The sequence below is a fragment of the Sebastes umbrosus genome, chromosome 3, assembly GCF_015220745.1.
Source record: "Sebastes umbrosus isolate fSebUmb1 chromosome 3, fSebUmb1.pri, whole genome shotgun sequence".
NCBI classification, from domain to species: domain Eukaryota; kingdom Metazoa; phylum Chordata; class Actinopteri; order Perciformes; family Sebastidae; genus Sebastes; species Sebastes umbrosus.
In genome coordinates, this window is record NC_051271.1 from 19,987,485 (window position 1) to 20,104,752 (window position 117,268).

Consider the following 117,268-nt stretch of genomic DNA (forward strand, 5'->3'; position numbering starts at 1 on the left):
TCATACAAATGCATGTATATATTTATTATTGGAAATCAATTAACAACACAAAATAATGACAAATATTGTCCAGAAACCCTCACAGGTACTGCATTTAGCATAACAAATATGCAAAATCATAACATGGCAAACTGCAGCCCAACAGGCAACAACAGCTGTCAGTGTGTCAGTGTGCTGACTTGACTGTGACTTGCTCCAAACTGCATGTGATAATCATAAAATGGGCATGCCTGTAAAGGGGAGACTTGTGGGTACCCATAGAACACATTTCATTCACATAAAAAAAAAAATTATAAAACTCAAAGGGACATTTTTTTTGCAGCATGAGAAAAGAGGTTCTGCAAAAAGTAAATGCACTTTAAATATTTACAGCACTTGTACACATAACATATCCTAAACATATCGTCTGTAATTTAATTCTCCTGTCAGTGCACTTTTGGTAAACGAAGAGTTTTTCTTTTCATCTCAGCAAAAATAAAAAGTAGGAAAAGAAAGAGCACAGGGGTTTGATTCCAAACCATCTGTTTAAACCATACAAATTAGATCACTGGCTGCACAGATGTGTTAAGTGTTGATTCCGTTCCATCATCAACTTGGGCCTCTCAGTTTTCATGCAAACAGGTGTCCCAAAAGTCAGGCTGCTCAGTTGTGTTCATCACATAACCCCCTCACCCTTCACAACCGCTAATGCTTGGTGCTGCTCTTCTCTGGTTGCACCAAAGCAACATATCGGTTGATAAAGTCCATCTGCCACAGTAAAATCACTGATATCTGTCTGTATTCAAAGTCCATAAATATGAATCCTGGTGCATTTATTTTCACTCTAATACACAGAACATAAACTAGAACTGCTGACACCAGGTATACTGGCTTCAAACTGAAGCTTAAACACTTATCTTTTCGCTTATTGTGAACATCAATGCTGGTAGAAAAGCTGGCAATCAGTCCATGTAGTCAAAATCCTCTGGGATCCCAAAAGCTTTATTAATGCGGCTGTCATCAAAGGAGAATTTCTTCTTTGTCCATGACTTGATGGAAAAAACATTGTCTAAAAAAAGAAATGAATATCTTAGTTTAACGAGCCAAAATACAGTGATGCACTTGCCCCATAGTATTATATAGCACAGTCAGTCTGGGGTTATGAGAATATTCTTGGACTAGAGAATGATGGTTGAGTCCAAGAACAAACCATCCGTCTCGTTGCACTTATTTGGGCTGAAGATTTGATTATTACTTCCTGAACGCGGAACATTTCCCACAAGTGACCGAGAGTGAGGGCACTCTATGACAAAGCTTCAATTTGTGATGCAGACTGCATTTGTGCACCAGTATTTTGCATAAAGATCTTGCTAAGTGCAGATTTGATACCATATATCTGTCAGGTAAAGCTGCGCATGAGAAGAAGCAATTTCAGTGTGGAGAAATGTCCCTGATTGAAACGTAAAATTTAATTTTTTGACACCTTCCCTCAACCATCAAGAGGAAGTGGAGTATTTACAGTATGCTATTTAGTACGCTAAAACAGTATGTGAGATTTTTTAGTATGTCCGAAACCTTAGTATGAAACCAATAGTACGCGAATCAAGCGGGGCAGCGCGTGCATGAAACCTGCCTTGGCGGAGGTCTGCGCTCTCCGAGTGCACTTCTAGTTTTAGATTACTTCAGACTTAGATTCTCACAAACCGTCACTTTGGTCACATGAGGTTGGCATGGGTTACCATGGTTACACGTCTCCAATGATGATGAGTCTACAAATTGAAGTAAAGTGTCTTTTAGAAGTGATTCACGAGTCAAGCTGAAAGCTGTGGATGTGTCACCCATTTGAAGAGTAAATCAAATAGCTTGCTGTAGATTAACAACACAAGTCTTATCAAGATCTTAAGTTAATAAACTCTGAGCCATGCTATTAGTAATGCCTTTCACTTGAGTCCTGCAGGATCACTCCACTCCAGTTTTGATATGACGACATGCAGTTGAAGCGCGAGTGATTAACTGTGTCAGGGCTTGTACAGCATGTGATTCTTTAAGTGCGGGTGTGTCTCAGTGTGAAGTGGATACAGGTTAAAGCCACACCACCTAGTTTTTGAGAAGTACTGCTGTCACAGAACAAGCTGCAGCCACAGGCAATTCAATACATTAAGTGGGGTTGTTACATAAGCCTGCGGGAGTCTGTTGTGAGAAGCTAAAATAACACCAGCTACATAGCAAGAAGATTTGGCTTTGCTGGGTTGATTTTAGGGAGTAACAAATTTGTTAAAAATGCAGCTGATTGACAGAACTGACGAAATAGTGCTTGTAGGACAGCTGAGAACGTTACAGCTGGAGGTAAAAAAAGAAAACATTGTACTTGTTCTAAGACAGCTGTCGTACACAGTACTGTGAGGAGGCTCTTTATGTATTTGTTTCGTAGTGGTAGTTCACCTCAGACAGATGAGGGTAGTGCATGTCACGGAAGAGGCAGATATGACTCATATAATTCTATGGAAGTAAAGCAAAAATGTGCCAAAGAAAACTGACGGAGTGACTTTGTTGACCAGTTTCAGGCAATGTTGACCCTAAAGAGTCAAAACACCACAGGCCCGACTGGTTACCATGATCCCCGCAGGGTCAGCTGTCTCCAAGGTTACCGCTTAGGTCAATGAATGCACACAGAGCGTCTAAATGTTGACTGCAGGGAGGTGACATGCTGAACACAAAGTGCCCTTACAGCTGGAGTTATTTAAAGAGTAATACATGGAGTGAGATCTGCAACAGGGAAATTTAAGATATTTCTGTACTGCAACTAATGGTTACAGCTGCAAGGATCAGCAATCAATTAGTTGACTGACAGACAATTACTTGTTTGAGTTATTTAGCATGGAAAAATGTTCTCTGGTTCTCTGATTTAATGGTTTTCTTTGTCATATATAATATTAAACTGAATATCTTTGAGTTTCGAACTGTTGGTTGAATAAAATAAGCAACCTGAAAATATCCCGTTGGGCTGTTACTGACATTTTATAGACCATAGTTTATTAATTAAAGGGACAGTGTGTAGGATTTGATGACATCTAGTGGTGTGGTTGCAACCAACTCAGCACCCCTCCACTCAATCCTCCCTTTCCAAGACTGCGGTAACATGAGACGCCGAGTGCAAAAGCGTGGTAACGCTTTCACCTCGCTCAGAGGTCATCCTTACCGTAATAACATTATTTTAGGAGCAACGGAAGTCAGACAGCGGCAGGCAGTACCACGGTTTTGCACTCTGCGGCTCACGTTACCGCAGATTCACAAGCAAGAACTACGGGGGCCTTCAGGTAACGTAAAAACGCGAAAGGCTCTCTCTAGAGCCAGTGTTTGGTTTGTTTGTTCTGGGCTACTGTAGAAACATGGTGGAGCAACATTGAGGACTCCGTCAAGAGGACCCGCTTCCTATGTAGATATGAAGGGCTCATTCTAAGCTATCGGAAACACAATCAAAATAGTTGCCGATTCTTTTTCTGTTGATCAACTAATTGATTAAATCAACTAATTGTTGCAGCTTGATTCCAGACTATGAAATGTGCATGTATTAAAAAGATAAAATGACTCACCTGTCCACCTGGAAACAGCTTCTTTTGCTACGACATTTGACTTTCCTGCAAAACACAAATGCATTATCATTATGTGCATTATACAATATGTCTGCAATGTGTGTTCAGAGTGAATTATTATTTACATCAATGGAAGGAAAAGACTATGTGCAATCAATTAAAATGTTAATGTTTGTTCAATTTTATCAGTCAAATGTAACATTATTCTCTCAAGTCAGTTTTGCGTTTACTGCCCAAAACAAGACATCAGCTCAGATCTGTGATTAAAACTTAAACTTAAACTACTGGACAACAAAGCCATTTCAAAAAATCAACAGTAAAATGAGTCACACTTAATTACGCTGTGTATAACACATTTTGTGACTCATGTTTATGAGCAAGACTTGCATACTATGCGAATGTATAATAGGCCAAACAAATAAATACTTAATGTGCAAACCCAGCTGACAAGAGAAAATGTTTTCTGCAACAAATGTACTGCAAGTCGAGTAAATTAAATTAAATAAAACCGTCACAAATCACTGAACACAAGACAGAAAACATACTAGGAAAGTAGACATAAATGAAGGTCTGCAGTAAACAATATCCTTTATGGAGGAAAGTGTGGTCAGTGATGTGATGGTTGGGTAGCTGCAGCCATACTGTATGAACAAGTGGTGATTTAGTATTAAATTCAAGTGGACGGTTTAGCCTACACCTCCCCTGCAGCTGTAGCTGGAAAGAGCCCATTGAGAAACCTGAACAACGTGCTCTAACTGGATAGCTCTCAAGTTTTAAAGCTGAAGTAGACAGGTTGGAGCAAATGTGATTAAAAAATCATGTGCCTCTGTGTCCTCCGCTGCTCCTAATAGCATCTGCAAGATTTCACAGACCGGAGGAAAACAACCAATCAGAGCCAAGCTGGAGCCTTGCCGTCTCTAGGCAGCTGTCAATCACTCGCGAACTCCGATCAAACGGTCAAACTAGGCAGCGCTGATCAAATATGAATCAATATTCTGTTACTGTAATGTCTTCTCGCCTCAAATGTTTTCAGAATCATCTTGTAGTGTACTGTTTAGCTGTAAAATGATAAAGTTTGTGACCCGACAGCCATGTTGAGATCAGTTGAGGAAATACCAAGCACCGCCCACCAGCTGGAGCAAACTTTCTCTGTTGAATGAACAGCCAATAGGAACACTCTCTCTCTGAAATGACCTGATTGGCCAAAGTCTCCCGTCGTGGGCTAGATTGAGAGGTGCAGAAGTCTAGTTTTCTCTCAGAACACTTGAATTAAAATATGTTGAAAGGTTATTATGGAATTTTTGCCCAATGATGCCAAAAACGTTCTGCCTACTGCAGGTTTAAGTGATATATTTGGTGACCCATAAAACTGGATCCTAAAACAACAGCAAGTAACATCATTAAGTTGCTAAGCACCCGGAATAATCGCTTCATATAATAACCTTTAGTTGAATCCATATGAACTATCAACAGACACCTGGGCCGCCCGCGGCATCCTTAAATCCAGCCAATATGAGCTTTTTAAGGCCAGGCTCAATTTACAGCATGTTTGGCAGATTTCTCCCTGATTTGTGCTTCAAGAAAATCAGAAGAATTAATCAGTAGCAATGTCATTGACTGTCAGCATTTCATTTCAGCACTTATGGAGAATGAAAACAATGAAAACAAAACATTGATGTCAACAAAAATAAATAGCAGCTGCAAGTGGGAGGGACTGAGTTGAATAACTTCTGACTCATAGACCTGTAGATGTGTTAGCCTAGATGACTAATAGCTGGCCAGATGTTAAAAGGGCATCCTTTATATAATCATATAAATTATTAATATATACAGCAAAATAAATATAATGCACAAAATAGTACACATCCACTAATAAATGATGCCACAGTGTAACACATAGTAGTTCGCTACAACCTGGACATAACAAAGGAAGGATAAGAAAGGAAGGAAAGGAAAGATGATCACAATTTGCTAAACAAGTTATTTAAGAATTCTAAATAATTAAAAAAAAACACACCAATAAACCTGTGTACTGTTGTGGTTTCCCTATAATATGGTTTTAAATAAGATGAGAAGATGAGAAGGTGTGTATTTGTGTCCAATTTTTTAACTTCCTCATATATGTCATACCTGCTGTGCACATGCCAGTGGCTGCGAAGCTTTTCAGGTGTATTTGCCCTTCCCATGTTTGGCGTTTTTCAACCGCACCTTTCACCACTCCAGCTTACTGGCATCTAAGGGTGTGGTAACAATTGTCGAACATTCTGACCTGACAAATCCAACTCAAATCAAAATGTTAAGCGTCTACTCGTTGGCACTGATGTTTTCAGTGGTAATTACAGTGAGCATATGTGACACTTACACGCTACAAACCACAAATGTAGTTAATGTGTAATTACAGTATGTGGGTGTGGCAACCACTATCAAACATACTCAGGGCAGAGGACATCCGATGCACAATAATTAGTACATAAAAAAAGTAGTGTGGCCGGTCTGGCAAAAAAGTTAAGGAAGTAAGCCATACTAAAGCTACCCTACTTTTGATTGTAGGATAATTAGGTCATCTCTATTGTCCCACTAGGGGAAATTAGTTTTGCAGTCAGGGTTGACATAAAAACAGAATACAAAAAGACAACATCAACACAATTAAACAAAGGCAGAGAAGGGAAATGAAAATTCGTACCAAATACACATATACAATAGTGCAGATGCGCAAATTGTGCAAGGGATGTAACCAGAGTAGGGCTGCAAAATGAATTGAAAATGTAAAGATGACCATTCCCTCTTATATCACATATCACATCGCAAAATCGATCATCGACCTTCAGCCTAGGATGCTCTGGTACCATGTACACTTATGAGCATCCTTATGTTCGAACATGGTGTTCGTTATGGACAGTCCATGACTAGCACAGAAGTCCAATAAAAAACGGCTACTCGGGTTTAGATCAGGGAGGCCATTCCTCCCAAAACGTGTCTCCAGGTGCCTCCATTGATGCCCACTTGCTCGTTGAAGTCTCCCAGCAGAACTATGGAGTCCTCTACTGGAGCCCCATGCAGGACTCCATCCAGGGTCTCCAAGAAGTCCGAATACTCCGAACTGCTGCTTTGTGCATATGCACAGACAACAGTCAGAGTTTTCCCCCCCTGACCCCTCGCCAGACTAATATATATATAAAAAAAAATGTAAATGTAAAAAAACAAAGTGTTTGATGACTGATTAGGAGGTTGATTACCATGGCAACGGTCAAAGCTTCGAAGCATTTTGGTCAGCCCTACATTCAAAGCACAGTTTGTCATTTCTTGAATGACCCTTTAGTTAGAGTTCTTGACTGACACAACTTTTAGAAAGTAAAGCATATATTTACCTTTTAAAAGTGCGTTTCTAGCCACTATTAAGTAATTTGTATTATTCTTATTATGAAATTATTATTATTTATCGTTCAAAAGCCCTTTCCTAAAAGTCCTCAAATGAAAAAGTCATCGATGGTCAACCAGTGGTGGAATAAGTAGCCTACTCAGATCCTTTAATCAAAAGTAGTAATGCCACACTTTACAATTAAAAGTCCTGCATTGAAAATGTCACCTAAGTAAAAATACACAAGTATTATTGGCAAAATGTACCTGCAGCACCTTCACCACTGGCCTCAACAGACATTTGCTTTAAAGATGATCTCTGAACTAATGAATATCCCATCTGCATCAACAAGTCTGAGCCCATTCTGCACATTCAGTCCAGCCCCCTCAGCAGTAGACATAACATAATGTAATACTGTCTGTGCATAGCGGCACACAGCTCTCAGACCACAATTCAAGTTTCACTGGGGGGAGATGGTTATCTCTATCAAAGCTGTGTGTGTGTGTGTTTTTAAAAAAAAAAGAAGAAAGTAACACCTGTTGGCAGGGAGACTGAGAGACTGAAAGTAAGATTTCTCTGTCAGTCTAACTAATGGGTTTATCTGTTGAATCTGGGTGCATTCGTGATCTGTAGTCCATTATATACAGTAACTTTCACTATCATACACATGCAAGTCAAAGCAGAACATATACAGAGATATATGAAATTTTGTCATAGCCTCAACTTACAGTGGAGACAGATGTCAGTTAATAAATAGGAAGGCCCTGGATTCCACATATACCCCTGAAATAAAGATAAACATCTAATATTTCTGCCCGATTTACAAGATCGTACGACCAGTATGGCTTAACATTTCATACTTAAATATCCTATTTACATATGTCAATATTTCAAGAGGATTTTTTTTCTGTTTGGATAGCTGTTGGACAGCTGTTGCAGTTATTAAGCTTGGCAATAACTTTATCACAGACACCAGAGGCTGAGATTCTGCAGACGGTCCAACAATTTGATCATGAAGTTATTTTTCTGGTGTATTGGCACCAAGCTAGAAAATACTAACTTTTGGGTATTTTTACAAATCTACCATACAGTGTAGAGAAAATTTAGCTGCAGCTGTAGTAAAACAAAATATTATACAGGGTTGGAAATTAACTTTTTTGTCCACCTACCTTAATTATAAGTTTGCTCTTACATTTATCTTAACTTTACCTACCTGAGCCACAAAATTGAGCTTAATTTCAATTTATTTCAAAAAACCCAAATGTCTGATTTGGGTTACAGTTAGTCAGGAATTATTTGCCTGCATGTTGCTGTGATTGTCAGTAGATCGACGAGACGTGTCATGCTGGAGTGGAAAAAAACAGTGTGTGCAGACTAAATGCTTGCTTGGTGTAACACTGGGAGGTGCAGGTAAACAAACCAGATATTTTTATGACACCACACATGTCACATGTGTACATAAGGTAACACATCTTCTTTACCACAGGTCTGCAGTAACATGAACTCAAGGCAGTATAGGATTTTTGTAATACCACTAATAGCTGTGTGCATTGTGTGGACATACTATAGAAGAGGTGCGTCATGGCCAGTGGCCTTGCCTTTGTCTCTTTAGAAGCTTTTAACCTTTGAGCTGAGAGGTCAGAGGTTACACGGTTCATTTAGACCGCAATTAAAGCTTAGATGCAACTCTGAAGACCAGAAAAGAAATACGTCTGTGGTTCAGCCAGCAGGAAGGTTCACACCGTTCACACGTCTTGTTTTAACATGCAACCAGTCTGTGGTTCAAGCTGAAAGATTAAAACTGACATAACAGCGTGTCTCAAATGTATCTCAACTGACCACTAGCGACCATTTTTCATTTCCTCTTTCCCATTTGTTTTTAACCGTGAGAAACTGTGACCCTGCTGCTAAACAGACTAAATGCATGTTTGTTCTCAGAGGTATGATTAGAGACGAGGACTCCTGTGACCAGTTACTGCACCACAAAAATCATGTCCCAAGTTGTGTGACAGACAATTTAACTGTGTTCCACTGTGTTTTGGAGAATTGTTGGTCTATACCAGGGATAGCAACCATGGTTGCCCGCAGGGAGCCAATGAGTCACCTGCAGGGCACGTTCTAAAAATAGCATGAGTCACCGGTACATTTTGGTTTCGAGCTGCACATTTGCCATTTTTTTCTGGTTGGCAAAAGTTGAACAATGTTCAGTTTGGGGCAAAACGCTGCGTTTGTCACTATCAGTTTTCACCCAGCCGTCCAATCACAGTGGAGGAGGGGCGGGAGATATACCACAAAGACCAACGGTCACATCCTACATGGAGCCCATGAGTGCTGAACAACAACAACAACAACACGATGTTTCTTCACGGTCTCTCCTCTCTTTTTGCAAAAAATTCTAATAGTGATTATTTTGACTGATATTACAATTGCGATATCATTTGCGATATTAGACGGAACGATAATATTAAATTTTTTGCATTATTCTCATTTTCATTGTAAAACATGAAAATGATTATGGTGTGATTTTTGCGGAGATCTGTACTAAACAAATGTTGATGTTTTCTTATAGAATATGACTATATATCTAACTACTATCTATCTATCTATCTATCTATCTATCTATCTATCTATGATGTGTGGACCATGCAGGAAATCTCTGCAGCACCACAATATTTCATTTAAAATGGTATTTTGACAAACATTTCACTTTAACAAATATTGCGCCTCCATATTACGATTTCGATAAAATCTCGATTCATTGTGCAGCCCTAGCTCCAGCCTTCCCTTCATACACAGCTAGTACTCTACCCTGTGCTGACATTTTTATTTCCACGGATATTCCGTATCATAGCAACCAGACACAACCAAAGCTCTCAGCTGAAAAAAGCTGTGCCTCCAAAAGCGCTCTCTCAGCTGGGCGCTTTCAGAAGAGCACCTGGTGTTTTCAGCTGGGAAAAATGTGACAAATTTGATATTGTATGACTTTCGAATGTTTCTGTTCAAAACAGATTCATTGTTGAGATTAACAGAAAAATCATTACATTTGCATATATATATAATATGAAAATTAAATGATTAGGGCTGACCTGAATTCCTCGTAGCTTCGACCATTGGCATGGTAATCAACCTCCAAATCAGTATTTGAATGCTTCGTTGTATTTTTTTTAATACAAGTATTTCATAATATAGTACAAATCCCCAAAATAGCCCATTAAATAAGGAATAATCCCACAACATTATTCATTATTCATATTCAACATTCATTATTATTAGTTATTCTCAGACTGATATCGCTGTTTGTTGTGGGTAGAGGTGCGTTTGTGTACAGTAGTACGGCAGCGGCACTGTCCTGGGCATGAAACGGGGGAGATGGAGACCGACAGACAGAAGAGCATGTCAGCCTGCTGCGCCGCAAAGCTTCGAAACCCAAAAAATGGTTTTCGGTACAGCTCTAGTGAGGAATCATTAACAGTAATCAGTGAACATAGACAGACAGTCTCCTAATAGCCCTATCCTATAAATATTCATTATTTAAAGGTAAACCAAGCAAATTAAAATTATTCGGGAAGATTATATCAAACAAGTAGCCCTCCATTCATGTGGTGATACTACATAATATGAATGTGGTCACATGAACTTAGCTAAACCTTTAATGCATCTTATTTAGAGCTGCCTGAACATCCGAGATAACGTTCAGTGAAATGTGTGAGGAGGGAATTTGAGGGTGTATGTAAGTATGTTTTTTCCACATCCTGCTTGTTTATTTTTAGCACTGTGAGTAGGTGATTTTGACAGCTGGCCAAGTCTATTGCAGCACTGGTTATTGGAGGTTTTTCCTCACATCAGTTTCATTAATATACCTACAGTACACGAATGTCTGTGTTGGATGAATGATTCGCTGAATTCTTAGTAAAAAAGAAAGAAAAATGTTAATGCCTGCCAACTGTACCAGGGTCTTATTTTTATCACTCCTATATTTGACAGTTTGTGGGAGGCTGCACAGAAATAGTCAAGCTCCTACTGCACAATTCTGTGTTCATTAGTGGGTGTGAAACCACTTATTCATGGTCGTTTGAGTCAAACAGAAGCTCCTCAAGTTGTTTGTTTCTTGGATGTTGCCCAACAGTTTCCTTCGTCTCTCTTCTTAATAAGAGATACTCACTGGATGGAAAAATGCACCATCTGCCTCAATGAGCCACCTGATGTTGGAATCCAGTCTCCATCTTTTTCTTTTAGAGCCAAAAACACTCAAAGCTTCCAGCTACAGTCGCTAACTACAAGCTTACTGCCAGATGATTCTATCAACTGTCAAAACCTCACACAAAATACACATTACATAATACATGCAAGATTTTAAATCCAGTGGCAACAATTGATTCAACCATGTTAGATATGCACAAGACAAATCAGCACATCAACAAATCAATTTTTTTGTACTTTGCCCAAATTGGCTTTGTACTCAAGGTGCTGCTTAGCTACATCGCCAATGTCATGGCTCACTCAGTTACCAGTAAAATGGAAGCTTTTGTGCAATGTAATGCAATCCAACTTTGTGAATATTGTAACAAAATGTTGAATATAATTTAATCTTATACACAAAGACTGTATATAAGAGGTGGACGTAGTCACAATGACGTCACCTATTGGCTTGTGGACTGATAATTTGAAGCCTCTAAATCGGCATTTTGGCCGTCGCCAAGTTTTTTTTGCAACCAGAAGTGACACGAGAGGGTGAAGCTAAGTACAGCCGAACGCTGAATAAGACATTTTTAGGCGCTCAAAAATGTTACAATTAACATTCATGAACTGAAGACACACTGTGAAAGGGTTAAGGTTCTAAGGCAAAAACATGGACAACTCCCAGACCGGACAACGCTGTGGTAGGGACCTGTCAATCGCAAGGTAGCCACGCCCTAAAGCATCCCCTGCTTTATGGTCTATTTGACTCTAAATGGGTCCATAATTTACTAAATGAACATCATGCTGTATTGAAGAAGACTTGAAACTAGTGATTGAGACCATAAACTCATATTTACAATGTTTACTGAGGTAATAAATCAAGTGAGAAGTAGGGTTATTTTCTCATAGACTTCTATACAATCAGACTTCTTTTTGCAACCAGAGGAGTCGCCCCCTGCTGGCTATTAGAAAGAATGCAAGTTTAAGGTAATTCCTTATTGGCTTCACTTCTCAGACCCAGTGGTTGCCCACTGCTTATATAATTTTATACCACACCAACAGCTCATAAATGATCATAGAGTTTAATCACTACCACTCTGACACATTTAAAGAGGGAGTTTATGATACTGGAGGGGGGCTAGATTTCTCTGGTCAGTGATCGCAGGTCACTTGATTGATGCTAAAGCTTAAAATGGACATTTTGAAAAAACAGTCATGTTGCATCTGTACTCACTCATCTCCTCTACGACCTCTGGGTCACATTCTCTGTACTTCTCCAGCTCGGCCTGCAGCTGAGTTCGCTCCTCTCTCAGAGCCTGCAGCTCCTTCAGTAGAGAGCTCCTCTCCTTCTACACACAGACAGAGATGTATTTTATAAGTGTTATTAACATAAACATGTATTTTTTATCACTTTATGTTAAAAAATGTGATGTATTTTATGAGTGTTATTTACATGGATTTTTATCACTTCATTTTATAAAAATATATATATTTTTCCATACAAGGTGTGGAAGCATATGAAAATATTCTTACTGTATCTTGACGTCCAACTTTTTCTTTTTCAACCGCTTTCTGTACAGACACTTGCCGCTGCTTTGTTTCAGAAATCTATAGAGTAAAAGAGTGTTACATTAGTCACAACACCAAACTGCTACCAAGGAAAAATAAGTGGACAATAGAGAATATCCTGTATTCTGCCATAAAATGAATGCTATGTTTGAACATAAAAGTGGTGAAACAGTTACTGAGAACAACCAATAATCTCCTGAACTCTTGAGCACATCTTCTACCAGAGAGCAGAGGCTAAGCTGCCCTTTGTAGCTTTTAACTGCGATATATACATGATTAAAATCTGAATTGCTCATGACTGCTCAGGGTTAAACATTAATGTTTTTTTCACTTGCCCAGCCAGGCATTGTTTTATTTATTAGCGGTTATCAAATAAACACAAAGACCAAAGCTGCGCTCATAAACTTTGTCTTTACCCGCCGCCATTTTTTCACGAGTGCCCGATCCGTACTGCTTGTGTGCAACTCTCAACAGAGATGAGAAGCTGCTTCCACCATCAGCTCCGGAAAAAAAGATGCATTTAATTGCTTTAGTTGCTAGATTTATTAGCCCGATGTGGCATTTTACTTGACCCGCCAAGAGGGCAATCCTTATGGTTGAGCCCTGACTGCTCACCAGTGCATTAGAGGCTAATGGTTTATTGACAGTAATAGCTAATTATAGTACTGTAAATTGCACTGTTAAAGTACTTTGTACTATTAGTAATTATACTATAATTATTTTGGCAGAAAGAAAGGATGCTGTGTTGTAATTTGTTGTAAATTACACTTTAACTTTTTCATGTGTACTTTATAGAGCCAACAGACCGGCAGTCATAATATCAAGCACACAAATTTACATTTCTGTGATAACAGATAATATAATTTTAACCGTCACATACCACATTACGAGTGTACAGTTAATCTAAATGATCATCTGCTGTGGCATGTCATCCATGCCTGTACATTGTAATGCTTATGGTATAATCACATGTCATTGTTTGGTGACAGATTGTTGCTCTACATCATTTAACTTCTGTCCTAGAAATCTGGTGGCCATCATTCTCTGAGGAGTCAACACCCTCTCACCATCTGTCTGCCATGCAACAGGAGAGGGAAGTGGGACGCATCACACACCGAGAAGACGAGCAGTGTCACTTTCTGTGACAACAAATCTCTCACAACATGGGAGATTCTCAGTTTTTTAAATTATATAAATAGGACACATTATTTTGTTTTTGTATTTAGGAATTTCTCTGCTTATTTTGAATATAAAAACTGTGAAAATAAAATGAAACTAAAAAAACACACTAATTGAAAAAATCCATCTATAATTAAACCACTACCACTTCCCCTTTTTCACTTTCAATTACCAGAAGCACTTTCTGGGCTGTGCTTGTCATATGCTGACCTCATTTACTGTAAACTACAGTGAAGTGTCTTCTTAAAACAGAACAAACAACCTTTGGTGTTCAAATCCATCTACTACTTTCATAAAATATAGGTGTTTTAATTGAAAAAAATCCATTATCAGCTCTGGAGAGATGATGTATAGAACAAGATGCTCTGTGTTCATTGTGTTTTAGTAACATCTGCAGCTTTTTGAGATATGAGGTCGTTGTTTTTAAGTGTGTCCTCACCTGGCTTTGCAGCTCCTCTAGTTTGCGCTTGCGAGCGTGCAGGGCCTTGCTGGGAAAGGCCCAGTAGTAGTTGGATGTACCCACTCTTTCACAGTCCACCATGTTGTCGTCCACCAGGCTCTGCAGTACGTCCTTCACTGACATGGGAGCTGAAAGCAGCAGAGAGAGGAGAGCACACCGCAGTCATTCATTTTCTATCATTACACTGCCTTCCCCCTTCCCAGCACTTGATGCTATTTGTGGATTATTGATTTGATTTGTGGACGACTGATTTACAGTAGAGGCATGACTGTTATAGCTCGGAAGGCGATACACAGGTAAATGTATCTGATGTTGGGTATAATATAATAATAGCATTCTACTGAGGATGTAAAAAATACAGGTCTCCTTTATACTGTTGGTGAGGCGTACCACTCAAATGTTCACACATCTTAACCCACACATCTGCAGCCTATCCGGCCGTTTTATGCTTATCTGAGAGAACATTGCATGAGAGGATGTAGCAGAGCAGGAGCTCCATCTTGAACAGTGTCAGCAGTGAAATATGATACTCCCACACATTTGCTCAGTCGGTCCACTGTGAAACTGAAAGAGCCTATCTGCTATGTTAAGAGCTGAGCTGTGCAGAGTCCTGAGAGGATGTTGAACAGAAGCAAAAATAAAAACGAGGATCGAAAATGAAAAAAACACTCTGGATGGATCGACAAAACTCTGTATGTGCACGACTACAGAGCTTGTCTTGTTGCTGTTCATGTGATTCAAATAGCTTTTTGCCCCTTTTCACCTCCTGTATTTTAATGGTTACCAGTATGTTATTACCACTCTGTTTTTCAATTTAGCTGAGATCACTCCCTTGGCCCCTTTTCTCACATGTTCTCCCCTTCTACAGGAAAATGTGCCCATTGCGCAGATCTCTTGTTGCCCCCTCCCCCCATCATTCAGCAACTACATCATGCCCAAGTAAGGGGGACAAAAACATGTGCTTTTAATCACAGCAACGCGATCCAGTTTCTCCAGATTAATGTTATGTCCACTTTAAAACAAAAATCCCTCCTCAGTTCACCCAAACATACACAACATAGCTTTGTTCCTCTGCAGCACTTCAAAATCCAAGTTTTATAAATGTTCCCTCGATGCACATAATGTCAGGCTCTGTGTTGACATTGAGGGAATGTGCTTAATTTAAACCCAAAAGCTTTCAACAGTTCTCTGCACTATGTGATTGCTGCCATTGATAGGTCTGGTTCTGCTTATACAGACTAAATACAGTTAAGATGGCAACAGCTAGTCCTGGTTGCCATGGTCGTCATGTTGCAAGCATGTCACCACAATGTTTTCAAGAATGCAGTGCCCGTTGACACTGACTGTATGCTCTTTGGAAATAAAGCTGGAATTTTACTTAAAAGACCAAGGCTGCATCCGAAATCGCATAAAGTGCACTACATACCCAATAGGTGTACTATGGTTCAACGTACTTTTGTGTGAATAAACAGCAGTATGTATCTTTTCTGACGCACTGAACAATAATTTACGTCGTCACTTCATGAGATCCTCCTTGCCGGTTGGAGACGTGTCACCATGGTAACCCGTGCAACCTCATGTGACCAAAACTTCAAAAACAGAAAGTCTGAACTAATTTAAAATATATATTACGCCTAGCAAAGTGAAATCTTATTCTTACACTTAAATTGAAGAGTTGCTGATGTTACAGAGGTGTCCGTCAACGTCTGTTATGAACGTTGTCGTCACTACCGCATTGCACTGTGGGATATTTATGCCACCGTAGTCTCCAGCGTTTGCGTACTGTAATATTACACCAGAAAGAGTATGCAATTCAAGTAGTGTTGGTTTCATTCTAAGGTTTTGGACATACTGTTTTAGCGTATTAAATACCATGTGAGTATCGAATTTTGGATGCAACCCATTGCTGGAATTCATACATGTTTAATTCCTTTCATTACTCTTTAACCACACTACAGTTCTATTCATATATATATATTTTTATATCAAACCGTACTTTTTATATCTTTGAATGCTCACCTGTTGAGGTATGTGATATATGTATTTTCTTTCATGACTACATATTTTGCCAGAGTCATACATTCTGAGTTGTCTTAAGTTGTGGTTGGCAGTTCAGAGTGTAAAAGTGCAGACTTCTCAGATGAAAGTGCATGTTCAACTAAAATGTAATGCAAATAGCTCTATTCACTGCTGATTACCACTCACATATCTGCAGATTGACTGGAAATATGAGGTCAGTATGGTCAAACAGTATGGTCTATGAAAATATGAGAATAATCAGTTCATAATAATTAAATGTTAGTGCATTATGCTTTCCTGTTCAGACTCAGACTCCCACATTCACCATATTTTGTTAAACAGGCAGTCAACCAGCTGGACACAAGTGAACAGACCATTTAAAATTCAGTGTTAATGACGTTTCTCTTGTAAAACTGTTGATCAACATTACTCACTTATGCCTTTTGACTTGGGGGCGATCTTCTCAATGTCTTTCAGCTGAAACACATCTTTCTACAAAGAGAATGAAAACATTTTCAAGGAAAAACATTTGTTTTTATCATAGTATCATACACAAGGGACCTATAGTATTTAACACATATCAAAGTTGGTGTTGGTATCTAAGCTTCTGGCTGCACTTTAGTTGGGCTTTCTGGAAATTAATAAAGCTGATATATTTATGGATTTATATCTTTCATTGTTTTAAAAGATACAGTATGATGATGACTTTGCCTTTCCAGGTATTTTTATTCATGGTTTATTTTAGGCAGCCTAAAAATAATTAATTTACTCTACTTTTATTTGCCTGATGTTATCTAATTGTATGTTTAAAATGCTCTCTTGTAAAGCACTTTTAAACAATGTTTTATGACTAGTGTATATATACACATATATATTATTAACTAATCACAATTACTTCATTTGCAAGAACTTAAACTGTATTTTTGTATTTAATATCATCTAATCTGACTTTGTTGGGCCAGTTTAGTTATGAAAAGTATTTATGTGGCTGTTGTGTGTGCAGATGATGTGTATGTGTATAAAAGAGAGACAAAACCACATGACCCAGTGATGCATTTATTCTAAGAACAAACTGTGTGTATCTGTTGCAGGTTTTTTAAATTAGAACACAAAACTTCCTCAGTGTCACTAGAGTATCAAGTCATGACAGGTCCATTTATGTTTTAGTAGTAGTTTGCATGTAGCATGTTGGCTTTTGTCTCCTTCACAAAAAGTGGGCAGCCTAAATCAATATTAGTGACATTAAAACAATACTCAAATTGTGTGAAAGAAAATAAAACACATCATACTACTGACTAGTATAGTGATTAGCTTTTAAATCCATGCAGTCACAGTGTAATCGAGACAGCACAATATGTATGGAGGCCTCGTATTATATTGACATGGTTCTTACTCTAAACCTGCAGTGGGAAAACTCACCGATTCAAAGAAAATCTCCATCATGCGAGTTCTCTTTTCCTCCAAACTTAATCCTTTCTTCTTTGACTGAAACAGACAGTTATAATATAACATAAGGCCTGGATCATTTCAGTAACAGACAGCAACTAATACGCCACTATATAACACTGCAATAGAATAATATGCAAGTTGCAAACACTGGTTGATTGCTTGAATGATTGCATTTCCGTGTGAAGATTTCCTAGTATTAATCATGCAATAAGGAACAAAACATGAACATGTAACAATACACATCTAGCATTTGCAGAACTTTAAAATATGGATATTTGAATATTTACACTTGCGCTTCTGTCCGGCTCCCTTGTAGGTCTGACCAAGTACCACCCCCGACCCCCATTTCTGCCCACCCACACACACATACAGTTATAATTATATATGACCTTCGAATTAACTTAAAACATTTTTTCTTTATTATTGTTATTATTTACTTATTTATTTATTTATCTCACTTACTATTGTAAGTGTTGGTATTATTATTGGTATTGATATTATTATCACAACCTCATCATCATCTTTATTATTATTCACATTATTAATATATATGTGTATGTGTATATACTATATTATATATATATTTTACTCGTTTATTTTCTTATTGTTTTGTCTTTGTTCCTCCTATGCTCTACACAGAAAAGGAATGATATCTGTATGTGTGTGTGTAGATATGTGTGCATGTGTACAGTATATGTGTTTAAGAGTAGATATATGTCATATATGACCATCTAGCCTCATTCAATGCCAAACACACACCCATTATCCACATCACAAAAACACACACACACACACCAGCCTGCTTTTATCCCCTTGTGCTGTTTTTGTTTTTGTACTTTGTTATTTGTCTTTCTCTGTATAATATATTTTAGTCTTTTTTTATATATGTCCCTGCACATGTCTTCACCTGTATTGTAATCACTTTATAACACAATAATAATAAAAAATGCATATCTAATAGAGGTTATCACTGCTGACTGTAGGGCTCTTTATTGCATTATCTACTGTATCCCTCTGCATCTGCATCAGTGTTGTTGTAATACAACTTCTGACCACCAGAGGCATCACTGAGCAACACTTCACTAAAAGACGAAGAAGAAATTATAAACGACTTGCTAATCTTTTACATAGGTTGCTGCAGACTAATGGAAACTACTCAAACTTGATTATGTCATGTTTTTATTATTTACACCTGCCTGATACTATCCATTGGTGACGTCACTGCCGGTTGCTAGGTAAAGCTGATGCTACCGTTAGCTAGGAGCTAGCTTGGTGATGCTACTGAGAGCACTATCACATCATATGCAGGTAAAGGTGAGCGTCTACTCACCATATTATGACGTTGGCTGTACCTGCAACGTCCACTGACATTAATGTTGTGCGTTATAAGGTTTTATATAGCGATGTTGTTGTTGTTTTTAATCCAAATAAGACAGATATAAACCGTTCAGCCAGTACTGAATTTCCCGCGGAAGGCTGTCACGTGACGTCACGGGGCTTCTGCTGCCTTCTCGAGTCCTCGTAAATTCCAAATGCCCAGATCGCTGATTATTATAGGGATTTAAGTTTAATAACAAACTGTTGATGGTGATTGTGCTACGTTTATTCATTTTAAAAAGCTCCTAGGCATGTAGATTATTTATGCTGCAACGTCACATATCTGCCGCAGAAAAACGGTTACGTTTTACCACCGTTTTAGTGTGTTTTTCGCTTCCGTTGTGATTATTTCCGACTGTAATTGAAAGCAGCATTACTTCATTGTGGTTTGACTTCATGACCTCATGATTACCTGACGCCCTCTGCTGTCTAATAACATGCATTGCTCAGATAGGGACAGGACTGCATAATAAAAGGTCCTTATTGTCATTACATTTCTGTAGGTCTGCTGTTTTACTGGGAGACAACGACATGATTTACAATGTGCTGTGCAGACTAATTATATGATGCTGTGCAATAATTATCTAATTATCTGATGGACACTTTGTGCAATAATCTGGCAAAACTGTCATCTCATCAATATACATATTGTATTTTTATATTTTATATTGTATTATCTCTTTTATATTTATATTGCACTCTCTTTTTTATTGTATTATCTTTTATATTTTTTATATTTATATTGCACTCTCTTTTGTTATTGTATTATCTTTTCATTAGCACCTATGGGATTGTCACAATGTTATTTCGTTGTACTACACAATGACAATAAAAGGGCTTTAATCTTGAATCTTGACTTGCAGTTTTTTTTGTTATCTCCAATCATATTGAAAACACATATTGAAAACTCTGCAAGAAGAAGCATGAACATGCAAAATACACTTCTGACATGATTAGTGTCAGTCCTCAAAGGGATAGATGCTATCTTAATAATTAAAAAAAAAAAAAAAACCTGTATATCATAATGACACAGGTTTTTCAACAGCTATGCAAGCTAATAATGAATGCACCTTATTACAACATACAGTATAGTAAGTACTCCACAAAATAATTTACAAACACAATATTCTTTCCTATGGGCACTTTAATTCCATTTGGCATTACAAATATAAACAAGACAATGGAAAACAAATAATTTAACAGGATTGTGTAGAAAATGGATGAACAAATCCAGGATAACAAGTACTGAAAACTGTGTGCTTGAGGGCAAACACATTTTGACTTTCTAATAGTAGCACAGTGCTTTTTATTTTATTTATTATTTATTTTTTTTACAACACAAACCTCAGCTGTTGAACTACATATTGCATCTTTTTCTTTGAGAATGGACGAATTGTTTTTACTAAAAATACAACCTGTTAGTAGTTCTACAGATTTGTTGAAAGACATAAGAGCACATGGAAAGGAGTGAAGGCTGATTAAACCTGCATTGCAACATGAACAAACCTTTTCACCGACTGATTTCATTTTCACCATTTTTGCTGTTTACTTAAATTCGAGATGTTTGCACATGATTGCATTTGTAAGTCAAGTGGCTTTTGTTTGGTACCTTAATTGATCACAACACAAACACACCACTGTATGTGTTTTTTTAAAAACAACAACAATTAAGCATAAGTTATCAGCATACTTTAATAACCACGTGTGTTGATTTAAAGTGATGACTACTCATTTTCACATCGAGATAGAAGTATTGTAATTGAAACAGTGCTTCCATTCAAAGTTTCTTTTGGTGATTTTGTTAAGTATCAGCTTGAAACATATTTATATATTGTGCACAGTAGCTTTTCTGGTGTTTATTAGTAAAAACAGCATGCAAAGAGATGCCTAGTCATGCTCTAATATACCCTGCTACCTACCGGAGGTGGAATAGTTTTCTTTCATAGTGAACAGGCAAAATGTGAGGACTCTTAAGAGCATTTATCAGGAAGCTGCAGTCACTGGAACTATAAACATAATTAATTTTCAGGTGACTAAGACTACGTCTTTACTTTAATTTCAATCTCACGTAACACAGTGTCCAACCAGTATTTTTAGGAAAAAGTGCAATCGCTTTATTATTTTCAGTTGTTCTGCCATATCACAGCAAATGTAAAAGGTCTAACATATGAACAATACTAAAGTTTTATTTTTCAAATCAGTGTGATTAAGATGGTGAACAAGGTTATGAATGACGCCTCAAAGCACCAATCAGTCTGTGAATATCATCGATCCTCTCACTTCATTCAAACCACAAATAATTCTCTCTGTCGTTTCGTCAGCGTTGGAGGTCAAACAGGATGTCACGGTCAAACAGACGGCACAACGACAGCATGATTCAAGGATGAATGGGTGAGTGCAAATCTGCCGGTCGCTCCATAACAATGAGTGTGTGTGTGTATATACACTGTACAGGTTGTGCGCTGAGATAGAGAAGGGCTACTGCAAGTAGCGGTAGACTTTGAAGCAGTGGTTGCCAGAATCTGCAACCACAACGTGTCCGTCAGAGGTGAGAGCGAGTCCCTGCGGGCCGTACAGCGGGTCTGCTGACGTGTTGATGTAGGACAGGAACGAACCGCTGCCATCAAACACCTGACAGAGAGAGAGAGAGAAATATAAAGTCAGTGTTCCTTTATATCTGCATTTGGAATAACACCAGAAAATTGTCTCACGCATTTTGTAAATAATATTTATTGTTATTATATATCTTGTTCTAATTGTTTGTCATCACTATTAACTAACTTGGCATGTACAATTAAATCATTAAATCATTATTATAGTTGCGAATGCAATGCAATGTTAACACCAACTACACACTTTTTGTTAAACTGAATACAATTTACTAAAAGTTGCATTTGTTAATTTGTCATTATCTGTTGATGAAAAGGTATGTTTTCTTTAGATCATTTTGGTATATTGCCACTTCAAATAGTTACACTGCTTTGGAAGGAAGTTATGGAAGGAATATGTTCGCTTGTTGTGCTGACCTGTATCCTGCTGTTGCCCCAGTCTGCTACTATGATGTTTCCATTGACATCCACTGCCACTCCTGTGGGGGCGTTGAACTGACCGTTGCCCTCACCGTTGGAACCAAACTTCAGCAGGAATTCTCCTTCTGTGTTGAACACCTACATTTGGGTTTTTAGCATGGAGACAATAATCTAAAATTACTTAGAAAAAACAAAAACAGTGATGCCAACACATTAAACTAAATAGTTATACAGCAACTAAAGAAAAGCATTAATACATATCTTCATCAGATACTTGGCAGGGAAAAACAATACATTTACAATAGAAGAAAAAAAATAAAAATGGAAAAACGTCTGAAAAGTTTCTTATACAAGGCACCATTTCTAGTGCTAAAATATGAACTACTATATCATCATTTATTTTATAGCACTAGACTTTGTATACTTGTTGTACACTTCCACTGCTCTGATATTGCACCTACCTTGACTGAGTGGTTGTGGAAATCTGTCACAATGATTTCATTGTTGTTGTTGACAGCAGCAAAGTGAGGCCCTTAAAAAAAACAGACAGCAAAGTGTCAGAAATGTTTGTCAAAATCAAACAGCGGTAGTTCAGTTTAGAAAACAACCTCATGACGGATGTTTTTTAGAGGACATGCTAATTAATAAGTAGCCAATTGAATTTAATGACAAAAGAAGATTGTTCAAACTTATTTATACCATGATCAGTGGTGCTACATGCTGTTTTCAGCACAGTTGAGTTATTAGTATATAAATGACCATTTAAGACTATCATGTATTTTTAACTGATATCAGTCTTGTCTATTTATTAAAAAAAAAAAAACCTCAGAAGTGAAAGTATAATGGGATCTTTATGGTTCCTGGTTCGGCATTCGTCTTCATTCCACATGCAGCTGGCTGGAGAAAGACTGTAGGAGGGGGGGTAGTGCACGTATTACCATTGAGTGTACCTGCAAACTGCCTGTCGCCGTTTCCACGGTTACCGAACTTGGTGACCAGCTTGCCGTTGAGCTGGAAGATGAAGACGCAGCAGGCCTTGTTGTCGACCACGATGATGTGGCCGTTCCTGTCCACCGACACGCCTTTAGGGCCCATCAGCTTCCCCGAGCCGATCTTGTTCTGGAGAAGTCGACAGATTTACAAGTTTCTTAATCACAGAGTTCATGATTGAGAACTTCAGGGAATAAATGTATTTTAACCCCAGATTATTTCACATGTAGTTTAATCTCTTTAAAAAACAAACTTTTTTAGAATCATTTTCACTTACTGGTTTTTCTTTTGCTTTTACTCTATTGTTGTTACTGTTTTAGTAATTCATACCTTGCTTGTCATTTTTACTGTATCAACTCTATTTTTATTTATTACTATCTGTTGATTTCTCTGACTTTTAATGTCTTTGTAAAGCACTTTGTAACTTGCTTTTGGAAAGTGCTATATAAATAAAATTATTATTATTATTTAGTGTGAGTATTAGACTTACATTATTTTCTAAAAACCAAAAACATACAGAGTTAAATGAAAACATCCCACGAATACACACACACACACACACACACACACACTACAGATAAACAGTGGTTGAGAGAAGGGCTGCATTCAGTGAAGAAACCACAGATTGGTGTTTTACATTTTGCTATTACAGCCCTGCTGCAGGAAAATCTATCAAGCGATTCAAAGCGATTCTTTAGTAGTTCAGTGTGAACATTTCATAAATACACGAGAAGAGGGAAGTGAAAATCTGCATGTGTCCCTCCAGAAATTGGCGAAGGAGGTGTGAAAATTGCAAATGACTCACAGATGTTAATCAGGGTGCGGCATGTACAGTAATGCACCTGTTGTATGCCATAAAAAAGTGTCAAAAAATGTCGTTGTATAGGCAGTTTCATTGGATACCATGCTATGACTTTTTTATTACTTACTGTGGAAACTGCTTATAGTGGTGACGGTGATCAACCCCTTATATGGATCCAAAAGCTTGGGACAAAATCATTCATATACAAATGCTGTTCAAATAATTTGCGTATATTAATCAAGTAGTTTACTGCTTACAGTGTTCATTTGGGGTCTTTATATACAGGACAAAATGTGGAAAGAAATTATATATTTAGTATCTTATTTTTATATTGGGTATTGATACCCTACAGTTTATTTTCAGACCTGTTAAAAATGTAGAAATGAACTGAAACCACCTCCAGCTGTGGCTTAGTAGCCTATTTACACAACTGTAAACGGCACAATTCTGTTTTAGGTTGTTGCGTAATTATAATCTGAACTAAAGTAAGCTATATTTTATATACAGTGCTGTACTGTATTATAGTGTATTTTAATTATACACAGTAAAGTATTTTTTAAAGTTGTACAGTAACTTTAAAAACATTTGAAACAGCTGTACTGTATTTTTAAACGATCAATAAAATTCTGTAAATAGTGACACTGTCCGTTTCATTACTACATATTCATATAATAAATATAAAAATGTCAATTAGATGGTAATTTGAATGACAAATTTAAAAAAAAAAAGGTTATAATAATCATCCGCTTTTAATAATCGATTTGACCCGGACAGACAAGATCAGAGGTTTCCACTGTATTATTATTCTTATGACATACTATACTATGACATTTAAATGTCATATTCAAAGTCCATCATTGTAAAAGGTAGAGGGGGTGTTGAAGGGACAATATAACATTTAATACCAGTATTTATGGCAGCAACCTCTGTGGTAACATCCCGGCTATTGTACCTTTGGTAAAACACCAACATGGTGGTGAGGGATGCACAGTGACTTTGCTCGTATGTCAGAGTATCAAATAAAGATGAGACATTAAATCCTGACTTACCTTAAACTTGCCTTCACTTGAAAAGATGCTGACCCACTTGTTGTCGTAGTCTGCAATGATGATGTCACCGTTCGGGTGGATGGCCACTCCAGTCGGTCGCTGCAGTTGACCCGGAGTCCTTCCCCGAATGCCAAAACGGCTTCTGAACTGGCCGTCATTGGAAAATATCTGCATCACACAAAACATGTTAAAGATGTTAAAATAAAAAACATGATTTTGAAATGCATCTATTTGGTGTTCAGTGTTTGTAACTAACAAGGTAACTGAACAATGATACGTTATAGTGCTCCACCAATGATTTCTCCATGCTGCTCTGTCTGCAGACTGAGAGCAACAGGAAGTAGTAATCTTTACCTGGACACACTGGTTGTTGCTGTCTGCTATCAGCACCTTTCCCAGAGTAGACGCAGCCACTCCCTGCAGGTTAGTGAACTCCCCTTTGTTTCTTCCTTTAGTGCCTAAAAACACATGAAATAAATATTAGTTAACTTACAGTAAATAAGAGCCTCAGCTTTTATATGGATTACAGACTATAATATATTCATGAACTGATGGACCGAGCTTTTTTCTGCTGCTGCTCTCAGGCTCTGAAATAGCATCCCATCTCACATTAAGTCCTGTTCCACCATTTACAATTTATATCAAATTCACAGGCCCACATTTTTTCACTTGCTTTAGTTCAGTCTGAGGCTTTTGTCAAGTCCCGTCTTAACTTATTTCTAACGTCCTCTTACTGCTTCTTAATCTGTTGTTGGTTTTTATTCTATTTCTCCTAACTTCAACATTAATTTATTTTATTGTTTTATTGTATTACATCATGTATTATTGCCTTTTATGTGTTGTGTTTTTACTGGAAAGCACTTTGGGTCAACTCCTGTTGTTTCTAAATGTGCTACATAAAATAGAAATTCTTAGTCGAGTAACATTCATGCGATTTTGTGGACTAATCGATTAGTTGATTTAATCGACAGATCAGTAAAACTGAGTTTCTCCACAAAGAATCACACAAAAGCACCACTTTAAATTTAGTTTTTACCAGAGATGTGCTCAGAAATATCTAGGATATACGTCATTCAGCATAAAATAAGCACAAAAAACAACTAAAGAAATCTTAGTCAACTAAAACTAAAACAACCGATTAGACGACTAATCGCCTAAGAGGAGGCAGCCCTAATGCACACACAGTATATGAGTGCATATTTGAGATTAACCACATGTAATGGGACATAAATAACATATACGTCTTACCGATTCTGAAGATGAGGTCGTCCTCGATGGGGTTCTCTTTCCTCCTCCCGGTGCTGTACATACTGGCCGGCCTCTTGATGGCCTTCTGCTTGACGTGACTGCTGCACGGAGACTTGAGCCTCTTCTTGATGCTGTCTGACGTCGGCGACACATCTATGGATTTGGTAGCCTTAATCCTAAAGGGGCTTCCTTTGATATGCTGCTCATATAAACGCAGTGATAAGTTAAAAGTCCCCTCTTTAGGAGCTGTGAACAAGAACTCATAAGTGCCATTCTTGTTGTCCAGTATGTCCCCTTCACCTCTGCTGCCATCAGGCGAGGACATTTCAGCAGTGATGACTGCGTTGCCCATCTTACACAGCTCTCCATCTTTGTCCTTAGTGGTGATGGTGATGGAAGTGGGGATGCCCACCACGCAGTGCCGTAACCCTTCACCTGTCGCCACAGTCTCAGAGGCCACGGCGTTGGTTGTTACAATAGTGCCCAGGTTGTGGATGGACTTCTTCAGTCCCTCCGTCTCCACGATGAAGTCCAGCTGGTCGTTCTCTCCGGGCTGCAGAGGAAGGTCCTGGCTGGCCAGCTCCATGAGACGCTCGCTCATCTGCTTCTTCACCAGCAGCACCTCGGCCTCGGTGCCGTGGCTCAGGGCCTGCTCTGTGAAGTTACAGCTGCTGTTGATGCCCTCCTGGCCCTGCAGCAGGGTGTCCAGCTGGGCTTGGAGCACCTAATGCACACATACATACACCACCAGGGGGCAGCAACAGGGTTAGCTTGAGGTTAGAGAGACTTTCCTTCCATATGGACAAAATAAGTGCAGTAAAAGATCCAGTAGAGAACAACAGAGTTCCACTAAGAGATCAACAACTGTATAGAAATAAAGCATACTGCATGATTAAAGAGCTCATTTGGTCAGTGGTGGAAGAAGTACTCAGATCTTTTATTTAAGTAAAAGTAAAAATACCACAGTCTCAAAATACTCCATTTACAAGTAAAAGTCCTGAATTCAGAATGCTACTAAAAGTATGCAGTATTATCAGCAAAATGTACTGAAAGCATCAAAAGTAAAAGAACTGATTATGCAGAACGGCTCCTTTCAAAGTGTTATATTATTATTAGGGCTGTCAAAGTTAACACGATAACGTGTTAATGCAAATTAGTTCATAAAAAGTACAATATTTCCCTCTTAGATGTAGTGGAGTAGAAACATTAAGTAGCAGAAAATGGAATTAGTCAAGTAAAGGACCTCAAAATTGTACCTAAAAGTACAGTACTGGAGAAAATGTACTTAGTTACATTCCACCACTGCATTTGGTACATGTTGACATAAACATACCTTCTCGTCATTCTGCATATCGAAACTAACAACTATTACCACAGTACACAATGACTAACCATGAAAACAGATGACTATCTGTCAGATATGGTTACGTCATCCTGTGTTGACTTGCAGAGATTTGGCTGTGACATTACTGTTACAGTTACTGACTGGTAGTAAGTAATAGTAGGTAACAGTTTGCATTTAAATCAATGTAACTTATTCATTGATGATCCATTAAGTGTTATGAATAGGAATTCATGAAACATACTGCAGTAATTCATGCATTAAATCGTCAAGAGTCATGCATTACTTGAAAGGGTTACCATTTCAGCTAATAATAAGCTAACAAGTCATGTTTAGGTCAAGAAATCTCCCTCTGCTATACTTTGAGTGTTATAAAAAGAAGTTCTTTGTTGCTAATGCACTTTAATGCACTGTTCCTCCTTCTTACTGGGGCGTTCACCACGCCTTCATTACAGCACCAAAACAAGACTCACCCGCATCTGAGCATACCACTCCTCTTCTTCTTCAACAAGAGAGGCCATTTATCCCTGGAGTCAAATGCTTCACTCTACTATCTCTTCTTTCTCCTTACACTAAGTCACGCTCTGCAGCTCTGAAAACTAACGTACTGTCTGTACATACTGTAAGAATAGAGATCAAGCTTCAGAGGAAGAGGATAAAGTGTTTACAGAGCCGTGCGGTGTTCCCTCGCTGCACATGATGACACACCCATGGGCTGTGTGCATACGGTACACTTGCTCCATCTAGCTACAACGCAGCTGAAAGTCACATAATCTGACTTTCCCCTGGGCTCCAGTGTTTTGACTGCACACCACCAGGCAACCCATGTGATTGAGCTCCCTGGGGGGTCGGAAGCAGGCTCCTAACCAGACCGGGTGATTGGTTGTTTGGATCGGGGTGGTGCATGCACCAGCTCCCCCAGCCCCACCCCTCTCTCTGCCTATTAATCACCTATCAGACCGGCTGAGCCGCTGACACAGATCAGCAAAAACAGTAGCCTGTGATAAGTAAATACTTTCCAAAAAGAGATTATAATTAAGTCAATATTCATTTTAATTGTTTCTTTCTGTATTAATTCCTTTTGTCATATAATCCCCAAACTATTTATAAGAACAAATTTGAGCCTCTGGTTAAAACAGCACCTTTAAAAGGAACAGTGTGTTGGATTTTGGGGGATCTATGAGCAGAAATGGAATATAATATTGACAACTATGTTTTCATTTGCGTATAATCACCTAAAATTAAGAATCTTGTTTCCGTTAGCTTAGAATGAGCCCTTCATATCTACATAGGGAGCTCCACCATGTTTCTACAGTAGCCCAGAACGGACAAACCAAACACTGGCTCTAGAGAGAGACTTTCACGTTTTCACATTATCATTGAAGGCCACCGTAGTTCTCCGACATGCTTGTGAAACTACGGTAACGTGAGCTGCAGAGTGCGAAATCGTGGTACCTCCAGCCGCCGTCTGACTTCCGTTGCTCCGAAAGTAGTGTTATTATGGTAAGGATGGCCTCTGAACGAGGCGAACGGCGTTACTATGGTTTTGCACTCGGCGGCTCACGTTACCGCAGTCTCGAAAGTGAGGAGTGAGCGAAGGGGTACTCAGTTGGTTGCAATCTGCAACCACACCACTAGATGCCACTAAATCCTACACACTGTACCTTTAAGAGGTAGATAATGAACACAAAGTGCTTTACGCTGATTAAAAAACTCAAACAACACTTATCATTGTGACCAAGGTCTAAATCAAACATTCACTCTGCAGGTGTCAGCTGAATTACTTTTGTTACTTCACCTTCTGCTTGAGGCCGTAGTTGACCTCCAGCTCCATCAGTAAAACGCTCTTGCGGACATTCAGAGTCTTCTGCAACTCGTCAAAGGTGGTATGGATGCCGTCCTCAATGGAGCTCTTCTGATTGGTCAGCTGCTGAAGGATCTCTGACAGCGTCAGCAGGGCTGAGTCGATCTCTGGCAACCTAATATACCAATATAATGAGTCAAAAGTCACATAAAAAGAGCGTGCACATAAAAGTGGACAGTGTTTGTTTCATTCGTGCCATCACGGCTGTTACGTGGGAGTGATATATGCATAAAGTCTGTAGTGCAGTAGGAAGTCGACATAAAGCTGCTGCTGTACCTCTTCTTGACAGCATCTAGCTGGTCCTGTAGCGAGGCCTTGTGTTGTTCCACTACATCTTTAAGAGGCACAGTTGGGTGTTCTCCATGTTCGCCACTCGTACACTCATGACACATGGCTGTCTCACAAGGTGGACAGTAAAACTCCATGACCTAAGCAACAGGAGAAAGTAGAGATTAGACTTAAATATGGGGTTGAGGCTGAGTACATTTTGAGCCACATTTGCAGCGCGGCTGATGGCAACATTGGTCGGGCCACCACTTTGGTCCAGACTGAAATATTTGAGCAACTATTGGATGGATTATCATGAAATTTTGTACAGACATTCATGTTCCCCAAAGGATGAAGCCCACTGACTGTGATGATCCCCTGACTTTTTTCTCTGGTGCGACCAGCAGGTTGACATTTTTGATTCAGTGAGTGAAATGGCTCAGCACCAACAGGATGGATTTGCCATAAAATTTGGTGCATACATTTATGTCCCCTGAAGATGAATTCTAATAACTTTGGTGATCCCCTAACATTTTCTTGTAGGGCCATCTTCAGGCCCAATTTTTAATGTGTCCAATATTTGGTTTATGACCTGTCAATCATAAGGTAGCCACGCCCTAAAGCATCCCCTGCTTTATCGTCTATTTGACTCTGAATGGGACCATAATTTACTAAATGAACGTCATGCTGTATTGAAGAAGACTTGAAACTAATTCATGTTAAGGTCAAACTAACTAACTTGTGTGAGTGAGTGAGAGAGAAAGGAGGTAAAAGGAAAAGACTCGTACGTTGCCTCCATGGTTGGGGCAGGAGAGCAGTTGGCCCGTTGCCACAGTGGTGATGTTGTTGAGAGTGGCGGCCTCCTGGCTGCAGCTGTCCGGCGCCCGCTGCAGCACGTCCATCAGGTTGGTGATGAAGAAGTTATTCTGCAATGCCGCCACACCCTTCTCCGGCAGGATCGAGGTCTGGCGGCACACGGGGCACGACAGTGTGAGGCTGTGGGCTGGGATGTAATTCTGCAGGCACCTGGAGGACGAGACCGGGGGAGGGATGTTAAAGAGTGGGAGCATCCTGGAGACAGTTATGTAATAGAGACGGTCTGGAGAAAAGGTGTGGGTGGTGTACGGTAGTGTGTGTGTGTGTGTGTGTGTGTGTTGCACTGAGAAGACATATAGAGAGTGGTGAATACAGTAAAAGTTATTACTCACTACAGCAGCTTTTGTTCCTCATTCAATTTTTTATTTGAATGTGGAAGTGTCTTTTTTCAAGAGAGACCTGTCAGAATTGCAGCTCTGCTAATTTTGTAAGTCATTCGTTTACACGACAATGAAGAAATTAGGGCTGTCCAAGTTAACGCGATAATAACCCGTTAACGCAAATTTGTTTTAACACCACAAATTTCTTTAACACATTAATGCAACTTGCAAATTTTAGGTTGTAGCGGGAATCCTACCTAAAGAATCCATTGGTATCAACCATGTCATACTAGCTTGTCGCGAAGGAGGCTAAATAACGCTCTAAACTTGCGCTAAATTTTGGTGAGGAAAAACAGGCATGGCCATTTTCAAACGAGTCACTTGACCTCTGACCTCAAGATATGTGAATGTAAATGGGTTCTATGGGTACCCACGAGTCTCCCCTTTACAGACATGCCCACTTTATGATAATCACATGCAGTTTGGGTCAAGTCATAGTCAAGTCAGCACACTGACACACTGACAGCTGTTGTTGTCTGTTGGGCTGCAGTTTGCCATGTTATGATCTGAGCATATTTTTTATGCTAAATGCAGTACCTGTGAGGGTTTCTGGACAATATTTGTCATTGTTTTGTGTTGTTAATTGATTTCCAATAATAAATATATATACATATTTGCATAAAGCAGCATATTTGCCCACTCCCATGTTGATAAGAGCATTAAATAATTGACAAATCTCCCTTTAAGGTACATTTTGAACACATAAAAACTGTGTGATTAATTTGCGATTAATCGTGATTAAATATTTTAATCGATTGACAGCCCTAGAAGAAACATTTAACACTAATCTACCAGTTTATTACCAGTTATTTGACCTGTAAAGTGGATGACAACAGGCGAAAATGTTTTGTTTGATACCATCTAGCTGTTGAAGTAATTACATAACCAAAGTGATTTACAGTAGATGACTACAAACTCTTCAAACTACTTAGCAGTTTATCATCTACACCTGTACAGTCTGGTACAAAAAAAATACATAACCCCTGCCATAAACCCGGCTTATGATGTTCAGTGTGTGACATGTTGACACATATTGTCAGAGAAGATGTTGTGTTGGACAGGATTATATTGAGATGCTTCCTATATTCTTCATTTATGTAAATGGGGGTGGAAAAACATTAGGAACGCCTCTGAATATAACGCAACTCCACCACCATTTTAAGCTTCACAGATCTATTGCAGTGCTGTTGTATTGGACTGCATTCGATTATGCACGTGTACTCAATCTCAATGTAGAGCAACATTACATTAGTGACCAGTGTGGATGTGGTCAGAAATACATTACAGTAGAGGAAGCTTCAGGTCAGCGCAATAATGCCTTTCTGCCATTAAGGACTTAACATTATATTACACTTTATACATTCATTTAGGTGCTTTGGGAGCTCTTTTACAATAATTATAAATTATGTTTAAATATAGTTGTAGATAGCTGCTATATTGAGAACAGAAAATAAAAAAATTAACTAATAGATATCACCATGAAACTTCCCCAGTTGATTACTTACATTAAAACAGTTATTTTTTGTATTACAAGTTTTCTGAAAATGTATGTTTAAATATACAAATAATGCTTGATATTATCAAATATGTGCTAATTTGCATACATTTCCAGAACAGAAATCTGAACATTGGATAAAGCCAGGTTCAAAATCATAGTATAATTTTGTTGACATATTAGAGTCAAAAGTTTTTAGAGAGGGAATTTTGGATCTCTCTTTTTATCACTCCATAAATCAGAAAATACTGTCAACAGACATGAGAAGAATTTTGTTTTCTATATTTTCAGGAATAAAATGTTGTATAAATCAGGCTATGAATGATGTATGAACAAACCCCTTTGTAAAAACATTCAGAATATAGATAGGAAAGAAACTGGAAAGTTTGGTATATGTAAGTGCTACTGAAGTGGAGATTTCTGGCTCAGAGTTTGAGAAAACTAATTTTGAGAAAACAGCATTTAAAAGATATGTATTGTAAAATTCCATACATTTTGAAGACACTACAGTTGAATAGAGTAAAACATTTAACTAATAGATATCACCATGAAACTTCCCCAGTTAATTACTTACATTATGACAATTCTTTTTTGTATTACAAGTTTTCTGAAAATGTATGTTTAAATATGCAAATGAGGCATTATCTAAAGCTGACTTTTGATGAATTTAGGAGAAATCTACAGATGCAAATAGACAAAGTAGTAAAATAAACACCTAAATGTGTATTTTGGATGTTTTTTTCCAATAGCCTGAAAGAAGACGTGCACTGGTCAAAAATCTCAGAATTGACCAGTGCATGAAAAACTATTTTTTTGCCTGTAGTGTCTCCCTTCACAATGAAATGTGAAATCCCGAGAAGATAAATGTTAGGTATTCAACCATTTTCCTCCTACCACTTCAGAAAAGTTCACTTTCACCATGGACATGTATGTGTGTACTAGATATACGAGAAGAGAAACGACTATATTGTTCAATCTGACAGCTTAATGACTCTCCAGAAGCAGCCAGAGTAAAAAGAGACGGACAGGCACAGTCACCAGTTTCTCTTTTGTGTCAGAAACAAAGGCTGGTTGTCAGAGAGGATGGCACCAACACACCCAAGTTAACAGCAGAGATGCATCTCTACTACTTACTGTCATGCAGCATCACTTTCTAGCAGAAAACATGAGACCTGATCAAGTTGCGTTTGCCCATTTTTTCCCCACTCTTTAAACGTCACGCATACACATGGATAATTCACAGGTTTAAAACATGAAATCTCTACTTCAAAACATCATGGTAACTCCACTCACCTCTCACAGAAGGTGTGCAGGCAGGGCAGTACTTTGGGGTTTTCGTAGCGGTCCAGACATATGCTGCAGATCAGGAACTGCTTGTCAATCTGGCGGACCACGGGGCTGGGAATAGTGGAGCCTTCACTGGCCATCCTAAAGCTCTGACATGGGAGTCCCTCTTCCTCTTACCCAGCACCCTGCTGAGAGAAACAGAGGGAGGATGAGACAAAGCACAAAGACACCACGTATGATCAAACACACAGTGATGATGACCCACGGAGGAGGTGAGTGGAATCCTGTGGGTTATAAAGATCAAAGTTTAAAGCAAAATGCCTTCTTCCTGCTGTCCGCTCACTTAGAGAGGAAATAACAAATGCACAAACAGAAACACCGATCAATCAACGCCTGTGGCTACAAAACTCATAAACACAGAAGTACTAAAATTAGAGCCAGTGACCGTTCAATCAGAAGGTCACCAATACAAAACCAACTGCTAGATGAGTCAAACTGAAGTCATGGATTCAACATCAAATGTTTGCAAAAGTGTATCTTAGTCGATTGGTCATTTTTTTATGCTTTTTTTCACGCTGAATGACTTATTTCCAAAAATACTATCAGCATATCTCTGGTAAACACAAGATTTAAAGAGATGCTTTTGTGTGATTCTTTGTGGAGAAACTGGGATTAAATTAACCAATTGATTAGTCAAAAAAATGACGAGTGTTAGTCGGACTAAAAATGGACTAAAAGTGTATTGAGATTGAAAGATCATTCTTGATGTTTTGGAATAAGCAGTTGACAAAATAATCTCACCACATGGTTTTTACTTTTACTGGCTGTCACATAATCTTCCTCAGAAGACGAAGTTTAAACCTAATTGTTATTGAAATGTAAATGTTAAAATTTTCATTCATCTGAGAACTTTAAGGACTTCTGGTCCATCATCGCTTGAACATTCAGACTGAAACTATGGCTATGTGTTCAGTGTGTCCAGAGATGGAGCTCTTTTGATGGCGAATGCAAAAGAACAGTTGTTCCCAACCTTTATGGCTTGTGACTTGTGATTTCTACATCCACGTGACAATTCAAAGAGCTGGATACAATGCCATCACTCACTGCCAACAAAAAAATTACCTGCAATTACCTCTATCAACCCCTGGTGTATTGTAAAGAGGACATTCTGGGCTTTCCAGTGATATTTTTTTTTTTTTAAAGGGACTGTTTGTAACTTTTTAAGCGTATAAATGTAGCTGGTCGCCACACATGCGCGTTCGCATATGCGCGCTCGCGTGTGGCCGGAGCCTCGTCTCCGCTGCCTGCTTACCTTCACTCAGACAGCGCGCGCGTTCTCGCGTACTCGCTCCACCTCTACTAGACGTGAAGGCGCGCTCACTCCACACTGCAGAAGAGTTAGTTTAGCTCTGAGAATATCTAGTGAATGTACAGGGGACTGTTGTGCAGAAATAAATGCTGCAGCTCCTCCAGACCAACAGAGGTTTTCCGTGTCTTGTGAAGTGACGGGGCTCCTCCACGTGTTACGTTGTCGTCTCGTTACCGACCGGGTGCCGGTGTCTCCCTGCGGCTGCCGGCTGCGGTCGGGAGGCGATAACGTAACTCGTTGAGTAGCCCCGCTGCCTGAGCCTGCGCTGAGGCAGGAAAAGCCGACACTAGGATCAGCAGTGATTCATGGAGAGACCTTCGTCTGGTCAGCTAACATTACTGCCAAGCAGCTGAAATATAGAGTGATATTGTGCTTTTAGCTGACGTGTGTTGCCTCACTGTTTTGAGCGATGCTCGTCCATGTCTATTTAGAGCGAGCAAGCGCGAGCTCGACGCTGACTTTCGTTGATTTCAAGGCCACAGGTGTCGCTGTTAACAAGCATTTCTGAAAGTTACAAATAGTCCCTTTAATGAAGTTGTATTCTTGGTTTAATATCACTCTATAGCCATAATCTGTTATTTTTTTGTATCTTCTAAATTCGGCTGTCTTTTCACACTGAAATAGTCCTGTGGTCCATTACAGTGGACATGCTGTAAAATTTAAAATAAAATGTAAAAAGTCTAAATTGTAAGATTGTCTTTTAACCCTAAATAGGAAGGAAATCACACAAAAAAAGAAATTTTCACAGCTGTCACACACATTCATTTAGTCATAACTGGCTGCTGGGATCATGGGGTAAAGATTTTAGATTCAGGAGAAACAAGAGCACTGGTATTGGTTCAGTACTCGATATCAGCAGATACTCGAGACACTAGAATTGGTATTGGGTGAGAAAAAGTCTTGTAAAGTAATTTATCATTGCATTCTTAGATGTTAGAGGCTTAAGAGGTAAAACTATCCAACATGATTAGAGGAAATCTAAGGAAATAAACATAGCATAGTAGTAGCAGACAGTAAGAGCTGCAGCTGTGGCTGGATGTTCGTCATAAAAGGCACTTTGAGTGATTAATATTTGATTATAAAGTGAAAGCAAGGCACTCTGTGTTCAGCACTCATCAGAGAGAGACAGAACACTGAACCTACAAAAATAAATACCGCTATACAGCATATTTATATTGATTCTTCTTAAATTGTGGAGAACCTGCTCTCCAGTTTTATCTGAAACATCCGTTTACTGCTTCCTGTATTTTTAATGCCTGGCTTTTCTGTAACGTTATCTGGCAGCTAACTTGGACACGGAAAGTGTGTCAGTGCTTTTATTGTCTCTTCACATTCAAGACAGGCACAGAAACAGGCCACCTCCGCTGCTGAGAGGAAACCCTCGGGGACTGCGATTCTTTCTACGGTGCATGATCTCCTTCTCCTCTTCTATTCTCTCTTCATCTGTCTCTCTTATACAAGCCGCCTCCTCTCTTTCCCCTCCCTGAAAGCACATATGACAGCCTGTAACTACAATGTGGTGAGCCTGAAAATGGAGCAGCAGACAAAATTACTATCATAATGAAGCTGTCATGCTGTCAGTGGGTTATTACCAACATCTCCAATATGTTACATGGCTGCTATGTAATGTGTTAGCTGTCAGCTGCCAGATAATGTGTTGAGCAGCTCAGCGTCTTGCAATTGAAACAGAACATTACTGTAGGAGCAGAATAACAATTTAAAGGGGACATATCATGCTCATTTCCAGGTTCGTTCTTGTACTTTGGGTTTCTACTAGAACATGTTTGCATGCTTCAATATTAAAAAAACACATTATTTTTCTCATACGGCCTGTCTGAATATACCTGTATTCACCCTCTGTCTGAAACGCTCCGTTTTAGCGCCTGTCTCTTTAAAAAGCCCAGTCTGCTCTGATTGGCTTGAGAGAAAAATATGGTGCATCTTTGCAAAGGTAGTTCCATAGACTGTATATAAGAAGTAGACGTAGTCACCGTGACGTCACCCATTGGTTTGTGGACTGCCGATTTGGAAGCCTTGAGTTCTGAATTTTGGCCGTTTCCATCTTGGTTTTTGGCCATCAGCATGTTGTTGTTTTTTAGCCAGAAGTGACACAAGAGGGTGCAACCGAATGCAGAAAGACATTTTTAGGCAAACAAAAAGGTTAGAATTAACTTTCATGAACTGAAAACACCCTGTGAAAGGGTTAAAGTTGTAAGACGAAAACACGTACAACTCCCAGACCGGACAACACCGTGGTAGCGACCTGTCAATCACAAGGTAACCCCGCCCTAAAGCATACCCTGCTTTATGGTCTATTTCACTCTAAATGGGACCTTAATTTACTAAATGAACATCATGTTGTATTGAAGAAGACTTGAAACTAGCGATTGAGACCATAAACTCATGTTTACAATGTTTACTGAGGTAATAAATCAAGAGAGAAGTAGGCTTATTTTCTCATCGACTTCAATACAATCAGACTGCTTTTTGCAACCAGAGGAGTCGCCCCCTGCTGGCTATTAGAAAGAATACAAGTTTAAGTCACTTCTGCATTGACTTCACTTTACAGACCCAGAGGTAGCCCACTGGGTATACAGTAGCTCTCAAGCTGTGGGTGGTATATTCTAATGAGCTTGGCTGGCATGTTTTCTTATCTCGGCAGCCCACCAACAACTGACTGGGTTGTCTTATTTCACAGTGTGTGGGTTGGTAGGCACTCCAGATATCCAAATGTATGTGCACAAGCACTGAAAAAGTGAGTTTTTCCTTTAAACAAAACCTCTCATACACATTTGACCAGCACAGAAGCTACAACCACATGGAAAAGAAAGATTTGAATGACAATATAAAAGCTGCGTGCCAGCTCAGACACAAACAAAAGCTCAGGCTGCGTGTTAATAATTTACAAACTCCATGGGCCAGCTTAAGCAGATTAACAGAGCATCAAATATGGCACTGATTATAAAAGTCAAATTCCTAAATCCTGCAGACAGCCACAACAGAAGCAGCGCTGTGCTGACGGTGCACAAGGTCGCAGCAGCCTCACAGCACTCCTCCACTCTTACATAATCAGATCCGCACCAGCGAAACGGAATAATTCCTGCTGGATTGAGCTGTCATCTACTACGCAGCGGATGGTACACATGAAAAAGGCAAATATTACTGGAGGAATTCATACTTAATGATTGGAATTTCACCTTTTCCCCAATGTAGTGACTCCAAGAGAAAATAGTTAGAATGTGAGCTTGAAACAACACCAATTATTCCAAATATTTGTCTCATCACATTATTGATAGGAAGACTTACAGTGCTGCATCTATAGACCGATCAACAGGCGTCATCCACTCCAGCACACAGACCGAAACACTGGCTCCATGTGACTGAAACAGTCACTAAAATCCCTCTGAACCTGCCGTCATGTCAGCTCTGACATGAGACGATGCTCCCCTCCAGGTAGCACCACCGAGCCAAACAGGAGACGAAGGGATGCGTGTGAGCATCACAGCTCCTCCGTGTGTTTATGGGTGTGTGCTCACACACACGTGAGCCAAGTTGAGGAAGAGGAGGAGGCGATTTAGTCCGATTGTAGTTCAGTTTTTACATCATCTCCTCCCCCTCCCCTCGCCACTTCCTCTCCTCCCATCACTTGCGTTCTTGGCTCAGTCTCTCTCATCCATTCATCTCCCTCCTTCCTCTCTCTCTACTCTCTCTCTCTCTGTCTGAAGTAAATGCTGGCTCACTGCAGTGCAGCGAGCGTGTGCAGCATCAGGAGTATGTGAGTGAGTACTGGCTGACGGATGGTGATCTAACAAATTGAAGAAAAAGGGAACGGAAGTTATGGGTCCCATCCAACCAATAGAGTTAAAGCAGAGGGATCTTTCTGAGTGCATCTGTGAGTGTGTGTGTGTGTGTGTGTGTGGGTGTGTGCATGCTGCTGACTCACTGTACATGCAGAAAAAAAATGTAGGCCAGGAGAGGGAAAGTCAGCGGCAAAATATTAAAGATGAAAGAGAATCATGAAGGGAATGAGAGTGTGAAAGAAAAGGGAAGATGTGAGCCGAGTGCTTCAGATCTACCAAAACCTGAGGCCAAGTCTTCACGATACAGCATGTTGTCATGCTTTCATATTCTCTTGACATAACACTGAGGTGAAACTCATTTCCTGCTGGATGAAAAGATAAAGACGAAGGTCTCAGAGGGGATCTCAATCACTGTTGTCTGTGTGATGAGCTGAACTCTATAAAGCTTTCTACATTTACAAGAACAGATCACCTAAACCATGAAACAAAAGCTTTAACCTTTAGACAGCAGTAAGACACTGACCTTCTGAATGAAGCCAATACTGTATATTTTTGCATCATGCATGCAAACTTTGTACTGTATGCACACAAAAATATAACTAAAATGTCTTTTTATTTCTTGGAAATGTCTTCAACTAATAAAAACAAAACAAAAACAAGTCAGTTCAAGATCAATTTGCTAAATTGGTCTACTTGAGGAAAGGCAATAAAAACATGGTGAGGGGGATTTCTGCTGTTGTTCAGTATTTCCTTCATCAGTAACACGTCTTAATCCTGACATTTTAAAATAATGGCATTAAATTTATCTTATAATCTTTTCTGAGAAAATGCTGTTCTCCATCTACCAGTGAATAAAATAACATAGGGGGAGTTCTCATTCTACCTTCCCATTTAGAAAGTAACCTCAGCCCTCAGCTGATCTTGACAGAACTGTCTGACATACTTCATTATGCCGGGCAGCTCCGAGGCCGTTGCAGTGATCTCATCTCAGCCTCTGCCAACTCAGTGAGTCAGTCAGAGGAATGGGACACAGAACAGAGAGAAACTAATGAAACTCTGGAGGAAAGTTGAAAACACAATAGTCTTTTGTGTGTTTCATTAAACATGCAGATGCACGATCAACTTGGAATCATTACTCTAAAAGGATCAGGCTGAAAGCAGAGAGAGAGATTATCACATTGCTGGTTTTGGTCTTTTCATGAGATTTGCGATTAATCAGAAAAACATAGGAATAAATGCTCTGAAGGTACCCTTATTAAACGAAATAAAAAGCTGACTGGGTGCTCCACATCTCCACCTTTAATAAGTGATTACAGCGGCTGCCTTCAATTTGAATGATGCAAACTTTGTTCTACACTCACATCCTCGCAGCCACCAGCTTCTATGACAAACAACACTTCATCCCTTTGGTTCGGATTTGTTAAAAGCACAGACTGCAATCTGAATGTAAACGAAAGAGTGAACCAATAGAAATTTACAAACCAATCACTGGCTCTAAAGAGAGCCTTTAGCATTTTTACGTTACCTGAAGGCCACCGTAGTTCTCCGACATGCTTGTGAAACTACGGTAACGTGAGCTGCAGAGTGATAAACCGTGGTACCGACGGCCGCTGTCTGACTTCCGTTGCTCATAAAGTAGTGTTATTATGGTAAGGATGGCCTCTGAGTGAGGCGAACGGCATTACTACGGTTTTGCACTCGGCGACTCACGTTGCCGCAGTCTTGGAAAGGGAGGAGTGAGCGGAGGGGTACTCAGTTGGTTGCAATCTGCAACCAAACCACTAGATGTCAACCATGTTCACCATCTTAATTCAGCATGTGAGCATGTTTACGTTTCCTAATTAGCTGATGGGAATGTCAGTGTTGTAGGTAGCCTAGTTGGTCATAAACTAAACTTTGACCTGATGATGGCGCTACCTGAAGTTTCAGCAGATCATCAAAGTCATAACAATTCATCCTGCGGGGATCGAGAACATTTGTACAACATTTCATGGTGATCCATCCAATAATTGTGGGGATATTTCACTCAAAACCACCAAATGTCAATCTCCTGGTGGCGAAGGCCTGTATGGAAGCAACGTAAAGTGGAGACACAGCTCAGGGGCACAAACACACACACACACACACACACACTGAACATGTGACTTAACCTGTTTTTTGCTCCACTGTTCACTATGGTTCACTCCCACATCATCAACCCTGATGCAGTAAGACACTTCAAAGACTGCAGTTTAGCAAAAACAGCATTTCCAACTAGTCGCTGTAAAACAACAACAGCTCTCTCTCTACTCATCTTCCAACAACAAAGAAAACACAAGTTTACCAATGTTAAACTTTAACTATGGTATGTAGAGAATCTAGGGTGAGCTGTAATTTTTAAACCAGCACATTTCCACTCACCAGTATGAAGAGGAAACAGTTTTCAAACCGTTCTTTTGGGTATATTTCAGGTTTTGGTTTACATAGTGGCTTGTGTGTTACTCTGGGTCTCCCTCTGGTGTCCATCCCACAGCTCTTTCCAGAGCTCTGACCTCAGCTGTTTTCATCATCTCTCTGTTTCTAAACGCACATAATGCATAATGTCACCCTGCACAATGACGACGCTATCCAGTCAGAACAGACCGCTTTCATAACATAAACAACCAGGGTGAAGACAAACACCGGTGCTGTTAAACATGTTCATTCAGATAATGAGGTGTTTCTGATGGAGATAAGCTTGTTTGTCTCTCTTCACCTGCACATTAATGAATGTTTTATAATGTTTGACGATGCAAGATTCATCAGTTTGTCGGGTCAGAAGTCCAAGAGTCCAGTCACATGCCGGTTCACTGCTGTGCTGCCAAATTGAGACAGTTATTGCTGCTCTTTTCATCCACAGCCACTTTGTTTTACAACAGCAGGTTAAAGTCAGATTTTATTATCGTGCGTGTTTTTTAATTACTTTGATTGCACTTTTACACATTGTTATGTTCCCAACACCTCACACAGTGGTGTGATGTAATAAAGTAGGCTACATTTACTCAAATACTGAACTTAAGGACAAGTTTGAGGTACTTGTACTTTACATTTTATGCAACTTTATACTTCAGCTACATCTCTGCAGTACTTTTACTCAGTGGAGTATAGTTCCACAGTGTGGTAGTGCTTTTACATAAGTAAAGGATCTGAATACTTCTTCCACCACTGACCTTACCAGAGTAAGTCAGTTTTTGTGCTTCTTTGCACAAGTGTATTAATAAAAATAGACTATCTTTAAACTCTTAGAGAGGAATATTTTCAGCTTGAAGAGAATGTGCAAATTCAAAGTAGCCTAGGCTACAACGTTTGTCATGTTAGCTGCAAGTAAGTAACACAACATATGAGTTACAGACTGATGTGCTTAAACGAAGTGTGACTTTTTAGGAAATACTTATTCAAGTTTGATCAAGAAAATCCATACTGCTCTCATTTCTGTGCATTAAATACGAAGCTACAGCCAGCCTGGTTCTGTCTGAAGTTCAAATGTTCGCTTACCATCACTTTTAAAAGCTCACTATTTAACACATATCTCATTTGTTTAATCCGTAGACAAACGATAATGCAAGATCATTAGTCAAAGCACCGCTGTACATAGATAAACATTTAGTTTAGCATTTGAGCATGCTAAAATTAGAACTACAGCTGAGGCTGATTGTATTTGGTCATAAACCAAAGTATTGGACAATTCATAATTTGGACCTGATGGATGGAGGCGCTAGTGGAAAAGCTAAGGGAGCACCAAAATTATTAGAAAACATCCTGAAGAAAACCTGAATGCGTGTACCAGATGGCAAAGCATCCAATATTTGTGTAGACATTTCACTCAAAACCACAGATATGAACCTCGGGATAGTGCTCGAGGGAAAGTCAGGGGATCACCAAAGTCATTAGGATTCATCCTCTGAGAACTATGAATGTATGTACAAAATTTAATCTCAATCCATCCGGTGGTTGTTGACATATTTCAGTCTGGTGGAATATTCTGCCGTTATGGCTAAAAAACTACAGTTTGTGGTTTCGGTGGGGAAGTTATGTGCCGTTTCCCGCCTGCATCCAGTCTTTATGCTAAGCCAGGCTAACTGCATCCGCCACACTTAATGCAAGCACGAGTGTGTTATCAATCTTCTCATCTAACTGTCTGATCACATTTTACATGCTTCAGAGAAAAAAGCTGTACTCTGAATGAATAAGGAATGCGTCACTTGGCTGCATATCTGCCAACCATCCATTCTGGGAACACAAGATAAGACGAAAATGACTTTCCACAGCCCTCATATGTGTTTTCATTACACCTAAAATAATCAGGAGGACAACATGGATTTAATGCTACACTGACTGTGTTGAGAATATAAAAAACACACTATATCATCATCATAACTGATGTTTATGTGTGAGCTGACAGTTTGTTTGTTTTCAGCATTTATTGTTTTTAAATCCTCTCAGCACCTAAAGCCAGATGGTCCGTCTGTAAGGCTTATGTCCATGGTGACCCTGGTAATCGCACCATTTCATCAACGCTGCAACAGCTTCATAACAAAATACTTACTCCAGATGCTGTAATTATTTAGCAGCAGCTTCAGCTTTATAGTGCAGTGTACAGTATATGTAGTGCTTTTCCAACACTACATGTTGTCCCCTGAATTATAAGAACACTCTCGTGCTAATCTAAAGCATCCACTGGGGACACGATGATGAGAGATTACAGAGCGCGCCTTCAGCCGCAGCATCATTGAAAACCACAGATGAAAGTGTGCAATGGGGTTTTAAACCTCAAAAGCAATTTCATGGACCATGTTTCAGGGGTTTTGTTGGGCAGCTTGTGAATTTTTTCGATTAATAAACTATAAAAAAAAATAATAATAATCTGAGAGTTGTGTGCTATTCCTGTTGAAAAACTGAACTCTCTAACATTCTTTAATGGGTCAAATTTACATGTATCAGAGAAAAAGGCTGTACTCTGAGTGAGTGAATAAGGAAATACTGTCACTGCATCACTGGGCTGTATATCTGTCAACCGTGCATTCTGGTGACACAAGATAAGCCAGCCCTGTCTGGGTGTCTGGATGTGTTAGCGCGTGTATGTTTACTACTGGCCTCTAATTAAGGACTACAGATGTGCTAGCGTAGGGCCATTGGAAACTGTCCATGCTGCACATCTGTCAACCAGAACTCAATGAAGGTAAAACACTGTGACTCAGCATCCAGACAAAAAACACCATGAATTATTTAGTTGATCCTTAATCCTCCTGCATGGCACTTACAGCCATACTAGCAGAGTGCGTACAAACTATAGTTTAATGATAAATTGTTATATATAACATAATCTGCCTACCAGCACCTCTTAAATTCATTAGCTCTATCCATCCATCCATATGCATAGTTTCAAATGTCCTTACTTTTGTGTTTAGCCATGAACTATATAACACTTTGCACATTGCCTGTAGTGTTAGCAGTCATTTAGCCTGGCGGAGCCTTAAAGGGTAACTTTGGTATTTTCACCATGTTTTTGTGTCTAACTGACTAGTAGTGACAACAATATCTGAAATTGGTCCAGTATTGAGGGAGAGCGCTGTAGACGACAGCCGCTCAAAGGCTGCAATGTAATCCCATTGGGGCAAGCTGGCGCCGTCATTTACCTCCACTAAAGGTGCTTGTTTTTGCCATGACAGGCTCTGATTGTTATTATAAGTGTTTGACATTATGGAAAGAGTCTCATTCAAGGAGAAGTCTCGTTCTGAAATCTGGCGAAGTGACATGTTGCTGGAAAACAACGGTGGAATAGTGGAATACATCCATGATGGAAACGGAGAGTTTTAGGTGTTGAAGTACAGAAAGTGTAGCTTAGTGTAAATTAAAAGATTTTTAATGTTATGGCTGAATATTTAGATGATTTCCACAATGTGGATGAGGTCTTTGAATTTGATTGCCGCCCGTATTTATTTGAGCTAGAGTATACAGATATTCAGATTTCACAATGAGACTTCTCTTTGAGCGAATACTTTGACACAATAACAAACAGACCGGATCAAGAGAAAGGTAAAAAAAAAAAAAAAAAAGATTTCTCTGTAGGGTCCTTCCCATAATGTTGTCAGACACTTCTAAGAACAATCTGAGCCTGTCGGTGGCAAAAACAAGCATCTTTTAGTGGACATAACGTTACATTGACGCTGCTCACTTGCCCTCGCTGCTCGTTTCACGGCTGCCGTCTACAGTGTTATCCCTCAATACTGGACCAGTTAAAAAAATTGTTGTCCCCATTAGTCATTTAGACACAATAACATGGTAAAATAGGGTCCAGGTTGAAAAATACCAAAGTCACCCTTTAAGGGAGGAGAGAAATGATGCATTATGTTTTTTGTTTGAGTTCTGTTTTCCAACTTTCGTGGCAGTCATTGAAGTGGACCAAGTTTCAGTGAAAAAGATGTTGCTGTGCTTTTTACTTATCCCCATGTCCTAAAAACAGCTGTAACGTAACTAGTAATCGTAATAAAAAAGTTAGCTAGACATATTTCATCAGCTGATCCACAGTCTGTTTTTATTGCTGTTTATTCTTTCTGGATATCATCCTGCAACTTCCCCACGCTGATGAATAACAACCACTTTGAATGATATATAATGGATGAAAGAAGTGCTTTTGAACCACATCAAGGCTCTCAAATGTTAAAGCACTTGCAGACAACCTTTAGTTTATATAATAAGCTTGACCTGACTTTTCTAGACACATGTACAGTGCACCTTCTTGGTTTCAAGACAGACCGGCCGAGGCCACTGAGCATGACAAACAGGAAAGGAAATGAAAGTAAAGAGCAAATATTTTCTGTGCAAAACAGTGCAGACTGAGACACCTGCACAGAAAAGCCACTTACAGCACATCTGCTGAGAGTCAACAATTTCACATATTTTACTACAGCATGTGAACACCTGAGGTCATGCAAACTAACCTGTATTTCTAGTGTCCTAGTGCTCACAAGACTTGCAGGGTAATAACCTGGAATTACAGATCTTTTCCTTCTACAGAAGCCAAACAGACTAACACACAAACCATTCATCAACACTGTATCCGCATCAGGACTTTCCAAAAACAACATCAGTACAGTTTCCCCCTTCTCCTTTAAATAATAAATCTTTCATTTTCTCTTTCCTCATGCCATTTTTCCATCTATTAGTCACTCTCTCCAGTCCCCCTCTCCATCTCACTTACTTCAACTCCATGGCTGCTCTCCTCTCCTCCTCTCTTCTCTGGGGTGAAAACAGACGCTGCTCTCAGTCACCTAATCCTTCTCATCTCTCATATACTGTAGTGAGTGCAGTCAGTGGGCAGAGAGGCCTGAGCTGTTACAATAATCCAAACAGACTGACAGGGAGCCACTGGGTGAGTGGAGCAGAGGGGGGGGGACCCGATGGCGGTGTAGAGGGAAAGCACGGACCAATCAGAGGGTTTAGTGAGGCTGGAGGAGGCGGGGCTTAAAGCTTGTGCTGCTCTTTAACCCCAGTGAAGGCCAGAGTCCCAGAGGCATGACGAGCATGGAGGAGAAACAGATAAGGAGTGACGGAGGACGGAGGAGAAACTTTCCAACAAAAGCCAAATTATTTCATTGACCCTGGCACAATAGACATAGCATGATCTATGTTTTTGTTTCCATGCATGATGCTGTTTTGTCTTTTTTTATATAAAATAAAGATGGATTAATTTGAACTCTGATGTCATGTGCACAATTTTATCGCCCCAATTACATTTGAGCTTTTCTCTGTAGCAAGCTGCAATGACATCATCTCATAAAGGGCATAATAATTGTCAAAGCTAAAACACATGAACCTAAAGAGTTGAACAGAGTTGCCTCATCCACTGTAGAGAGTATAAAACAAACATCGTTTTGCCATTCCTGAGAGTCGAAGTTGACGTGAGAATTCATGAGTAACTGCAGGCCTCAAGTCACAGTAATTGAAACAAGATGGTCGACAAATGAAAGCCACAATAAACCATAACAATCCTTTGAATAATGACCACAGTGCAGTCATACACAGAACATGATCATAAGAGTGAAACTGCAGCTAAACAACCATGTTACTATCTGTCCTGTTTGCCCCGGGGGACTCTGTGCACTGCAACAACGCTGGTAAACAAGACGGAGGTGATGCAACAGATTCCAAACACTTCAACTCAGTAGAGACGAATAAGATAGACAACTAGTTTACCCATAAATCACTAGGAAAACCAAAACAATACATTTTTTTTACATTTATTCTGAGAAATATAACCACGGATTGCCATGAAATTTTGTACAGACGTTGAGTGTCCACAGAGGATGAAACCTAATGACTTTGGTGATCCCTTTAACCTGGTTGTAAAAAGAAGTCTGATTGTATAGAAGTCTATGAGAAAATGACTCTACTTCTCACTTGATTTATTACATCAGTAAACATTGTAAACATGAGTTTATGGTCTCAATCGCTAGTTTCAAGTCTTCTTCAATACAGCATGATGTTCATTTAGTAAATTATGGTCTCATTTAGAGTCAAATAGACCATAAAGCAGGGGATGCTTTAGGGCGTGGCTACCTTGTGATTGACAGGTCGCTACCACGGCGTTGTCCGGTCTGGGAGTTGTCCGTGTTTTCGTCTTACAACTTTAACCCTTTCATAGTGGGTTTTCAGTTCATGAAAGTTAATTGTAACATTTTGGTCGCCTAAAAATATCTTATTACGCATTAGGTTGTACTTAGCTCCACCCTCTCGTGTCACTTCCGGTTGCAAAAACCAGGATGGCGATGGCCAAAATACCAAATTCGTAAAACTGATATTCCCACCTCAGTTGTACTTTGTGTTTAGTGCCAGTAAGTAAGATACCTTGTGATTAAAGGACGACCCGATCTATCTACCTCCTGAGTCCCAGCCGCCCCAGTCATGCATGGCAGTCGTGCAAGAACTTTGCCTTCATAAAACAGTCTAAAACTGTCAAAATGATGCGCTCCGAAGTGCGTTCTTGACCTTCTGGAAATAGCAGTTGGGCAAACAATTTCACCACAAGGTCCATTTAATAAATTGTTCTCGTGCTTTCTAATCATATCACATGGTGATTTTATCTGGTCACATTAAAAGGGACTTACGTGCTCAGAACAATTCCCTGAGCAAACAGTTTGCTGAGGAAGATCATGTGAAATGATCAAAAGCTCCAAAACATCTTCTCTCAACTGGCAAAATGTTTATAAAAACTCAAAAACCATCAAATCAAAGAAAAAGTAAACAAGGCAACAAATCAGACCTGATATTTCTCTGTGCTACGGACATATTTTGGTCAGTACCAAAAAAGTATTGAAGTTGGGCCTTCTTGCGATATGCACAATAGTATCTTGTTTCTGAACATGATATCAAAAGGAGCATCCTGCTCTAACACCTACTGCCAAGAGGGCAGCCTTCCCATCATTGTTACCACATCTTTCATACTTCCATCTTGGCAGAGAAACATCGGTGGTTCCACAATAACAAAATCACTCATTCTGTCTTTTAAGGCTGTACACACCCAAACGCGCGCGCACACGCACACGCACACGCACAAGCACACGCACACTACATAACAGACATGTTAGCCCCTTGAGAGATTCACCATTTCTTGAAAGCTTTAATGTTATTGGCTGGCCACAAACGATGTTTATAGTAATTATCTAAATGCATCTGTTTTCCCTCTGTACATCCACTCCCACTTAACTGGATTACTTACAGCAGAGGAAAAGGCTCTGTACGGACACAGGAATACTATGATGCAATGCTTTTTCAACTTAGCTGTATATGATGTGACGGTCATTTGTGTAAGCTGAATATATCTCCTAAAAAGGTCCAGAATTCAAATCCACAACCAGCTCCAACAATATATTGTACACGAAATTTACAATAACAACCACACTAATAATACCACTTTGATCCTGGAGAGTAAATTGGTGATACAGGTGATCAGAAAACTAAAAGAAAAATAACAGAAAAGTTAACAGAAATGTTTCTACAGTGCCTAAATGTGACATGGCTCGTGACGTTTTATGCTAAAACCACAACAAACCAGCTGCTCGTTGTGTATCAGTACCAGTTTGAATGTCACCGGATAACTAAAGGGAGTCCAATGATTAACTGTGTGTGTAATAAGTGACACATTGGACCAAGAAAGATAAAAACAAGAATACCAAACTATTGAGGATATTTTGACTACTGCTTCTCTCGTTCCCTAGAGCAAAGAAAAACAAAGACAAATTGTTCGACCTCGATGCAAAAGAACAGTCGGAGAGAGATCACAGAGTAATCTGAAATGCAAACAGTCTGAATGACAAACAGAGGTCAGCGTGGACACAAACACACAGTGCACACAACTATTGGTGGCTATGAACTGCTTGTTTTTAAACTCTACGTCTTCATCACTCTCAAATAAGACCAGTTAGCTGAAACAAGTTTATAATTAAGAAGCATCATCAGTGCATTTATTATGCTTATGAGTAATTATCTGGGTGTGTCATGTTCCTTTTGTGCAGCGCTGATATCCCCTGCTGGTCGGAGCATTACATGCACTTCACATGCACTTACAACTTCACACAGGAAGTATTTGTAGCTACAGGAAAAGGAAGTCTGAAGGTTCCTGACATTATAAAGCTGGGTGTTAAAGTGTGTTCACTTGTGTTGAAATAAATAAATCAATTTGTTGCAGAAAATTAATTTACAACAATCGTGCTAAACAGAGATCTGACCAGTCAGAATGATTGAAAACACTTTTGTAGGTGTGCAGAGACTTTATCATTATCAAACATTTGCTGCTTCTAGCTTCTTAAATGTGAGGATTTGCTGCTTTTCTCTGTTTTATCTCATTGAATATTTTAGTTTTTCTGATAGTTAAGATGTTACCGTGGGCTCTGGGAACTTGTTATGGCCACAATTTGACATAGTGACTTTTTAAATACCACACGCATTGTGGCACTGTGGCGTTTTTAATCAAGACTTGTGAGCTTTGCTGCAGTTTGTGCAGCATCCACTGACTAAACAGCTGTCTTAGTGACAGAGAGACAAACCCTGAAGTGCCTGTTGTGTTTTGCAGTAAATGTTACGACCCGTAACACACAAACACACTGCGACTTCTCCAAATCCCTTACAGTCAGACACTCTGAGCTACTACTCGACTAAGAGTCACTAAGCTGGCGGATGACCGATGCTGATCAATTAACCAGACATGCGTCGCTGTGGAGCTCACAGCACAGGGCCCATTGATACTGGGAGGTTAAAGTGTCACAGAGCGGTAAGCCTGCAGGGCTTCAGTCACTGAGGAAAACATCAATACCACTATGATTGCCACCACAAGTCGACATCTGCAATGGAAACAGATGTCCGTCTTTATCTGGGTAATCAAATGCTCATGGCCGTCAAATCTTCAGTAACTTCATGCACACCGTTATCAGTTGATTTGGTACACCTGTACAATGTAATACAACAGTACTGGAATAAATCTGACCTGCATGGGACTATCGTACTGCTTGAAATTAAACAATCACAGGACTTTCAACCAGGAGGTCGATGTTCGTGTCCCGGTGTTGTTGAGTTATTTTGTACAATACCGTACATGTGTACTTCAAAACTGATAAGTCAGTGTTTATATATGCAATCAACTACTAGTGTGGAATTACTGTAAAAGCAGTTAGTCTTCACTTCACATGTAATGAATTAACATATCACATTGTGACAAATCAGCCAACTATTGTCTGTAGTAGTGAGGTTAAATGTACTTCAGTGCACTGAGTCATCTTTCCTCCCACAGTTGCAGTGCTGCAGCTGTAGCAGCAGCAGCAGCATGTACTGCGTTGACTGCAGTGGTGGGAGAGTTATGCAGCCTTTACTGCATCACTCTCTACTTCCTGTTCCCAGAGTCACTTACTGCATTCAAGCACCACTAATGTCACAATGACTGAAACAACAGCTGCTGTAGAAAAACAATGGATCAGACATCAAACACTCTCACACACTGAGAGAGAGGCAGACAAAGAGAGCAGCAAATGTAATGAGAGGTTAATCCACTTTTAGTTTATCTATGAGGACAAATGGAGCCGTCTAATGACATGAATATGGCTCGGTGATGTGCTGCTGAAACCATACTATATAAAGACAAAGTGATGTTAACAGTACTGCAACTAAACATTATCTTTATCGAATAATGTATAAGAAATTGTTCATATCAATTAATCACTGTAACTGAATAATTATCCAGTCTAAAATAAATAATCTTTGCTGTTTTTACTTGATAAATGTGCTCAAAAGAGAGTTCAAAAGTTATTGACTTTCTTGCCAAAAGTTAGATGAGATGGTACCACTCTCATATCTAACTATGGAGCGAGAACCTGGAGGTGATAAATCCAGTGGGGTCCTTGAGGGGGTTCCATGAGTTTCATACACTTTCTGTAATAAAACCCCTATCAGATGGGAGACCCTTCAGACAAATGGTATCAAATGGGGGGGGGGGGTTAATTTGTGTCAGTTTAGGGGTCCTTGATGTGAACAAGTTTGGGAACCACTGGATTAACCTACTGTATCAGAAAGACTGAAAGCGGAGGGAAACAGCACTAAACCCACACATTTGTAATTTTTACATTACTGTTTGTGTATGACTAAAAAAACAAGATACAAAGTGTTGATTGATGAGCTTTAGAGGTGCTGGTAGGAAGATTATTGAATGTCAGACAGAGGCTAACGGTTTCCCCCTACTAACTAGCCAGCAGCTGGTTCTCTCCAAAGTTCACTAAATAAAATGTAACATCTTGTTTGTACATACGAGAGTGGTTTTGATCTTTTCATCTAATGCTCGACAAGAAAGCAAATTTCTAATTATTCTTTAAACAGCTTTTTAAAATCAATGGTTCCCAAATGCTCCCCTTTTAAAAGCTGAAAAGATTTCAAGCCCCGCTGACCACTAACAATATACTGCAGAAACTAGTAACAAAACTAGCTGAAATTGATTGAATTAACGTGATCAAGAACATGAACTGTGTGCTTCTTTTGAGGAATATTTCTGGTGTGCAAATGAAAAATGAAAGTTAGAGTTTTTACACACAAAGACACAATAAGGCTCTTCTGCTCCATACTGACAATGCAGTCAAAAGCAATCAGACTTTTTCATGTTTTGTTGACGAGTGTCGCTTGTTTCTTTCTTTTCTTCCCTGCCAAGTCTGTCCATCTTCTGTTTTACATGTTGTTTTTTTCTTTCTGAATAAATCTTGCTAACATCAGAGCACTCTTGTTTCTTTATTGTTCCCAAAATAAAATCAGACTCTTAGAGACATTTTTTACATAACAGATATTTTGTGAGCACATGTGGAACAAATAATATGAATTATGGCTCTAGATTCACCAGTTATTTAAATTATTTCCCCTGTTTGACCAGTCAAAACCTGTGCTACAATAAGCTGTATTCAACTTTAGTATCAAATCTAATTCCATGTAATCATAAGTTCAAGAATTAATAAAAAAAAAACAATCACCAAGAACTGAATATCTTTTCTTAAAGTGCAACAAAACATATCCTACAATGGCAGCTACACTTCCACTTTATTTGCACAAATAACCTGAGAGCTGAAACCTCCTAATATATACTGACAATACAGCTGAATATGTATTAAAACTGAGTCTATATGCACATTATTCATATGTACATAAAACATAAAGCTACCAAGCCATGTGATACAACAGATCCTGTTTGACTCATAACTCTGCAGGTGCCTCATGTAGGAACAGAAGTCCATTCAAGTTTTTACAGATTCAAGATGCTGACACACACACACATGAGGCTGCAGCTGCTGGTCATCATGCTGCAGACTTGTTCTGGGAATATGTTGCTTTTACACGATTGGATGCATATTTAATGTTAGCTAATCCACTCATTTCATTCTGCACTTTTAAAAGCTTCTTCTTGTGCACATTAAGTCTCACATGCATTCAATCACAGCTCGTGTTTTCTAAAGAAAGGAAACGTTTCACTCACCTAAATGTGATCTGATCTGCAGCTGTGAGAACTACAATGACTCATGAGGATGTTATCAGGCGGTGATCCGGACTGGACTTTTCCCAGTTTGAACTGCTGTTACTGGTTGTTGTTGTCTCTCTCTGTGTGTGCTGCTGCTCTGCACACTAACTCAATCTGAACTGAGTCGCTTCCACCTGATTTATTAAAGGGATCCGATCCGCCGACAGTAAAAGGGAAAGGCAGCCGGATGCAGTCACAGTTAATCCAGTCCGAGAGAAAAACCCCTCATCAATATTACATCCACGTGTATAAATAGCCTTCTATCCATGCATTATTCCTGCTTTTCCCTTCAGTGGTTATACAGGCTTATGTCATGTGTTTGTGTTTCCTTGTTATGGGATATCCTACAGCCTACTGTATATTAATATAATGCCTTTAAAGTGATATTTAAAAATTTTAATATTTTAATTGATTTAAATTACATTTTAAGTAAAAAAACTAGAATGGCTCTTGGAGAGCTGTTTATGTTGAGATCAGCTGTACGTAGCAAAGCAGCGTAAAACACTTCATTCAAACTGGACAGAAACAAAGTCAAACTCACCTAAGCCGTCGTCGTTACTCTTTCCGACAATCACCAAGTGTGTTTTGGTCGAACTGTAATTTCACAGAGTTTAATGTGAAAAAACGAGGAATCTACAGGTGTCCCCCGCTCTCCCTCCACTCCCGCTTTCTCTCTGTCCCTCTGTAGGCAGAATGAAAGAGGCAGGGTGAGTTACACTGCGCATGTCTTAAAGCCTGTGGTGTTAATGCCAAGGCTGAGCGGAGTTATTAAAAAAAATTCCCGAAGCTGGATCATGATCCAGATCACCACCGAAATATAATGGATTGTTCATTGTGCCACACCCCGCCCCTCCAAAGAAATTCATTCAAATCCATCACAGACTTTTGGAGTTATCCTCCAAACGGACAAACCAACAAACCAACAAACAAACCAACGCAGGTAAAAACATAACCTCCTTCCTAGGCCTTTGGCCTTGGCGGAGGTAATAAGATAAATTACAAGTAGTGACTAAACAAATGGTTTAGAAATCTCAAACTGAGTGGAAGTTAAATGGTTAGGGCATACTGTATATAAAGTCATTTCTATTATCTGTTAACCCCTGCCTGCACTGTGTTAAGCACATAAATAGCTTCACTGAACTTCACTGCAGTCAGATACAACTATACTGAAATGTTTGACTGTACATGTGTAAATGTCTTCATTATTTCATTCAGTTTGGTGATTTTCTTTATTTTACAAGATCAAATTTAGTGAATCATTTTGGGTTTTTTTTCCATACAGTGATCATGTCATATTAATTTATTGTTATCATAATCGTCATATTCATTAATGGTATGATCAAGTTGATTTTTATGTGATTTTGTGTGAAATAGAGAGCATTTAGGATCTTTCGGAGGTTTTGCCTGTATTGTGCTGTTATGATAGTTAGTGTAGTCACATAAGGTGTTTTAACCATTTCAAGTCACCTCTGATGTTCGGCCTTTTGTGACCTCTGACTTTGGTCTGTAGATCTTTACCTCTTTAGCCAGGCTAGCTGTTTCCCCCTGTTTCCAGTCTTTATGCTAAGCTAAGCTAATTTATTGGTGATTGGTAGTGAATGCACCGAGGCAAAATACTTTCTCAGTTTCTAAAAAATCTTCATTCAAATCTTCACCACTGACGTAGAAAAGAGAAGAACAGAGTAGAAGAGACCTTTTGATGCTGCTGCAGTGTTTACTAATGTACATGCTGCCGATATGAGTTCAGATTTTAATATTATATAATATTATTCAGTGGGTTTTAATTTCAATCTTATGTTATGCATTCTATGTATTCTATCTCATCTTATTTTTTTTATTTTTATTTGTATCCTGTTGTATCAAGTGTTTTATTTATCCTGTTTTTTATTATTCATTCTATGTTTATTTTCCTTTATTGTAAAGCACTTTGTGCTGCATTTCTTGTATGAAAGGAGCTCTACAAATAAAGTTTATTATTATTATTTATTATTATTACTGCTGTCTGTGGCCTAATATTTAACAGACAAATATAATGTCATCAAATTCTCATCCAGGAAGTGTAATGTATGCTTTAGGTAAATTATTTACATTCCTCCTCTGAGAACAGATGCATGGTTTAGATAAGTAGCGTTAAAACCAGAATACTATCATCAGTCTGAGTATCTATTATAAACAAGAACAAATAAGATAAAACACTTGTTGTAAATGACAAAGATTTTAAGCACCACCGGCTCTCCTCCTGACGGGACGTCCCAGCACCAGTATAGAGTAACCGTGGTTTCCAGTCAAGCCCCTCCCTTCTTATGAGGGAGGCTGTTGCCGTGACAACCCTGCATTATGCAGCAGTCCATGAAAGACTCTTTTCAGATTAAAAAAAAGAAAGAAAAGAAAGACAGAAACAAGTTATTTGCATTCCTTTTCCATTACAGATTGTGTGTGATAGAAGAAAAGGCGGTACGAGGTTGATTGTCTGGATGTGTGGGGGAGGGAGCGATCATCTGAAGGCCTCACAACTAATTTAGAAAACTAAATCACTGAGTGTGTGTGAGTGCAGTCAAAGGGCACCTGCTTTGCATGCAGTGCACAATCGCAGGCTCGCTGCAAAAATGTCTGTTCGTTTCAGCATCTAAAACAGGTACAGTACCGGCTTTAAAACTCAAACTTCAAGTCCGTTCAAACAGTTTAGATCAACACCAGCAGTTTGCTCCAGTTTTGAGAATTAAACACAAGAAATTAAGCTGTGAAAACACAATACTCATACTTTTGAATGTCTGGGGGAAAATCAATGATGTTTTTTTTTTGCCTCAAGTGATTTAGATGAAGAATCAAATCACAGCAAGAAGCAACATGTAAATAGTCAATAAATCACCTGCAACCACAATCACAAATATCTGTTGATCTTGTACACCCTACAGGCTACATCCCATTTCCACAGTTTAAGTACACAACCAGAATATCCAGACCATAATTTCGTCCCGCTCTGGTCGCAGCTGCTGCTGCTGTCATTAGTCCGGTGGAGCATGGTGGGATTAACAGAGAGAGTCCTGTGAATGGCTGCTGAATAATTGACCAACTTCTTTTGTCTCATTCATGCTGTTCTGATTGAATATATGTTGAGGTCCAAATTGTGATGAAAGTTTGATGTGCAAATGGTAATTATGGGGCTTTTCTAGAGGGAAACAGTTGTTACTGTAGGGAGGCTGCTGTTAAATGTACAGTATTGTCTAAATGAAGCGACTGTACATTTATATGCCTCTCCCTCTTCTCTTCTTGGTACTTTTACTTAAGTAAAAGATTTGAATACTTCTTCCACCACTGCTAGATAGCAGCCAGAAAGACAGGTGACCTTTTGTGTGTCACAAACATTGTGCTACAGTATATATGGGACAAAAATTGGACCTTGACTCAGAATGTGCTAATACAGAAGCTTTTTAATTTTGAAGAATAATTGCCATGTCTAAGAAGCTTTTAAAAATTCAAGTATAAAATAAATCATGTAAATTTAGCATCAAATCTTCAGACCATATACTATGTGCTTTCAGAAACCACTTGTGATGCAGTAAAGTGGTACTTTTTTTATTCCGAGCAGCAATAATAATGTACGCACTCAATCAACAATAGTTTGACTGTAAATCTGAATATGAGGGCTGCAGCCAACAATTATTGTCATTATCGCCTAATCTGCTGATTGAATATCAATCATTTTGTGTATACAACATCATAAAATAGTAAAAATGTGTCTTCAAATTCTTTGTTTTATCCTTCCATCAATACAAAACCCAAAGATACGGCACAGAAAAGCAGCAAGTTATCAAATTTGTCAAGCTGGAACCAGAGAATATTCGGCATTTTTGTTTGAAAAATGACGATTATTCAATTATCAAAAACAGTTGAAATAGTTGCACTACTTAATATTACCAAGAAGATACATTGTACTGTAATCCACTATGTAAGAAGCTGTGTCCAAACAGGAAAGGGAAGCAGTTTATCACATGAATGCAGTCTGTAAAACACGATGTGTCTCACCCCATGTCTGTTTCCTCCAGTTTTCTCTCTGTGTCTGTCAGCTCAATGGCTTCACTCTCACCATGTGTTCATGTAGATCTGAAAACAGATGGAAGTAGAAGAAGTGGACGTCAGCATCACACACACTGACAAATTATGACAATCAGCTTTGTCCTTGAATTCTCATAAAATTTCTAAATGCATATTTCTATTGGATGATTTTTTGCTGTACAGTCTCTTAGATTGGCTGCTAATCTCAGTTGTCCTCTGTTGATCTCACACTGATAATCCCTGTAGCTGTAGTAGAATAAAATCCCAGCATGTTGGCATACATTTATGTGGTTATAGTGTGTTTGTTAAAGGTCAGTGTGACTCAGTGTGACACTGTGACCTTTAAAGTGAAAGCGAGGAAGGCCATCTAGGTGACACTGTAGTAAACTCTGAGTAGACTGTCACCTGGTGTTCCGAAGCAAATCATCTCTGAAGAACATGAAGTCGAGATTGCATGATTAAAATATTACAATTAAAAGGTCACAGAGTAATTTTTGGGGCATATTTTCAGTGCTTGATGTCAGAGAAAATCTGCTGCAAATATACAAACATTCAGAGTTGCAGGATTTGAAATTGACCAGAAGAAGATGTGCTTTTTATTTCTAACCCACAGAAACGACAGCTGTAGTAAATTTGCGCTGACGGAAGTTGTGACTCACTCTTTCTAGGAACGCTGCTGCTGAAGCCTCCTTCCTGTCCAGGTTGCAGTCTGATCCCACTCGTCTGCTTCATGATGTACGTGCCGAGCAGGAAAACATCCTCAAGCTGCTCTTTTATCCATCAAAAAAAAAATCCAAAGCAAGTAAATACATGTTGTGGATGACGTAGTAACGAGGAGATAGTGAAAGCAGAGATCCTGCTCTTCCTCAGGTGTTTGGTTGAGCTGCAGGATAAGGAGGGATTGAGAGGAGACTAATCCCTCACACATGGCTGCAGCAACGTTGACCTGGAGATAAACGTGCAAGTCACGAGCTGTTTGACATCTCATGCTACACAATACACAGCACTTTGTCTTGAGCAATGCCTCTAATGCCTCATAAAGGCCTATATACAGTACTAAGCCATACCGGATACATCATATACAGTATGTTGTATCCATTCTAGTAATAATTGATTTCTTATAGATCCAAATGTATGTAACTGTTATTAAAAAATTAAGAAGGTTGAATAGTGTTTTTGTTTTTATTAAGAAAGTACATGTTCGTAGATCTGTTATATCTGATCATAAAAACATTGTTTATAGTCTTTTATCTCTTCTTTCTCCAAGCATCTGTTGTCTGATCCTCTCTGGAAACTTCAGTTCTGCTTCTGGAGAGAAAAAACTGAGGCTTTTACAAATCCAAAATTAAGAGATTAGTCTTGAAGTGGCTAAATGAAGCTCTGAAGAGAGAATGTGGAAGACTATGGTACGGTGGCATGTCCTGCAATATTATAAAGACACTACAGAAGGCCACTAGAGAGACTTATTTGCAATTAAAAGTGGTTAACCCGTTTTTTAGTTACATAAAACCTTTGCTTTAAAGGGTGTGTAATCCTCTTGACCAACATACATATAGTGGATGTGAAACTCCAGATTTAATGCAGCAAAAGTCACATCTCTCTCTCCATTTACTGGTGAAGTGTCTCACATGATGGCGCTAAAAGCCTAAAACTGTATCCAAAAACAACAAAATGACACACTATTGTAAAGTATGCAGCGGCTGAAACAAACCAGAGAACTATCTGAGGGTCATTTACATTAACAGGACCGCTGACACACGAGATACTCTGCTGCTCTCTGCTGGTTCAACCATTAAAGTGGTTTTGTACTTCTCATGCTGTCAGGAGTGACTCACTATAAATAACTGTGTGAATTTGATTTGGATCAATATTAGTTTCCCGTTTTTTGAATATTTTCCGTAAAATATATTGCAAATATAAAAATCTGCCTGTTTAAAATCAAAGCATACACATATAGAAACATATAGTAATCTGAGAAATTGTCAACACGTCCCCTTAAAAATCTGTATTTTTAGTAATTTAATTATATAAATTTGTTTTTTATTTTACATATTAATTTATATAAAAATAATACAGACTACTTATGATTTGTGAGCATTATAGTTTGATTGCAAAGCTCAATTAGCAATCAGTTTCCACATTGTGGCCTCAAGATTGTAGAAAAACCAGCTATTGTAAAATAGACAAAGTTCAGGAGAAAGAAACACCAAGAACACGTTTTCAGTTTACACAGCAACATGTGATTTTTTATTTATTTCTTAGATGTCATCATCAGAAATTGCAGAAGAGTAACGTTACAATTTGCAGCCCTGTGGTCTCTTGATCAGGGATGATCAAAGTGGTCAGTCTTTTCTTTTTCATCGTGAGACTTCAGATCGTGAAAGACCAAGCAGAGCGGTGGAGCGCCTACGTGGATTTACCTCAGGTGTGAAAACTACAGCGACGATTCTCATCACAAAGTAAAAAACAACACACTTTCCAGTGTACAAAAGACTTCCTTGGGGGTAAATTAAGTCCAAAACAAGACACATTTAATAATTTGGTGAAAGATAAATGGAGGGAATACATATTTATACTATAGAGAATCAGCAATTCTGCAGGTAATTCATAAAAAAAAGATTCACTCTAAATAATATATTCACATATTGTGAGCGAGTTTGAAACAATACCAATTAACGTGACAAAAGTGTGCGGACGGCATTGACCTTTCAGGCTTATGGGGCCTTTAGTAAGCAATGGTAACTGATGTTTGGACTGTTACTACGGTAACCATCCCTTAACAAGGAAGTTGTGGTGAAAAGGGCGAGTAAGTATTCAAATTCCTCAGCAGCTCTACTGCTGTAAGCCAGTCAGATGAAATGTAAAGGGCACCCATTGTAATGCTCGGGGGCTGTTAAAAGGTGACAGCAGGGGGCATTGTGGGATACACAAAGGACAGAAGATTGAGACTTATTGTATGAATAGCTTCTCTACAGCTATTGTTCCAAAATAAGCTGGTATGAGACATTTTTCCTTGGATTGAAGTTTTTGTTTAAAAGGTTTATACGTTGCAAACTGTTAAAGGAACAGTGTGTAGGATTTGGCAGTATCTAGCGGTGAGGTTGCAGATTACAACTTCTCCCGTGTGCCAAGCTTTTAGGATTGCTACAGAGGCCGACACAAAAACGCAAATGGCCCTCTCTAGAACCAGTTGGAGCAGAGCAGTGCGCAGAGTGTGTGTGCATGTGGGACGTGAGTGGTGAAGCAAGAGAGAGAGAGAGAGAGAGAGCGGCGGTGATGGGAGCGAGTAACGGGAGCAAGTAACGCTATCGACTCCGGCCCAAGCAGGATAAGTTAACAGTGTTTGGTTTGTCTGTTCTGGGCTACTGTAGAAACATGGCGGTGCAACATGGCGGACTCCATGGGAGAGGACCAGCTCCCTTTTTGACTTTACAGGAACAGTGTGTAGCATTTCGGGGGATCTATTTGCAGATATGGAATATATAATATTAATAAGTATGTTTTCTTTAGTGTAAAATCACCTGATAATAAGAATTGTGATTTTGTTACCTTAGAATGAGACGTTTATAACTACAGCACATACGGAGCCGGCATGTTTCTACAGTAGCCCAGAATGGACAAACCAAACACTGGCTCTACATACGGCCATTCATGTGTTCATGTTTTCACGTAAACATGGAGAAGTTTCAGTTGGTCGCAATCTGTAACCTTCACGCTAGAGGCCGCCCAATCCTACACACTGTACCTTTAGATTCACAGGGGGATAAACTTTAAAACATCTCAAATGGGTTTCACAATCTTAACTCAAGGTCCACTTACTAGCTTTTTTTTTTCTAGAGCTCTCAATTGTTTTAAACGGCTGTTTCCAAGGTGAATTCCCCCCGCAATTAAAGATGTCTTTAATATTTTAGGCTGAATGGCAGTGGAAATTCATGAGCTGTAGCATTCCCGGACATATACTCACTACTCATTTAAAAAATAAAGTCTTGACTGTAGAGTGGAATTAGGTGATTAATTAATTTATCAATTAGCAGAAAAAAATAATGAGCAAATTTTGACAATCAAATCATTATAGGACTGATTTTTTATGCAAAATGATTAAATAAATGTTCTAGTTACAGCTTCTCAACTGTGCTTAGAAAACGAGCAAATTCGCTCCATAATTGTAAAGAGAATATCTTTGGACAAAACAAGAATTTTGAATATGTCTACTTGGGCTCTGTGACGGGCATTTTTCACCATTTTCTGACTTTTTATGGACCCAGAAAATATTCGTCAGATTAATCGATAATGAAAGTAATCATTAAGTGCAGCACTCCATTACTTAACTTGATACTGGGCTCTGAATTTAGGCCACACACACAACGGCATGTCACACTGGGCCTTTTGTGTCTAACTTCATTTGCATTACAAGGAACAAGAAGACATCCGTCTCATGTCAACACACTGTAGGTCAGGGCTCTCAACATCTGATACAAGATATGGATGCTTTTAAAACATGTGTGCGCTCACATACTTCACTCTGTTACCCTTCATGTTTTAATGCTATGTAAACATATTGATAGTCAGAAAAATACTATGTCTTTACATTATGTACAAAGTGTATCACTAACCAGCGGAGTCACTGTTTCAGCTCGGCGTGATGGAATGTAGGAAAAGTTTCTACTCTCCTTTTTACAATCGAGAAGTTTCTACTGGTGATGGATCGGCTACATTAAGCTTTAAGGCAATGCACTGTCGTGAGTGTTGCTGCCATCAAGGCAATGGCACAATGCAGATTGAAAGGCAAGTGGTGTGAAATGGTCAACAGGGCTGAATTTAGCCCCAGTTTGTGCCTCTTATGTATTACTATTACACCATTACACTTGAGTCACAGAGCTAAACATCCGTTAACGAAAAATATCATTATGCAATATCGATCTACCGAAGGTTGTACCGGGTTCAGTTTTAAAGTTAGTCGCGGTGAGGTTAAATAACGCTCCAAACTGATGCTAAATTTTGTGGAGGAAAAACGGGCATGGCCATTTTCAAAGGGGTCCCTTGACCTCTGACCTCAAGATATGTGAATGTAAATGGTTTCTATGGGTATCCACGAGTCTCCCCTTTACAGACATGCCCACTTTATTATAATCACATGCAGTTTGGGGCAAGTCATAGTCAAGTCAGCATACTGACAAGCTGACAGCTGTTGTTGCCTGTTGGGCTGCAGTTTGCCATGTTATGATTTGAGCATATGTTTTTATACTAAATGCAGTACCTGTGAGGGTTTCTGGACAATATTTGTCATTGTTTTGTGTTGTTAAGTGATTTCCAATAATAAATATATACATAAATTTGCATAAAGCAAGCATATTTGCCCACTCCCATGTTGATAAGAGTATTAAATACTTGACAAATCTCCCTTTTAGGTAGATTTTATACAGATAAAATAATGTGTGATTAATTTGCGATTAATCCTGATTAAGTATTTTAATCGATTGACAGCCCTAATATATATATATATATATATATATATATATACACACACACACATGTATGTACAGTATATACATATACATACATATATATCGATTTATCGTAAGATACATGGCCATGATCTTATTAACTTTTAGATCATCGACTTATCGTATCCACATAAAGTAGTTATCGTGACGGGCAAAAAACATTTATTTTGTATGAAAATATAAAACAATACAATCTAACTTCAACATGGACAAATATAACTTATAAATAACGTTTACCTTATGTTATTGCATTATTATGCAGCAGAGTATTTAATTCTAAGAAACAGATATAGCAGATGCACGACATATGTTCATGATCAATTTGCAAAACGTGAAACAAAATCTATAACCATTTTTTTGTCCATATTGATGTAACATTGTATTATTTTCAAACAAAGTAATGCGTTTATATTTTTCTTGTGACATGTTTATTTTTCGGAATAACAGATACTTGTCTCTGTGACTCAAACGTAATGACGATACATGAGAGGCACCAGCTGGGGCTACGCTGAATTTTGACCAGTTATTGTTTACCTGGTCGATAAAGGGTGCAGGCCTAGAGAACATGTGAGATGACTACATTCACAGTAGCAACATCAGACCAGACTGTCAAAATAATCACATGACTGATGATCATTTCAGTGTTTCAGATGCGTTCAATGCTTTTTCTTTCAAAGCATTAGCGCTGATCGTGTACAGGAAACATTCCCTACGTGCACGTCTACTCCATGATATTACGGAGGCGTTCTAACACATTTACTAACTACTGACACATACATACACAAGGTACAACAAGTACCACAGTTGGTATATATACTGGCTTATAATCTGTGATTTATAATATATTGTAGGAATATTAATATACCAGGAATTTGTAAAAAGTGACATTGCAGTTTAAACCAAGATCTACATCTTCATCATGCAGAGCCAAATGAACATAATCTACGTTTTTCTGCTGGTACAAGGCCACTGCAATCAATCTGAGGTATCAAGCAAAGGAACCAAAAAGCAAACAGGAGCGATGGTCTACAGGAGGACGCAATAAAAACTAAAACAGCAGCAAGTCAAAAGGTACAACAAATCTTGTAACCCTGAATGAAAAGGAAACTGAAACTCAGTCTCAAATTGTCGGAGCTAATTAGCAGCATCATATAGTCAGTCAGTGTTCAACATCATCACAGACGCTAGCATATATGGTAACACAGCTAAGCAGGCAAAGAGGCTCCTGGGTAAAAACAACAAATTGCCATTTGTCAGTTTAGTTAATGCCCCACTCTCAGAAAAAAAGGGAAGGTGTGAAATCAAAAGCAACAAAACAGGAACGCGTGGAGCAGTTCATTGCATCTTGCTCTTTTGCAATTCATAAACCTGATAGAGAATCAGCTACTGGAGGATCCTTAAGGTGAGAGAGCTTAAAACTATTTTCAGATTCCTGTCTGTTGCATGATATGAGAGGATACGTCTGCACTGTAGAGGGGGAAGTACAGCAAATATCAATTTACACCAAAGTGTCCCTTTCTTCTGGTAAGTTTCCACTACGTTTGTTTTATTTCCAGCTTGGTTTAGCACCTCTGCTGGGCGTCATCATCACGTCCCTAGGCTGGACTGACTTTTCAGAAAAGCTACTAGTCTTACGAAGATCTTCACGTATAGGAGGTGGCGGGGGAGTCTCGCTGCGGTAGGCGCTGCGGCTGGTTGCTTTCACACTTTGCACCCGTCGCAGATTTGTCCCTTGTGGCCGCTCCTCGCTGGTATGAACTGTGGGCGACAACCTGTTCTGCTTCACCGGGGTTTGTCGACCTAGAAGCGAGGGGCTACGAGATGGCGTGGAGGGGACGGACGGGGGCGCCAGCTCCTTCTTGACCCTGGAAGTCGAAGCTACGGTGTTGCGGGCAAAGCTGGGGACATCGAGGGTGTTTTTTGCGCAGAGCGTGTGACAGCTGCTGTTCTCAGAGGAAGCTCCACCCTGAACCTGAACCTGAGCCTGAGCCTGAGCCTGAGCTTGAGCCTGAGCCTGAGCCTGAGCCTGAGCCAGGGCTCTCATGGTGGAGCGACACATCTTCTCCTCAGGTGCAGGTTTGGGGATGTTCCTCAGGGGTTTGGCGCTCGGCTTGTGAAAGGAAGCCTTCCTCGGGGTCAAATCGCGTGTCCATCTCGAAAAGCCGCTTCCACTCTGAGCTTTTGACTCATCCGGGGGCAGACTGGAGTGTCGAGGAGGTCTCGTGGTCTTCTCGCTCCTTCCTCTCGCTGGGGTGCTCTGGTCACGAAGAGGCCGGCGTGACTCTCCGCCGTCATGCGCCAAAGCTCTCTCTGCCGTCTTGCTGCTACCTGTCCTCGTAGGCTTGCTAATGGGCACAACTTTCCGCATGCCCTGGCTCTCGCTGCTGGTCAGCGTTCGCACGCCGCGACCTCCGCTACTCTTATTCGCTTTGTTAGCTTTGCTCTTTGTAGGCGCTGTTTTTTTGCTGCTACTCTGTGCATCTTTCTCCACACTTTGTTTCCCCTCGGCGGTGTCACAGCTCTCTGTGTCCCACTCCTCTGTGGCAGCAGACGGATTCGTAGTCATGGATGCTGCGTCCACAGATTTTGGCGCTGACAGCTCATTGGTTGAAACGGATTGGTCGTTGGGAGACATGGACTCCAAATTAGAGGACAGAGAGCTTGGATCTAGCTGGCTCTCCTGATTGGATCTCCTGCGGTCAGTTGTTCTGAAATGAAGTCCCTCTTTCATTAGAGACGAGCTCTCAACCTCAGAGTAATCCGAGGTGACGGAGCAATCCGTTTCTGTGCAGTCTAGTATATATAACATTGGTTTCTTATTGGATACAGAGGTGTCTAGTGGGAGGGGTGTATCACAGGTCGTTGATGAAACTGTGCTGTTGTCCTCTTCTTCTTTCAAACTCTCGGGAGAGACCCCAGCTGGTGTGGGAGAATCTATTTTCCCTCCCCAGGATGCTTTGGGATCGTCTCCTCTTTCTAAAATTTTATCATGTAAGAGGATGTCCAGATTTATGGGTAGTGAACGTCTCTCCTTTTCCAAATCAGTCACCACGACGTCCCCCTCGTTGACAAAGTGCAAATAATTACTGTTATTGTTTGGACTCGGTAGGTCAAAAGCTTGAGGACCTCGAACTAGAGTGTGCGTCTCCACACTAACATTCATGTGGGCGGTAATCGGTGGGTTGGGAAGATGGACGGGCTTCTGAAAGACACAAAAGGGATGAGGCAAAACGCTGCCCTCTGACACAGATGAGTAGTTATTATTGTTGTACGGGTCGTTATCATTTAGCCCAGAGGAGGAGAACCTGGCCAGCGGGCTGATAGGCTCAGTTTCTGCCCGTGGAGACGTCGCCTGTCTGTCGCAGCCCAGCTCACGGTTGCCGTCCTGGGCTAAGATCCAGGGGGTCGTCTTCCGCTGCACAGTGCGGCCCGCCCGAGGTAGACTGTTAAACTTGGAATAGTCTGTGGGATTTCCAGTGCCTCCGAATATCTCCAGGTATCCTTGGAGTTCTCGGTCTGCTATGGAGGTCATGGTGTGGCGGTGGCGGCGGGCGCTGGCGGAGCGTCCCACCGGGCTGTGTGGACTCTGAGACCTCTGCTGGAAGAAGTCCAGCAGGCCTTCCTTGGTGAGCATCTCCACGTCGTTCTCGCTGCTGCTCCGACCAAACCCACTGCTCTGATCTGCACCCTGCCAAGCGAAGCGCTTTTCCTCCAGCTCTCGCAGACGACGCTGTCTGGCTTCTTCCTTCAACTCACGGTCCGTGTTGTCCTGAGAGAAAGAGGAAAGTGGAGAAATATTTAGAGGCAGGCAGGAAGACAATGATGGTAATGAAGCATGCACAACTTGCTCTCCTATTTTAGTTGATGCATTCCGCGCCCCGAGGACAACACAGCACAGTCCTTTGCTTGACAGAATTGGACAGAATAACTGCCTAGTCTGACTTCTTTTTAGCGATGCTGATGTGTCCCCAGATCTCAGCGATACAAGGTTATTATTACCTGTGGAAATGAGGCCCAAAACTATGAAAAGCTGTAAACTAAACTGACCTTGACTGCTTTCTTGAACTTGATGCAGAAGTCCTGAAAGATGCGGAAGCACTCGTCCAGCTTAAAGGTGTCCTTGTCTTCACAGAAGAAGTCGATGAGAGCGTTCCCCTCTTTACGCAGATCCAGCCGCCGTCTCTTCAGGTCCTGCAGCGTCCGTGCTGCACTCTTGAGACATCAAGCGCATACATTTTTTATTATTACACTTTTATGGGTGTCATTATCTATAGCACTTGAGTCAGCAGTGCCAGAAATGTACAAGTCAGTGGCCTGGATCCAACTTTCTGTATATAATGTATGACATAGCTACTGCTTCACCTGCAGAAAGGGCTCCAGCTGCTGCAGTAGCTCCGGGTCTCCTTGAACTTTCTCCTCCAGGGTTTTAGTCCGAACATATAAGGAGGAAAACTCCAGCTCGATGTTTTCCACTGAGATTCTGCATGAAAACATTACAAGCAGCAAAATGTACTTAGAGACAGTTTTGATGATTATCACATTGTTCTCATGATACTGCTGAGGATGACAATATCTGAAAGCATTTAGCTGAAAGCATCCGTCAGACTGTCATCCGTTAAAGGTGAAGATAGGACCGCTCTGAGAAATGCTTTCACATATCCTGAGGGAGGGAGGAGTATACTTGGCTCTCTGGTGCAGGAGCTGCACCGTCTCCACTCAGAGATGACCTTGTGAGGCTGACAGAGCCTGACAGCCACTGACTTCACACTGCGTTCTAAACATGACTCTCTAAGCACTAGATGTCAGCCCGAGTAATGAGGCTGGATGTTGTTAATTCAGCAATAAATAAAAATATTAAACTCTCAACTTTGATCAAACAGCCCGTTCTCATAACCAGGGCGTCAAATACCGACGCTTTGTCACCCAAAGGCGTGTGATACTGACACACAAGGCACCTTTTAATGTCTGTAGGAGACGCACCAGGCTTTCAAGTAACTATTATTATATTAACTCATCCGCGTCAATATCAGACGCTCAGAGAAAGTGGTCTGGGAAGTGGATATCACATATCACCAGTTTTCGCCTCCTTCCACTGGCTTCCTGTCCGTCTGGATTGATTTTAAGATTTTATTGTTTGTTTTTAAGGTTATAAATGGGCTGGCACCACCTTATCCAACAGAACTATTACACCTTCATGCTCCAGTTAGAGCGCAGAGGTCGACCAATCAGATGCTTCTGTATGTCCCCAGAAATACACTCAAAAACAGAGGCGACCGAGCCTTTGAGGTGGCCCCTAATCTTTGGAACAGTTTACCTCTTCATAATAAAAGAGCTCAGACCACAGAATCATTTAAGTCGCTGCTGAAGACTCACCTGTTTTCGCTGGCGTTCGATTAAGTTTATCTTCTGTTGTGCTGCAACTCTTTTACTGCTATTACGTGCACATTATGTTTATTGTTATTACTCTGTTCTTATTGTTTGGACGACGCTACAAACCAAATTAACTTTGTTTAAACTGAACAACCTTTGGTGGAAAAAAAAAAGATTCCTTCCAGTCTGCTTGACACCAACATTCCCAACTTCATGTTTTTTTTTGGGGGGGGGTAAATTGTTTTGATTCCAACTTTGTCTAAAAACCGAGAGGAGCAGTTTACCTGGCTGCACTCTGGACGTCCTGAAGTTTCTCTGGAAACTTGAGCAGCTTCTCGTCTTTTTTCTTTGCCTCCTGTGTAGAGAGAGACACATCACACGATTTACATCCAAACGGTCTGTTGCTGTGCGTGATGAAGTGGCATCATCGGACTGCTCTTTGTTTGGTTACGTAAGTGCCTGGCCAGCCTCTCTTGGCTCTTTTCTGTTTCCTGTCACCATCTGCTGTCCACCTGCCCTCCTGCTGCCCGTTTACTCAAGCACCACTGCTGTGAAGCATTTATATAATAAAACTAATTCTTTGTGGCTGACAAGTGACTGAAATATGTGTCTCACTTTATTTCACACATTTAACATTCTGCGTGATTTAACTGCAGTAATCAGGATAGACTTTCTCATATGAAATATTAATAGAATGAAAAAGGTGTCTAGTTATCCTAAAGATACCTGAGCAATGTCTCCGAAAGAGTTCCTGTAGTTAAACTTACTATTAGTATGACTATCTCATAGATACGCATTGAGTAAATTAACTTCTTCACATGTGAAAACAGTGACAAATATACATATTAATTGGCTTCAAAAACACAAGTACCATTATATTATTCTTATATATCAGCATATACAGTAGAGGTCTGACTTAATGTAACCCAATAAGTGACCCAGGCAACAATCAGTACCCTGTGAAGTATTCAAGGTCAGTGTGAAGTGTTGACATAGTAATTTTCTAATGCCCCTCTTTGCTGTGTTGCATTGGATAACATAAGATTACATAAGATAGTACAGCTCTTAATGGTGTTGTGTGCATCACATTGTATAAGTGAAGCGTTCACTAACCATGGCGACAAAGTGCAGCAGGTTCATCCCCGGCTTGTTGGCCTTGGTGTCGGCCAATGAGAGGAGGGACGACAGCTTGAAGCCCACGGCGTTGCCGGCGTAGCCGCCCTGAGAACCACAGAGGGAACAATCAAAGATCAAATAGAAACATACCAAGATGGTGAAGGACAAGGCTGCTGATATTCTATATTTTTCTTATTGACAACAAATCCCATAAAAAGACAAAAAGCAACAATGAACTGATCTACTGAAAAGTAAAGCCCCTGTAAAACAACAAATGGTTGATTTTACGCTTTTGTATGAATTAAACAAAAACTATGTATGGGATAATGTACAGCGAGCCATTCATTGTTGTGAAATAAAACCCTACAGGTCTCTCATCGCCCTGAAGGGGTTCATTTAACAGCAATGACCCGCTAGCTGTACATTATACCGCTTATTAAACGGCTACTTAGTTAAGAAATCAATAATTTGACACAAAAACGGTCCTCCAGAGTCCGTCATCAGAACTGCGCCCATAGCAACGGTCTGTTATACATAGCAACGGTCTGTTATAAAGAAATAACGGACCGTAGAACGCCGTGATTGAGAGTATTCAACAAAGCCGTGTAATAATATGTGTTAATTAATGAGCTTTGGGTGCTGGTAGGCTGATATTTTTTACATTTTAACAGAGCCAGGCAACCTGTTTCCTCCTATTTCCAGTCCTTATGCTAAGATAGCTAACTGTCACTGGTTATAGCTTCATATTTAGCATACAGACATGAGACTGGTATCAATCTTCTCCTCTATCAAGAATGCGAATGAGTGTACTTCCTTAAATGTCCAACTATTTCTCTAAATATGAAGCTATGAAACTTATCATAAAGCCTGGTTAAGAAATAGTCCAGTGAGCTCCCTTAAAACCACAAGTTGCTCATTTTACACTTAAATTTTTGTATGAATTAAACAAACAAAATATATTGTGTTAATTAATGAGCTGTAGAGGCTGATTTTTTTAACTTTCGGACGGCAACCAGACTAGCTGTTTCCCCCCCTGTTTCCGGCCTTTATACTAAGCTAAGCGTTTGCACAAAATGTACTTTGTAATTTACTCCCGTTTGAGAAACAATTGCAAAAAACTACAATGCCCAGCTGGTTAAGGAAATTACTTCAGTATCTCAGTAGGAATGAAAAGGCTTGGGGCAGAGTGTATATAGAATAATGCCATCCTAATCCTTTGAACCAGACAGATAGGAAAGTGATGTTAATGTATTAAGTGAACATAACTGACGGACTCACAGCGTTCATGATGTTTCCGGCCTGCAGCACCAGATGCAGAATGGCATGAAGCTCCTCGCAGCTCATCAGCTCTGTAGGACGAGATCAATATAAACTCACTTATAGCAGATCACAGCAGCCCATTACACACTACTTCACTTTCATTTACCACCACACACAACGACCATCTGCAGTAAGAATGACATCCTGCTACTCCAAATTCATGGGAAGATAACTGGAATCTATTTTTTGCATTTTGACCATCTGCCCGTTTAGTACTAACAGAAAGGGTTACTGTTACATACTGTTGAAAGTTTTAATTAAATGGTGTCACAAAAGTTCAACTTAATTAGTCCCATGCGGTGTTTAACTGATGGCTCTGCAATGCAGTGAAAAGGTCACAGTTCTGTAGAAGACGGTTCAAGAAAAATCCAATAAACCTTAGAGCGGCAGGACAGAGTGACTCAGCTAAAATGACACCGGCTCTAATGATGGTTGAGAAATTAAAAGTACTGCTGAGTATTTTTCACAGTTTCTTTGTCAGTTCATAAACACGCAGAATATGTTTGGAGATATGGATACAGGAATGCATGCTCTGTATGTGTGTAAAGGCGTTTCCATAATTCAATTAGTGCATCAATTATTTTTCAAAAAAGCAAAAAACAAATCAAGCGTACATAAAAAACGTTTGCGCAATTGAGAAGGTTTTATCAAATTTTGCTTTTTCCAGGCAGTTTTTCTATTGTGATACTTCAAAATGTGCATAAAAATATGTGAACGGAAACACGGCTTCTGTCCCGAAGTACAGCCTCACAGAGCCACTAGCATTGCTGTCGACGCTTAGTCTTGTTGGTTCACGTTTAGAGTCAATTTTACAGGAAACCTTTAAAAACTATAAAACTTTCTTTTGCTGTTTTTCTGTAGCAGCTCAGCAAGATGATAAAGGTAATACACAGCAACTGTCTACTGAAATTAAACAAAAAATGGTGCCAATTTTTGCAAACTTTTATAATAAATTTTCTAATTTAAATATTGTATCATCTATACATTTTAAAAAAAAAATCAACAGTACAAAGATGACACGGCCTCGTCTTTCCATTCTGTCCCCACATCACCGTATCTCAGGTGACACATTCTTGCTCAGCACCGCTGACAGCTCAAATATCTGGGTCACCTGTCTGAGCGTGTGTGATGTGTGTGTGTGTGTGTGTGTGTGTGTGTGTGAAGGCAGCAGAGCCCGTGTGTTATTACCTTTAGTGGCGACGCGGACGACATCGATCTCGCGGCTCTTTACGGCACAGGAAGGGAAGAACTCTTCGCGGAGGACAATGGCCTCGATCCGAACCTCGAACCTGTCGGAGACGAAGCAGGATGTGAGGATATATAGAAAAGAAGTTGACAGACATCTTTTAAAAAAGGATGGTGGTAAATGGTTAAGGTTCTGCAGAGAAGCCTAAACATTATTTTTCCACCGTTCAAATGTTCAGGATGATGGATGGGGAAACAGGAGGGATTGTTAGTGGAGCATTATCTTATAGGTTAGTCCTAGTGACCCTCACATACTCGTAGCCGGTGAGAAATTACAGGTTGTGAGATTGTGATACACAATTACATCATCTACATTGATAATAACAGTGCAGTGCTGCTTCATTTATTACTCTCTGAAAGTAGTATTTTTTATACCTATCATTGTACTACTTCTCAATTATACCCCTGGTAGTGAATTCTTTAATATGTTATCACCCAGTGTTGTAGCAGAAAGAAGAAAAAAGGAGAAAAAAAACAGACTTTTAGCAGAAGAAAATGTAAATTTTAACACTTTGGAAAGAGATTGCACACGTCAATCTTTCATACTCTGGTACATTACACATTGTCAATTAAAGTTCACTGGCCAAACAAAATAAATACACCACTTCCATATGAACACGTGTGAATGAGTTACAAGTTCGTTGGAAAGTCCCCACAAAATGCAAATCCATCCTCACAAATCCATCTTTCACTGACTGGCAAACACATCTCCCTTTGACGGAAACAACACTATGTACACACACCATTGAAATCAACTCACCGAGGCACCTGGATCAAGAGGAACATAAAGGAATCAACCAGTGTCAGCTTGTCTGGGTCTCCTTTAAACGCCTGAAGTTTCTTTATCTGTTGGGGGAAATAGAGAGAGAGGAAGCTCAGCAGGCTCTATTGTTTTTCGATCGACGTTCACTGTCTTTTATCATCAGGTTCAGTCTTTGATTAAAAAAAACGAAAAGCCACATATAGACATGAACACAGACCTCCTCTAGGTCGGGCAGGAGCTTCAGCAGATCTCGGAGCAGCTCTGCTCCATAAATCTTTCCCTCTCCTCGTCGTATGTCTTCAACAATGGAGCTGTTGGACCTGAAACACAAACCGTTTATTTAAATTTAACTCTATGATAAATAGCACAGGTGCTCTCTGTGTTAACAACGGCACAGAGTCAGACGTCCCTGTTAGGAAAAACTAACCAAAAATACTGACAATGACAATATTTTTCTGTTCAAGTGAGCATTTCATTGCTCCTTTTTACACATGATATTCACAGTTCAATAACAGACTGTATACAGTATAAGAAGTGGACGTAGTCACCATGACATCAACCATTGGTTTGTTGACTACTGTTTTGAAGCCTCGAGTTCAACATTTTGGCCATCGCCATCTTGGTTTTTTGCAACCAGAAAGTAAAACTGAATGCTGAATAAGACATTTTTAGGTGACCAACAAGGTTATAATTAACTATCATGATCTGAAAACACACTGTGAAAGGGTTAAAGTTCTACGACGAAAACACAGACAACTCCCAGACCGGACAACGCCATGGTAGTGACCTGTCAATTACAAGGTAGCCACGCCCTAAAGCATCCCCTGCTTTATCGTCTATTTGACTCTAAATGGGACCATAATTTACTAAATGAACATCATGCTGTATTGAAGAAGACTTGAAACTAGTGATTGAGACCATAAACTCATGTTTACAAAGTCATCTATGACACACCCACGTCTGTAGTGCTGCAGCACAATTCCCAATTACATCACTGCTATGAAAGAAGACTACAGTATAGGGAAACCTTCACGGACAATATCCAGTAAGCTGACACTTCACAATATGATGCAACCCAATACAGCAGCTCTGTAATAGATATCATCTTTATGAGGCTTATTATAATATACAACCTTTGTTGAAGCTGAATCAGATACATGTTTATTCAAAACTTGAGGCCACAGCTTGATTGCTATATTGGATCAACGATAATGGTCGTTGTAACAGTATTTTTGGACACTATAGAGCAAAACCGGTACAGCATGAAAACTGTTTTGTTACTACATATGAGTTTCTTGCTGTGTGTTATTTTTTAGTTTAATTTTATGGATTGCTGCATGATTAACTCGGTACTTTGAAATTATTTGTAAACCCATGTAAGAGAGGATAGATGATCATATATAGGACAGAAGGTAAATACATGTTAGAGCTGAAAATAACCACTATCTGTGAAGAGGTCAGTCCTGACTGAGCTCAGTATGGCTGACAGTCAAATGTCATTAAAATACAGTGGGGAGCCATGCAAATACATCGTCATGCAAAAAAGACACCTAACACACTTTTTGAACTCTGCTTCAGACAACTCACAGAACTCAAAGCTGAGTCCGGTCGAACACATCATAAGATATCCCCGAACCAATTAATTGAGATCTCAGAAAGCCTATTAGAATAACTTGCACAGATTTATACCCTAATCCCTCTCAGTTATAAAGGTTTTAATTAATGGATTTTCTCCTCATTCAGGCACTAAAACAGAACGAAACTGTTTTAGGATACGATCAGTGTTTGGTCTCATATCTCCGGGACAGCACTGTGAACAGCTAAAATACACTATAATCAAATGCGGTACATGATGTAGGATAACAAACATGAATTTATCAGTCTTATTCCCTCTGGAGTCTCAGATTATCTTGGGATCAGTAAGAAAGAAAACTGGGTGATAAAGAAACAAAAGGTTTTTTCACTGCTCTCCTCATAACGGCCAAATATCTCTCAAAAAGTGCCAAATTGTATATAATTCACCCTCCTTCCTCCTGGACACTCTGGACTCCTCATTCTTCACTGTTGTGGCCTCATAATCTGGATTTAAATGCTGTAACATCTGTAAAACTATTACACAACCACAAAGAGTTTCATTATATTCTCCCACAGAATGAGTTTCATGAGTATACTGTATCTGCAGACAGGAGAGAAATTAAACTGATTTTAGTGAAAGTGTGCTCCAGCCGGTGGCCGGTGCTTCGTTTTGGCTCAACAGCTAAACAGTACACTACAAGATGTTTCTGAAAACATTTGAGGAGAGAAATAGGCATTGCAGTAACAGAATATTGATAATATTTGATCAGCGCTGCCTAGTTTGACCGTTTGATCAGAGTTTGTGAGTGATTGACAGCTGCTCAGAGATGGCAGGCTCCAGCTCGGCTCTGATTGGTTGTTTTCCTTCGGACACGGTGGAATATTGCAGACGCCATTAGGAGCACCGGAGGACACCGGAGGAACCTGATATTTTTTCACAGATTATCTATCTCATGTACTACTGACAGGATATAATGACCATTTGAACAAATATGACAAAAAGTTATTCTTTTTGAAGTTACCAACTGTAGCTTTAGGAGTGTTTTTGTGGAGTTTTCCTTATCCAAAGCGACGATCGAAGGACAGAGGGTGTTGTATGCTGCACAGGTTGTAAAGCCCCTTGAGGCACATTTGTGATTTGTGATATTCGGCTATATAAACTGAACTGAATTGTGGCACATCCCGACAAAATTATCAGGTATACTCACTTTTATAACGACATTTCATTGCTCTGATCTTCACCAGGTACAATTCATTCATGAATATAATGATCGACAGAGTGTGCTGGATGTTTTCGTTTTCTCACAGTCAGAGTTTATGATCCGACACACCTGTCTAGAAGACTTGTGGAGTGCTATTTCCCACCATCGATCTGTCAACTCTCCATAACAGCAAAAGTAATCTCATCATATTTGCTCCTCAGATCAGCACAACCCAGCAACTGTACCTTCACTACTTTTTCTGTCTGTATGACGTGTCTGCTGTGTGCTACGGTCATCAACTGACATTCAGGAAACGACACAAAGCAAAACGAAGCGGTCTTTAGAAAGCACTCTCCACAACCATCATAAAAACACTGATTGAGGGAATAACAAGTCTTATTAGACTCCAGAGACCTTGAGAATCTATAACAAGGAGCATCAAACTAAGACATCTCATGTTTCATGTTTGTCCTTTAACTTGTTGTCACCCATCTGTACATTAGTACTACTCCACTGAGCTTCATGGGAGCAGCTCTTCCCTCAGCTAGTGAAGCAGGAGGAAGACTTACTTCTTGAACTGTTTCAGGAAAATGCCCACGTTCATCCCTCTCTTGGAGTCAAGGATGCTGATCTGAAAACAAATGAAATAAGCGACACATGAATGTGCTGTAGTTTGGGTTAAACACAGAATAAAACACACATATATGTACCCACACCCCTCCCTTCTTCCAACCACTCCTGATTGTTGTTGCTTGTGCGGTACAGTACATCCCCTCCACCACCCATAGTCACCCTATGGGACAGTGAAATTCCACCGGGCCACATGTGGTTCACACCTCCTTCATTAACAATGCCCTGTATTGCTGTCCTTCAATAGGTGACTTTACGGTACGTACATTGTTAAAAAGGCTCCCTTACAAGACCTCATTAGAGCTTTTAAATAGCAACTTAACACTTTCTGTGGTTTGAATGAAAGATGACGAGTACAGGTGAGGTGCAGGAAGACAAGTAAAGAAACCATTTAAATTAAATTTACTTCAGCATACCCAGAGATGTACTGGATGTAATATAGTGCTGCAATGATTAGTTGATTGACAGAAAATTAATCAGCAACAATACCGATAAACTATGGAGGACGGAAACTACCAAAAGCAAAAATAAATGAATAAATAAATGACTCAATAAATAAATAAATATATCATTAAATGTAATTAATTGATAAAATGTGACATAAATTGATATTTCTGTTTTGATTTGCTTCTTTATTTATTTACCTTTGTATTAATTCCCTCATTTATTTACTCTTCTGTTTAATTTTCCCTTTATTTATATCAATTTTTAAATAATTAATTAGTCGTTTGCATTTTTTTTAATTTATTTTGCTTTATTCATTTAATATTTACTTTATATGCATTTTATTTTTATTTATTTATTTATGCATTTGATTTATTTCAGCACCATTTTCCCTTTGCATTTCACCCCTTTATTTCCCCAAACTTGTTTATTTCTGTATTCTTTACTTTATACATTTCTGCGTCATTATGCAAATGAGGGGCGCAGGACATCTCTGCAGCACGACAATATATAATCTAAAATTATATTTTGACACATATTTCGCCTTTAACAAATATTGCACCTACTGTGATTTGAAAGAGCGCAGTAGACCATATTGCAAATTCGATACATTTTGATTCATTGTTCAGCCGTAATGAATACATATGTTATAACGTTGTGACCATCACAATAACATAAAGTTTGGGACAATATATTTCATATATATTATATAATACACAATGACTATAGCAACTAGAGATATAGTATGCTTCTGTGTGCACAAACGGCTCCCAGAGGAGTGTTTAGTAACAAACTGCTCACTTTGACCAGCTGCAGTCGGTTCATTTAGGGGACACAGCGGCGAGTTATTCTGTGACATGAGTAGTTCCTTCACCTCACGCAGGTATTACTTTACAGCTCACGTTACTTTTCAGGATTTCATTATGATGCAAGCATGCTTTTGTTCTGTTCATGAACATAAATCGTTTCTTACACTCAAAGAAAAGCTGTAACTGAGCACTGTTACCTAACGTGTCCCTGCAGGGATATCTTAATACGGTGGGAGCTGTGCTTAAGCATTGCATGGTAATGAATCTGGGATTTTCTGATCCTGTCAGTGGTTCAGTACCCAAGGTAAACGGCACGTCTTGCACATGTTTGCAAAAACATTGGCCATGGACGTAAGAGTTTGTAGGCATCAGCACTCCATATTTCCTCTAATCAAGCTTGTGGATTTTCTGAATCTGAGATTTGTTACGACAGCATCAGAGAATCCAACAGAATCACAATTATTAGTATTTTCAATTACAAATCTTGGAGCATTTCAGTTGGTAGACCTTCATCAGGTAAGATTCAGTCCTGAATCTTGACTCTGACTGACAGATTTCTGGTCTCTTCTCAGTTTACAAAGTTTTCTTAACGTTTTGTTTTTAAATAATAAGAAAAATGTATTCCCTAAATCTATAAAACACTTTCCTCAGGTTCAGCAAGTAAAGAGCTGTGAAAACAACAGCTCACAACTCAAATAAGGGCCCTTTTGAATGTCATAATCTTATCTGATAATCTTATTGGTCTAAAGTAAATCCAGGGAATTATTTCCCAGACGTGGAGCACTTTAATTTTAAGAGGATTGACGTATAATCACTGTGTCAGCACTCTAAACTCCACCATCACCTGTCTTCTTTGTTAACTGTTAAAGGGCATGTGAGTAGCATTTCACTTGGCGCTTCACATTACCACAGTCTTGGAAAGGGAGGAGTAAGCAGAGGGGTACTCCACCAGATGCCACCAAATCCTACACACTGTAGCTTTAAGACAAATGTTCCAGTGCTGCTGGTGTCAGTATTTCAACTGCTCACCTCATCCTTGCTGCTCTCCTTGAAGGAGCGAGACCTGGACACACGAGTTGAGCTTCCAGCGGCCGGCATCGCCCCGCGTATGCCTGTCATCGCCTCCTCCTGCTGCCCGAACAGCTCCTCAACAGAGCGAACATCGATCTGGTACTGCTGCTGCCGCACAGCCATAGTCCAGATGTTGGGCTTCCCGCGCACCTTCTCCTCCGGTATCGGCTTCCAGAAGAAGCTGCGGACACGGCGCTTCTTCCGCCCGTTGTGGTTGGTGGACGTGGTCGCCGGGGGTGGAGGGGGCGGGGGTGCCCCCGGAGGTGGGGGCGGCAGGGGAGGAGGTGGGGGAGCTTCACGCTTAGAGGTGTCGGGTGCATCACTGAGGGACTGTAGGGTGGGGCGAGTGTGTCCAGACATAGAGGACAGGTCAGAGGTGGTGACGGAGGAAGTGGTACAGCTGCTTCCCTCGCTGCTGCAGCTCTCTGGCTCATTGGTTGTGGATGGACAACTCATAACAAGCATTACAGGGATGAGCAGTCAGCATATGAGCTCTATGCTGAGAGACTAGAGAACTAGTAGTTCCTCTTTTTCAAAATTAATTCCAAATGATTTTGTTTTAGGCGCGTCAATTCTCTGTGACGAACATCAAAATGCTGCAGCGTACGTCCCCTCGCTGCTGGAAGGAGGTAGGTGTCCCTTCATCTGGTCACAATGAAGGGAGCACGTCCTTTGATTCTGTCCATCTCCATCACTCAGTTGGTCATCCATCGCGCCGAGCAGAGCCTTTGAAGGTTACCTCCCAGGGGGAGAGGGCGGGCGGCGGCGATGGCCATGGAGCTACGAGAGAAACAAAAACAACATAGGACAGGATTATACAGAGGTAGTCATGCGTGTTGTCAGGGACAATCTGACATTAGGGGAAATTAAGGGGTGCGACAGATCAAAAGGGAAGGGGTACCCAGTCAAATGAGGGAAATGGCAAATCCTATTTTTTTCTATGTTTGAAGGGCTTTGAAGTCGGGCTCTGGGGTGTGTAATGTTCAGAGACATTACACCCACAGCTTAGCTTCTCTTACACAGTTTGGTATCATTTTCTTTCTTAAGCAGTTCTCATGTAGCGGGCCACTAAGAAAGTGGTCGGGGTGGGATTCACCAGAGGCCCCACGATACGATATGATCACAATACTTAAGTCACGATACGATGTTATTGAGATTTCAAATATTTTGCGATATGCTGAGTATTGTGATTTATTACCTTATTTCAACTGCAGTTTAGCAACATGATCTGTTTTATCTAATAAGATAAATTTTTCACTCTGTTCATCTCACTACAATAATTTTTATTGCAGCAAAATGGGATTGTCAGTCAAGCAGACAGACTGAATACTAGCGATGCACCGATTTATCAGCCGAACGTTGGTATCGGCCGATCTTTGCCTTGTTGACTGCCATCGGCCTATCGTAAATAGGATGACTTTTGCCGATGGCAGTGGCCGATGTTTATATGTTGTGCCGCATCAATTTTGTGCCAGCTAAATGTTATATTAGTTCTTATTATAAATTAAAAAACAAATATTTTTTATGTGAAAGAAGGTTATAGTAAAGGTTGTTTCATAAATTTGTATGATTGAATTTGTGCTCATTCAAATGACTTTGAATGAATGAATGAATGACTTTGAAACAGCTCAGTTATTTCTTTTATAATGTAGATGTCGCTGGCACAAAAAAGGAATAAATAACAGCAACAACAAAAACGGTTTGGCTATTGGCTATCGGACAAATTGTTATTTTAAACATCAGTATCGTATCAGTCCAGAATGTAACAATCAGTGCAGCCCTACTGAACACTGTCATAAAAACATAAATTTTGCATCAAGTACCTCAAACTGTTTGTATTACAGTCGACATATAGTCCAACTTAACTGAATGCAAAGTTGAGTGGACTGGACTACTGTACCATTTCTGATTTCTCTCTCTGATGACCTCAGAGACTTTGTTTTGACTATCTTCCTGCCAATCCCACTGACTTAACCCATGACCACACCAGAGAAAACATTACCAAAAGGTTTAATTTGTATTTGCGATATTAATAGTTTATATAATAATAGATCGATACTTGGCGTCCGTGTATTGCTACAATACTGTCACGCAAAATATCACAATACTATGCTGTATCATACTGTATTTTCGTGCTGTATTTTTCCCTCACTCCTAGATAATGGTCTGTTCAATTAAGTGTTAATTTAATTAATTCCATTCATGTTATTCCTTGCAGAGGCAGAAGAAGTATAAACAAGTAAAACACAACAATAACTAAAACACAACAAGACAGATTTCCTGATTTAAATCAGAGGAACAGATACTGGTGGCCAATCAGCGTCCAGGACTGACTGTAGTTTTATGGAAAACAACCGGCGGCGGTCTCTGATATACTCAGATCAACATCATCTGTTGCCATAGCGAAGAGCCTGTCGCATAGCAACACCATTAAAAAAACAGCACAGTGCAGAAAAAAGTTGAAATTGGGTAAATTTTGTCAGATTGCTTTGCAAGGTCACCCTGGAAAAGAATGTAAAACCAAATGCAACCGAAGCAACTGAAGAAGACATTTATGTCATGATGATACCAGGCCCACAAACGGCACATTTAGCATCTACCTTAATCACTACTTTAAAAGGAAGACAAACACCTGCACCTCAGTGAGATGCACTGTGAATGGGGGCGGCAGGTGGAGAAGGGCCCGAATCAAGGAGCCTGAACCAACAGAGGTTGATTGACAGAAAGATAATTGCCAACTTTTTTGATTATTGATTCATTGTTTGTAACTCCCCTGGTTCCAGATTCTCATTTGTGAGTATTTGCTGCTTTCTTTGTCTTATAGGAGAGTAAACTGAATATCTTTGGATTTTGGAAGACAAAATAATAAATATGATGACATCATCTTAGGCGTTAAGAAGTGTTGGGCATTTTTCACTTTCTGACATTTTATCGACTAAACGATTCATCTAGAACATAATGGGCAGATTAATCAATAATGACAGTACTTAAATCATAATAAAATTATATTAAAACTAAAATTCATTTAAAATTGGCACCACTAATTTAACTAAAAATATATTAAATTACACATAAAAGAAAACAAAATGAGTGCAAACACACCTTAACATGAAATTGAGTTTTGCTCCCTCGTTATATATTATACATACAGTATATCAGTATAAAGTGGTGGTTACTGGCTAACTCGTACTGGTTGCTGTGGGCAACACAGTGAGAATTTGCTTCCATTGCATGCTGACAGATACCGGACTTGCGAGGCCATTACTGATATCAATAGTTCAGGGCAGCAAATCATTTTATTTTCAATTCAATGTTAATTGATTAATTACTTGGTCTATAATAAAGTAAATATCAGTAAAGTATATTTACATTAATGTAAGAGCAGAAACCATCAACTTGAACCATCAAGTTTCTTCTGCTTGTAAAGTGACTTAAACGATTATTTGATTATTTAAAAAGTTGCAGTGAATTTTCATTTGATCGACTAATTAATCAATCTTTGCAGCTCGACGGTATTTGAGCTTTTAAATTAAGGTTATTAATATAAGCCGAGCCAGTGAGCCACTTTTTTTAACATCAACACCTATCATAAAAAACAACTATTATATCTGTCTTGTTGATTTATCCGTGTAGCTGTAGGCATATACCTGTTGGGAAATACAGCTGTGTAGAGCCATGAGCTTCTTGGAATATCTAGTGGTTTCACTTATATAACTCTTAAACACTTTTAGAAGATTAAACCTCTAAAATTTGAGTCATGGTCAATCTTTTCTATACTACTTTACAGTCTTTCAAAAACACCAGAGGATAATTTATTCAACACGTAAGTGGTTACTGATAATGTCGTAAATGAGTACGGGAAAACCCAACCAGTCTTCAACCTCACATACAGAAGGGGGAGGAAGTACTTCCCTCCCCCCCTCTCTCTTTGTTAAACCAGCGGTTACTCTGTAGCCCTCAGTTGGAGGGAAACTGGTTGTGTTTCAGGACGACACATCACTCACTGCCACAGTTGACATGGCTACAGCGACCTGATACTCTTCTTGGTCCCAAACAAAGAAATGAAAGGTGCTTCTGACAAAAAAAACAGGAGATAAATCAGAGGCGTGGTGGATGGAGGCGATAATTACACCTTAAAAGCACCTTAACAGAAAGAATTTGGAAATTTTCTATCTGTGGGATGCTTTCAGATAAAAACAATAATAAATACTTATCAAACGCTGCATACTTGGCCACTTTCTGGTGATTTCTAGAATTATCTCTCTGCCTCTTATACACCTTAGTAACACCTCCCATTAGTTGGCAGCCTTTTCCACCTGATACCCGGAGAGATTATGACTAATTAATAAAGCAGACGTCACTAATGGCCTCATGTTGCTAGCATCAGCCTGCATGCTCAGCTGTCCCGTCCTAAGAGCTGGACCACACCGTCACTCATGTCTAATTCATGAAAGAGCATCTGACCTCACACTGAGTCATCTCCTTCTGCGGTGCTAAAAACGTGACTACTCTTAAGAGATGCTATGGAGAACTCATGAACAAAGAGTTAAACTGTCCGTTCACTGTCATCTCAGCTGCTTGTTTGTTTAATTCATACAAAAACTGAAGCATAAAATCTAGAGCTGCAACGATTAATGATTTAGTTGTGAACTATTTAATTAATCTGCAACTATTTTGATAATCAAAAAGACTAAATCCTCTGATTACAGCTTCTTAAATGTGACTATTTTCTGGTTTCTTTACTCCTCTATGACCGTAAACAGAATATCTTTGAGTTGTGGACAAAACAAGACATTTGAGTCATCCTGGGCTTTGGGAAACACTGATCAACATTTTTCTCCATTTTGTGAAATTTTATAGACCAAACAACTAATATAACTAATAATAGAAAGTAATCGACAGATTAATCAACAATGAAAATAATGGTTAGTTGCAGCCCTAATAAAATCAACAATTTGTTGTTATATGGGAGGTTGCTGGAACATTTTAACTAGGCTAGCTGTTTCCCCATTTATGCTAAGCCAACAGTCTCCTGGCTGTAGATTCATACTGAAAGGAATAGTTTTATGCTTATTCGCTTTCCTTGCCGAGTGTTAGATGAGACGATTGATACCACTTAGTCTGAGACTGGTATCAATCTTCTCATCTAACTCTCGGTAGATGCCGCATTGGCTTATGGATCGTACATTAACGTCGACACCATATTGGGGAGGGCAGTACTGGCCTGTAAACAAATACAATTGAACCGGGAAGCTGCCCAAACGTTTTATTGAGGGGAGGAATCTAACTGACAGTACTGCACGTAGATCGTAAACGCTTGAGTATAAAAAAGGACTCGTTGAGAAATGTAAACGTTCTAGTGTTTTTTATCCAGAAAAATGGCAGCTCCCCGTTCACTTGTACGTGTTTACAGGCGAGTCCTGCCTTCCCCAATATGGCGGCGTCATTGACATATTGCAGCAACGGGCTGAAGCGGCCAATGCAGCGTCTATGTACTGTATATATATCTATGGTCCCCCCTACTTAGTGCTCCAGTGCTGAAGTGTTACACAGACTCAATATGCAATATACAAGATATCATGGATGCAAGCCAATGCAATTAACTAGGCTATACACATTTTGCACACACATCACCAAGGCTAATATCGTTAACAATAAGGCCACTCGCACAAATATACAACAACTACACTCTGCAACAGAATCCACACAGCAGACTCGCCTCTCTAACCTGACACACACACATGGTTATGTGTCACTGTACAAATTTTCATCTTATACACAGCAGGTCTATCACAGGTCAGTCACAGCAAACATCGGCTACAGATTAGAAAATATTCTATCTTGATGTCGAAGCAGAAAAAAAACAGCCACTGCTTTTCAGGTTGTTTACGGGGTAACGTTTAAGTTTCCTAAACTACGCAACATTTGCATTGCAGACCATTTGCAACAGCGCCACCCATGGAAGAAGGCCTTGTCAGAAACAACCGGTTATTCAATGGCAATATAAGAGGAAACACCACAACAATATTTTTTTGTATTTATATTTGAAAAGACATTTTTAGCGACAATTGCAGAAAAGATGTTTCCAGAGACCTCCTCAAAGTGTTACTGTTGAGGCAATTTGTGTCAATTTCGCACACTGACTGTAACTGTATAGTAAAACATTTGAGCCCTGTGTTAATGTGCTCAGGCTCCAGGTACATTAATCCTGCCTCTCTAAAGAAATCTACTCCGTGACAGTGATTTGTGATATTTCAACCAACCAACAAGGTTGTAACTGACATCTTTTTCTTAAAATGATTTACAGAGGAAACCCAGCTGTCAGTAACACTATCCAGAGAAGCCCTGAGGGAGAGAAAAGCAGTCTGTGTGTCCAGATTCCTCACATCCACCTGCTGCCATGAATGAACACAGACAGATTGTCCACCTGTTGTCGACCCCGAGGCATCCCTATCAGTCTTCATTAGTGACAAGAGACACCCCACCCTCTGTCATTAGTCTGTGACAGGTAGGACAGCCCAGATCAACAGGTCAGAGTTAACATGACCGTATAAATGGTCTTCTACAGCAGCGGCCTCTCAAGGAATTGCAAGACAAATCTGAGGTAATCTGATGGGTCCACTTGAGTAACTGAGACCCACCCAGGACCAGAGGTGGGCCGGGTCAAAATGATATTCAGACTAATTGTGTCTGGGTCCCTTTCTATTGCTGTGGGTCTCATGTCCGTGTGTCATCTAGGATTGCAAATAAACCTTATTTTCATTATTGTCTAATTAATCGTTTGGTCTAAAAAGACTCAACTAATTGTGATTGTGACACTTTGTTGTTCTGTCGGACCAACCAGCCAATTAGACTGTTGTCAGGTTATTAAATACCTGTTATCAGTCACTACAAGCATCATAGATGTCGATCAATATGGGGCCTACTACCTACACCAATAGTAGGTTTTATTTATAATGACAGGGTAGATCAGCGGAAAAAGGTATGAAAGAGCATGACAGCGACTTCTACGGACCATAGTAATTATGACAGGAGCAGAAGCTGAAGTCAGGCGCTGTAGTATAGAGCGGGAAACTCCATATTGGGTAGAGGTCACGGATGTTGGATGGCGCACAAAACACATTTACCCAGGAGTCATGGGATCGCATCCCATGTGAAACCAACAACGTGTAGTTGTCTTTGTGTTCACATGCTTTTCACTTTTGAAATGTAGTTATTTTAAGCCAAAATGCAATGTTTTTCCCTAAACTTAACTTCACTGAACTGTTTGGTTTTCTTGCCTAAACCTAAAGAAGTTGTAGTTGTGTTGCCTAAACCTAAAGAAGCCTTTTTGTTTGTGTTCAAAATGTTTCATTCAGTTTTACAACACGTTAGAACGTGATGCTTTTAAGTTTCGCTTTCACTTTTACAACGTAATAGGCCCTAATGACCCACATCTATGGCACTTATAGTGACCAATAATGCCTATTTAATGGCCTGACAACAGTCGCATCAGGTGCAGCACCAACAGTCCCAAAACTCAAGGACTATTACTACTATTTACTATCATAATAGAGTAAGAAAAACAGAAAATAATCACATTAGAGACGTTGAAACCAATACATTTTTGCTTGTAAAATTACTTTAAATTGTTACAGATTAATTTTCTATCAGCTATTGTAATTAAATAGTGAGAAATGTGTGATTTATGTGCTACGACTTTTACAGTCACCAGATCTTGATCCAATCGAACACATATGTGAGATTTTGGACAGACGTGCCCAAAATCACCAAATGAGGGAATATCCTGTGGAAGAATGGTGTTCATCCCTCCAGTAGAGAGACTTGGAGTATCTACACCAAATACACTTCATGTGGTCTGTTACTTACATTTGTCACCTGTCTTTAGTTTCAGATTAAGTGACTCCGGCCAGAATGTTTTTCTTTTTTTGTTCTATAAAAAACCCATTCTGAAAAAGGATTTTAACCGGAGGTAACTGTCAACAAGCATCCAGGGAGTCACAAGTCCAAAACAAATAAAATCTGTGTAATGCTGAAGGTCAAGGCGCCACCGGCTGCTATAATAATCCCCTGTTGCTGACTTCCAGTTCAATTTCCTGAGGGTCTGTGAACGCCCCGCGGAGCCGAGGTCTTTCACTGACACTGTGGGGGCAAAGAGGTGCGTTCACGAGGAATTTGGCCAGTCCTGCTCCATCATCATTACCATGGAAACGCTCGTTAGCAGAGAGGCGTTTTGCGTAGGGCTCAGTGGGATGTCGCTGTCAGACATGTTTGTTTTTGATCTCTACTTGTCCCAATGGTGCTGAGGGGGCAGCCAATGATGGGATCCTAGTGGCGCTGAGAATTTTCCAAACTCATCAACACAGAGCTGCTAGCGTGGCTGTAGACTATTAGACTTGTTTCATTATAAATGAATTGAACAATTGTCAGAATTGTTTTTGATTCATTTTCGGTCAATTGACGGACTCATGAAGCTTTTAGCAGAAGTTCAAGCAGGAAACAATCATTCAGGTTTTGTCATCAAACTGGGGATTTGTTTACCTAACCTGCCCCGCCAGATGGTTTGTTACACAGAACCATCAGAGAAGCCGTCATTGGAAACTGTTTGGAAAGTGGGCAAGCACTTTAAAAAGATACTTCGCAGGTGATTGGATGAACCATCTGTCAATCAAACTCGGACAGTCGGACTCGTGACAAGAGCGTAAACATCTTTTTCATCGAGAAAAGCCTTCAGTGCCGTTCTTTGCTCTTCTTTCCTTGAAGAAATCCTCTCCAGCTCTGATATAACTGATGCTATTGCTGCATCTACACTAACCTCTTCAGGAGACAGCATTGTTGTTGAGAACAAACAGTCGCCTCTCCGTGTCATTACACACACCTAAGCCACGCCCGTAGCTGCAGTAGCTAAGTTGATTGAAGTTAAGATTGCCGGACACAAATGCAGTACTTTAAGTCTGACAAGATGGATTTTCGTATGATATGTGATCCTGTGATTCCCGCTTGATGTTGTGACATTGTGAGAATCCAGCTGCCGTGCAAAGCTACTTCATCTTCTCCACCACCACAAATGTCAAAGCCCTGTTTATGGCTCCCAAGGGGGGAATCTCTCCATGGCTGCTATTTAAAAGGGGTTTTAGACAGATACATTGATTGAATTGACTGAAGCATAACTAACTGCACCTATCAATAAACTGCACAATAATTCCAAACAAACATAAACACACTGTCTGTGTTTTACCACTTGGATTGTGTGTTTCTGTATCGTGAAGCAGCTCCCTGGACGAACAGGACGTCATGTCCATTTGGGAAGTCTCTTCACAGCGCTGGCTTATCTCTCTGATTTCCATGTTGTGTTTACAATGGAGAGGACACACAAAAGAGAGAGAGAGTTGAGCATATTATCAGCTACAAAACACACACACTGCCCCCACCCAGGACAAACTGCCCAGATACCAAAGACAAAAGGACCATGTTGCCAAAAATGCTCTTTTCACACACTGAGGATATGAAATGACACCTTCTGGGTGCGTGCAGCAAACAGAACCAAACATTTACAGTAGAGCGGTTCCAGGCAACAGCAGAGGGACGGCAGTTCATCATTCAGATGTAGCAGAAGCTGAGAGACTGTAGCACTAATGTATTCAAGCCATATAAATCTGGTCTGTAACATAAAACACATTAAGCTTCCAGCCTCTCCCTTAAACAAAATGTGCCTCGGACAAATAAAATATAACTATGTAAAATCTTTTAAACGCCATCATATAAATTACTCTTCTAACAGTTTGTGTCATCAGGACAAAATGTGCTTAAGTAACAAACTAAATATCAAATATCTGGTGAACTGCAGGTCATTTGTCGCCTCGTTTCACTGGTTGTATAATGCACCAACAGAACACAGTAGAAACAGTACTCTAATTGGGAAACACTGTGGACAAGGAGCCTATTATTCAGGAAATCCTGGATTTATCAAATATTTTCAAAGATTGAGCGCTTATGGCTGTATTTTCTGAGTGAACCCTGGCAGAACCTGACGGAGTAAATTATTCATATCCCCATGAATAAAGTAACCTCTCTTCTAACCCAACTACTGCTGTCCTGAGCGGATAGACACTCAATAGTGCCGACTCAGAGGCGAGTCACCTGTGTACATTTATGGATTAGTGAAATATTTATAACGCAGGAAGCAACATGTTGTTGAAGGGCAAAAGAAATATAACTTCTGGGTTTTATCTCTAGAAACCAGACAAGCTTTCTGCAATGTCTGGGTTTCTGCAAGGTTCACCACATTAAATTAAAGACGTTTTTACCACAAAGTATGCCATTTGAAAGTATGAAATATATCAATGGAAACCAGTAGGGACTATCAGGCCTAAACATATTTACTAAGTGCATGAATTTATTGACATTTATATCACATTTTTGTCAGCACTTCCCTGCAGTATAATTCCTAATCATAAATTATTTATTAAACACGACCTAGGCCTGGATTAGCAAAAGGAAAAGGAAGAATGAATGGATGGATGAATTAATCAATTAAAAAAATTACAAATTAATTTGAGGTCCACATTTCACATAAGGTCAGAGGTCTGCAACAATAGTTGTTGCAGACCTCTGACCTTATGTGAATAAAAATCAAATACAGAAACATCATATAACCATTACTGCCCAAAACAGGCTAGAAAGATCATTTGAGACCTTTAAAAATCATATTTAAGACTTTTTAATGCCTTTGAAGGACTTCGTTTGTTGGTAAATTGAAATCAGTGCTGTTTAATATTACTGCAACAACTTATGAGACATAATACAGCATGGGAATGACCATCAAATACTTCTATTATAATGTTCTAAGCCCTTAAACACTTAATATTTATTTCTGATTTATGACTAGAACAATTTGACACACAGTGCTGAGCAGCATCTCAAATTAATCTTCAGGTTCCCAGCTTTCAGATGATGTACACCACTTCTATGTGACATCTACTGTTGACCTGCTATCTCCCCCTAAAAACCCCCTGTACCCCCCTAAAAAAATACAAAAATGGGTCTATGAGTCTCAGAGGGTTAAGACTTTTCACAGACCTGCAGACACCCCGTTGGTGGATATCTCACACATAAGAACTACATTAGCTCCTAATCACCGCTGAGGGATGAACGAGTTAAAGCACTCAAGTTTTCAGCTCTACTCCCTCGACACAAAGCGATCAGGATTTGGACTCCGGATGAGCAAATACATCAATGTCAGAGCTCTGTCTACAAGCTGTCAGATCAGATAATCCTCATCAGAGTTTCAATTCATTTCCTCCACTCACTCCGACCGGTCTGACAACCTTTGAATAAAAGTTGAAAGCTAAGCAGAGTTCAAGGCACTGATCCTCCCGAGCTCTTTTTTCCCCCCTAACCATCTCTAATTTAATCCATGATAAAAGCCAGAAGTCATTATTAGGACCAAAGAGGGAACACTGATTCAAACAGTGCTGTATGTGACAAGTAACAGAGTGAATTAGGTTACATCTAGAATTCAGGCTGACCAATGTGCTGCACGTGCAGGACAACAACCTCTAAAACAATGACACAGTGGGCTCCGCATGGAGGATTAACGTGTAAGGGAACAAAACTGAACAGTTTCTTCACTCTCAAATCTGCAAAATTGGTGTTAAGGGGATTATTACGTGGTGTTATTTGTCTAGAGTGAGGAATAAATTCCTAATGAGGCCAATGTACTTTGCACCTTATGCCATCGTGGGATTTAACCTGCAATATTGACGAACATGGATCTTTCCATCTCAGGTTTATCTGCTAAATGTCAGCAGAGGATGATCTCTGTCTTGCTCGTCACCAAAAACGTAATATTCTTATTTTAAAGAGTCTAATTATGCAACTTTGCGGCAGGAAATAGGAAGAAATTGCTCTTTAAAAAGTGAGATGTCTTCTGCAATCAGCATCTTTTTATAGTCAGCAGTTCACTGTCCTCTTAAATTGGTTAGAAAACAATCGAGGTCCTGCTCGATCTTCAGCGTAGCAATTAAACCCACCTTAAAACTGTCCCTGATGTTCCTATGCCTGGACTCAAAATTGGCACACGATTCACAAACGTTACTATAAATAGAGCGCAACCTCCCTACGCCATCTCTCTCTGCATCAACGTCCCATTCAGTGTGAGAGGAGAGCTGTCAGCTGGAGGTGACATTGTGGCCTTTTTAACCCATAAAGTTTTGTAGGCAGCTCGACTATTAACCTCCCAACCTTGATTATCTGTAAATTTTCTGTGATTGAGCGAGGAATGGAGGAGGATTCAAATAAGGTATTTTTTTATTGTCAAGGATAATTGGGCAACAATTAATGTTTTCGAAATCAAGTTGGTAGAAACTGTACAACAATTGTGTGTGACTGACCTTACAGCTTGGTATCGTTTAAAAAATTACGATACCAGTGCCCTTAATGTGATACTGATACCAAAAGAGTAGACGATCTGGCCAAAATCTTCTATCACAATATAGGTCATGTCATATCTTGATAACAATGCATAACACGATATAGCATGTTTTCTGGTAATTCAATACTCTTTATGAAATAACGACATGGTAGCCTATTTGTATACTATAGTTTATGTAAATTGAGTACTTGACAAACTAATTAAGGTCTTTAATGCAAAGTGAACATGACAGTTTCAAGTGGAAAAAATGAATAAATATTTCCAGCTACAGACTGACTATGTTTACATGCACACAAATTCCGAGCAATCAGATTAAGACAATAGATTGATTTAACTGAGTTTGATCAGATCTTCTGAGAAATTTGAGTTAGTATGTGCTTGTTATCTATTCAGACGACATACATGTGTATCACGATATCTCGATATATGATATCATCGCGATACGATTCCATTGAAAGACGATAAATTATCATACTGCCCAACAATGGAGTACTTCATTCAATACCTATCATGTGAATGAAAGCTGTGTGTGTCCCACTGGCTAGATAACGTTAATTGTCGCAGCACTGCACAGCGCTTATACATTGGTCTGTTACCGCTGTCCCTGGACCCACAGAGGCGAGACTGCGTTGTCGTGGAAGCGCAAAGACCACCCTCCGGTCCACCCCCCAGGCAGGCAATCTCGGCTGTATGGGTCGTAGCTGCTGCGGTAGTGGGCCAATCACACGTCACATTAAATTGCTTGCGGTGATTGGCTGTGAGCAAAAACCATACAAGTTGTATTTTTTTTCTAGATCTGGGCACAAAAAGGATCGAATGCAGGTATCGTTTCACTGGAGAAGTTTCGATACTACTTGGTACTTGGTTATTTTGGGCATCGAGTTCTGATATCCAGCTACTGAAACTGAGGTTTTAGTCAGGAGTTCTTATGGCAGCAATGTGGGTTTCTGGGTTACGTAGTGCAGTCTGGAAAGTACAAAACACTTAGTAGGCTATTTGGGGCACTTAAAGTTCTGATTAATGATCATGTCAAATAATTGTGGCATTGTGTTCTGCTGCGTCCTGTTTATTGAGTCATGAAAATGAGTTGAGAATGAGAATATGTATTTAAAAGATATCTTTATGGTGCTACAGTTTGACAGAGAAGCACCATAATTTGATCATTTTTAAAGGATAGGTTCACAATTTTTCAAATCAGTCTTAAAACAATAGTCAGGAGCTCATTAGGAACATTTAAACAGGTTTTTCTTTCTGTAATCTTCCTCCTGTTACATACTGGCTAATAATAGATCCCCTCCTAGTGTGCTTTAAATGTAAGTAATGGGGACAACATCCACAATCCTGTGCAAAAAAGTATTCAATCAATTCTTCATTTACTTTATTTTACTTTATTAATTGATCTCGAACAGATCTATCATGGCACATTATCACAGCACATTAAAACCCTCTTTTTTATATTATCTTTGTTGCAGGGTGAGGTAGCCTGCAAACTGCTGAGGAAGAAATTATGTCTTACTGGGCATTTCTTATAAGGTGCCTGTACAAATGCAATATTACTTTCTTATGAAGAACTTATTAATGTTATGGGACATAGTGGAACTAATAGCTGGAGATCGCCAGAAGACAAGGACTGCCAACACTGTCACAAATCATGTTATAGCTTACATCAGCTCTGTATAGCACCATATCATAAATCCTGTTCTCCCATGCTGGAGAGCAATCTAATGGAGAAGCACGTTGATCAAAAGTAAACCCTCCCAAAACTTGTCTTGTACCTGCAGTACCTCCACCGTGCCTCCTCTTGCTACACAAACACCTGCAGCGTCAGAGAAGGAAGGATTTCATAAAGACTGTGTGCAGATACAGTCGCCCCCAACACAACATATCCCCCAGGCTTAGCATAAATCTGCTAATAACAGCCTGTGTCTGAAACGAGGTTTTCAGATTTTAAAGATTAAAGCTGGCAGTTTGCAGAGCACGCAATGCTGCTGTTTAAACAGGCTTCAGACGGGTCCAGCTAAGACTTATATGAGTGACTATCTCACCCGTAACACAGGTTATATCAGCTAACCTGTAACTGAGGAGGGAATTCATCTAATCATATAACCAGCAGCAAAACCTTTCTACATCTGACTCAAACAAACAAGGAATCTGTGCTGATCCTCTTAACAACTGACCAGGCAGAAACACGCCTCACTCATTAAAGTTGTGTTGGTAAACAGCTGATAATTCGTAAACATGTGACATGTGTATGTGAGACATGAATGATAATATCCCTCAATACAATACAGCAATAAATCTTTGCTATGATGACACACATCAACCTCAAACTTACTTCAGAAAGCAACACTGCTGAAATGATTAGTGGATTCATTGATTAGTTGACAGATTTTCATATAATCAATTAATCATTTTAGCCATTTATTAGGTAAAACTGTCAAAACATTTACTGGTTCCAGCTACTCAAATGTGAGAATTTGCTACTTTTCTCTGTTTTACATCGTTGTAAACTGAATATCTTCGTGTTTTTGGGCTGTTGGTCAAACAAAACAAGCCATTTGAAGACGTCACATTGAGCTCTGGCACATTGTGAAGGCCACTTTTGACTATTTTCTTACATTTTATTCACTAAACAACTTGAAAGAAAGTGAAAAAAACAAACTTGCACACTCGCTTACTAAAGGAAAATTTATGTATGATTTTTTCGACCATCATCAGATTGATAAAAGAAAAACAATAATATGCAGGTTAAACCTGCGGTCGGCAGAATATTTTTGGCATCATTGGGCAAAAATTCCATAATAACCTTTCAGCATATTGTAATTCAAGTGTTCTGAGAGATAACTAGACTTCTGCACCTCCTCATGGCTCTGTTTCCAGGCTTTAGAAAATCTAGCCCGTGACGGGAGAGTTTGGCCAATCACAGGTCATTTCAGAGAGAGAGCGTTCCTATTGGCTGTGCTCCGGCTAGTGGGCGGTGCTTGGTATTTCCTCAACTTTTCTCAACATGGCTGCCGGGTCACAAACTTTCTAGTTTGAAAAAAGTCAAATCTTTAAAAGGTGTTCTGACAAAACTGCACTATACCTGCCCAGCACCAAACCCCAGATGGACAAAATAGCAACTGGTGAACACAGTGAAGCATTTAGCTACTACAGTGCCAGATATTCATTTTTTCACACACAGTGAAATTGTTGAACTCGATTTAGAAAACATTCATTGTTGCCCAATTATCCTTGACAATAAAAAAATATCTTATTTTAATCCTCCAGCATTCCTCGCTCAATTACAGAAAAATTACAGATAATCAAGGTTTGGAGGTTAATAATTGAGCTGCCTACGGACCTTTATGTGTTAAAAAGACCGTAGTGCCGTAGTGTCACCTCCAGCTGACAGCTCTCCTCTCACACTGAATGGGACGTTGACGCAGAGAGAGATGGCGTAGGGAGATTGCGCTCTATTTATAGTAACGTTTGTGAATTGTGTGCCAATTTTGAGTCCATGCAGAGGAACATCAGGGACAGTTTTAAGGTGGATTTAATTGCTACGCTGAAGATTGAGCAGGACCTCAATTGTTTTCCAACCAATTTAAGAGGACAGTGAACTGCTGACTTTAAAACCCCAGATGGACAAAATTAGCAACTAGCTGGTGAACACGGTGACGCATTCAGCTACTAAAGTGCCAGATATTTCCGTCAAGAGTCGGTGGAGACCAAAACAGAGCTAAAAGGAGAGTGAACATTGGACTTCAAGTGGTCAGGTGGACACAAAATTGTTTGCTGAACTTGAATATGAAAGACACTGTCCCAAACAATAATAAAGCAGCTTCAAACTTACATTTTCCAGAAGTCTATTACACTTCAGACAAAAAACAAACACTGAATCTCCTAATGAAAAATACAAAGGCATTATTCACCCGGAGAAAAAGTAAACCAGGTGAAACAAAACCCACTCGGGCGAGGTAATGACAAGAAGGAGGGATGAGACGGGACACCACCCTCTGCGAGGCTACGGATCAAAAACAAGAGCTTTGACTCTCCTTCTGTTTGTTCTTTTGTTAACAGGTGATCAGTGTCTTGCCTGCAGCAGACCACTGTGTCTGCATCACCTCTGGCTCTGCTCGCCAATTGTTGCTTCAGCAATCTGAGCCCGGTGCCAAGATCAGCTTTAGGCAAATCTCGCTGTACTTGCTGGCTTTCACAGTCTTGTGCACCAACGTCTGCCACGGAAGTTTACGGATTAATCACAGCATTATGAGCTGAATAACACACGTACTGTTTGACTTAGTGAAAACTTGGCTTAACAACTGGCAACAGATGCTGAGTAAGGTGACGAATAAAGCAGGTGTTCAGGTCACCATAGAGACAACAGCGGGGAAACATGGAGGGAATGCAAACATGTTTACGGCGGCGGTGGGGAAAAGTGTTTGCCCAAGGGCCCAGAGACACAGCAGGCTTCATTAGAATACACTTTAATGCCTGCGAAACACTACTTACAGGCACGCGCAAAACACAACACAGGAGCCACTGAGCAATGCTCAGAAATCCCCAAAACAATATTTATCGAGACAAAATATTGTATTTGTGTTTTTATTTTAGCACAGAAAAGATGTGTCTGTTGTTGACACTTTTCTTAAATTCTTATTTTGGGCTCTTTGTTACACAGTTTATAGCTGAGAGATGTGGGTGGTAATGGGTGGGAGTGACATAAGACAAAGGCATGCAACCAATGTGCTTTAATTCTCTTCCTCTTTTCTTTCTTCTTTTGTTGCGTTTTTTTATTTTTTAACCGTTTTTCATTGAAGACTAAAATTGAATTTACAAGACAAGGACAGATTTTCAGGCAATAAAGACCACTCGAGTTGACCCAAGTTGGCAACTACTATTCAGCCCCTCTCCTGCTCCCACAGAAATAAATCAAGCCCCCCAACATCTTCCTCCTCTGGGATGACGTCAGAGAATTGAGTTTTCCGTGTTACTCTCAGCTTCCACAGCAACCGGGGGGTGACACCGCCCTCTCCCTTGACCTGACCCGGGGAGAAACCCTTCTTTTCCACAGGGGCATTGTTCCCAACACTTGAATGGATTGCCCACTAATTCATCTCAGCGTGTATAGTAGTGTACAAAAGCCGAGGAAGCCGGGGTCTGAGGTGCAGAGTTATAAAGCTATACATGGTGAACTAAAAGATCTGGGGTTGAGTTCTTCTGTTAGAACAACCACCACAACACTGAAATACTGCTTCTTACTACAGTAATCACTTTAACGTAGAATACACATGTCCATCAAATGTATAGGGCTGTGTTTTAACCTTTTGTGGCAGCAACCAAAATCCATTTGAAGCGCCATAGAGAATGAAAAACTGTATGAAACACTGGAAATTAGCATCAAATGTCTCATCATATCCGTACTTTTGTTTACTTATTTAGTCAGATAGTTCCTGAATTAAATCAAATTTTTGCCAATTTTAAAACTGTTTTATTCATGCAAAGTCCTTGTAGCTATGACTGGCTGTGAAAAGACATTTTAAAGTGCAAATTTGGCTACTTTTGTTAAATAAAACGAGGATTTTGTAGTTTGAAAACATGTAGCACTAATATTGGAACATTTAAAACTATATCCAACCCAAATAACAATATGCATGAATCATGCAAGGAGGTAAACTACTAAAACTTCACCAAAGCTTCAGTCATCTGCAAAAAAAGACTCCTAACTGAGTGGCAGCTAGAAATTGTTACCAAAACATAAAAAAAAAAAAACTATTACTCTAACCAATATACAACTACAGTGCCTATAAAAAGTATTCTGGTGTTGACATATTGTCTTTTTCTGTTATTTATCAGTGTAAAAAAAAACACATTAAATGTTTGATTCCATATTAGAACACAATAAAAAAAAAAAAAAATGACCTCCAAGGGGGGTTAAACTCTTTTTAACATTACAATGTGGTTGCTTGAATGAGATTTACACCTTTTAGGCACAAAATTCTTCATTTATTGTGTAATAATTTGCATTCTGGGCTCTCTAGCAACAAATTGATATAATCAAGTTCTTGACTCAAATCTTTTAAAATACTGAGAATAAGCAGCAATGTTTCCTTGGTGTTTATATTGCCAGCATCCAGCAGATTCAGGCCTCAAACTATACACTAAATCTTCATTATGATGTACATTTTGGACGTTAACTGCATTGCAGGACCTTCTGTTGTCACCTTAAAGGCTCAAATAGACAATTAAAACAGTCATAAGAAGGTTATCTGCTCTGCTTTGCTAACAAATGAAGGAGCAGTCTCCACTCTCAATGACTTAAGAGTTGCAGCAGGTCGTTGCATATCATCTCACACACACACTCAGCATGATGCGGCGGTACCGTCCTGCTCGACTTACCGGAGGGATGAGAGGGCTCTCCGGTGACACGTAACGAGGAGTTAGTGGTAGATACTTTTCAGAGGAGAAAATCTGTGTTTCAGGTTATGAGCCGGTCAGGTGAGCATGGTGCTGGTGTCCTAACGGAGCTGCAGCAGCACAGACTGTGCAGACACACTCACCACCAGCAGCAGCAGCAGGCGGTGTGTTTTGAGCGTCCTCGGACGTGATTGGTCCAGGTGGAGCAGGCGCGTTCACGTGTCCCCTACGCGCGCGCCACACTCAGCTTGTGACCACTGGTGCAATCACAAGGCTGCAACCAGTGGCAGAGATGGAGGGTTCATGTCATTAGTCATTTTAAGTTCAAATTTTAAAGGTCCCATATGATGCTCATTTTCAGGTTCATACTTGTATTTTGTGTTTCTACTAGAACATGTTTACATGCTGTAATGTTAAAAAAAAAACTTTATTTTCCTCATACTGTCTGCCTGAATATGCCTGTATTTACCCTCTGTCTGAAACGCTCTGTTTTAGTGCATTTCAATGGAATTGCAACAGAATTGCATTGCTAGTCAACAGTTTGGGTCCATGTTTACTTCCTGTCAGCTGATATTATTTACAAACACTTCAACAGGAAATAAACTGGGACACATTTAGAATGTTTACGTTTAAAACCGTGTAATGGTCTATATATTGTATATTTGTGACATCACAAATGGACAGAAATCCTAACGGCTTGTTTCAAACGCGCAATTTCTGAATACGGGCTGTGTGTATTTCTCCGTGTATTGAGCGTTTTGATAGTTTCAGAGTATTTATATATCACTTAAACATGCTTTATAATGTAAAAGACCTGAAAATATCACTTTTTACGATATGGGACCTTTAAGTACTCGCACTTTGTTAGTGAGTATTTCCACTTTATACAACTTTACACTTATACTCCACTTCTATTTCTACTGCACTATACTCATTTTTAACAGTCTCTTCTGCACTATATTCACAGGTGTTACCCATCACTATATTCAGTTTTAACAGTTTTCTTCATCTCCTTGTATTTTTATATCTGGTATATTTTTTTGTACTTTGCACTACTAACTTTTGTACTGCCTTTTTACTAACATGTTTTGCACTATGGAACTGTGATGCTGGAAACTTGAATTTCCCTCGGTTAAAAACAATGAACTACAAAAAACAGAACTTTTCTTTTCATTCACTCATTTGCACATTTAGGTCTTCAGAGCCTGAAAAATCGAGACAAACTTCAATTAGACGAGATGTTATATTACAATTCCTCAGTGCTACGAATCCTTCCAGTTTTTGCACAAATCACTGAACTACAAAACAATTACAAAATAATAATAATTATTATTATTATTATTAATCATAATTAATTGAATTGTTACTGAATGAAAATGCATTTCATAATAAAGCATTTCCATTTTAAAATGTTCTTACATTCATATGTTTAACTTGACATCTTAGAGCTGCAGTGCTCCATACGTTTCATTAGACTGCTGCTGTAAGTACGGTTAAAGGAAATTTATTTGCTTTGTCACATTTGATCATTTGACTGAAAATGTACCTCCAGATAAAACACATCACTGAGCCTGTGATGATTATCCTCGAGGCTTTTCTGTGGATTAACCAGATCCTGTCAGATGTATACCCGTGGGTGTGGTCGGGTTGTGATTATGAAAACCTAAAAGGGAAACCTAAAAGCACCTGGTCTTATGTAAACACAAGTCACATTTGAATCTATATGTCAACAGACTATAAACCTCTGCAGACTTTATGAAAAGGAACAAGAAAACAGGATGAATGCAGAAAAGGTTTACTTTAATTGTAATTTCTCATAGAGCATGTCATAAGCTTTTCTTGCCCCCTCAGTGATCACTTTTCTTTGCTTCATATTTCTTTGTTGGCCCCTGGTGGTGACTTCTCACACAAGCCGCTACTACAAACACCTCTATATGATAAAGAAAAGAAACTTTAATTTTTCCCAAAGAGGTTACATAACATTCAGAATCCTTTTCTTAACTCAACATTTGTTAATGTTTCATTATTACAAAGGTGGAGACCCACTAGCACATACAAGTACTAGCACATCATTCTGTAGGTCTTCAGGGAAAACGAAACAAAGCCAAATGACAGCATCGATCATCAACTACATACTCAAGGTAAAATAGAGAAAATTACAAATATATATATATATCCATCTATTTCAGGGAAACAATAGATTGTTGTACAAGATTCACACTCTCAAACCACTATGTGAGCCGTAGGAAAAGTACAAATCAACAAAGTGAGGACGTGACAGCTGGTTATCAGCGTACAATATGTCCTCTTTGAAAAATAGCCCAAAGAAAGAAACGGTTGGTCTTTCAAATTTACAAAAAGACAAAAGGTTTCTCAAGTTAATCGTATTTTGGTTTTCACCTTACATGTCATACAGTTCTTACAAGTTTTTTTGTAATTAGTCTCAAATGCATAAATGTGCATATGTGCAATATGGATAAATATCTTTGAGAACAGCAAGTCTTAAAATATATTTAGACTTTCTGAATGTTACTGATAATATCATATTTGTGTTGTATGGAGTGTTTTAACATGCACAGGCTCTAACTGTACCGTCCTCTGAGAGTGTAACGTATGCGTTTGGTCCATTCTCTTCCTTCCAGAGTTGGTCCCGAAAAAAAACTGTTAGTGAGAGCGCCCGTTTTCAACAACAAGACCAGATATCAAAGCGCGGAGGGGAAGAGAAGAACAAATTCAAGGCACATTTAGTCACATAAGGCTGGTCCTTCATTTTCTCTGGAATTTAAGAGAATCAACACTTTTACCCATTCAGTCATATGCCATGAATGTAGACAAAATAGGAAAATGCTAAAAAAGAGAGTGTAATATGGATTAAAAGTAGCATCCTGTCAGCATTATCATATCACAACATGCAAGATTTGTTGTGAACAGCCATCAATATGATTTTAACATAGCAATTTAAAGGAATAGTTTGACATTTTGGGAATGCTCTTATTTGTTGTCTTGCCGAGAGTTAGACGAGATAGATACAATTTTCATGTTAGTGCGTTGGAGGAACAGTTCAGTGTTTTGAAGTGGGGTTGTATGAGGTACTTATCCATAGTCAGTGTATTACCTACTGTAGATGACGGTGAGCACGCCCCTAGTTTGGAGAAACAGACAGAAGTTACCAAACGGAACCAAAGCAATGTACTGCTGTGGACGGGGCCGGCAGCAAAACATATTTTAGTCATCTAAAAGAAAGGCCCACCTAAAAAAATCAATATCAGATTAAGTGTGCACTATATTTAGAATATATTTGCCAGTTTACCTTGCAGTGAGACAGTCTATGTTTCCGACGGGGAACTGAAGCTGTTTTCTATGCTATCGCCAAAGCAACCAGACTCCATTGAAAAAACACTTGAGTAAAATTAAATATTTTTTTGGTAAAGGCTATCTGATGGCAAGGTAAAATGGCAAAAGTATTCTAAATATAGCATACACTTAATCTGATGTTGTTTTTTTTTTTTTTAGGTGGGCCTTTCTTTTAAGTGACTAAAATATGTTTTGGTGCCGGCCCCGTCCACAGCAGTACATTGCTTTGCTTCCATGTGGTAACTCCCGTCTGTTTCTCCAAACTGGGGGCGTGCCGACCGCCATTTACTGTAATTAATACACTGATTATGGATAAGTACCTCATACAACCCCACTTCAAAACACTCTATCCCTTTAAATATGAGGTTACAGCCTGCAACTGGTTAGCTTAGCTTTGCATAAAGACTGGAATCAGGAGCAGACACCTAGCCTGGCTCTGTCCTAAGGCACATAACCTCCTGTAAAACCTCAACTTGATTTTTTTACACTTTGGTTTTTGTATTAGTGAGGTTTAGAGGTGCTGATAGGCAGATTTATTTTACCCTTGGAGAGAGCCAGGCTAGCTGTTTCCCCTGTTTCCAGTCTTTATGCTAAGCTAAGCTAACTGGCTGTAGCTTTGCATTGATCAAACTCTCAGCAAGAAAGCAAAGAAGCGCATTTCCCAAAATGTCAAACTACCACATTAATCAGCTGGCCAGTTTGCATGCATGATTCAAAAATCTGAATGCCACTTTGCCGTGTTCATCACAACAGGTATAAAGTCAAATCATGAGAGAATTCACGTTCATGTCTCCTGATTAGACTTTTATAAAGTATTCATCTAAAACGGCAGTTGTTTTGATCCCATAGCTGCCCTTACAGAGCCAACATGTCCGCCGTGCCGTGCTGGGATACAACATTCATATGCTGGAATACAAAAGGCCATTTACAGTTTCCAGATGTGTTTACTGCAGCAACTCCTGTTCAACAGATTTGTCAAACAGTTTAAAAAGTGCTTCCTATGATTTCAAATAACTGCAAGATGAAAAGGTTGATTTAACAACAACAGTAAAAAGGATTGTAGTTTTTTTTTTTTTTTTTGTCATTTTGCGTATGGAGTTAAAAGATTTACAATTGTGAAAGTTTGAAAGGCATTGACAAGTAGAGTTGAAGGGAGGAGGAGGAGTTCCTGTAGGACTTCCTGTCAAACTGAGCCAATGTGGCTTCAGAGGGAGTGATTAGTGCTCTTCCAGCCAAGATGGACTGTCCCCACCTGGCATTTTCAACTTGATGTGGAACTGCTTGAGTGTCTGTTCCAGCTGCTGTTGGTTTCCAGCGTAGTACGCAGCTATGGCGTTGTGGAACAGGATGAGCTGGTTGTGCAATACCTTCACCTGTTTGGAAGCAGGAAAAAGGAAATAAAGACATGGTGAGCACACTTGAGCGTAACACCATTTTGTTGGTGCAGTTATGTGGAGCAGGACAAGCTTCTAGCCTGACCTTGTTCTCTTCCAGGAACTTCAGCTTGACGGAGACATCGTTTCGCATCCTCTCGTACTTCTCGCGGTGGATCTGGAACTGCTGCTGGGAGTTTTCGATCTTGGGCATGGTGGTGGCGTCACGTGGCCCCAGATTCAACTCCTCCAGATCTGTACGGTACGCGTCATACTCAACCCTAGAAGTGAGGTATCATTTAAACAGCATCAGAAAAAAGCAACATACCGATAAGTGTATACATTATGATGTGTAAAAACAAAAATCACTAGAGGTGCAAGAAATCAACACGAGACTAAAGCAATCCCTGCACACCACGTCCAATCTCTTATGTTTTAAGTATTAAAAGGTGCCATGCAGAGTATTTGCCCTCTAGCAGCGCTACGGAGCAGTACGGTGCCAATTTTGTTTGTCTTGGGAACACACAAAGACATACTGTACATGTGCAAGCAGGTGATGTGATAAACCTCCAGCCAGTGGTTTCACACTATTCTGCTGATCTACAGGTGGCAGTAATGCTCCAAAATATGCAGCAACTAAAGCAGAACATGTTTTATTAAGGAGAAAATGCATTCAATGCATTTATTAGACCTCAAGGTTACACTCTAATGCATTTTGGTGAGTAACACTGGATGGAAACATAACTTTTAAAAGTTTATAAGGAAACCCCGTAAGAGTCCTTTAATATGCATTCATACGTATCCTTACACAATTTTTGCAGTATTCATATAATGAGTGTGCATGTTAGCTTGTATTAGGAGTAAGGGGGCGCTCTTATTGTGAAGGAAAAGGAAGTTCTGTTATTGTTTTCACATGAAGCCTGTAGTAAACGCGTAAAATTCACTGAGGTTGCAGAAGACAACACAATCCACAAATTGTATTTATCATGAATAACACTTTTGACAGTGCTTGAAACTTAAATGTCTTTTTTGACCTGACGAAGGTAAAACATTTTTGATCTCACAAGAGGTCCGGCTAAGACTGAAACGTTTTCTCCAAATGGGTTTGGTTTGGTATGGTTTGGAGAATGTGCACAGGCACAATAAAACACACATGATCATGCATTACCTACCTGGCAAATTCATACTGTTTGATATTAATCAGGGTGTCTTCGATTGTTTTGTCCACGAGTGTGTTCACACTGCAGATGAAAAAGTTGATGGCACCCAGCAGCGTCTCTCCATTTTTGGACAAAAGCTTTTGGGTGTCAGCGTTGTAACCAAACTCCTCCTAAAGAAACAGAATCAATGAAAATTGAATTATCTCCCTGAAATTTGCTTATTTGGCACTGTTGTCCGCAGTGACTAAAGCAACTGCGGGTGCTGCCACCATTACACAGCTAATTTTGCAAGTACTGTACTGTTTATAATGCACTCATTTGAATAAAAATAGGCTGTACTAGGTGTTTGAGAAATGGAGCAATAAAGATAAATCCTGTAACACAATTAGAGGACTCAGAGGAAGTGGAAGAGAACTTAAACTTAAATTATGCATGACTCTTTACTGCCTTTTAAGCCATTAACTTGTGATGCTTCAAAACAATAAAAATAAACAGTAATCTCAAGGATCAGACCCACAAGTCAATACATATTCTGCATTATTTTATGACTCTTTGCTGGGATACTAAGTAAGGATGATAACATGCCTCTTCCTGTTTATTCTACCCAATCTGATTGATTACAATGCATCTATATATGGACTCACATGCAGTTCTGGTGACTTGAGGCTGAGGTCGGCGAAGGCGTCGCCCAGCTGCCTCTGTGTCGTCATGACCTGGGACAGCTGACTGGCCAGCGTCTGAGCCAGTTTGATGACATTCTGGTACTTTCTCTTGTTGTCGCGGAGGACTTCGATTTGAGCCTCCAGCTCCAGGTCCACGGTCCTCGAGCCCCGACCCAGCTTCTCTGACAGGATCTGCCTGGTGCACTGCACGGGACATTTTAAAATATCAAGAATATTAAAAATGACTGACTTTCTGCCAACATCCTAATAAACTGAGAGAAGATAAAGACTGAGACTGAGGCTGAGAGAAGAAGCAGGGTGAGGAGGGACATAAAAAGAAATCAAGGACGGAGAGGATTACTTTATATGTGTTGATGCTCCACTTTCTCACTAGGTCCAGTTTCTCCATGGCGGGGCTCTTTAAGTCATCCGAAAGGACCACTGCTCCGCTTTGTGGCTGTGCGTTCATCCCGCCTGGACAATTAAAAGTCATTCACTTAGTGGGTGATTAAGTTATTGGGTTTGCAGGCTATAGAGCTGCGGTGAAAATTAAGAGAGGTACAATTCAAGCGTTATAATCATCAGACAGTGTAATGAGATTGTCAAGTTAATCATTGACCAAATACTTAATTTAAGGCATTAGAGGACACTGATGACATCTATGATTATTTAAATCAAAATGAACATTAAAATATAATTAGTCATGACTTACCACTTTTAAAAACAGTCACAGTAAAAGTGATGAAAAGTGCTTTATTGTGATTTGGGTATAGAGGGGAAATACTGAAAGATATTGAACTGAGAAACTGACAAAATATAGTTAAAGGTCCTCAGAAAAGTAAAAAATATAGCTGATAACATCAATAAATAATATCATAAGTTAAATAACTAAAATTCAGTATAAAAAGAAATGTTTGCTCCCAGTTAAATATTATATTATTAAATTTACAAAAGTTTACACAGTGATGCTACAACACTATGCAGCATATAGATGATTACAATTACATGCACTGACTGAGACTAACTTTCTTCATAAACCTACAGCAGCGAGGTAGCTAACATTTACGACGGCATATTAGGGCCATTGTAGGTATAAAAAAAAAAAATAGAATTACAGAGCCGGAGGAGAGGGGTAATATTCAGAGAAAAAACTGATAAAAAAATGATATTCTCTGAGATTACAAAGTCATACATTTATGTAAAAAAAAAACGTGCAAAACTGTGGTACTGCGCTTGCTGCTGTCTGTATTTCTCCAAAGCTCCTAATGGTAAGGATGGTCTCTGAGCGAGGCAAAGGTCCTGAAAGATACATATACATGTTTTCTGTTCTTTCTGTGAATATATTTTATGGATGGATGGATGTCCGTAGAGTCCGCTGCAATATATTTTGACTCAGCGGCTCACGTTACCGCAGTATTTAACGCTGGCTTCTGTGGTGTGATGAGGTTGATCCAACCTTGCAAAATAAAGTGATGTGGTTCCTTCAAAAAAAAAAAAAAAAATCTTTTAAAACTACTATTTTTCTCGTAAATGTACAACTTTTCTCTCAGAATTTCTGAGTTTGTTCTTGTTTTTTTCTCTGAATATTACCCCCAGCTCTGTAAAAAAAAAATATATATTTTATTTTTTATTTACCTACAATGGCCCTAATACACCGACATAAACATTAGCTGAAAAGGCTGGTGGTCAATGTGTTTAACTACCTGTGTTTTCAGTTAATTTTTTTTTTCCACCAACTGAATGGAGCTTAAAGGCAAAGTCTAAAATGTACATTTCTTTTTATACTTCATTTTAATTATTTTGCTAAAAATGGTTTATTGATGTGTCCAGTTATATATTTGACTTGTCTGACAACCTTTTAGTGCGTTTTGTCAGTTTCGGGGCTCCCCAGAGAGACTATGGGAGACTATAGGTGCCAACTTTTGCAAGGACAAAGGTTGCAAGCAGGAAAACCCACTGAGATTAAATGTGAGAGCAGATTTCTTCCCAAGCCAGGCAAATGCTTTAGGCATCAAGAGGTTAGATCAGATCCAGAAACCTTGAGATCTAGATCTTGTGACTCTAAGGGGTGTGTAAACGTACATTATTAGCCACTGCAAAGCATTAAAACTACTTCAGTTAGCCCAGACTTATGTCAAGACAAAGTTTGGAGAGCCAACAAACAAGACAGGAGAAGAAGAAAGGTTTGATTCGGAATGGAGTGTAGCCTGTGTGATCAAGAAGCAGGTAAGAAACTGATGAAAACCAAGAAAAGGTACAACAGTACTGCGGTTAATTCAGTGCGCAAATGGTGACGATTCAGTGTCATCTGATTCATACTCAATCGCTACTGGTACCTTGCTCAACCTGACTATCGCTGAAAGAGCGCGCCAGGCGGCTTGCGACAGCTGAGCTGGGAGCTACAGGTGATGGAGATGAAGGCAGGCTTGCTGACCCTGGGAGATATTCACAGTTAGGATTCATTAGTACGTCACCATCCAGGCTGCACAAGTGTAAGAGGGAATTTCTAATTGATGTTGATTTCCTGTGTGCGTTTCTCTTATCACGGTGGCTCTCTCCATGTTGCAGGATGAATGTGGTAATGAACAAAAGCCTACCTCAACCAGTGTAAACAACATGGAAAATATCCATGGCAACATTGCGGTGAACGGGCTACAGCAGCTCACCACTCTATGGGGAGACTTTTATTTGCATTTGTAACAAGGGCATGATGATGAAAAGGAAAGGAGGGTTACAGCCTGGAGATCAGAGGAAACTCATTAAATTCAATTGGATGTCCACCTTTACAAATTCAAATGTCTGCCTTTCAAATTTCACTAAGATTAAAACCCCAAAGTGGAGCACTGTGAATACACGGAGAGAAAGGCGGTTTGTAAACACAGAATGCTGCAAAGCAATCAAATACTGTAAAAAAGGCCTGATATGTTTCTGATTGAGCGAGGAAACGGTACATAAACCAAACAAGGAGCGCGCTGCGCGTCAGTAGGAATGTGTTTTACCTGTGAATGGTCCTGATTCAATGATGCCTTCTGTTGTTGAAGCAAAGTTGCTGGAGGTGACACAGGACTCTGAAAGGTTTAGGGCCCCGGGGACACTGGGGTAAGAGTCCTGTAGAAAAAAATTCAAACAGGGTTCATATTAACAGGTTTAGTGGTTCCTAGCAGACAAGAAGCAAAGACAGTGAACTTTCTGTACTTCCCATGTGTGTGTTTGACATTTAGGGTTCACCAAAACTTCAAAATCCACTGACAAAAAAGTAAAATACCATCATTTACTAAATGAACATCATGCTGTATTGAAGAAGACTTGAAACTAGCGATTGAGACCATAAACTCATGTTTACAATGTTTACTGAGGTAATAAACTAAGTGAGAAGTAGGCTCATTTTCTCATAGACTTCTATACAATCAGACTTCTTTTTGCAACCCGAGGAGTCGCCCCCTGCTAGCTATTAGAAAGAATGCAAGTTTAAGGCACTTCTGCATTGGCTTCATTTTTCAGACCTGGAGGTTGCCTCCTGGATTGTACAGAAGCAAACATTTTGCAACATTTATGTTACTCTAATGATTGAAAGTTAACCCAAAAGTAGCGAACAGCAGCTTTGTGGTGCAGTCGATAAACCTGTGTGTGCATTTACATTCAATGCCTGATTTAACATTTAGAATCTGCACACATTCTTGTGGCTGAGGCGTCCTGCCTGCCACAGACTGTCAGAAACAGCAGGCCATCTGGAAGCACTGCCGGCTCACAGCCAGATGGATGAGAAGGAGAGGGCACCCGGAGGTCTACATCAGACTTACTTTGGAGGAAGGATTTGACCTTCACTGTCAGAGAATGTCCCTGCTACACAGAATGAAACCTATTTTGAAGCGCTGCAACGATTTGTTGAAACGATTTGACAAAATCGGTCAACAAAAATTAACGACAACTATTTTGTTAATCGGTTAATTGTTTTAGTCTATTTTCAAACACAGATGCTGAACATTTGCTCGTTCCAGCTTCTCACATGTGAAGATTTTATGCTTTTCTTCTCCATAGACGATAGTATACTGAATATCTTTCTGTTTTGGACTGTTGGTCAAAATAAAACAAGCAATTTAAAAAAACATTTTTCACTGTTTTCTTTATATTTATTAGACACAAATTAAATGGATTAATTGAGATGATAATGATTAAGTGATGAAGAAAATAATTGTTGTTTGCAGTCCTACTATTTAGCATACATTGCCAAAGACATAAATGTTGCATATTTGTTTGCACATTGTTCATTTTCATCCAGGAGTAGAGTTTTCAATGTTTCATGTTGAGCCAATTTAATGACAGACATTGTACTTGATGCATCAATGAAAGACACAGACATCATAACAAGGGGTAGAGTTGTTGTTAAATACACCGTCTTTAAACCGAAGACCTGAGCTACGTCCAAAATACTATGCACTACATACACAATATGTCTACTATCGTTCAACATACTTTTGTGTGGATAAACAGTAGTATGTATCTAAGCAGTAATTTACGTTGTCACTTCCTGGTTGGAGACACGTAACTATGGTAACCCGTGCCAACCACATGTGACCAAAACGACGGTTTGTGAGAATCAAAGTCTGAACTAATCTAAAATATATATTACGCCTAGTAAAGTGAAATTTTATACTTACAGTTAAATTGAAGCAATATTGAAGTTACAGAGTTGTTCGTCACGTCTGTTATGAATGTTGTCGTCACTACTGCATTGCATTGTGGGATATTTATACCTGCGCAGTGTACAGCGATGCATACTGTAATATCTCATCAAAAATAGTATGCAATTTATGTACTATTAGTTTCATACTAAGGTTTCGGACATACTAAAATATCTCACATACTGTTTTAGCGTACTAAATAGCATGTCAGTATGTTAATTTCGGACGCAACCCTATTCAAGGTTTTGTTTGGGAAGCCAGTGGACTCGCATTGTCTGATACAACTATATAGTTTTGAGAGATGCTGTTCTCAAAACAAAGCCCTTACCCTCTGGAATACGGTCTCAGGGCTCTGATCCAGGTCTCCATTGCTGGTGACAGGGATCTCAGCGGCTGAGCTTCTATGGGACTCCTCAGTCATTGTGCTTTCCTGTAGTGAGCAGGGTGAAAGGAAGCAGGTTAATTCTTTAAAGCTTTCCTTAACAACATCAAAGAGAGAGAAAGCTCCATTAAGAAAAGAGGACCACGAGAGGGACACAATAGTCATGGGCTGCCATCTTGTGGACACAGCCTGGGTCAGGATTCAATACTAACTGATAATAATAGTTGTTATGTGGATATCATATATAGTGATGCTGTAATATATAGGGTGAACATATACATTGCTGATAACAACTTGTAAACATTAGAATACCTTCAACATATTATAATAAATACTGTAGAGATAAAAACTGACACTGATTTCACCCAAACTGTCCCACCCCAGAAAATGTTTGCAATAATTATGCCTGTATTTTGGTCAATCCGCCCTCTTTTAACGATTTCTTTCATCAGTTTCCAGGATGGGATGGAACTCAGTGAGCTATGTCAGTTGTGTTGCAGCATTTACTGGGAGAGCTCAAGTTCTTGTGCAACAGTTTTCAACACTCCCCTATTTTACAACATCGTTTCTGTTTAATTACTACACACAGCAGGATGGAATACGTTACCAAGAGCATTACACCACCTTCACCCTTTACATGAATACATTATGGGATTGGTGGAGTATTGTATTGTCATCTTATATTATGCGTCATAAAGTGCATAATGCCTCCACCCATGCAAAAAAGGGGAATCTCTAACATCTGCTGTTCTCTGTAGCAATGCTTTGGGCCGACATTATCTGGTTTCTCGTTGCCACGTTCATGTCAGCTTTTCCTAGCATACACAAGGCTTCATGCTTTACGCCGACATCAATTATATCAGACCACATTAAACCCTGTGTGTCATGTTTTATATAACTGGTCATTTCGTGGTCTAACCCGGAAAGTCCCGTGATGCAGGAACACGCATGGAACAAAATTCTCCTTGCCCTTGAATATAATTAACAATCGCGAGGAAAGACCTGTTATAATCTTTATGAAAATGCAGAAATCACGGCCCTTCTTAATTGTACCTGTGGATTAAAATGACACAGTGACACGTTGGTTTGCTCAGCTGGACATTTACATGTTGGCTCGTAGCAAGCCACGGGGTGGAGACCACAGTTTTGTTTAGCCTACAATAAACGGTCTGTCTGTAGTTGCAGGCTGGACATACAATTGTGTTATTTTTAGGACAATTTGGGGCCTAATCACTGTGGACTTAGGAACTAGGACACTGACCGTACCACTATAAAAGCTTTACAGGCGACGAGAGCTCTGTGAGGTCAGACAGAGCAAAGCTGGTTAATGTGGATTAGTGACACGCCTGGCAAAGATGGTAACACCAAAACAATGCGTTATAAATCAATAAATCAGAATTTGAATCTTTGAACAAGAACCTTCAACTATAGGTGGACCTTGACCAGTGTCTTAAATAATGCAAATAGCTACCAGATCACCAGGTAACGAGATCTGGGTCCCGTCTAAACTGACCGTCTGGTTTCACTGTGTGAGCAAAAAGGGAGTTAAATCATGGACTGCATGTTTGGTTTAAATTTGTTTTTCTAAATTATGTCTTTACTGACATCCAGGTTCAATTCCCTCCAGTGCTGAATTAATATATTTTGATCCTAGTTCATACTATGACTATAAATAAAAGAATGCTAGTTAGGGCTGGGCGATATGGCCAAAATCTTCTATCATGATAGAGGTCATTTCATATCTGGATAATGATATATATCATGAAATAGCATGTTTTCTGGTAATTTAATGAATAAATAAATAGTCTATATGAAATAACCACATAGTAAAGTCTATGTTTGTATACTCCTGTATGAATTAAATACTTGACACATGAAAAGTACTGAGTATTTTCTCATTAAATTAAGAACTTAAGTGCAAAATGAACATAACAGTTTCCAGTAAAAAATGATGGAGAAAAACAAATTCAGAGTAATCAGATTAAAACAACAGTTTGATTTAACTTTGATCAGATTTTCAGAGAAATTTGAGTTAGGATATGCTTGTTAATTTAGACGACACAATTGTATATCATGATGTCTCAATTTATGATTTCATCACGATACGATTCCATTGAAAGATGATAAATTATCATACCGAATTATCACCCAGCCCTAATGCTAGTACACTTAAACTAAGGGGAGACACACACACACACAGAAAAGGTATATTTAAATGTGAGGTATGCTCCTTCTAAAATAAAGTACTATATGACTAGTGCCAAGCCTGTAAGGGGATTTAGTGAGCTCAGACAGTCCCATTGATAGAATACTAAAAAAAGATCAAATACACAAATTAATCAGACGATACAGTAGGCTATAAATAACCTGATAGCTTCTTCAAAACTAGTGTAGCTGAAGTCTTAATTAAGACCCTAAAAAGGTGGGTCATCTATTGCAAATACATCAAGATGTAATGTTTTCCATCACAACGTGTCATCTGATACTGTACGAGTGTGTTTATAAAGGGTTAAAAACAGGTCTCGGAGAGGAAACGCTTTATGTAAAGAAGCTGCGTCGTGTTAGGATGTGTGACTCTCCGGAAATTAAACCATCTTTTTATGTAAAGCCAGAACCAAAGATGTCAGATATGCTCAACCAGAATAAACATATTAAAAAAGACCAAAGTGAAGATTTCATGTGGGCATGTGTGACAAAAGCTCCGTCATGTGACAGACACATAAATACTTAAAGGCCATATGACGCCCGCTTGCAGGCAGATCAGTGCAGACATGCACCAGTAGGCTTGACTAGCAACCTACTGCAGATAAGACTCCTGCCTGATAATCTGCTCTGACATCAAGTTCAGACAGGTTGTCTGGTAGAGGCACATCATGCATTTCAAAAACTGGTTATAAATCAAGACCGATGGTAACAAAATTTGCTGACGAGCACTCTTTTTTTAAAATTTGATTTAGCTGCAGTTGTTGCAGAACTCTCCATGTATCTTGATTCAAGATTGTTTTTATATTACAAAACCTAATGGGACTGATTCAGCCAGGGACGATCAGGAGTCTCAGAGCCAAAATGATCCAACCCAACATCTGCAAAACATTCTGCAAGGACGCTTTCTAACAGTGTCAGTCAGCCTACTGGAGCCCTGACACGCAGCTGCAAATTAATCAAGCAGATGAAAAAGCAAGGTATGGCAAGTCTCAGTGTGCTGTTCCCTACAGTTCAGTATCCTGGATACAAGCTAACATGACATGGGAGGAAGGGATAACAACAATAAACTCATTGTCCAATTAGCTGCGTCAGCTGGAGAGGAAAGAATCATGGCTCTGACACAACCGTGTTGCACAATGCCGGGTTTAAGCTGCAGAAAGGATGGAAAAATCTTAAAAGTAAAAACCTGAAATTATAGGTTACAACTGCGATGCATTTAGGGTCACTAAATGAAGACGGTTTTTAAATTCTTGCTATGCGACGTGTAATAGTGGCACTACGCCCGTAACGGAGCGTGAATCAACAGCCCTGAAGAGTCACACATTCCAGCGACACAAGAAATGTGTTGGAACTGCCTGAGAATGTGCAGTCAGGAGGAATCCAAATCTGTTGCACTTACCCAGCCATGTGACTGACAGCATGTAGGATTCAAGAACTCTATGTACACCCAACTCACAAACAGGGAAACATTTTGAGGAAATGTGATCATTTTCACATCGTGTGCACGTTCACTTGCACACGCAGAGTTAAAACAAAAGACGGTAAAAACATAGAGAATACTTACTGACGTTATAATAATATGCATATGGATTGGATGGTAATAAACAGCAAAGACAAATCCATCTCAACAATCACTTTGAGATAAGCCAGCATTAAAACAAAGCAGAGGAAATGTATGAAGCCTTGATCATCATCCCAAACGCATCAGGCACCTCACAGAGCAACACACGAGTAAAAGAAAGAAAGCCACCAACTGTCTGCAACCATCACCACAGAGCAACAGCTACACCAGCTATATGTTTCTAACACCTCCAGCAAAGCAGAAGTCTGAATCACATCTACCACTATCTGTCTAACACAATCTCTTTACAGCTATAACTCAGGTTCATGTTGTTGATTATATCAGATAAAGCTTCACAACTAAAAAATAAATTGATTTTATAGGAAAGAGACCGCCACCATCAAAGCAAGTAAAGATCGAAACATGAACAAGAGCACAGTAAGGAAGTGCTAGAAGAGGTTGAGTGTCCAAAGAGAAGGTAAATAATATCACCTTTGTTTCAGTGTGAGAATCTCCACTTTCCTCTGGCGTTTCAGCGGTTTCAATATGATGATTTGTCTCGTGTCCCCCATTCTCTACACTGTCAGACACATGTGCAGCGTCACCGTCACTGCACGTCACTACGCTCTCTCTTTGAATGCCCTCATCCTCCTCCTGAACAGCCTTGTCACTGTTTTCTGCATTTTCTTCAGCGCTGTCAATATCAATGTCGTACAGCACATCATCTATGTCTTCTCCTCCCCTGCTGTCGTCTACACTCTCCTCTTTCTCATCCTCACTCAAACTCGCTTCCGCCTTGTTGACAACCCCCTCACAATCCATCTGAGAGTCCTCGGCTGAGGTCTTCCCCGATTCAGCCTCAAGACTAACTTCAGACATACCTGGAAACAGACAGATAGAAGGGTATAAATGGGTCCTATCAAGCTAAAGCTGACAGCTTATAGTGCACTAATACAGTACAATAAAGGAGTGCAATACAAACGTACTCCCAGTTTGTGCCTGTTTATGTGAATGTATTATTACATTCAAGTCACAGAGCTAAGCACGCATTTTTCTGAAAGATAAATCTCTGACAATATTTGAAAAACCCAGAAGGTTGTTTAATAACGGTACTGTTTAGAAGGTATTACCAGAAACCTCAAAGACTTTTCTAAGGATCTAGATGAAAAAAATATTCTGATGTTACACCAAAATCTGTGACCGTAGAGAGCCAGCAACACATAAGGTCACCATTTCTGACGGCTGTCGTCAGAAAATGCGACCCCACAGTACCTATCTGCATCTTCAAATTAAAAATATTAAAATACATTTATGTTTTTTAACAATTTAGTCTTGTGTGTTTTCTGTCAGATATTTGCCTCATTTATTATACAGGTACAGTGGGGTCACATTTTCTGACAACAGCCATGAGAAATGGTGACCTCCTGTGTTGCTGGCTCTCTGCGGTCACAGATTTCGGTGTAACACCGGCACTGCTTGATATTTTTTTGACATATCTCTTTGCTCATTTTGAACAACACAAGAAAAAAATATGAATTAATCATTGTGAATGAAACTTTGTAGGATAGATTGTTTTTCCCCAAGTTGGACATTTGTTTCCACACGGTGTGCATTGCCTTTAAAACATAGATGCATCCATACAGCACAACACACCCACATCAAATATCCATACAAAACAAATAGATCATTTTGTCTCATGTCCTACAAATCAAGCAAAGAGAACAGTCATTTATTTTCTACTAGTTTGTGCTTTACAAATACACTGTAAACTGTTCTGTTAGCTTCATCTGGTGATCTCATGCTTTTTCTCAATAAGACATACAAACAGTTGCTAATGCCTCATAAATTGTCTCCAGATTTTGCGGTCCGGTTGTGTTCATCAACTATGAAAAACAGTTTACTAGTTTGTAAAAAGTAAATTGCAAAGAAGTACACAAACTTGCAGCCAATTTTCTTTACACTAATATATATATATATATATATGAACTCTTCTATATATATATATATCAATATATCAGTCACTTGAAACATTAGACCACCATTGCCTTTGGGGATACAGATGATCAGGTGTGCTGCCAAGGCAATGTTAAGGTGTGCATTTACAGGTTTTCAGCTCCCTGCATGACAATATGAACCATTTATATCAATGATTACTGAGTTAGGTTTGCTACTTTTCATGACAAAACGACGTGGATGCTCGTATTTGTACAGATGACAGTCAAACCTCACAGCTGCTGTCACAATGTTTGCTCTGTGTCTCTCTGTAACACCGGAACTGACAAATGGCTCTCACACGTTTTGGACAATCTACCTGTTGCAGCATAGTCACGTGACTAGTGTCCAAAAGTGATAAAATACTTATAAATGCAACTAACGACACGTCATATAAGGAAACGTCATTGTTACATTGCATGATTAAAAGGTTATTTTGTAAAGCAAGCAGTCAACAAACCCTGTTTTACCTCCTCAGTGCGTTAGCTTACAGCTGTCCTCTAATGTCGTGTTTGCTAACGTTAACCTATCTAAAACAGCAGATAACGACTTTAATAAAAGCACTTTAAATGCTCCTTATCTTACTATTTCGCCAATATATGCAACTCAACGCAATCAGAGAAAGGCGATGCTGTAAACTTGAGTGAACATTACCTGTGTGCTGTCGTGGCTAACTGTGTAGTTAGCTGTGAAGTGTTAGCTGCTGTTGGTTCCCTTGGTGTCTCCGTGGTAACGCACTGGACCGTCTGTTAGAGAGGCAGTGTTGCTAATGGAAACGTTGCATAGGTTATATACTATAAATCTATCATCTGATGGTTCCTCGACTCTTCTTTAAGCACACTACACTTGCTGTTTGTTTGAACCCCGGAAAGACTGATCCACTGTGTGTGGGCCCTCTGCTGTCATCATCAGAAGAAGAAGCAGACCACATCATCATCTGCTGCCTGAGCTCTCCCTCTGCTGCTCACAGAGGAGCTGTACACTTTGTGTCCATTATACTGATGGGAGTTCCGGCTCTTCTTAGTGAGCCGGATCATTTGGCTCAGCTCACCAAGAAGAGTCGGCTCTTTCGGCTCCCAAATTGTTCTTCGTTTTACCACTTCTGCCTTTTTATAGTTCAGCCAAATTTAGTGCTGTTTTGATTTTTGATTAGTATGTTTCCGCATATATCACTTAAAGGGACTGTTTGTAACTTTTTAAGCTAATAAATGTATATGTATCGCATATGCGCGCTCGCGTGTGGCCGGAGTCACTGCTCCTCTGCCTGCTTGCCTTCACTCACACAGCGCACGTTCTCGCTGTCTCGCTCCACCTCTAGACGAGCATCCGCTCACACTACACACTGCAGAAGAGTTAGTTTAGCTCCGACAATACCTAGTGGACGTTTGTGCAGAAATAACTGCTGCAGCTCCTCCAGACCAACAGAGGTTTCCCGTGTCTTGTGAAGTGACGGGGCTCCAGCCGACACTAAGATCAGCACTGATTCATGGAGCGACCTTCGTCTGGTCAGCTAACATTACTGCCAAGCAGCTGAAATATAGAGTGATATTGTGCTTTTAGCTGATGTGTGTCGCCTCACTGTTTTTAGCGATGCTCGTTCAGGTATATTTAGAGCGAGCAAGCGCGAGCTCGACGCTGACTTTCGTTGATTTCACGGCCACAGGTGTCGCTGTTAATAAGCAATTCTGAAAGTTACAAACAGTCCCTTTAAAGGGACTGTTTGTAACTTTTTAAGCTAATAAATGTATATGTATTGCATATGCACGCTCGCGTGTGGCCGGAGTCACTGCTCCTCTGCCTGCTTGCCTTCACTCACACAGCGCACGTTCTCGCTGTCTCGCTCCACCTCTAGACGAGCATCCGTGCACACTACACACTGCAGAAGAGTTAGTTTAGCTCTGAGAATATCTAGTGAATGTACAGTGGACGTTTGTGCAGAAATAACTGCTGCAGCTCCTCCAGACCAACAGAGGTTTCCCGTGTCTTGTGAAGTGACGGGGCTCCGCAGTGAGAGACATTGTCGTCTCCGACCGGGTGCTGGTGTCTCCCTGCGGGCGCAGTCAGGAGGCAATAACGTTTCTCTTCCTGCTTCAGCCAACACTAGGATAAGCACTGATTCATGGAGCGACCTTCGTCTGGTCAGCTAACATTACTTCCAAGCAGGTGAAATATAGAGTGATATTGTGGTTTTAGTTAACGTGTGTCGCCGCACTGTTTTGAGCGATGCTCGTTCATGTCCGTTTAGAGCGAGCAAGCGCGAGCCCGACCCTGACTTTTGTTGACTTAATGGCCACAGGTGTTGCTGTTAATAAGCATTTCTGAAATTTACAAATAGTCCCTTTAAATTATTCAATATAATTATACTAAATGGACTTGCATTTATATAGCGCTTTTCTAGTCTTCTGACCACTCAAAGCGCTTTACACTTCATGTCAGCATTCACCCATTCACACATACATTCATACACTGATGGCAGAGGCTGCTAAGGTGCCAACTTTGCCCATCAGGATCTAATCTAAATACTCATTCACACACCGATGGCTATGCCTTCGGTAGCAATTTGGGGTTAAGTGTCTTGCTCAAGGACACATCGACATGTGACCCAGAGCAGCCGGGGATCGAACCACCAACCTTCCGATTGGTGGACAACCTGCTCTACCCTCTGAGCCACAGCCGCCCAAAACCTTATAATTTCCAGCATACCATAATTTTACATGCTGCTTAATTTCCGACTGTCACTCATCAAAATGTTGTGTTAATGACGTCTGTGCGTGCGTTGTGGTGCGTCTGAGGTGCAGAGCGTGCCCTGCGATGCGGTGCGTGGGGGGGATGCGTGCGTTGCGGTGCGTTGTGGTGCGGTGCGTTGCGGTGCGTGCGTTGCGATGCGTGCGTTGCGATGCGTGCGTTGCGATGCGATGCGTGCGTTGCGATGCGGTACATG

General features: G+C 39.7%; 4 protein-coding genes and 2 long non-coding RNA genes across 14 annotated transcripts; 1 reads left to right on the plus strand and 5 right to left on the minus strand.

Moving 5' to 3' along the window:
* Positions 1 to 339: 339 nt before the first annotated feature.
* Positions 340 to 19,346, minus strand: mnd1 (meiotic nuclear divisions 1 homolog (S. cerevisiae)). The gene is made up of 8 exons (XM_037761237.1): positions 19,116 to 19,346; positions 17,756 to 17,821; positions 16,771 to 16,828; positions 14,297 to 14,445; positions 12,643 to 12,717; positions 12,344 to 12,458; positions 3,573 to 3,617; positions 340 to 1,048 (listed from the first exon to the last, which is right to left on the minus strand). The coding sequence occupies exons 1-8, from the start codon at positions 19,116 to 19,118 to the stop codon at positions 942 to 944; spliced, it is 618 nt and encodes a 205-aa protein (XP_037617165.1). The 5' UTR covers positions 19,119 to 19,346; the 3' UTR covers positions 340 to 941.
* Positions 19,347 to 20,288: 942 nt separating this feature from the next.
* trim2a (tripartite motif containing 2a) lies at positions 20,289 to 53,166 on the minus strand. 7 transcript variants are annotated; one of them, XM_037764937.1, is made up of 12 exons: positions 52,978 to 53,166; positions 33,798 to 33,976; positions 30,542 to 30,779; positions 29,763 to 29,914; positions 29,421 to 29,601; positions 26,281 to 27,004; positions 25,387 to 25,490; positions 25,033 to 25,200; positions 23,130 to 23,310; positions 22,653 to 22,723; positions 22,189 to 22,329; positions 20,289 to 21,793 (listed from the first exon to the last, which is right to left on the minus strand). In XM_037764937.1, exons 2-12 carry the CDS (start codon positions 33,929 to 33,931, stop codon positions 21,641 to 21,643), a joined length of 2,247 nt encoding a protein of 748 aa, XP_037620865.1. In that variant the 5' UTR covers positions 33,932 to 33,976; positions 52,978 to 53,166; the 3' UTR covers positions 20,289 to 21,640. The 7 variants fall into 7 exon arrangements, with proteins under 7 accessions (XP_037620865.1, XP_037620864.1, XP_037620871.1 ...); XM_037764936.1 differs by having other exon boundaries at positions 33,798 to 33,979; positions 52,978 to 53,165; XM_037764943.1 differs by having other exon boundaries at positions 23,142 to 23,310; positions 33,798 to 33,979; positions 52,978 to 53,163.
* Positions 53,167 to 55,395: 2,229 nt separating this feature from the next.
* On the plus strand, positions 55,396 to 57,856 carry LOC119485678. The gene is made up of 2 exons (XR_005206334.1): positions 55,396 to 55,654; positions 57,744 to 57,856. It is a non-coding gene; the product is annotated as an uncharacterized LOC119485678 (long non-coding RNA).
* A 3,543-nt stretch (positions 57,857 to 61,399) lies between these two features.
* LOC119484418 lies at positions 61,400 to 62,109 on the minus strand. Its single transcript, XR_005205997.1, has 3 exons — positions 61,960 to 62,109; positions 61,588 to 61,590; positions 61,400 to 61,410 (listed from the first exon to the last, which is right to left on the minus strand). It is a non-coding gene; the product is annotated as an uncharacterized LOC119484418 (long non-coding RNA).
* A 417-nt stretch (positions 62,110 to 62,526) lies between these two features.
* fhdc1 (FH2 domain containing 1) lies at positions 62,527 to 97,083 on the minus strand. The gene is made up of 12 exons (XM_037761744.1): positions 96,939 to 97,083; positions 78,083 to 78,904; positions 75,740 to 75,801; positions 72,611 to 72,713; positions 72,391 to 72,476; positions 71,574 to 71,674; positions 70,344 to 70,414; positions 69,063 to 69,170; positions 68,234 to 68,304; positions 66,942 to 67,059; positions 66,627 to 66,791; positions 62,527 to 66,348 (listed from the first exon to the last, which is right to left on the minus strand). Exons 2-12 carry the CDS (start codon positions 78,587 to 78,589, stop codon positions 64,126 to 64,128), a joined length of 3,615 nt encoding a protein of 1,204 aa, XP_037617672.1. The 5' UTR covers positions 78,590 to 78,904; positions 96,939 to 97,083; the 3' UTR covers positions 62,527 to 64,125.
* Positions 97,084 to 101,239: 4,156 nt separating this feature from the next.
* On the minus strand, positions 101,240 to 115,277 carry arfip1 (ADP-ribosylation factor interacting protein 1 (arfaptin 1)). 3 transcript variants are annotated; one of them, XM_037765062.1, is made up of 10 exons: positions 114,982 to 115,277; positions 112,828 to 113,216; positions 108,516 to 108,617; positions 106,505 to 106,613; positions 105,842 to 105,940; positions 103,867 to 103,979; positions 103,488 to 103,709; positions 102,856 to 103,013; positions 101,790 to 101,964; positions 101,240 to 101,683 (listed from the first exon to the last, which is right to left on the minus strand). In XM_037765062.1, the coding sequence occupies exons 2-10, from the start codon at positions 113,212 to 113,214 to the stop codon at positions 101,528 to 101,530; spliced, it is 1,521 nt and encodes a 506-aa protein (XP_037620990.1). In that variant the 5' UTR covers positions 113,215 to 113,216; positions 114,982 to 115,277; the 3' UTR covers positions 101,240 to 101,527. The 3 variants fall into 3 exon arrangements, with proteins under 3 accessions (XP_037620990.1, XP_037620993.1, XP_037620992.1); XM_037765065.1 differs by lacking the exon at positions 112,828 to 113,216 and having other exon boundaries at positions 114,982 to 115,276; XM_037765064.1 differs by lacking the exon at positions 105,842 to 105,940 and having other exon boundaries at positions 114,982 to 115,275.
* Positions 115,278 to 117,268: the final 1,991 nt, after the last annotated feature.

What these genes read in the sequence shown, in the direction of transcription:
- mnd1 (XM_037761237.1), bottom strand. An exon ending in CCCCAAGTCAAAAGGCATAA is followed by an intron (nt 14,446 to 16,770) that starts GTGAGTAATGTT and finishes TGCTGCTTTCAG; the next exon opens with CTCCCATGTCAGTGAAGGAC. An exon ending in AAGTTGGACGTCAAGATACA is followed by an intron (nt 12,459 to 12,642) that starts GTAAGAATATTT and finishes GTCTGTGTGTAG; the next exon opens with AAGGAGAGGAGCTCTCTACT.
- trim2a (XM_037764937.1), bottom strand. Translation starts at nt 33,931, where the DNA reads ATGGCCAGTGAAGGCTCCACTATTCCCAGCCCCGTGGTCCGCCAGATT. An exon ending in ACTACGGCCTCAAGCAGAAG is followed by an intron (nt 27,005 to 29,420) that starts GTGAAGTAACAA and finishes TGTGTGCATTAG; the next exon opens with GTGCTCCAAGCCCAGCTGGA. An exon ending in GGGGCAACAGCAGGATACAG is followed by an intron (nt 21,794 to 22,188) that starts GTCAGCACAACA and finishes TCTCTCTGTCAG; the next exon opens with GTGTTTGATGGCAGCGGTTC.
- fhdc1 (XM_037761744.1), bottom strand. Translation starts at nt 78,589, where the DNA reads ATGCTTGTTATGAGTTGTCCATCCACAACCAATGAGCCAGAGAGCTGC. An exon ending in TCCTGCCCGACCTAGAGGAG is followed by an intron (nt 72,477 to 72,610) that starts GTCTGTGTTCAT and finishes TTCCCCCAACAG; the next exon opens with ATAAAGAAACTTCAGGCGTT. An exon ending in CCGGAAACATCATGAACGCT is followed by an intron (nt 69,171 to 70,343) that starts GTGAGTCCGTCA and finishes TGTGGTTCTCAG; the next exon opens with GGCGGCTACGCCGGCAACGC.
- arfip1 (XM_037765062.1), bottom strand. Translation starts at nt 113,214, where the DNA reads ATGTCTGAAGTTAGTCTTGAGGCTGAATCGGGGAAGACCTCAGCCGAG. An exon ending in TGAATCAGGACCATTCACAG is followed by an intron (nt 105,941 to 106,504) that starts GTAAAACACATT and finishes AATATCTCCCAG; the next exon opens with GGTCAGCAAGCCTGCCTTCA. An exon ending in GGAGCATCAACACATATAAA is followed by an intron (nt 103,710 to 103,866) that starts GTAATCCTCTCC and finishes TGTCCCGTGCAG; the next exon opens with TGCACCAGGCAGATCCTGTC.